This window comes from Carettochelys insculpta, chromosome 22, assembly GCF_033958435.1.
Source record: "Carettochelys insculpta isolate YL-2023 chromosome 22, ASM3395843v1, whole genome shotgun sequence".
Classification (NCBI taxonomy): Eukaryota; Metazoa; Chordata; order Testudines; family Carettochelyidae; genus Carettochelys; species Carettochelys insculpta.
In genome coordinates this window covers 15,425,655-15,557,819 of record NC_134158.1, presented here as the reverse complement: position 1 = coordinate 15,557,819, position 132,165 = coordinate 15,425,655, and the positions used below count along the sequence as shown (strand labels likewise).

Below are 132,165 nucleotides of genomic sequence, written 5' to 3'. Positions count from 1 at the left end.
CGGTGTCCGGCTGTCTGTGTGCCCCGGTGTCTGTGTGTCCCGGTGTCCGGCTGTCTGTGTGCCCCGGTGTCTCCCCTCCCGCCCCCGCCCCCGCCCCCGCCCAGCCCCTCCCCTGCTCCGGGCCGGGCGCGGTACCTGCGGCGGGGTCTCATCCCCGCGGCGCGGCGCGGGCGGGCGGCTGCAATGGGCGGGCGGCGGCTGCGGAGCCCCCCGAGGCCGCTCCGCCCGGCGGAGCCAGAGGGCAGCAGGACCCAGCAGCGCCCAGCCGGAGCCGGAGCCGGAGCCGGAGCCGGCGCCCTCTCGGGAGTCTGCTGGGTCCCAGCGCCCGCCCGGCAGAACAGCGCCCACCCCAGGCACCGGGATCGGGCCCGTCGGGCCGGGCGCTGCCCAGGCACAGGGTCACTGAGATCGTATGAGGGGTATGACCGGAGTTCCCAAAGTGGGGGCACCCCTGTGCGGGAGCCTGAGGCCATGAGGGAAACCGATCAAACTCTCAAATTCCCCTGAAATACCCATTTTTTTAAGTGGCATTTAACCACCTCTTCCCTACGCCCCCGTTGGCATTGTCACTCCATTGCAGCTGTCACAACACAGGCCAGCGGTGAGATTCCTGGCAATAGTCGCTGCCAAACCAAGAGCGCCGGGCGGCCTCCCTTCCTGTCCTTACGAGAAAAACCAAAATCGTTTTTCACGAAGGGGCGGCCGCAGTGCAGGACGCCAATTCCTTCGTACCGCCGGTGTCTCTCCAGATGTCAGCTTTCCCCTCTTTCACTTGCTTTCTTGGAAAACCATCCCCCTCCTCTGCCAGCCCGGTGTTCTGCTCTGTTTGCTGGTATTCATCGTCCGGACAGTGTCTGTGTTATTTGTTATTCCTTTCAGCAGAAGGTAAATTCTGTTCTTCTGTTCCATTTTAAATAGCAATTATAGGCCTATAATAGCTCGCCATGTCAGCCTTCGTGCGTGTGATGCTTTTCACTCCTTTGTCATCGCTTTAATTACCCGGGGATATTCGTTACATTTGGCACGTAAGTTTATGGTGCCAAAAAAAGAAAATCTACTGTTAATTCTTTCTATAGATCAGGGGTTCGCAATGCCTGGCACGAGAACCAAGAGCGGCACAGGTGCCAATTTTCATTGGCACAGGAGGCAGGAACTCGGGCCCACCCCACCTCCCCCTTGCAGCTGGGAGTTTGCTCAAAGCGAGGCCACCTGTGGATGAACAAAAGACCAGCTAATGCTACCAACTGCCAGCTAAATGGTAAAACTCTGCATCTTTATTCATGTGGTAATGGAACTGTTGTAAGTAGGACTATTAATGACTTTAAAAAGTATCACCAGCCCTCAGACCATATAAGGAGGTCAAAAGGTCAACTTCCCGCACTCCGCTTCGGAAAGGTTGCTGGCTCTTGTCCGAGCTGAAAAGAAAGATCTTGATCAGCATTACATGGATTAAAAGAACAAAATTCTGTCTCATCTTGATTCCCTTGCTGAGGAGTTCATGCCCTATATTCCAGATGCCACCTCAGATGATGCAGTTTCGAAATTGCTGCAAAACCTATTCATCATTGATGTGGATTTATTGCTGGACCCTTTGCAAGAATGAGCCATTGAACTGAAGTACAATTCAAGGGCAAAGGATAATTTTGAAGCCATGAATCTGGAAGAGTTTTGGGTCAAACACCTCCCCATTTACCAAAAAGTTGGAGAAGAAGCACAGCATTTCATCATTCCCTTCAATTCTATGTACATTGGCAAAGCTGGTTTTTCAACTCTCATCTCATTGTATTAACAACAAAACAGCACAATTGGCTGGAAGCGGAGAGTGACTTGTGTTGTGTTCTTTCATTCTTCAAACCTAGAATTTTTGAGCTTGGGAGGGTAAAACCAGTCTCAAGTGTCTCCTGAAATTAATTTGATTCAAATTACTTTTATTGGCTTAAATTTCTGGTTTGCAAATTTCTGTTTTATCTTCAAAAGTAAATGACTGGGGAAAGAAAAATCATTGGGTTAACCGTTAACTACTGGTATGTTCCTGTCTTATTCTGTTTACTGCAGTTTAGTTAAGTTTTAGTTTTGAAGAGGTTTGAATGTGAAGTGTTTTTGTGATATACCACATGATAAGTGTTGATTACAATATATACACTGACATTGATTTTTTGTTCATGTAAGGTTATGAAATTTTCAACAAAATAAAATAATATTTCATGTTTATTTGTATTTTTCAATCTTCCTCAGATGCACCAGATACATGGGTAAAAAAATTACGAGTTGGTTGAACGCGAACAATAATCTGAATATGAGTGCAAAGGGTTAAATTTATTTCACTATACAAGGAGTGGGGCATGCGGGTTTAGTGTAAATCAGAAGGGGGACATGATGTCAAAAATTTGGGAGCCACTGCTCTGAAGCTTTACATTGGTTTGATTTTTGAGGGCCGTTATTTTTGTACAGAATTCTACATTTGTAAGTTCAACTTTCAAACTAAAGAGATTGCATTGCAGGGCTTATACTGAGTGAATTGAAAAATACTGTTTATTTCTACTGCGCGAATATTTTAAATGCAAATAAATATAAAGTGGGCAATATGCACTTGGTATTTTGTGTTGTATTTGAAGCCAATATATTTGACAACGTGAAAGGCACCCTAAAATATGTATATAAATGGTATTCTGTTATTGTTCAAGAACATGATTAATCGCATGGTTAAGCACACTTAATTTTTTAACTGTGCAGTTAATCGACACACATATGACGACTTTGAAGAGCAGCAACGTGTACGCCTTATTGATGCTCATGAGAGGAAGAAAGCAACAGCAGCAGCCGCACCAACAGAGCCAGGACAATTCCCTTGCACCCACTGTGAATGCCCAGGCCGTTCAAAGCTTGGTCTCCTCAGCCACGTGCGAGTCCACAACCGACGAGCCTGTGCAAGCTCAAGATGTCATCGCTGGACACAACGGACTACCTATTACTAATCACAATTACTTTTTAAATCACTGGACAGCCTAATATCAACATATCATTTATTGAAGAAGTGGGTCTGTCCCACGAAAGCTCATCACCTAATAAATTATTTTGTTAGTCTTTACAGTGCTACTTGACTGCTTTTTTGTTTTGATAGTATATAGACTAGCACGGCGACCTCTCTGTTACTGAAAAAAAAGGGTTTATGGAGATACGCATCTCATAGAACTGCAAGGGACCTCAGGAGGTTGTTGAACCCAATCAAGCACCATCCCCCCTTTTTTAAAAAAAAATAAAGTAAGTCTCTAAATGGCCCCACATCCCTAAGCAGCCCCCTCCAGCATTGGACTCAGACCCCTGGGCTTAACAGACTAATGCTCAAGCCACAGAGCTGTCCTGCTTTTACTGTTAATGCCTCAATACTAGTCCAACCAGTCCAATGACAACACTATCACACTGGTGATTTGGAGAGTGTTATGGGCAGGGAAGGCAGAACAGACGAGGATATCGGTGCCAGGATAGGGAACGCAACAGCTCATTCAAGACTCTTCGCCCCATCTGGAGTTCACAGATAACATCTGCAAAGGTGAAAGTGCAGATCTTCCACACACGTGTGAAGAGCGTGCTGTTGTACGGATGCGAGGTTGTACGTACGGTACTGCACGGGATCTTTTCAGGGGAATAAGCAAAACACCACATTTACTGGTAATAACACATATAGCAATAAACACTTATCATATGCACATAATATATTGCACTTACACACACACACACACACACACAAACCTGGTCTTGTTGCTGTTATCAATAGTTGCTCCCCCTAACTGCACTGCCCAGGTGAGTTAGATGGGAAAGGGGTGGAGTCGAGCTTCTGCGGATCTGGATCTATGCTCCAATGATGACAAGATGAGACCCGGGAGTCCCTCTGCAAGATGCCTTAGAGTTATAGGGTCCTCCCTCTCATGCAGGTGGACACCAGTTAGCCATCACTGGCACATGCATAACCCGCGAGAGCCATCACATCATACGCATATGCAGTTAGACATCTGTGGTGCCTTCCTCTGGGTGGCATCTCATTCACCTTCAAAGAGGGTGGTGCTTCCAAAACCAGGCATTTGCTGGTGACTTCTAAGGCCGCCGTATGTCCAGCCTTCTTTCATTGGGCCCACTTCACAGGTCCCATTGCTCTTCTCATTGGTTTTGAATCTGGCTTTCATCCCCTCTCCAAACCTTGCAGATACCTGGAGGTGCTTGTCTTGCACACCTTTGCATTCAAAACCTCCAAAACAAAACAGCAGAAAACTAGTACTTTAAAGACAAAGTGATTTATTCAGTGATCAGCTTTTGTGGGACAGACCCACTTCTTCAGATCAATCGTGTTTCCAATACAAGAGGGAGCCGTGCTAGTCTATATACTATCAAAACAAAAAAGCAGTCAAATAGCACTTTAAAGACTAACAAAATAATTTATTAGGCGAGCTTTCATGGGACAGACCCACTTCAGACCAGAGCCAGACCAGAACAGACTCAATATTTAAGGCACACAAAACCAAAAACAGTAATCAAGGTTGACAAATCAGAAAAAAATTATCAAGGTGAGCAAATCAGAGAGTAGAGAGGCAGAAGGGGTGGGGGGAGTCAAGAATTAGATTAAGCCAAGTATGCAAAAGAGCCCCTATAATGACCCAGAAAATTCGCATCCTGGTTCAAACCACGTGTTAATGTGTTGAATTGGAATATGAAAGAGAGTTCAGCAGCCTCTCTTTCAAGACGGTTGTGAAAATTCCTCGTCAGTAAAACGCAGACTTTTAAGTCATTAACAGAATGGCCTACTCCATCAAAATGTTGGCTGACCGGTTTTTGGATCAGGAGTGTTTTTATGTCTGTTTTGTGCCCATTAACTCTTTGTCTAAGGAAGTTTGAAGTCTGTCCAATATACAAAGCATCTGGGCGTTGTTGGCACATGATGGTATATATGATGTTAGTTGAGGAACATGAGAATGTGCCTGTGGTTCTGTGACTAAGCTGGTTAGGTGCAGTGATGGTATCTCCAGAATAGCTATGGGGACAAAGCTGGCAGTGGGCTTTGTTGCAAGGAAAAGTTCCAGGACTGCTGTTCCTGTGGTATAGACTGTGGCTGTTGGTGAGAATCCTCATAAGGCTGGGAGGTTTCTGGAGGAGAGAACAGGCCTATCACCTAGGGCCTTCTGGAGTCTGGCATCCTGATTAAGGATAGGTTGTCAGTCTTTAATAATATGTTGCAGTGGTTAGGTCCAGTGATGGTATCCCCAGAATGAATATGTGGACAAAGTTGGCAGTGGGGTTTGTTGCAAGGAAAAGTTCCAGTGCAGCCTGGAGGATTACAGGGGTCCTGGCGCCAGCAGCAGGGATTGGCACCTGCCCCTGTGCTCACCAGTGGCAGTGGGAAACAGGAGGTGGCACAACTCAGCCCCAGCCTGCTCCACCCCACCATCACTCAGTTGGGTCCCTCCCAGTGTCCCCCTGTAAGCTGAGCGCTTGGGTGGCCACTCAGGGAAGATTCAGGTGTTGCCCAGCAAAGCGCCCACAGCCACCCGCATCCGACTGCGTGTGTTTCTACTGGCTGGCACACACCTACACATGCCTTGGCGCAGGCTCCCACCCCAGGGCAGGGCCTGTCTGGCTCTGTGGGGCAGGGAATGTGGGAGGGGCCTGTCCCTGCTAGGGGGTGCTGGCTCCCCCCCAACCCCAGGGCAGGGCCTTGCTGGGTCAGGTGGCTGGGGCTTATTCCTTCCAGGGGGCAGTCGGTCCCACCTGGCCCCACCGCAGGGCCTGGATGGCTCAATGGGGCAGGGAATGCCAATATGGCTTCCCTCTGCTGGCCCCACGTTTGGCCCACAAGGGGAGCCTCTTTGAGTGCTTTGCTTCCCTACCCAACCCTTTGCCCACAGCAAAGGTGTCTCCCTACCCAGCTCGCCTTCCCTTGCCCTCACTCAAGATGGCCCCTCTCTAACTGCACGGCCCCTCCTTGCCCACAAGCAAGATGGCGCCTGTCCTGCCCTCCCCTTCACCCCTTTGCCCATAGCCAAGATGGCGGGTGGGATCCCGTCTGTGCAGGAAGTGAGGCTAACGGGGGCTGTGTCCAATCAGGGCGCTGAGGGGGTGGGGGCGAGGGGACGACGCGGGGCACACGCTGCCCCCCCGCCATTCCCGCGGGCCGGGCAGCCGCGACCCCCCGCGGGCGGAAGTGACGAGACCCGGCTGCCAAACTGTCGGCGCCCGGGGGAGCTGTGAGTACGGGGTGGGGGCAGGGAACCCCCGGCCGGGGGGGGCAGTGGCGGGTAGTGGTTAGAGCCGGACGCCTGGGTTCTCTCCCCGCTCGCTGGGAGCCGGGACCGACCACTGGACCCCACTGCCCCCGCCGAGCCGGGGAGAGAACCCAGGCGTCCTGCCCCGCCCCGGCCCGTGGCGCCCCCACCGGAGCTGCGGCTTTGCCCCTACTCCGCTCCCTTGCGACCCGGGCAGGGGCTCGGGCTGAGCGAGGCGGGAGGGTTCACAACCGCCCGTGGGCAGCTACCAGCACCAGCACCTGCGCCAGCCAGGTCCTGCCCCGGGCCGGATCGGGGCCAGCACCCCTGGGGGAGACGGACCCCCTCCACCGACCCCGAGCCAGCCAGGCCCCGTCCTGGGGCTGGATCCGGGCCAGCACCCTCGGGGGGAGCAGGCTCCTGCCTTATTTCTTCTCCCACCCCATCCCCCTGAGCCGGTTAGTACCTGCCCTGGGCTGGATCGGGCACAGCACCCTCAGGGGGAGTGGGCTCCTGTCCCATTTCTTCCCCCTTCCCCGAGCCAGCTAGTACCTGCCCTGCAGCCGGATTGGGGCCAGCACTCCCAGGGGAGACAGGTCCCCTTTCCCGCCCCCTGAGCCAGCCAGTCCCCATCCTGGGGGTGGATCACAGCCCGCAGCCCCTGCAGGGGACAGGCCCCCTGAGTCTGAGGCCGGATCAGACCCAACGCCTGCTAGAGGGGGCATCGCTGACTCAGGCTCCTGTTTGTGATTCCTAGAGGTGTCCATGGGACCTGGCTGCAATGGAGCACTATGGCACTGATCTGCCTGAGGGGTTGGGCACCAACTGGGCCGAGGAGCCTGGGGAGCCTCCTGGCCGGGCACCCCCTGCCCTCGAGCGTGTGGTGCTGTGCTTGGACCCAGAGGATGGCCCTGATGGGCCAGCCCCGGCCCCGCTGACAGACAATGGGGTGGGCACCCGCGTACCCTTCCACTGCTCCGAGTGCGACAAGAGCTTCCGGTACCGCTCGGACCTGCGGCGCCACTTCGCCCGGCACACAGAGCTCAAACCCTTCCAGTGCCCTCACTGCAGCAAAAGCTTCAAGCACTCCTTCAACCTGGTTAACCACATCCGCAGCCACACGGGCGAGCGCCCCTACCGCTGCACCGTCTGCCCCAAGGGCTTCCGTGACTCCACCGGCCTCCTTCACCACCAGGTGGTGCACACGGGCGAGAAACCCTACTGCTGCCACGTCTGCGAGCTCCGCTTCTCCTCCCGCAGCAGCCTGGGCCGCCACCTCAAGCGCCAGCACCGCCTGCCGCCTGGAGGGGGCGCCCCCGAGCCGCCTGGGGCCCCCCGCTGCCTGGAGCGCCTGTGCGGCCAGGGGCGGGCTGCCCCCTATGGTTGCGGGGCCTGCGGGCGCCGCTTCCGGCTGGCGCCCGAGCTGAGGAAGCACTGGTTAGCCCATACCGACATCAAGCCCTTCAAGTGCCCTGACTGCGAGCGGGACTTTAATGCCCCCTCCCTGCTGGAACGCCACAAACTCACCCACGCCAAGGACCGGCCGCTGCTGCTGCCTTGCCAGGGCTGTGCGGGCAAGGGGGCACCGGAGCAGCGGGAACCCCAGGCGCCGGGCTGCCCGGCTTGTAAGCCCCAGGGCACCCGCCCCCTGGACAGTCTGTACCAATGTGAGTGCGGTACCTTCTTTGCCAACGCTGGCGCCCTGGCCGCCCACCTGGCTGCCCACACGGGGGAGGCCTCTTTCGCTTGCGGCATCTGTGGCTTGGGCTTCAGGGCCCTGCCGCCCTTGGAGGCCCACCAGCTGAGCCATGCTATGCTGCTGCCCTCAGAGGGCACGCCCTCGCCCGCAGCAGCTGGGCCAGTGCCCCCATCCAGCGGGGAGCTCGAGCGCCACCTGCTGCCGCGGCTGGAGCTCCGGGCTTTCCCCCCCCGGCCGGGCAAGAAGCTGTACAAATGCACAGAGTGTGAGAAGTTCTTCCGCAGCCCACGGGACCTGGACCGGCACGTGCTGGTGCACACGGGCGAGAAGCCCTACCAGTGCGCTGAGTGCGGCAAGTTCTTCCGGCACGAGTGCTACCTGAAGCGACACCGGCTGCTGCACAGCGGGGACCGCCCCTTCCAGTGCAGTGTCTGCCACAAGGGCTTCATCACCTTCAGCAACCTCTCCCGCCACCTCAAACTGCACCGCGGCATTGACTAGCTGGCCGGGGCCAATGGCGGCCTCACCTGGTCCCCGCCTCCACCTCTCTGGCTGAGCTAGCAATGGGCCGGCTTGTTATTGTAGGGTCACCCGTAAGTGCTGGGTTGCACAGATCGGCCTGTTGTTGTAGGGTCTCTCGCTATGTGAGGGCTTATTTTTGTAGGGTCATTTGCAAGGGCTGGGCTGCACAGGTTGGTCGGTTATTGTAGAGTCTCTTGGCATGTCCTGGTTTGTTATTGTAGGGTCACTCACAAGTGCTGGAGTGCACAGATGGGTCTGTTGTTATAGGGTCTCTGCACATGCGCTGGTTTGTTATTGTAGGGTCTAGTTACAAGCCATGTGCCCTCTAACTGTGTTCCATCCAGGGAGGAGTACATTTTGGTATGGGCCCCAGGGCATGTGCCGATGTGCTGCTCTGCTAATCAGCTGGGTGGCTCCTGAATCTCTCCTGACTGGCTGTGGGCCCACGCGCTTGGCTTACAGGGAACGCTGGTGCCAAGTGGCAGTCTGTTACTTTAGGGTTACTCCTGAGCCTGGACAGCACAAGGCAGTCGTACTGAATTAGTGCTGGCTTGCACCCAATGGTTTGTTATTCAAGGGTCTTGTCGTACATGCTGGTTTGTTATTGTAGGGTCTCCTCACCTACACTGGCTTGTCATTGTACTGTCCCTGACAAGGTGGGGAACACACAGAGAATTACTGTCAGAGGGCACTGGGATGGTGCAGGCCAGCCTGTTATTGTAGGGTCTTTTGAAAGTGCTCAGGCTGCTGGGTGCCCCAGGTTAGTTAGCTGGGGGGGTATTTCGCCCTGCCCTCTCCTCCAACAGGCAGAAGAGCCAGTGGTCACTTAGAGTGAATGTACCTAGGGATTCTGCACTGAGGCTACTGATGGCCCCTGTCTTGCACCCCTCGACAACCCCACTAGGGGTCTCTGGACCCAGAGGGGCCCTAGCACTGTCCCAGCCTGTACCACCCGGCGTCCCCAGTAGGGGTCTCTGGAGCCAGAGGGGCCCTAGCACTGCCCTGGCCTGTACCACCCAGCATCCCCCCAGGGGTTTCCATACACTGAGGACCACAGCGTCTCTTGGATGCTATTCCTTCCGCATTGCTCTGCTCAGTGGTTTTGCCCATGTGCCCCATCTTTCGTCTGTGACCCCCTGTTGGGACCATCACTCATCAGTTCACCCCAGCTGGGGGGCTGGCTCCAGTGATGCTGTGGCTGATGGACCCCAGCTGTGGGGCTGGCCCCAGTGACTCAGTGGTGCTGTGGTTACCAGTTTCTGAGGCTGTCTTGTAGTGAAAGTAGAAAATTTGAGCCATGAAGGGAGTTCTAAGGCCAAGGCCAAAGGTGGTCCCAGAGACATGGTGGGACCTTTAACATACAGACCCAGGCCCAACTGGACTGGAAGGATCCTACATACATACACTTTCTGGCACCACAATGCAACACCAACCAAGGCAGACAGCTGCTGAGTTGCCATCCAGCCTGTGCGGAAGCATCAGCTGATATCCCACTGCTAACACCAAAACTTGAGCAATGGCCAAGACCTCCTCACATATACACACATATCCTGGTCTGTGCTGGCAACTGGAGAACCAGCAAGCCTGAGGGCACAGCTCTAGCCCTCTCTGTCACTCCTAAGCCTTGAGTGCAGGTGTGCTAGTAATTGAGTTTGAAGCAAAAGCCTTTGCAGGATGTAGGGGTGTCACTCATGTGCCCCTCCCCCACCTTGCTCATGCCCTTTCAACCAGCTAAGTCCTTGCAAAGATGCTTCTCTCCCCTTGCACGCTGGTGTGTTATTGTAGGGTCTCTTGGTTGTGTGCTCCACACCCTTTGTTTATTGTAGGATCTCTCTTGTATGCCACGGGTCACCCTAGTTATTGTAGGGTCGCGTGCAGACCTTGCCATTTTACTACCACAGGGAAACATCTGTGCTGCAGATGCTGGTTATTATTGTAGGGTCTCTCATAAACACTGGGCTGCACCTATCAGGTTGCAATTGTCAGGTCGCTCCTGGATGCTAGGCTGCATATGCTGGCTTGTTATTGTAGGGTCTTATCAGTGCTGGGCCACACCCATCAGCTTGTTGTTGTGGGGTCTCTCATATACATGGCACTAGTTTGCAGTTGTGAGGTCACTGCTGGACACTTGGCTGCTGCCACTAGGGCTTGTTATTACAGGATCTCATGAATGCCAGGCCATGCACATCAGCTTGCTGTGGTGTTCACAGGAGTGCAGGGCAGCGACGGCTTTGGTCAGCTGCACAAGGGAGATGGGGCTGGTGCTGAGGGGAGCGGACACAGACGCCAGAGCCAGAGTGGGGCAGAGAGCAAGTCTCAGGTTTTGCGTGGACCGGGCCTCCTTATCCCTCGTCCGAATGGGGAATCCAACGTGCAGTGCCAGATCGCCAATCTGAAATGATTTTTTCCTTTTAAAATAGTTAGTATTTGGTTTTTCCCTTCTCCCTTTGTTTATAAGTAATCCCCCAACCTCTCCTGCTGAGAAAGTTGACACTGAAAACCAAGGAAATAAAAAAACTCTTTCCCCCTCCTGGGCAAGTCCTGGCTTTTATTTTTTCCAGATGCCAAAAAATAGGGAGGACACAGGTACAGGTTACAAGCTCCGGGGCTCCTTGAGGTGCCTGGTTTTTGGGTCAGCAAACCCAGCCCTTGTCAGTTTGAGAAACTGATCCAACCAGACAGGCCGTCTGCTTCTCTTCTGGGAAGGCTGCTTCAGTACCTCGCACTATTCCTGGTTAATAGCCACTCTCAAAATTCTCCATGGCTAATTGGGTCTTGGGCCCACCTTATTCTACAGCAGGGGTCAGCAATCTTTCCCAGGCAGAGTGCCGAAATTTGACCTCTCTGTATGGTCTGAGTGCCGCTGAATCAATAAATGAAGATGCAGAGCTTTACCATTTAGGGGATGGTTGGTATAATTGGCTGGTCTTTTTTTTCCATCCCCAGGCGAATAAGCAAGCTCCCGGGTGCATGGGGGAGGAGGGTGGGGCTGAGCTCCTGCCTTGCATGCTCTTGGCACTCATTCCAGGGGTTGCTAACCCCTCTTCTACAGCTTTACTTTTCTCCCTGCCGGGTGTTGATGTCTGGCAATTTAGGCTAAATGCAGCGAGCTCTTTTGGTCTCTGTTGCTAAGATTGGCACTCCTGTTGTCCAGTAAGCGTGGGGGGTTTGTAAACGACTCCAACTTCAGTTTGAATAGACGCTCCCAACGTGGAATTGCCATGGTTAGTTACCCACCAGGCATCTTGCCAGTTAGCTCACCAGAAAGGTGCTCAAGCGGTGATTAAGTTATGGTTGTCTTCTGGGAGGAAAAAAATACCCGTGAAATGGGAAGAGCTGCACCATTGAAAGGGCCCCGGGGCTCAGCCTACCCCAGTTCTGTGGCATGGTGGTAGAAATGTCAATTTCTTTACCTCCTTTAGACCTGAGCCGCTGGTCAAAGCTCAGGGCACGTTCCAGATGGAACACAGGGAGACCCCTTAACAGAGGTGGAAAAAGTACCCCAAAATTACTTGAGTACAAGTGCAGCTGCTTTCATTTTGCGTACTTGAGTACAATAAAGATACGAGCGTGTTTGTACATGTGCGCTTATGCATGGGGGTGTACATTTACTCAAGTAGTTTTCCAGAGGGACACTAGTGACTTTTACTTAAGGACACCCCCCCCAGCTGCACTCTTACTCAAGTAACTTTTTGTGCACGTGAACAAAACTGGATCCTAAGCCAGCTGCCCCACAATAACTGAGCCCACAGTGCGCTCTCTAGCTTTTTCCACGTTCTGCGCCGTGCTCACCGGCTGCTGCTCGGCTGTCTTGCTTTTCCACCTTTCGGGCCTCCTGTCCGTGTCCGTGGCCACATCTGTACCACAGGCTTTGGCTAATGCCTGTTACAACGGTGTACAACCCAGGAGTACAACCCAGGGCACCAGGAGCCCGTGCCCAGCATGAAATGGTGCAGAGAAGTGGCACCAGTGTGCCACACACAGCTGTCTGGCTGGTTGCCCCTTGGGAATGTTTTTCAGCAGGTTGGACATGGTTTGCTCGGAGGTTGCAACTTTCTCCTTCTCACAGTAGTGATGCATTCAAGGGAGAAAGGGTGCTGTGTGAGAAGGAAGGCGGGGGTGGTTCCTGATTGCAGCACCCAAAACCAACAAGGAGTCCTGTGACACCTCATAGGCTAGAAGATTTTTTTGGAGCATAAGCTTTTATGGGCAAAGACCTCTTCATCAGATGCACGTAGTCTACGACACTTGACTTCATGCATCTGATGAAGCGGGTCTTTGCCCACGAAAGCTTATGCTCCAAAAAAATCTGTTCGCCTGTAAAGGTGCCCCAGGACTTCTCGTTGTTTTCACAGATACAGACTAACACTGCTACCCTGCTGATACTCAAAACCTCAAAGACATCCCATAAGGGCTATTTTGAAGCTGTTGCTTTGACCGATTTTAAATACAACAAGCAATCCTGTGGCACCTTAGAGACTAACAAATTTGTTTTTATTTTTCATTTACTTTTCCCCATGAAAGCTCCTGACTTAATACATTTGTTAGTCACTAAGTAGCACAGGGCTTTGATGTTTTTGAAGTTACAGACTAAGATTTGGTCTACACTAGGAGATTAATTTGAATTGGAGCAACTTGGGTCGATTTTTATAAAGCCTCAGACTTCACTCCAAGGCTCATTACATCGATTTTAAGGGGTCTAAGATCAACTTTTGTACTCCTGCTTTTCACGAGGAATAACGCCAAAATCGAATTTCCAAGATTGACCTTAGGCTTGTGTAGAGGGAGTGTTATTAAATGCGATTTTATTGGCCTCCTGACGTGTCCCACAATCCCTCAGTGTGTCCAGTCCGGCCATCACTTTCACCTCTGCTGTTCTCCAGGTATGGAAGCAGTCCTGGAATTTTAAATTCATTTCCTTGGTGGCCAGCGTGGCTCGCAGAATAGGCAGTACACCTCGGCAGCACATCTTGCCATGCAAAGTCGCAGACAAGTCTAGCGTGGTGCGTGTGTGAGAGCCAGGACCTCGTCACTGGGGGGGAGCGGGGACAAGGAGGGGTGAATCTCTCCTGCTGCAGCTACGAACCAGCAAAACAAAGGTGGATGTATATGCGAAGATCTCTCCGAGCATTCAGCAAAAAGGATTACCTGGCTACCCCTCTGTGATTTCAAATAGTCACAGTTGTAGGAACTTACGCAGGGCTGTTCAGACAAGAGTTTAATGACTGTCGGGAGTGAGGTTCGACCTGATAAAACTTTATAAACGTTCGAAAACAACTGGTTGAGCGTGCCTGCTATTGGGCTGAGCAAATGGCCTTAAATCAAGCTCTCAAGCCCCATCTTCCTTCCTTTGCCTGGCTGTACATTTCAATTGTTCTGGCTGAGAATCTTTTGCCACTGGGTTGAACGTGTGCTGTGACATTGACCTTTGTTGGCATCTAGGCATAAAATTCGAAGCCTGCCAAGCCAAGGGAGAACTTCCCTGAATTATCCCCAGCTGGTTTTGCCACAAGGCGGCTTGATCACAGCCTCCAAGAGGGAAGAGATTCCTGCCTGCAGGTGGCTTTCTCTGGGCAGAAGAACATGAGGCACTGTTCATGGGCGGAAGGGTGAAGGGAGATAATATTCATGACCTTATCCCTGGCCTGAATTTAACAGGGAGTAGAATCAATCACTGACCCAGCTGAGCTAGGGAAGGGCTTGGGGCAATTCCTTGGGCATAACAGCAGGAACCTGCAAGGAACTGCAGTGGTCCTAGGGTTTAATTTACTGGAATGGACCTCGGGCTTGAATTTCACACCCCCAGGCTGCCTTTGGAAAGCAGCGGCAATTCCAGAGAGGGCTTGTAGCAGGGCAGAGAGACCGATTCGTGATCGGGTCCCATCATGCTGACTGAGTCAAAAACGCCAAGGGCCCATTGTCAACACAATGTTATTCAATTTGCCCTGTAATATTTGCCTTTCTGCTACTGTGAGCTACCAGCCCCCACTCTCCACCCAGAGCTGGGGAGAAAACCCAGGAGTCTTGGCTGCGGCCCTCCCTGCTCTAACCACCAACCCCCCCCCACCCCACAGGGCGAGGAGAGAACCCAGGAGTCCTGGCTCTCCCAGCACCCCGTGCTGACCACTAGCCCCGCCCCCCCGGAAGAGGCTCTAGGAGCGCTGCCCCCCCTCCCGTTGCACTCGCGTGTGCGAGCCGCAGCGCCTGTTTCTGAGGGGGATGAGGTTGGCTGCGGCACAGACACACTCACCCGCCCTTGCACGGAGCCCGCGGCTGGCAGAGGTAAAACCGGGAGCTCCCAGAGGGGCGTGGCCCTGGCCGGGATGCTGCATGGGGGAGGTGGGGGGGTGTCGCTTTGCAGAGCGCTTGGGAGCCTGGCGGGGGGGAGGGGCGGTGAACCCTTAGAGGGCTGGATGGGGAGCGAGCCGGGTGCTAGTGACACTGACGCGGTGGAGAGACCCCCGCCCCACTGGGATGGGGGTGGGAGTCGGTCTGTTCCCGCTCCCCCCCCCCCCGCCGCTGCTGGAGTCGAGGCGGCACTAGGGGGCGCTGTGGTGCAGGGAGCGGGGGGGGGGGGCGCAGCAGGGGGGTGCTCAGTGGGGGGGGCTGAGGTGCAGGGAGTGGGGGGGGCTCAGCAGGGGGGTGCTCAGCAGGGGAGTGCTGTGGTGCAGGGAGCGGGGGGCTCAGCGGGGGGTGCTGTGGTGCAGGGAGGGGGGTCTCAGAAGGGGAGTGATCAGCAGGGGGATGCTGTGGTGCAGGGAGCGGGGGGCTCAGCGGGGGGTGCTGTGGTGCAGGGAGCGGGGGGCTCAGCGGGGGGTGCTGTGGTGCAGGGAGCGGTGGGGCTCAGCAGGGGGCGCTGTGGTGCAGGGACCGGTGGGGGGGCTCAGCAGGGGGGTGCTCAGTGGGGGACGCTGTGGTGCAGGGAGCGGGGGTGCTCAGCGGGGGGTGCTGAGGTGCAGGGAGTGGGGTGGCTCAGCAGGGGGTGGCTCAGCAGGGGGGTGCTGTGGTGCAGGGAGCTGGGGGGGGCTCAACAGGGGGATGCTGTGGTGCAGGGAGCGGGGGGGGGCTCAGCGGGGGGCGCTGTGGTGCAGGGACCGGTGGGGGGGCTCAGCAGGGGGGTGCTCAGTGGGGGATGCTGTGGTGCAGGGAGCAGGGGTGCTCAGCGGGGGGTGCTGAGGTGCAGGGAGTGGGGTGGCTCAGCAGGGGGTGCTCAGCGGGGGGTGCTGAGGTGCAGGGAGCGGGGGGGGCTCAGCAGGGGGCGCTGTGGTGCAGGGAGCGGTGGGGCTCAGCAGGGGGCGCTGTGGTGCAGGGACCGGTGGGGGGGGCTCAGCAGGGGGGTGCTCAGTGGGGGACGCTGTGGTGCAGGGAGTGGGGGGGCTCAGAGGGGGGTGCTCAGCTGGGGGCGCTGTGGTGCAGGGACCGGTGGGGAGGCTCAGCAGGGGGGTGGTCAGTTGGGGATGCCGTGGTGCAGGGAGCGGGGGGGCTCAGCGGGGGGTGGTCAGTGGGGGACGCTGTGGTGCAGGGAGCAGGGGGCTCAGCAGGGGGGGTGCTGTGGTGCAGGGAGCGGGGAGGCTCAGCAGGGGGGTGCTGTGGTGCAGGGAGTGGGGGGCTCAGCGGGGGGTGCTCAGTAGGGGTGCTGTGGTGCAGGAGCAGGGGGGCGCTCAGCAGGGGTTGCACCAGGGGGATGCAGGAGCACAGGTCACAGGGATGGAGGGAGCTCAGGATGACCATCAGTATCAGGCCTTATGCTGCAGTGCTGCTAGACTGGGGGGCATGTCCCATCATTCCCTGCTCCCTGCCTGACCTCCCCCCATTGTCCTTCCCCCCCAGGGTTCTCCACAATGGAGACCGAGCCACCCGAGTCCCCACCCTCCACCGCCTCCCCTGCACCCGGGCTGCCTCCCGAGTCCCTTCAGGAAGAGAAACTGCCGGGCCAGCCCCCGCGCCAGCTGTCCCACCAGTGCGACCTGTGCCAGCGCCGCGTCGCCCAGGCCCATGGCCTCCAGCATCACCAGTGCCGCCCACGTGGCCGTCCCGCCCTGAGCCCGGCCGCTGGTGAACCATTCCCGGCCGAGGCAGCGCCCGGCTCCCACCAGTGCCGGGTGTGCGGGAAGCAGTTCAAATTCCCCTACTACCTGGCGCGGCACAGCCTGACGCACAGCGGGGAAAAGCCATTCCAGTGCCCCCTGTGCCACAAAGCCTTCCGGCGCCCGGCCCACCTGGCGCACCACCAGCACGCCCACGCCCCCCAGCGCCCCTGCTGCCCGGCACCGTCCGAGCTGCTGCGCCAGCCGGGCGCAAAGGCAGGCGAGAAGCAGGTGCTGCTGCAGGAGGACTGGACCTTGCTGTGCCTGGCCTGCCAGGAGGCCTTCGCGACCAAGGGCGAGCTCAAGGCCCACAAGTGCTTCAATGCCCGGGGCCGGGCCAGGCCGGGCAGCACCAAGCGGCACCAGTGCAGCGTGTGCCAAAAATTCTTCGCCCGCCCGTGGTCCCTCTTGCGCCACCACCTGGCGCACACTGGCGAGAAGCCCTTCGCCTGCCCCGACTGCGGCATGGCCTTCCGCCTCTCCTCCTACCTCAAGAAGCACTGCCGGGCCCACGGGGCCAGGGCGGAGCTGCCCTTTGGCTGCCCGCTGTGCCACCAGCGATTCTGCCAGGCGGGTGAGCTCGCCAGCCACCGGCGGGCGCATGGGGAGGCCACCCCGGGGGCAGAGCCGCCCCCGGCTGCCTGCAAAGCCTGCGAGTGCAGCGTCTGCGGCAGAGCCTTCAAGAGCAGGTACGACCTGGCCACCCACTTCCTCATCCACACGGGCGAGCTGCCCTACCCCTGCGGGCAGTGTGGCAAGCGTTTCCGGCGCCTCTCGCACCTCAAGCAGCACCAGGTCACCCACACGGGCGCCCGGCCCTTCCAGTGCGTGCTCTGCCGGAAGGAGTTCAAGCGGCTGGCCGACCTGGCACGCCACCGCCAGGTGCACCAGGGCCACAAGCCCCACCAGTGCGGCGTCTGCCATAAGTTCTTCTCCCGCGCCTACAGCCTCCTGCGGCACCAGCGCGGCCACCGGGCCGAGCTTCTGGCCAGTGCCCAGGCCGAGCCCTTCCTCAGCAGCTCCTGCTTCGACAGCCAGGACCACTCCGCCTTCTGCACACTCGAGGAGGAGGCGGAGGACGACGAAGGGGGTGCGGCCGGTGGCTCCCGGGAGGACTCATAACCTGTGGGAATTCTGAGCTGCATAGTAGGGAGGTTCTGGAGGGATCTGGAGGATCAGAATTGCAGCCACCCCCCACCTCATGAGAAAGTTCTTGAAATCTAGGTGGGAGACTCTGGGGAGTGCATGGAGATACACTGGGGAGCAAGAGACATCCTGGGTGGGCGGGTAAGGGGGGCAGAGGAGAAGGTGGGAAGGTATAAGGGAATGGGCCTGTGAGGGAGTGAGGAGTTGTTCCCCACCTCTGCCATAGCTGGGCTGAGTGCTCAGGTGCTGGGGTGGGGAGCAGCCAAGGGGAGAGTAAATCCACAGCTGCAGGGAATGGGGGGGTGACTCAGTCAGCACCGGGGTGGAAGGACAAGGGGTGTCCGGGGGCGGGAACGTGGCAGGTGGGGGCTGGGCACAAACCCTCTCTGTAGGGTTAGAGCCTGGGTGAGATGTGCCCATGGGTCTGGGGCAAGTCCTGCAATATTCTGCAATGCAGAGAGGGGGTGCCCTAGAGGGATCACAACATCTGCTGGGATGGGGGGAAGTGACCCTAGATGGAATGTGCCATTTTCTAGGGCGGGGAGGGAACTGTTCTCAATGGGTCATGCCATTCTCTGGGGTTGGGGGGCACCCTGCATGCCATGTGCTAAGGTGGGGTGGTGCCCATGGGTCACCTCATATGGTGGGATGGGTGGGGGACCAGCCCTAGAGCGCGTGCCATTTTCTAACGTGAGAGGGAGCTGCCCTGGATCGTGCCATTTCTTGGAGTCAGGGAGAGCGGCCCAACCTGGACTGTGCCATTTCTGGGGTGCAGGAGGGCTGTGCCACATGGATCATGCCATTTCTGGGATGCAGGGGCGGCCCTACGTGGATTGTGCTATTTCCAGGGTGCATGTGTTGGAATTAAGAACTGTGGGTCCCAGAGCCCCACCTGTCCCTGCAGCCCCTGAGCCCACTGCTGTTCCTGACAGCGCCAAAGGGCTAGGCCCCATATCCACTCCCCAAGTGATGCCCTGACCCACTGACCCAGGAAGCAAGTGAAGCCCTAGCTGCCCACCAGGGCAGCCCCAGGGCCTTACCCCAGCTCTGCTCCCCCCACCAGCTCAGCATCTCAGGGGGGAAGGGTGGGAGGGATGAACAATGGGTCCCCAGTGAGATGGGAGCACGTGGCACCTCTGCCTCCAGGGGTTTTGGGGTGCTGGGACTCCCCCCAGCGTGCAGTGACCCTGGGGAGGGTCACGTGCAGCTCTCCAGGTTCCTGCCATGGGATGGCACAGTTGGGGCTCAGAGAGGGGCACCGCGTGGGCTGGGGGAAGTGGGGGGGGGCACCGTCGCACCCCCACCCTCATGGATGGAGCTGTGCCAGGCCTTGCTGGCGATGTATGTTGCTGCTGCTCCAGCCTGTCCAGCGAGCTGCAACAATAAAAGCGCCGGGGCCATGACTTGGGCTCTGCTTCAGTTGCTGTCGGCAGCCAGCATCTGGCGAGAGGCACCTGACCCGGGGGGGGTGCCTGGGCACGGGGCCATCTGCCACCGAGCAAAGGCGACGGGGCTGCTCTGAGGGTGACTAGAGGAGGGGTCCCTGGATAACCAGCCCCCGAGGGGCCACGTTGGCTGTCCAGCAAGACGTGAGTTTTATTGTGCCGTGTTTACTACAGATCTCATTTCAGAGCAGGGCAGATCCTGGGGGAGGGGAACTCAGTACATCCCCCCCCCCCCCACTACACCTTATGGGGGCTGAATAGTGCAGGGACCTATGGGGGGATCCATCTGCTGGGCCCAGCCCCGCCCAAGTGATCACCCCAAGGGGTGCAGAGCACCCTCCCCTGAGGTGCAGGACCTGTGGCCGACTGGCTAGACCCACTCCAGACCCCCGCTCACAGCACAGGGAGCTGCTGGGGAAAGCAGAGTTCTGAGCCCATCCTGTCCCATATGGACACCCCCAGGCTGGTCCCACTGCCCGAGAACACCCCCCAGCACCCATCCTTGGGAATCCCTTCTTTAATCCTTAAAGCTGGAACCCAGGAGTCCTGGCTCCCAGTGCCTCCAACCACTAGCCCCAACTCCCTCCCAGAGACAGGGAGAGAACCGAGGAGTCCTGGCTCCCAGCCCCCTGCTCTAACCAGTGCCTTGCACTCCCTCCTGTGTCAGTTGCTGCCTGGCTGGGGGTCCAAGCAGTCAGTGGGGGATGGGGAGGGCTGGGAGGTTCTCGGCTCGTCCCAGGGGAAGGTCACATCCAGCCCCTGCATCTGCTCCCGGTAAACGCGGTCAAACTGGTCAATCTGTGCTGGAGTGAGATGGTTCTTCCAGTCCCCAATGATCCCTGAGACAGACAGAGTTGAGGGTGTCACAGGCTGCAACCCCACATCATCCAGGCCCTGCCAGCCCAGCCCAGCCCAGCCCTGACCCCCAACTTTACCAGTGCCCCTCACCCCCGATCCACAGCCCTATCATTCTGAACTGAGGCAGATGCCAGGTTTGTGGTGCCCCCTTCCAGGCTCTGTTTCCTCCAGGACTCTCAGGCCCATTCTTCCCCCAGATTCCCCTGCCCCAGCCCCTCTGACCCGCTGGGCCAGCCTCACCTTTCCGCAGGAAGGAGCTCTTGGTTTGGTCCAGGAAGCAGCTGGGGGACAAGCTGAAGTTGCTCATCTTGTTCTGCTTCATGGCCTGGAAGGAGGCGTTCTCCACCACGGCCTCCAGCGCCTGCGTGTCCAGGTCCTTGCCCAGGAACTTGCAGATCCGCTCCACGCTGCCCCGCAGGTCCTGGGTGGGGGCAGGGGCAGGGGCAGGGATCGGTGGTAGCAGGGCCTCCCCAGGGACCGCTCTGGGGGTGGGGAAACTGAGGCAGAGAGGCCCCAGGCCATGCTGGGGACCTTCAGAAGGGGGCGGATCTAACTGGCAAGGACTCCCTGGCTGAGGGGATGCGGGGTGGTGGAGGGAATCCCTGAGCCTGCCTCGGGCTGGTCACAGGGGAGCCCAGGGCATGCCTCGGACATGGGATCCCAGAGTCCTGACTGTGATGGAGGCCGGTCTGTCAGGAGGCCTGGCCATGTGCCCGCAGCCCAGAGCAGCATGGGCAGCAAGGGGATTGCTACCCACTGCCCCGCCCCGAGCACCGACTCCACATCTCCCATTGGCTGGGAACTGTGGCCAATAGGAGCTGCAGGAGCAGTGCCCTGCTGGCAGTGGCAGCACACAGCCCCCTGGCCCCTCCGCCTAGGAGCCCCAGGGACAATGTGCTGGCTGCTTTCCGTAAGCTGCCTGAGGTCAAACTCTGCCGGGGCCTGCACCCCAATTCCCCCTGCACCCCACCCCAGAGACAACCCCAACCTCAGGTTCACTGGGCAGAGGGTAGGGGGAGAGCAAGCCAGTGGAGGGAGGGGCTGGAGGGAGTGGGGGGTTGGGCCTTTGGAAAGGGGCGGGACCTCATGTGAAGGGGTGGGGCAAGATGCTGGGTTTTCTCCCTTACAAGCGGGCAGCCTCACCTGATGCAGCTCCTCGTAGCTGATCCAGAAGAAGTTCTCGCAGTCCCGCAGCTCCAGCCAGCCCTTCACGTGGTCGAACCAAGAGCCAAAGGGCACTACAAAGGTGAAGGGTGGAGACGGGGGTGTCATGGGGGCAGCCTGAGGGGTGCAGCCTCCCCCTCCGCCCTGCCCCTGGCACTCACCATCCCCCTCCAGGAACTGCTCCAGGAACTGATCCAGCTGCCCTGGGCACTTGTAGGGGCGGAAGATCTGGGAGAAGTGGTACAAGGAGACGACGACGTCCTTGGGGTTCCGCACCGTGTACAGCACCTGGGGGGGCAGGGGGTGAGACCCTGGTGGGACTGGGCCCCTGGGGTCTGTGCTGGGAGAGGGGCTGACATGGGGGTCTGGGCCCCTGGGGGCCATGCTGGGAGAGGGGCTGACATGGGGGGCTGGGCCCCTGGGGTCCGTGCTGGGAGAGGGGCTGACATGGGGGGCTGGGCCCCTGGGGGCCATGCTGGGAGAGGGGCTGACATGGGGGGCTGGGCCCCTGGGGGCCGTGCTGGGAGAGGGGCTGACATGGGGGGCTGGGCCCCTGGGGGCCGTGCTGGGAGAGGGGCTGACATGGGGGGCTGGGCCCCTGGGAGCCATACTTGGAGAGGGGCCTAGGGCAGACCCAGAGGCTCAGGCTCTCAGCTGACCCTGGCGGTGTGGCACTGAGGGCCCTTTGCCCCCACCCCCAGGGCTGGCAGCTGACCTGTATGTCCCCCCAGCCGAGCCCCCCAGCCAAGCCGGCTCCAGGCACTGCACCTTGGCCTTGGACTGGAAGAAGGACTTGGCGAAGAGGTGGATGGGCAGGTGGGAGCTGATGATCCGGGGTGACTGGTTGCCCTGGGCGGTGCGGAGGCCCAGGTTGGTCTCGTACCAGGGCCCCCGGTCCCAGTTGGGGACCGTGCGGCACCAGCTGGGGTCCCCATTGCTGCGGATGAGGCTCAGGATCTCCAGCATCCAGACGGTTCCTACGGCAACAGCCTCTATGTGGTGAGCATTGCTATGAAGAACAGGGAGCCGCCCTGCTCCCGGCCACCGAGCGCGTGGGCTTCAGAATCTCCAGCCCCCATCCCTTAGCCTGCAAAGGCCTCTCGGGGGGGGGGCAGAGGAGGAGTCCTGGCTACCCCTGCTGTAACCATTAGTTCCCACTCTCCTTCCCAAGCTGGGGAGAGAACTCAGGAGTCCTGGCTCCCAGCTCCCGCGCTAACCACTAGGCCCCACTCCCAGACCTCTAGCTCCATCGTACCTGATTTTTGGTAGGTGACATTAAAGATGTCGTCATCCCGGACTTGGAATTTGTTCTCTGCCGCCTGCAGCCCCTGCTCCGAGTAGATGACCCGAGGGAAGCTGATCCCTTTGTACTGGAAATAGTCCTTGAACATCCTGGGGCTGGGAACGGGGCGAGATATAGGGGCCATTAGACACAGCGGGAGCCCTCAGCGTCACCCTCAGCCATGACCCTGTGTGTGTGTCTGTCTGTCTGTCCGTCCGTCCGTCCCTGGAGAGGAGCTGCACTCTGTTCATGGCAGGGCTGGGGTAAGCCAAGCCCAGGCTGTGTTTGGCCAGGGCAGGAGGCTCAGACAAACCAGCCAATGGGGAGAAGCTGGATAAATGGGCCTGGTTGGTCCAGAGAGGGGCCAGCTGATGGAGGGACAGGAGTGGTCTCCAGAGGTGGGCTGGGCCGGTCTACGATCTGCAGCTGAGCTTCCAGCAGCAGAGGTCCTGGTCAGCTGTCGGGAAACGTTCTCGCAGGGAGGAGAATTCAGGTCTGGGCAGCCGTGGCCGAGCCATCTGTGGGGCTTCACAGGACCACTCCAGCAAACCCCGGCCAGGGATGATGGACATATAGTGGGAGCTGAGCCAGACACCCCCTTGAGGCTTCTCCAGGACAATCTCACGCCTCCTGCTGCAGTGCCGAGAGCCAGCACCACCCTGTCCTGCCGTCACCAAGGTTAGGACACATCAGTCATGGAGTCGCTGTTCCCTCTGCCCCTCCGGGGTGGGGTGTCCTGTTTTAGTACAGCTGGTGCGAAACACACTTGGAGGCCATGGTGAGACTCACGTGGGCCTTGGAGCAGAAAGCAGGAAGTTTGGCGGGTCGGCGTCTGTGGGGAGCCTATTCCAGATCCAGACTTGTCATATGTACCTCATGGAGCTGGCAGGGGCCTCGAGAGGTCATTGAGCCCAGTCCTCTGCACTCACAGCAAGACCGATACCTATCCCTCCCAGATTTTTTTTTTTTAAATATCTAACCTGCCCCAGAACCTTGGAAGGCCCCACGAGGACTGAACTCACAACCCTTGGTTTATGCTCTAACCACTAATCCATCCCTCCCCCCATCCTGCCAATACAAGCAGTGTCTTTAACAGAGAGCATCCCACCTGGGTGCGGTACGTGGCGAGAGATGCTTTTAGGTGGGTCTGGCCTCCCCAGGGAGATAAGAGCAAAGCACCCAAACCTGATCCACATTTCTGCCCGAAGTGGAGGGTGTGGGACCGTGGTACAGGCCGAACCTCTCTAATTCGGCACTCTCGTCCGGCAGCTTCTGCAATCCAGCATGATTTGCGTTAGCCAGATGACAATGTCTTATAGGTGGGGCCAGGTTTCCCCCGGTCCCATAAAGTTTGCTAACAGCCACCAGTCCTGGGTTCCAGTGTTCCGGGCTGTTCTTTAGCTGTAATTTACCCCTCAATGTCATCTCAGAGCCTCGTAAGCAGTGGAGGGTTGCTAATGCTGCTAGACGATACTGCCCTCCTGTAGTCCGGCACCAGACAGGTCCCAAGGGTGTCGGCTTAGAGATGTTCAACCTTTGGTTACTCGCTGGGGAGATATACAGATCTTGGATGTGCTGGAGGTTTCCCCTAGATCCTGAGCTAAATGTCACCATAGCCACCTGGGAATACGGCATCTCTCACAGAAAGCAGGGACCCCCCTGAAAACTGGGAAACCATGGCAGATACTTGGCTGAATGTGAGCTCCCTGTGCCAGGCTGAGGCACGTCAAAAGAGGAATCTTGAGAGAGCAGGGAGGCCACGTGAGCTCTGGATGTGCTGCCAGCGCTGTGGGGATCCAGCACCCAGCTCTGGTGCATGCCATTCAGGGAGGACCATGAGCCATGAAATGGGGGATGGAGAAGGACCAGGAGAATAGTTCAAGGGTGAGAAAAACCCACCCGAGAGAGACTTGAACCCTGTCTGCTTTGCTTAGTGGAAAGGTTCGGGGTGACGGGGTCCCAGTCTATCTGTGGGGAACAGCTATTTCCGAATGGGCTCTCCAGTCTAGCAGAAGAAACTCAGCCACCATCCAACAGTGGGATGTCAAAACGAGATACCGTCAGCCTGGAAATGAGGCGCACGTTCGGAACAAAGAAACGAATCCAGGGGACAATGGCACACACACGTCACTGCCCATTTCTAAGTCTCTGGCCAGTGCTAGACAGGAGGGCAGACGATACGATCGCCGTGGTCCTGTCTGGCCACAGAATCACTGAACTTGCTCATGGGGCAAAACGTGGCTTTGTTTGGATTTGTTTTAGAGTTTTTGCCTAATCGTACATCTCCGAGGGAGGGGCATTTTCGTTATGGGCTGGCGCAAGCCAAGGTCTTCAATACACTCCTGCATTTACAAAGGACAAACGTGTCATTGTCATGAGTTTGTGCAAGGTCTCAGGAAAGTTTTGCCCGGCTGTTGTGTCATGTCCAGAGCAGCAGCCAGGCTGGAACCCAGCCAAGCAGTGCGAATGGGATGAGTTACTGACATTTCATCCTCCACCAACACCCAGAGCTGCTGTTGCTCTTATGTAAATTAGGTGGTCATGGAATAGGAGGAAAGATCCTTTCATGGATTGGAAACTGGTTAAAAGACAGGAAACAAAGGGTTGGAATAAACGGTAAATTTTCACAATGAAGGGGGGTAACTAGTGGTGTTCCCCAAGGGTCAGTCCTGGGACCAAACCTGTTCAACTTGTTCATCAATGATCTAGAGAAAGGGGTAAGCAGTGAGGTGGCAAAGTTTGCAGATGATACCAAGCTGTTCAGGATAGTCAAAACCAAAGCAGATTGTGAAGAACTTCAAAAAGATCTCAGCAAACTGAGTGATTAGGCAGCAAAATGGCAAATGAAATTTAATGTGGGTAAGTGTAAGGTAATGCACACTGGGAAAAATAACCCCAATTATACATACAATGTGATGGGGGCACATTTAGATACAACAGATCAGGAAAGGGATCTTGGAATTATAGTGGATAGTTCTCTGAAAACATCCATGCAGCGTGCAGCGGCAGTCAGTAAAGCAAATAGGATGTTAGGAATTATTAAAAAAGGGATAGAGAATAAGACGAAGAATATCATACTTCCCCTATATAAAACTATGGTACGCCCACATCTTGAGTACTGCGTGCAGATGTGGTCTCCTCACCTCAAAAAAGATATACTGGCTTTAGAAAAAGTTCAGAAAAGGGCAACTAAAATGATCAAGGGTTTGGAAAGGGTCCCATATGAGGAGAGGTGAGAGAGACTGGGACTTTTCCGTCTAGAAAAGAGGAGACTGAGGGGCGATATGATAGAGGGATGTAAAATAGAGGTATATAAAATCATGAATGGTGTGGAGAAAGTGAATATTGAAAAGTTATTTACTTGTTCCCATAATATAAGAACTAGAGGACACCAAATGAAATTAATGGGTAGTAGGTTCAAAACTAATAAAAGAAATTTTTTCTTCAGACAGCGCACAGTCAACCTGTGGAACTCCTTGCCGGAGGAGGCTGTGAAGGCCAGCATTCTAACAGAGTTTAAAATAGAGCTTGATAAATTTTTGGAGGTTAGATCCATAAATGGCTATTAGCCTAAGGTAAAGTATGGTGCCCCTAGCCTTTACGCAAAGGCTGGAGACAGATGGCAGGAGACAAATCGCTTGATCATTGTCTTCGGTTCACCTCCTCTGGGGCACCTGGCATTGGCCACTGTCGGCAGACAGGATACTGGGCTGGATGGACCCTTGGTCTGACCCAGTATGGCCGTTCTTATGTTCTGTTCTTATGCTGCCTGTTTCAGCCAGCATGGTCCATTGACGGCTGATCCCTTGGAGCAGAAATGGCTCGGAGGCGGCTGGTGTGATGGCTGGGTGACCAAGAACGGCGTCGAGAACAACAAGAAGTCTTGTGGCACCTTATAGACTAACAGATATTTTGGACCATCAGCTTTCGTGGGCAAACACCCGCTTCGTCCGATGCTAGAATGGCTGCAAACGCCTGGTTCCCTGAATGCACTAGGGTGAAGCAGCAGCAGGCAGGTTCCTTGCTCAGAAATCCAGGCCTGCTTCCAGGGCGCGGGGGAGTGGTTCTGTGGGGCTGGATGGAGCGGAGGGAGATGGAGGGGCCATGGGGTGCAGAGATTCCCTTGGCAGTCTGGGGGAGGAGAGGTTCCCATGGGGAACCCCAACCAGCTTTGTGTGGCTGCCTCCTTCCAGGGCTGCCGGTTCTCTGGCTAAGCCGCCCGCACGAAGCGCGTGGGCAAAGTCAGGAACGTTCTCCTGACTACTTCAAGATGAGACCAAGAGCAGCGTGACTCGGAGGGGGGCAGGTGCAGAGCCAGAAGCCGAAACAATGTGGCCTGTGTCCCAGCTCCAGCATCCTGGGGGAACTCCTCTTCGCTGCCCTGTCGTGTCTGCGCTCGCCTGGCCTCATGCCGTGGCGTTGGCTTCTGCCGTCATTGGCATTCCATCCTTGTAATTGCTCCTTCCAGGCAGTCCAGCAGCTTACACCCAAGCGCTTTAAGTGTGATTCACGGCCCCCTGCACGTGTGCGCACATTTTAAGCTTGCCCCACAAACAGACTGTTCTGCTCAGTGGGCCGCGGAGGAGTCATTAAAAGCCGCCTCACAGGATTCCAGTGCCAGGGCAGCTCTCAGAACAAAACAAGGCCAGGCTTTTTACTGCTGCTGCAGCCCTGGGTGGAGCCGAGCCCCTGCCCCCTCTCAGCACCTCCATCCTCCTGCCGTGGCAGGGAGCTGGGGCAATGCCAAGGGCAATCACAGCACCTGGGCTTGTTCGCTCTCCTATAATTACTCCCACTATTACGCCTCACACGCTCTGGCTGATTCTCATGTGGAGGGTGGGACCCCAGTGCTGCCAGGAGCCGGGCCCCATCGGGGTGGTTGTTGTCCATGTGCAGGGAGGAGCCAGCTGAGCAGCTGAAGGGGGCTCAGAGTGAATGGGGAAACTGAGGCCAGACAAAGTCAGAGCCAGCCGGTTGGCCACGGGAGCCCAGGCCTGAGCTGGGCAGGTGGCCCAGTGCCTGCCCTGTGCTGAGCCTGAGGGCCGGGGGGGTGAGACCCCACCACTGTGTGGACCTGTACTCAGCCCCACAGGAGCCTCTCAACCCCCCAACCCCCAAGGGAATCTCGACACCCCACAGCTCCTCCATCTCCCCACACTCCACCCAACCTCACAGAACCACTCCCATGCACGCTCTCTTCTACCCAGCCCCAGACATCCCCATGGAACCCCTCTACCCCCCAACTCCTCTACTCAGCCCTCCAGAACCACCCCCAGCCCCTCCACATCCCCCTTTCATCCAGACCCCCGGAACCACTCCCCCGCCCTATCCTCCACCCAGCCCCACAGCTCCCTCCCCCACCCCCTCCTCCAGCCAGCCCGACAGGAACCACTCCCACCCCGACACCTTCTCTCCATAACCCCACCCTCCCCCCAGCTGCCTCTGCCCCACACTTGCTGGCTCACTCCTGGGCTGCCTCAGCGGAGGGGGACACTGGAGCTGTTCAGAGCAAAGGACAGAGCCAGCACAGAGCCACCAGAACCCCCTGGCCAGGCCACCTGTCCCCAGCTAGGCTGGGCACCCAGCAGGAGCAGCTCCCTGGAGGACCCCAGGAGTGGGGAGCAGCTGCCCCCATTTTCTTACCTGCCCTGGGCCAGCAGGCAACACCTGGGTGGCTGAGTGGCTGCTGGAGTGATGGAGGCATCCCTTGCGACCCAGCCACGGAGCTGCCACTCAGAGCCCCAGGGCTGGGAACTCCCACACATGGGCTGGGAGATTGAGTCATAGTTCTCCAGGGCACTGGAGAGAGACCCATCCTCCATGGGAGACAGCCACCTCCCCACCAACTAAAGCGAGTTGCCACTGGTGGCCCTGGGTCAGGGCCAGGTTCTGATTTCAGCCCTGGGACAATCCAGAGTCACTCCTGATCTCAGTCCCCCACAGGGACAATCCGGAGTCACTCCTGATCCCAGCCCCGGGTCAATCTGGAGTCATTCCTAATCTCAGCCCTGGGTCAATCTGGAGTCACCCCTGATCTCAGTCCCCCACAGGGACAATCTGGAGTCACTCCTGATCTCAGCCCCAGGTCAATCTGGAGTCATTCCTGATCTCAGCCCCAGGGTCAAGCTGGAGTCACTCCTGATTCCAGCCCCAGGGACAATCCAGAGTCACCCCTGATGGCACTGGGGGCACAGCCAGGTTCTAGTCTCAGCCCCGGAGGGGCAATCCAGAGTCATTCTGGGTCTCCCCGCCTCCCCCGGGCCAGGTCAATCTGGAGTCACCCCAGACTACGCTGGAGCAGGGCCAAGTTCTAATCTCAGCCCAGGTTCAATCCAGAGTCACTCCTGATCTCAGACCCACCCCTAGGATCAGTCCGGAGTCACCCCGATCTCAGCCCCCTCCTCAGGGTCAATCCAGATTCAGCACTGTTCTGAGCTCCCTAGGGTCCATCCAGAGTCACCCCTGATCACAATGGGGTCAGGGCCGGGCTCTGATCTCAGCTCCCCAGCGTGGCTCTCACCCACATACAGATCTAAACAAGGCCACTGCCACTTTCAAGGTCCACCTCATGCTGGCTGGCTTTACTACCCAAGCCGGCCATCCCGCACCTGCCAGGCCTGGGCCCTGAGCCAGGGAAGCGAGGAGGAAAACACATCTAGCTTGGATGCCTGCAGCCCTGTGATTAGATGAGTAAGTGGGTGAGCAGCATCTCGCAGCCGGACACCCAGGTTCACATCTGGGCGAGAAGCTGCCCCTAGCCCTCTTGTTGGAGGCAGATGCATGGAGGCTGATAGGCACGGCTTGGGGGGGTGGGTCTGCACTGAGTCCCCCAGCAGCTGAGGCTACGGGGATGCCCGGGAGAAAGTTGGTGGCTTCTTGACCCCACGGCTGGCACCCGAGTCTGATCTCAACGGCACCAAGAGCTAAAGGTGATGAGAACAGGTCAGAGTCACTGACATGAGGGAACACAGGAGACTGCGCAGACACAGGGGGTTCAGGTAACAACCAGGACCCCACTCTAACCACTAGCCTCCCCTCCCCTCCCAGAGCAAGCACGCAGGAGTCCTGGCTCCCAGCCCCCTGTGCTAACCACTAGCCCCCACGCCCCTCCCAAAACCAGGGACAGAACCCCGCGTCCACTCAGTGTCAAGGTACCCGCTGCACAGATGCTAACCACGAAGCCCCGGACACCTGATTCCCGCAGATGCCTCACAGGGCAGTGACTCACCCAGGCCAGCATCCTGGCAGGTGGTAGGGCAAAGCTGGAGAAGAGCTGGGAGCCAGGACTCTGGAGTCCCATCGCAGGCTCTGGGTGGTGAGTGGGATTAGTGTTTAGACCACGGGGGGCACCAGCACTCCTGGGTCCCACCCGTGCCTCTGGGAGGAACTGAGCCCTGGCTACTTTGTGTCCGTCCCTCCCCTGCCCGAGATTCAGCTCCTGGCGGAAACTTGGCTCCGCCGCAGCTTCACTCACGATGGCAGCCATCTTTGTCCCTGGCAGACTCCCACCCCCGCCCCGCGCCAGCTGGGCCCGTATAGGGCAGGCTCAGATCAGCCGCCATCTTGGATCGAGAGCGAGGCTAAGGGACCAGAATGCTGCAGCCGCCCAGCCCCCCGCTACCGCTGCAGGTACCAGCCCTGCCGGTGCCCCTCACTCCCGACCTGCAGCCCCCGCCCCGCCTCTATGCGGTGCAAGAAAATTGGAGCCGGGAGCGGAACCCCGGAGTCCTGGGTCCAAGGGGTTGGGCAGCCCGGGCCTGTCACCTCTGTGACCTGCTCCCCCCCGCCATCTATGTTTGGACCCTCCCAGCACCCCCGAGGGAGAGGCTGGGGCTCATTCCCCACCATACACACAGAGGGAAATCGAGGCAGCGAGATGGTGGTTCCACCCTCCTGGCATTAGTTCTGGCAGCAGTAGTAGGTTGTTATCCTGCCCCAGTTGGGAGGGCAATGAAGTGCGGGGAGGTAGGAGGAAAGGGGTATTGTGGGTGAATTCAGGGCTGGAGGAGTGCCCCCCTCAGCCAGAGACAGAGAGTGTCTAACCTACCCCCCCATTTCTCCATCCCTGACTGAGGGGTGTCAGGAGCTCAGCCATGTCTCTGGCCCGCACTATGGGCCGGAGCAGGAAGTGGTGGATGAGGTGCCCAGCAGAGCTCGGAGAGGCGCCCGGAGGAGCCTGCTGGTGCCCCAAAGACGGAGACCACACCCCAGCTGCCGCCTGCCAGGAGAGATGCCCAAGGGCCAAGGTACCATCCACAGAGGGGGAGGATGCCTGGGTTCTCACCTTGGCTCTGGTAGTGGTATAGAGGTTACGGCTGGGGAGGGTGGGAGCCAGGATACCTGGGTTCTATATTTGACTCTGGGGGGGAGAGGTGTCTAGTGATTACAAGTGGGGTGGGCAGGAGTCCTGTGTCCTCTCACTCTGTGCCCTGTCCCCACAGCGGAAGCCCCATCTGGCATAGGGGACCTGGTCCTGGCAGCCAAGCTGATGGAGATGGCGGGGGAGTCACCCTGCTATGCCCAGCACCAGACCAGGACCCAGCCAGCTGTGCAGCATGACCATGGGGCCTACAGTGTCCCCCAGGAGCCGGCCGTGCTGGCCCGCATGGTGCATCAGCTGCAGGAGAAAGTGCATCGGCAGAACCAGCTGCTGCAGAGCTCCCAGGAGGCGCTGGCTACCAGCCAGGAGTTCTGCCAGCAGCTACAGGTGAGGGGCCAGGTGCTAGGGGGTGCTGTGCTGCAAGGATGGAGCAGGAGGTTCATGGGGGCAACCTTCCCACACTTCACCCCAGAGTCAGCTGCATCCCAGTGCCAGACAAGGGGTTCTTGTGAACCCAGCCCTGTGCCACACCCCAGAGTCAGATGCATCTTTGGTGCTGGGTGAGGGGTGCCCATCTACCCAGCCCCGTACCACACCCCACAGTCAGCCACATCTCTAGTGCTGGATGAGGGGTGCCAGAATACCCATCCCTGTGCCACCCCTCACAGCTAGCCACATCTCTGGTGCTAGGTGAGAGGTCCTTGTGTATCCACCCGTGCCACACCCCAGACTCAGCTGCATCTCTGGTGCTCGGCAAGGGGGCCCTCTGTACCCAGCCCCTGCGCCACACCCCAGCATCAGCCGCATCTCTGACACTGTGTGCCGCAGGAGAGGTCCGAGAGTGAACGCTGGACGTTGGCGTCGGAGCTGGGCCAGCGGATCGCAGTGCTGGAGGCGGAGAACCGGAACCTGCGTTGTGAGCGGGACCAGCTGGAGAGCAGTATGCAGGCACTGCAGGAGAAGCTGGAGCACAGCAGTGGCACAGTGCTGGCCGTCAGCCAGCAGCTGAAGGAGCAGGAGGCCCAGGCTGAGCCGGGGGCGTTCTGCCTGGCCAACGTCCGGGGTGACAGCAAGTGGCTGCGGTTTTACACCGGCTTCAGCAGCGCCCAGCGCCTGACCACATTTCTGGCCTTCCTGACGGAGGAGGAGCCGGAGCGGGCGGCTGAGCCAGGTCCTCCCAGTGCCCTGAGCCCCGAGGACCAGCTCTTCCTGGTGCTTGTGCGGCTGCGGCTGGGGCTGCTCCTGCAGGACCTGGCCTTCCGCTTCCACGTCTCCGAGGCCACCGCTTCCCGCTACTGGCTCAACTGGACCCAGCTCATGGAGACTCGGCTGGCCCAGGTGAGCCCCTGGGCTGTCCTCCAGCCCTCCGGTTCCTGCCCTATGGCCAGAGGAGAGCGGGTGCTCCCTAAAGGGGATGGGCCCCATATCCCATTACCCCTACCCCAAGCAGCACCCCCAGTGGGAACAGGCCCCACACTTCAGCCCAGCCACGCCCTGGCCGGGGGCTGGGTGGCACCTGGTGCCCCCTAGAGGGCACAGGCCCCAAGACCTTACCCCCACCCCAGCCCAGCCAGGCCCCGCATGCAGCCAGCACCCCCTAGAGGCGAGCAGGGGAGAGTCGCTGTCCCTACCTGCATGTGTACAGAATATATGGGAGAGGCTGGTCACATCCCCCCCCGGGAGGGGGCCTGGGCAGGAGTGCCCCCCGCATGGGAATGGGGGTGGCGCTGAGCTGCTGCTCTGCCCCCAGGTGCCAGTGCAGAGCAGCCTGCGCTACGTGGAGCGATTCCAGCCACAGAAGGCAGTGCAGGTAGCGGGGCTCCCGCTGGTGGTGCTGGACTGCGCCCAGTTCTTCTTCGAGGGCCGGGGCCGGCAGCACTACACCCTGCAGGGCTGCGCCCTGGCTGCCCCCAGCGGCTTCCTGGCCTTCTGCTGCAGCGCCACCCTGCAGGCTGGGGAGGGGGCGGCCACGCTGGAGCTGCCCCCCTTCCTGCGGGATGGCCCCACGGCCCTCAGCGCCCAGCAGCGGACAGCCTGTCAGCAGGTGCTCAGTGTGGCCAGCCTGGCCGACAAGGCTCTGCGCTTCCGCTTCCTGCGCGGGGTCCAACCCCAGGCCATGGAGGCCCAGGTGGGGCGGGCCTGGGTCATCTGCTGCTATCTGGCCTGCCTGCTGCATGAGCCTATGGGCCTGGCTTAGGCAGCCACTGCTCCCAGGGGCCAGCTGCAAAGGGACAATGGCACAGTAACAGGCTGGTGCAGCCATGTCATTTCCCCCTTCCCCAGAGGTGAGGGGAAACTGAGGCACACAAGGACCCTACTTGGTCAAGGTGAAGTCAGGGAGAGCCACCAGGCCTCCTGGTTTCTCTCCTTCCCCTCGTGCCCAGGGCCTGGTGGGTTCTGGCCCAAATGTAGGAGGGGAGGTGTCAGGGGGCTGGAGCGTGGGGGTGGGTTCGGTGCCAGGACTCCTGGGTTCCATCCTCAGCTGCCTCTGGAGGCTCCTGAGAGCTGCCTTGTCCTCATCTCCTCTGGCCCCAGGACTCAGGCAATTCCTCCTGGCCTAGCTGGGGGCAGCAGGGCTGCAGGCAGGTCCCTGTGTTATTTGTACAACCCCCCTCCACTACCTTGGGCTGGAAATAAAGCCTTGTTCTTGGCAACAGCTGTGGAGATCTGTCAGGCACCTGCCTTGCCCCAGGCCGCCGGGGAGCTGGGAAAGAGGGGCTCTGCAACCCAGGCCAAGCCCTGCCCCTTCCCTGGGGGTACGATGCTGTCCCTTCCCCGGCCCCCTGCTGCTGCCCCCACCAAAGGGAGCAGCAGAGACAGCCCCACACCCTTCTCTGGAGATCAGGGGGCAGGGTCGGGGGGAGGGTCAGGACTCTGGGGTTTTGGAAGGGGAGTGGGGGCTAGTGGGTAGAACAGGTGTGGGCTGTGCATCCAGGCTAGAGACCTCCCCCCAAAGCGCCAAAGGCTGGCCATGCAGGTGGCAGGGGTAGGGGACTCTGGGCTGGGGTGGTGTGGGAAGACTTCCGCCAGGGATGCAGGTTCTAGGGGGGAAGGGGCTGGGACAGAGGGTTGAGAAGGGGGTTTGGGGTGCAGGAGGGGCTCAGGTAAGCCCTGCCCTGGGAGGGCTCCCTGAGGGGCTACTTATCTAGGGATGCCTCTGGGTTGGGTATAGGGGGACCCCTCAGTCAGCAGTGGGGCAGAGCACAGGGGCTGGGTACACAGGGATCCCTCACCCAGTGCTGGGATGTGACCTGCTCTGGGGAGTGGCTCAGGGGCCCAGCAGCTGGGGATGGCCCAGCACACGCTGGGACATAGCCCCTCTGGGGTGAGGCATGGGAAGGCCTGAGTACACAGGGACCCCTTGCCCAGCTGGGAGCCCTTTGGGAAGGGGACTTGGGGCTGGGCACACCCAGCCCAGTGCTGGGACATGGCCCCTCTGGTTCCGCACAGGGGAGGGGCGGCCTCCCATGAGCAGACGCAGCAGACACCAGCCACTGGTTTGCACCCTTTATTGGACACGGGCCGGCGCAGTTAGTTCTTGTAGCCCCGGCTGGCGCGGCGGCCCCGGGCCCGCTCGAACTTCCGCCCCTTGGAGCGCACGTAGGGCCTGCAGGAGGGAGAGGGGTTAGTGGGATGTCCCTGGTGCTGCTCCCCTGGCCCAGGAGCCCCAGGCCACAGATCTCTATACCCCCAGTCTGCTCAGCCCCAACTCATAGGCTGATCTCCATGCCAGCCAGGGCTGCTGTGCAGCAGGCCCAGGAAGCAGCCCCTGTAGCGAGGCACCCACCGGAGTGGGCACACAGCCAGTGCCAGGCCCAGGTTACCATCAGACCCAACACCATGACTCCAGTCCTTGCTAAGTCCTGGCTCCCAGCCCCTTCCCAGAGCTGGGGAGAGTCCGGCCTCATGGCCCCCACGCTCTTCCCAGACTGAAGTACAGAACCCAGGAGTCTGGGCCACCACTTGATACAGGAACACGATCTGCTCCCAGGCCATACGCCTCTATTACCCAGACACCCTCTGCAGGGCTCATGCCCAGCCTAGATGGGCAGGCACAGGCCGTGGGTCCCACAGCAGGGCTCAGAGGGGCAGGGGGGCACGGGCAAACGGGGCGCTGTGCCAGGCTGAGGCGGGGGAAGGGCGTTACACTCACTTGGTGTGACTGTGGGGAGTGCCAGGAGCCTTGCCGAAGTGCCGGTACACCTCACGTCCCTTCCTGGGTCCTGGGTAGGAGAGAGAGTTACGCCAGCAGTGACCCCTGGCTCTGTGCTGCAGCCCCAACCTCCAACCCAGCGCTCCCTGTCAGCTGGGTGCTTGGCTGACACCTACAGCAGGCGTCTCTGGGGGTGCACATCCACACAGGCCTCAGTGCGCAGAAAACGCAATCCAGCCGGAGTGGAGAGGATTAGAGGGAACCCTGCTCCCCCCACACCTGAGAAGGGCCCCAAGACAGTGAAACAGGATTTCTCTGGCCACTGGCCCACAGGGGCAGCCTGGCCCTACACAGAGCCTGGAGGGGCAGCAACTCCCTGCCACAGTGGGAGTCCTGTTCTTCTGTGGCAGGAACCCACCAGCTCTGCAGGCAACTCCCAGGCTGGGCATGCAGGGCCCCTCACCTGCGGTGGGCATGGGGTAGCCATGTACCTTTGCCCAGCGCTGGGCTGCAGCCCCTGGGGATGGGGCAGGTTTATTTCAACAGCACTAACAGTACTGGATCCAACACCCCCATGTTCAGATGGGCTGCCCAGGGACAGCGCCCATGGCTGCATCCCCCACCTCCGCCGGTGACACCGGGCAAGGCCGGTGCCCCTCCCAGCAGAGGGCAGCACCGGGCTCACCTGACAGCAGCACAGTGCCCTGGCCCTTGGGCGCAGCCAAGGCCAGCTGGTCAAAAGTCATGATCTGGCCTCCTGCCTTCAAGATGCGACTGCGGGCTCCCTTGGTCACCCGGAGGGCACAGACCTGCCAGGAGAGATGGGTCAGAGAGCCCCAGTGCTGGTCTTCAGCCCCTAAGTCTAACTGCTGGAATCTCCTGCCGCCAAGAGCTGGGGAGAGAACCCAGGAGTCCTGGTCCCCAGCCCCCCTCCCCATCTAGGGCTGGGAGAACCAAGGTGTCCGGGCGGCGCCTTCACCTTCAGCTTGGGGATGTCGTGGATGCGGATGTCATCAGTGATGGTTCCCACCACCACGGCCGTCTTGTTATCCCGCCCGGGGAGCTTCATCTTGCGGATCTGAAGAAGGAAAGGGGCAGAGGGTGAGCGAGACACCCGCACCCAGCACAGCCCCATGGGCCACAGCACCCCCCACTATCTCCAGTGCAGGGACACAGGCAATGGAGAAGCCAGGAGTCCAGATGTCAAGGCAAGGGACCGTCACAAGGGAGGCTGCTGGCTGGGTAGAGGGGCCCCAGCAGAGCTGGAGCAGGCAGGGCTGGGAAAAAGGGGCACAGCCCAGGATCGAGAATGCAAACTGTAGCAGTTGTGCCCACACCCAGGGCAGGCCGGATCCAGGGACCCAGGCACACCTCCCAGTGCCCTGCGGCCCCCTGTCCCCTCCCCACTTACCAGCCGGGAGAGAGCGAGTGGCGGGCGGTTGGTGCGGCTCATGAAGAGGCGTTTCAGGACCACCTTGTTGAAACGGGAGTTGGTGCGGCGCGCCAGGAACCGGTACAGCTGGAGGGAAGTGGGGAGGACAGACATGACATGACATAGTCAGGGGAGCTCCTCCCTCCACCCTCAACCCATATGCACCCAAGGGGAAACTGAGGCAGAGATGGGCCCTCCTGTCTGTGTGTGATCGGGCCACACACACCAGCCAATGGCAGAGCCAAGCACAGAACCCAGGTGTCCTAGGCCCTCTCTCCCCCTGCGAGAACTGGAGACAGAACCCAGGAATCCTCCCACCCCTGGAAGCTGCAGTGAGAACTTAAGGGTTCCGGCCCTGGGGGTAAGGGAGGAGTAGTACCTTGACCAGCAGGCGCAGGTAGATGTCCTGGCTCTTGGGCTCCGTACGGCGAACCTTGCGGTCCTTGTTGTGTCGAATATCGACTCCCTGGGGTGTGGGGGGAGGCAGACAGACACCGTCAGGGTCGCTGTTTCAGCCCCCGCTCCCAGGGACTCCCCAGGCAGAGGGTCTGAGCACAGCAGGTGCACAGGATGCCCCCCAGCTCTCCCTCACACCCGGTACACCAAAAGTTACCCTGTCTCCTGCTGACATCCCGACTAGCAGGTTAGACACCAGCACCCCCATGACCTATCCCTGTAGCTTCCGCTGCCTCCCACGTCCTCCCACACGGGGTGCCCCCAACCTCCCTGTACATCACTCATGTTCTCACATCACTGGGGTGCCCCCTGTATCCATCCCCACTGTACGCTCTGGTCCCACAACAACGGTGCCCACCAGGCAGGGGACTCCTTCCATATACCAGGCAAGTCCTCTGCTCCGTGGGCCCCTCAGCCGCCCCATCTGTGGCCTCATGTTCCCTCGACACCCCAGATAGAGTACCCCTCACCGCAACCTCTGCACGAGGTGTCCCGGTTCCCCCCCTCACGGGGTACCCCCCAGTTGCTGCACAGGGTGTCCCGGTACCCTCCCCCACGGGGTAACCCCCAGTTCCTGCACTGGGTGTCCCCGTACCCTCCCCCAGGGGGTGCCCCCCAGACCCTCACGTACCACCACCCAGGGCCCGCCCCCCCAAAAGTACCCCAGGCTCCCCGCCCATGTGAGCATAGAGGCCCCGGCGATAGAGCTGCCTGCCCCGCACCCCCATACCGGGCCCGCCGACCCCCTCGAGGCCCGCGCCGGCCCCCCATAGCCCCGTGCTCGGGCATGACCCCCCTGCGCGGCGGATGCCAGCAGATTATCCCGCCCCCCCTTTTGAGCTCACCATGGTGGCACCGGCAGCGGCCTGCGAAGGAAGGAAGAACGGCCGCGCGAAGGCTGATGGGAGAGGCCGCTCCGCTCTATGGCAGCGCGACGGCAGGCAGAGCCCCGCTGGGCCTAGACGTGTGACAGTCCGGCCGGCGCACTCAATGGTACTGGAGGACTCCGAGCTCCTTAGAGAGCCCCAGTTAGAGTTTAATGCGGGGGGAGGCTGGAAGTGAATTCAGTTTTCACAGAGCTGAAAGTTAAACTAGACTAGGGATACCAGAGCAGAGCAGAGAAAAGGGCAGCTGGGGTGAACTGGGGCACCCTATAAGAAGGTCACTGGGCTGGAGTAGAGCAGAATGGATCAGAATTTGGTGCTTGGACAAGACTAGGTTGGACTCTAGACCAGTTGTTCCCACGCTGGGGTCTACGAGAGTATTGCAGGAAGTCCATTGGGGGAAAAAAAGCTCAATAAAAATATAATGGAAATAAGTTTTAAATAAATTGTGAAATTACAATCAATTAGTATTTTTAAATTAAGTATCTTCCAACAATCTTATTATTTGCAACAAAGAAGAAGCCGTGCTAGTCTATACACTATCAAAACAAAAAGCAGTCAAGTAGCACTTTCAAGACTAGCAAAATGGTTTATTAGGTGAGCTTTCATGGGACAGACCCACTTTTTCAGCCCATAGCCAGACCAGACATGGTCTGAAGAAGTGGGTCTGTCCCATGAAAGCTCACCTAATAAACCATTTTGCTAGTCTTGAAAGTGCTACTTGACTGCTTTTTGTTTTCTTATTAATTGCAGTTTGAAAATCTAACTGGTGGTTTCTTTTTATGTTTCATGAAGCTGGAATTGACTTTGATGGGAGTCTGTGAATGGTTTGGGAGGAACTGGGGTTTGCCCTAGTAAAATAGTTGGGAACCACTGTGAGTCTAGACTAGACCAGAGTTAATGTGTCTCATCCAAGTGGGGTATTCTGATGATTGGCTGTTTCATTTACTTCCTCAAGTGGAAATCCTGCCAGTTGGTGTGAAATAATTCACCCTGAGTTGCTTCCTTTCTACATCAAAGGTTTTTAGGGTGCTGATTTATCAAGCATAAAATCAAAGTCCACAGTATTTGGCTAAAAGGAAACCTTTGCCCTGTATAGAAGAGAGACGTTTCCAGAGTTTGCACATCCTGTGGCACCTTATGGACTAACAGATCTTTTGGAGCTGAAGCTTTCATGGGCGGAGACCCGCTTAAACCACTGTGAGCTCCGGCAGAACTGCATAACACCTGGTAGAAGTAACAATGTATGGTGCCTAGTGTGCAGTGCTCCTGAGTGCTACTGTAATGCTCCTAATAAACAACGTACAGCGCCTAACACAGTGCGCGGGGAAACTGCATTTCCCCTTACTAAATATGGCCTCCATACGCATTGCCTGTTATAGAGTCTGAAGCAATTTCTTTTGCCCGCCTGCAAGATGGCCGTCACAACAGGTTAATTTCTACGGGAATGAGAGGCGGGCCTACTTTCCATAACAAAGATGGCCGCCCTCCCCGTCGGTTCATACCGGGAGGAACTCTACCTCCTTTGCCCACACCCAAAATGGCCGCCACGTTCCCGCAGAATCGGAGGAGGGTGGAGCTTCTCTATCTTCTCCCACAACAAAGATGGCGGCCAAGGGTTATTTTTGTGGAAGGAGGGCGAAGGCAGTGCGGCTGCTCACTACAAAGGTGGCCGCTGCCTGTTCCCCAGGCCAGCTGGGCGGGTTTGAGCTCCCTGATTGGCGGGAGGAGGGGACGGCGCTGCGATTGGCTGGAGCTGGCCCCACCTCCATGTATGGGGCCGGTAGCGCCTGAGGCAAGCACTTCCCGGAGGGAGGCAGGTGCAGTGGGGAAGGCGGGGGAGGGACGCCTGCTGCTGGGGGCGGCAGGTGTCAGCGGTGTGGGGGGCCCATCTCTCACCCCCGCTGTCCATAGCGCAGTGCCCCCCTTTGTGCCCACGGTTGGGGGGCGAGCACAGCCTGGATTGCCCCCCCCTTTCCCTGGGCCCCGCTCCGGGGCTGGGGGAGAAAGAAACTTTCGAAGTGTCTTTAAATACCCAGCCCAGCCCAGCCCAGCCCCCCTCCAGCCGAGCTGCCCCCCCAGGGCTAACCCAGGCGTCGGGGAGGAGGCGCAGGGCTGGAGCCAAGGGAGATCCCCGCTGTGGTTGGCTCCAAGGGCAGGGAAAGGCCAAAGCCCGTTACTGGATCCCTGCGGGCCCATCCCCGGCGAGCCGCGTGTTCAGGTCTGTCCTCATTCCTGGCCTGCCAGATACCTGCCCGCGGGAGGGCCCTGGGGAATGGGGCGTTGCCAGGCATGACGGGTCAGAGGCAGCTCAGCGCACTTGGGCTTAGAGCTGGAAATTTCTCCCACGGGGCTTAGTTGTTTCCAAGCCCACTGGCCCACTGCCAGTTCCCACCCCCGGGAACGGCTGTGGGTCTGGGTTTGAGCAGGGAGAGCTGATGGTGCCGGAAGGATCCAGCCAAGGTGTGGCTTGAGCCTGCCCGAGGAGGCCAGGTCGGCCGTGGCACCGCCAGGAAGATGAACCTCGTCCGGGGGCCGTACCACGAGGGCGCGGACACGCTGCTGCATGGGGAGTTCGGTGCCTTCCCTTCCAAGGGGTCCCGCTACGCCCTCAGCCTGACCCAGACAGCCCTGCATATCCAGCGGCTGGTGCCCAAGCCGGACACGGACCAGCGGACCGTGGTGCCCCTGGCCGAGGTGGTGGGCTGCCACACGCTGCGCAGCCGGGCGCCGGCCGACCGGGTGGCTTACTTCTCAGTCTACGCCTACCCACTGAAGAAGAGGAAGGTGGCAGTGGGATCGGGGCGTGGGCGGCAGAGGGCAGCGCGGACCTTCCAGGTGGACGGGGCGGATGACTATGAGAAGAACCGAGCGGTGGCGGAGAAATGGGCGGCTGCCATCAAGTGCCTGGTGTTGGGTATCCCAATCTCCAGTGAAACAGGTAAGGCTGGTGTGGTGCTCTCTGCCTGCTTTCCAGGTCCTGCTCCCCTCCCAGAGTTGGGCGAGAACCCAGGAGTCCTGGCTTCCACCACCCTCCCCTCACATTGCCACTAGCCTCCACTCCTATCCCAGAGCTGGAACTAGAACCCAGGAGTCCTGGTTCCTGGCCCCCTCTGCCTTAGCCAGTAGCCATCACTGCCTTCCCAGAGCCGGGGACAAAACCCAGGTGTCCTGGCTCCTGGAACCCAAGACTGAGCTCACTTGTGGAGAGCCAGAGATGGTCCTCCCGGGGTCTGAAGAAGGGACATCAGTCTCCTGTGGATGTGCCCGAGAGAGGAGGCAGCAGCCAAAAAAGGCTCTGCTGCTCCTTCAGGGCCTCCCTGAACTGGATCCGGCAAAATGTGACTCTTACCCATCCCCTTTCTCTGGTTTGGAGGACTTGTCCCTTCACCTGCCACACTGGACAGCCCTAGGGGGCTTTTACAGGACAGGCTGGGAGCCAGGACTCCTGGGGTCTCTTTCTGGCCATGGCAGAGAAGTGTGTTCTGGTGATTAGATTAGCAGGAGCTGGGCAGCAGGAGGCCGGGGTTCTCTCCTTGACCTTGGCAGAGAAGTGGGATCCGGTGGTCAGAGCAGGAAGGGCTGGGCGGCAGGACGCCTGTGTTCACACCTTGGCAGGGAAGTGTGTTCAGGTGATTAGATTAGGAGGACCAGGGTGGCAGGATGCCTGGGTTCACTCCCTGGCCCTGGGAGAGGGGCCCAGCTGTTATTTGGGGCAGCTGGACAGGCTGTCTGGATTGCATGTGCCAACCAGTGGTGCTGGGGACCCTGTGCCCACATGGCACCTGGCACGCTGGGGGCCTGATGGCGGTGCCTTGGCTCAGGGAACTCAGTAACTGGGTGTGGCCTGGTTCCTTCCTTGCCGGGGTTGGGCTGAGCTCCTTTGTGTTTCTTGGTCTGGCCAAAGGGCGATGGAGTGCCCTGAAGGTGGGGCTGTCTCATTCCTTGTCCTTTACCCTCAAGGCTTCCCTCAGGGCTCCCCAACTGTCCCCCCCAGGTCTAACCCCTCCCACAGAGCTCCCAAGGAACCTCCCAAGCTCTGAGGGCAGCCTCAGGCAATGGCTCCCTTGTCTCTGCACCTGCTGAGGGATTGGGGAGGCTGAAGGCGGGGCTGTGGGGGGTAGAAGTCAGGGTTGGGGGTTGTTGGCTCCAGGGAGTTCCGGGGAGGGATGGGGTGGGTGCCGGGGGTGAGGCTGGCTGGAGCGGGGCATGCAGCCTGGTCTGTATCGGTGGTGTCTCTCCTGTGGACCTTGCTCTCAGCCCTGGGGGTAAAGTACAGCTGCCTGTCTGGTGTGCTGAGGGGGCATCTGACCTGGAGCCAGGAGTGTTCCCCCACACGAGCACACACTGCTGCAGCCCCTAGGCCCTGTGCCCCTCCCACAGCCAGGGAGAGAACCCAGGAGCCTGGCTCCCAGCCCCCACCAGGAAGGAGCTAGGGGGTGGCTGAGCATTGGCCGACCTGTGTGCCTTCCTCTGTGGAGGTGGAGGGCATGTTCCTGGATAATCTCTTCCCCCTGCACATCCTCAGGGCTCACTTATCTGCTTCCCCCACCCTGCTGGACCCGGCGGGGAGGGCAGGGCTGGGCTGTCCCTGCTGTGTGGAACAAGGCAGGGGCTCCCTGGCACTGGGTGCTGGGACCAATACCCCAGTGTGGCAGTAGGGGGTGCTGTGCTGCCAGGAGTGGGACTCAAGAGTGGGCGCTCTTTCTGTTCCCCCACCCCAGAGGGGCTGCATGTCTCTGCCAGGCAAGGGGTCCCTGTATAACAGCCCCTGAGCTCCACCCCAGAGGGGCTGCATCCCCATGCCAGGCGAGGGGTCCTTGTCATTTGTGTCTTGCACCCAGCATGCTTCCAGTAAGGTAAGGTTCTGTATTGGACGCAGGCTTACCCTATTGCTTCCTGACCTGAGAGATTTCTAGCAGTGTCTGCCATGAGGTTCTGGCTGGAGTTAACCTCCCCCTTTCTGTCCTGCCCTCCTGTCACTGTCGCGCTGGCTCTGAAACTCTGGGCCGATCCGAACCAGCCTGGCTTTGCAGTGACATGCCCCAACTGTGTCACCACTCGGCCACGTGGCTGGCCATATGCTGCGCCTTTGGCTGTGGTTGGCCTGGGGTTGGTGTCTTGCTCAGAGCCAGCCTCCCTGCTCTGGACAGGATTGTTTCTCCTGACAAACGGACAGGAAACGTCAGCAACAGCCGTGAATCTCTTGATGCCATGTGACCTGGGCACCGGATCCTTTCTCCACCTTGCAGCTGAGCTGGCCGTCCATTTTACCCCTCCCCAGTACACAAACCCCACTGCCCCACTCTGGACCTGGAGGCTCGCTGAGTGACATCTGCCACGGGGGGCTGCGAAGGTCTTTGGTTCCATGCACTCCCGACACACAGCCATTGTCTGAGTCATTTCCGTGGCAGCCGTCCCGGCTGCCCTCCGAGGGCTTGTCACAGCTGTGTGAGGTGACTGTGGCTCCAACCACAGCTGAAGAAGGTTGTAAGTTCTGTTGGACACGGCTGAGTCAAAAAACAAACCAACAAGTTGGTCCTCCAGCCCTTGCTCATGGGAGAATCCTATGTGCCTTCTACTGAAGTCAACGGAGAACTGCTGGAAAATGTGGAGCGTTTCCCATACCTTGGAAGTCACCTTTCCTCTAACGTCAACATTGATGTGGAAATCCAGCATCGTCTGAGCCGCACAAGCTCTGAGTCTGCCCGGCCTGAGACAAAGCTCCTTGTATACCGCACAGTAGTTCTTCCAACCCTGCTATATGCATGTCAGACCTAGACAACACAAGCATCATTTGAAGGCACTTGAACAATACCATCAACACTGCCTCCAGAGCATCCTAAATCCCTCTCGAGAGGACAGGCGCACGAACACGAGCGTCCTGGAAGAGTCGAACATGACCGGCATGGAAGCCGTTATCATTCACCGACCGCTTGGCTGAACTGTCCTGTCCGATCAGCGCCTCCCCGAACAGATTCTGTTTTCAGAGCTGGAGGGGGGCCAGTGCAAGCGATATAAGGATGTGCTGAAGGCACATGTGAAAAAGTGCAGCATTGGTGTCGACACATGAGAGAGCCTTGCCCAGGGGCACCCCCAGTGGAGAGCAGTAATCTGTGAGGGGATGGCACAATTTGAGATGTCCTGTCATGGTGCAGATGAGGGGAGGCGGAGAAGGAGAAAAGAGCACCAAAAACTGCCCAGCGCCCGTCTAGCAGCTACTGACGCCTGCCCCCTCCGTGGTAAGACCTGCGCCTCCAGAATCCGGCTCATCAGCCTCCAACGGACTCTCGAATAGGAGGGTGACAGGAAGACGTCCTACTCGTTAGCGAGCGACCACCCAGATCTGCTCTTGGGCCGGTTTCCACATCGGGCCACTAATTCTGGTTCGCTCTCCCGGAGGCTCCGTGGCAGCATACGCTGGCCGGTCGGGCACGTCTGGAACGGGAGCTCACGCCCCAACCGTGTGCATGCGGCAAACGGTCCACACTTCATGCGTGTATTAGAGCCTGCACCATTGGCTGGATGACCGTCACCTCCTGGGCCGTGTCTTTTCCCCAGCTCGTGCGCTTTGGCCGTCAGGCGTCGGCGTTTGGAATTTGACCCTCTGCCCCAGAGATCTCTCTCTGTGCCGGCGACTCAGCCGAGCAGCTTCTCAGCTGCATGCCGGTTTGTCAGGTTTGGCCAGCAGCCCCCAGGATTGGCAGGGCGAGGTAATTGCAGCTGCCCCGTGCTAGGTTATCGGCTCCCCCGAGGCCCTGCCTGGCTCTGGTGTTCTGGGATTGCCTGCTGATGACGTGTATGCGTGTGGCTTGGCTGGGAGCAGACTCAAAGCAGCCACCCTGCACCTCAGGGAGCCTTGTAGCCAAGTGGGCGAAGCTGAGGTGCTCGGGGGCTTTGAGGAGAGGCTGCTTGGTCGGGGCCTATTATTGTTGCTTTGGTGCGTCAGTCTCTCTCCCCCGGCTCCCCCTTGGCAGCCCGCCGCGTACGCCCTGCCCGCAGGAAGCAGCAGGGTGGCTGGCGGAGTAGGTCTCTGTATCAGATCTGGCGTCCGTACAGGGCTTCCCTCACCCACAGACACCCCGGCTGGCTCGGCGTCAGCCTGGCACGTGCTGCTGGGGGAAGGGAGGGCTCGCCAGCTGTGAGCCGCACAAGGTGTGCGACGCCTGCCGGCATCTGGGGCTTGATAGATGAGCCTTGCGTTACCCCTCCCCCATACAGACAGCCCTCTCAGCACCGGCTCCTGGGGTGATCTGCTCCCAGGCCCCACCCCAGAGGCAGCCGCATCTCCGCACCGGGTGGTGGGTCTTTGTCACCAACCCCCCCACCCCCCAGAGGCAGCCGCATCTCAGCGCCAGTGTCTGCCCTGCTCTCTTCTTGCAGACATTGCCCCCAGCCTCCTGCCGCGCCGGCGCCGGCTGCTGCTGCTGATCAACCCCTTCGGGGGCAGAGGCCTCGCCCTCCAGTGGTGCCAGACCCATGTGCTGCCCATGATCACGGAGGCGGACATCAGCTTCAACTTGATCCAGACAGGTGGGAGGGGGTGGGACTGATGGAGGGGGCAGGGCCAAGGGAGCGGAGGGCGAGGGGCCAATGGGCTGGGCCTGAGGGGGAAGGGCCAGGGCAGAATGCAGTGCAGTGGGCTGGAGGGGGAAGGGCCGGGATTGGGGGGGGCAGGGCAGAGTGGGGTGCAGCGGTCTGGAGGGGGAGGGGCTGGACTGGAGGGGGATGGGCTGGGACAGAGTGAGGCTGGGGTGGAGGGGGGTGCAGCGGGCTGGAGGGGGAAGGGTCGGTATTGGGGGGCTGGGGTGCAGTGGGCTGGAGGGGGGGGGCTGGGGCGGAGTGGGTCGTAGTGGGCTAGAGGGGGAGGGGCCAGGGCAGAGTGGGGTGCAGCGGGCTGGAGGGGGCTTCATATCGGATGCCCCATCTCTCCTCTTGCCCCAGAGCGGCGGAACCACGCCCGGGACCTGGTGAAAGACATCAACCTGGCGGACTGGGATGGGATTGTCGCCGTCTCAGGGGACGGGCTCCTCTACGAGGTAACGTGGGGCCCCCTCCCCTGCTTGTCGCTCTGACCCCACGGCCCTCCCTGAACTGGGATGGATCGCAGGAGTCCTGCCTCCCAGCCCCCACCTCCTCCTCTCCCCACTAGGCCTCACAGCCTCCTCTGTGCGGTGCAGGTTCTCAACGGGCTGATGGAGCGCTCTGACTGGGAGGAGGCCGTCAGGATGCCAGTTGGGATTTTACCATGCGGCTCGGGGAACGCCTTGGCTGGAGCAATCAACTGTAAAGCCGGGTAAGGGCAGTGCTGGTGCTGGTGCTGTGGGGGGCAGGGAGCCAGGATACCTGGGCGCTCTCCCCAGCTGTGGGATGGGGTGGGGTGGGAGGCCGGCGCATGGGGAGCAGATGGGGCTTGTGGGGGCGGGGGACCCTTCCCCACCTCCTGCCCTCGGCTCCGCAGCAGCGGGAGGCCGGTGCTTTGTCTGTGGGCTGTGCCCCTGCCAGGCAGCTCACCCCCTGCCTTCCCCCCCACCGCAGGCTGGAGCAGGCGCTCGGCCTGGAGCTGCTGCTGAATTGCGCCATGCTGCTGTGCCATGCGGCCGTGACCCCGCTGGACCTAGTGGCCGTCACCACGGCCTCAGGCGCCCGCTGCTTCTCCTGCCTCAGCGTGGCCTGGGGCTTTGTCTCAGACGTGGACATCGAGAGCGAGAAGTACCGGCACATGGGCGCCGCCCGCTTCACCCTGGGCACCCTGGTGCGCCTGGCGTCCCTGAACACCTACCGCGGGCGCCTCTCGTACCTGCCCGCCGCCGACGCCACCGCCCACCGGCCCATCTCCCGCAGCATCACCGTGGCCCCCAACGGCTGCTTGCCCCTGCAGCGCCTGCCCCTGCACCGCGCCCTGTCCGACATGGGGCTGTGCGAGGAGCGCCACGCCCTTCAGGGGGCCGAGCTGGCCCCAGCCCCCTGCCCCTCGCCAGGCTCCCCACCCCCCTGCTCCGCCTCTGCCCTGCCCCCGCCCTCCTTCTCCTTCCAGCCCCTGCCAGGGCAGCTGCTGGCCGGTGGGGTGGGCGAGGCCCAGGTGAGGGGCCCCCCGGATGAGCTCCTGGTGCCGCTGGGCGAGCCGGTGCCAGGCTCCTGGGTGACGGTGGAGAATGACTTTGTGCTGGTGCTGGCCATCTACCCGAGCCACCTGGGGGCCGACCTGCATACGGCCCCCTTCGCCCGCTTCGACGACGGCCTCATCCACCTCTGCTTCATCAGAGCCGGCATCTCCCGGGCTGCTCTCATGCGCCTCTTCCTGGCCATGGAGAAGGGCAGCCACTTTGAGCAGGAGTGCCCGCACCTCACCCATGTGCCCGTCCGGGCCTTCCGCCTGGAGCCCCTCACCCGCAAGGGCATCCTGACTGTGGACGGTGAGCGGGTGGAGTATGGCCCCATCCAGGGCCAGGTCCACCCGGGCCTGGCCTGCCTGATCACGGGCATTGACCGCCTCAAGAGTGCCACCGGCTGATGCCCGCTGCCCCTGGCTGCGCCCCCTCTCTGGGCGGCTTGTTGCAAGGGGGATCTGCCCACAGCTGCGACTGGCTGGCAGGGGGCATGCTGCCCTCCCTCCTGCGGGCAGGGGGGCAGCCAGGACCATGTGTGCTGCCCTGCCCAGCTCCTGCCTAAAGTTGCCTATTTATTGCTTTGATCCTGGTCTCACCCACTGAATGAATGTAATTCAGCTGGGCAGGGGCCGGGAGTCGCAGTGGAGGGAGCATGTGGGGTGTTGTTTGTGGCCCTCCTGGGCCACCGTCCCTCAGCCAGGGGCTGGAACGCGGGCAGGGGGGGTGTTAGCCTCCTGCCACTAGGGGGAGCTCAGCCTGCAGCTGTGCAGTTGGTGCAGTGTTCTTGTTTCCCCCTAGGGGCTGTCAGGGGAGCTGCAGTTGTATGAGTGCTGGTTGTGCTGCCTTATGTGTCTCCCCCTGGGGGCTGGAGGCCAAACTGCAGGGAAGCTCCCCGCCCCCGCCCTGTACAGTCAGCCTGGCTGGTTGTGTTGTGGACCAGTAACAGTTTTGACTGTGTCCTTGTTCACACCTCTGGCCCCTAGAGAGGGGAGTGGGGCTGGAGCTTTGTCTCCCAGCTCTGGGACTAAACTATCTCCCCTCCAGCTACCCCAGCCTCCCTACTAGTACCCACTCTGACAGCTAGCCCCCCCCCCCCCCCCCCGAGCAGAGGTTTAAATGTCAGGAGGGGAACGGGACCTGCTAGATGAGTCTGTGTGTGGGCTTGGGATCTTTTCCTGGACAGGGGAGTGGGGGAGAACCTGTGGGGGTAGGTGACTGTGCCTCAGTTTCTTTTGGTACGAGGCTAGCTGGCTGTGCTCCCCCTCAGGCCCTGTGCGAGGACCCTGGGAGCCCTGCCTGGGGGGAAGAGGCAGGGCCTTGGTCAAGGACTCAGCCTGGAGATTTCTTTGCACTAAAACCTTTGTGTTCTGTGAAGTGGGGATGGCTGGGCCACATGTGCTGCAGGGTGTTGTCTGTCTGTCTTTCCTGTCTGTCTGAGTAGTAGCTGCTAACAGCCCTCCCCCCAAAATAACTGTGAGCAGGAAACTAAACTGAGCTGAATGTGATCAGATTCCTGGGCCCCTCTCCCCTAGAACCCCACTGCCTCCTGTCCCTGAGCAGCCGCATGGGCTCATCTCCCCTGGCACCCCACTGTCCCACGTGTCTGTCTTTTCCCCCACCCATGGGCCCATCTAGCCCTGTATCTGACCCCCGCATTGGCTCTGTATGTATTCTGCTGGCCCAAAGCACTGGGGGGAGCAGCTTGGACTTCCCCCACAATGCAATGGGAGGCCATTCCCACCTGACCCTTGCTAAGGGCGGGAGAGGGCAGTCAGGGCCTGTGTGTTAACCCTGCGTGTGCTGTGGCCACCCTTGCTGTCCCCACGTCTCTGTGTGTCAAGTGATTTAGACCTATGCAATAAAGCAAGAGCATGAGGCGTCAGGGCTGTGCCCTTCATTCTGCTATAGGGCCCTGGGCTGGGGAGCAGGAGTGAGAGGCACTAATAGAGCTGGGTCTGGGGGGTGGATTGAGTGCTCCACTGGCAGGGGCCTACAGGGTGGGAGTGAGAGGCACCAATGTGGGGCGCAAGGGCTGGGCTGCGGGGCTGCAGATCAGGAGTAGGGGGCACCAGAAGCACTGCGGGGAGCCCAGTGTTCTGGAACCCCTATGAGTTGAAGTCGAGGTGGGGGGGAAGGACCCTTGGGACTTGTAAAGCTGGTGCCAGGAAGGTGCATTGCTGGGTTTGACCACTAGGGGGCAGCACTATACAGGGCCCCCCTCCTTTGCTGAGGAAAGGGGCACAGGTCTTCCCCCCTCTAGGGGCACTGGCCCTGGTCTGACCCCAGGGTGGGGACTGGCTGGCTGAGGGGGGCTGCCACAGTACCCACACGTGTGCGGGTGTTAAACCCACAGCTAGGTTCCCCCCCCTCCACCCTCCCCAAGCCCCCCTGTGGACACATTCCCACCCCTCACCCATTCAAACACGCTGCCACCAATCAGCCTCCATCACTTTCTCAGGTCTTTTATTGCCGTGGTCCAATCGGCAGCAGCCGGGGGGGAGCAACTGGTTGCCCTTCGGCATATCACCACGTGAGGAAAAAATAAACTCTCAAGGCCTAACCCCCCCACAAACGCCAAGACCTCCCCGTACATATAGATTTTCTTTCTGTATGAAATAAGTCCTCTTCCTCCTCTGTAAAAATATAAAACCACGTCCTCCAATCCCTCGCCGGCCTGGGCTCACTGCAGCTGGTCCTGCACCCGCAGAGCCCCAACCGCTCGGGAACAGTTTTACTCCCATGCTAAAAACCCACTTGTCTCTTGTGCTGAGCGGTGGGAGCTGTGTCTCGCTCTGTCCTCCCCTGAAAAAAAAACAGGTCCATGCGCTGCTTTCCCAGCACCACCTCTGTCCGTGCCCGTGGGCCGTGCCGGGTGACCGGCTGCTCCCGAAAGTCGCCCAGCATCCAGGCAGGAGAGGCAGCACTGGGGGCTCCGGCTTTGTGAAAACGCCCATAAAGAGACAAAACCTAGGGAAGTCAAGCCGGCTGGAGGGACTGGGGGTTAGGCAGCACAACAGCAGGGTGGGCAGGCTGGAGACACAAGGTGCAGGGCCCGGCAAGCCTGGCCGGGCTTAACAAAATATATAGAACAGCAGTAGAATAATAATAATAGTAGGAATAACACCTCCCCCTCCCCCCATCCAAGCCCCTGTGCAAACCCATGGAGTGTCCCAGCAAGGCTGCATTGTGTCCCCCTCCCCCACTGCTGGCAATAACCATCCCACACCAGCCTCCCCTGTGCTGCAGAAGGGGTTAGAGTGCAAAGGGTTAAAGGAGAGCAGCTGGGAGCCAGGACTCCTGGGTTCTACCCCTACTCAGGGAGACGGGGAGAGCCAAGAGGCCTGGGTTGCAGCCCTGCCCTGGGAAGTCAGAGCTCCCCGCCTGCTCTAACCCACTAACCCCACTCAGCTCCCCAAGCCCGGCAGAGAACCCAGGAGGCCTGGCGGCCAGCCTGACCCCTGCAAAGTTACTGGCCTTGTACTGACTGAGAAGCAGCTGAGCTGATGGAAAGGGGAGGAACCCCTGGGGTGAAGGTTCCCCTCCCCAGTCCCTGTGACACAGAAGCCAAAGGTGTCATTACACCCCATTACCACCAGGTGGCACAGCGGAGTTGTACAGTAACAGACCCTGGTCTCTCCCGAGCAGGGTAGAGGGTTGGGAACAAGACTCCTGGGTTCTAACCTCAGCTCCCAGAAACCAGTGCCCCCTGCTCTAACCACTAGCCCCCACTCCCCCCCGAGCCTGGGAGGGAACCTAGGAATCCTGGCTCCCTTTCCCTTGCTCTAACCACTATTCCCCCTCCCCTCCCAGAGCTGCAGATAGAACCCAGGAGTCCTGGGTGCCAGCTCTCTCTTTGGACAAGCCCGCTACCAGTTCACTCTCCCCACAGATTGGCTCTGTGCCCCTCACCTTCCTCCGGTGGAGTGGGGGGAGGAGCGTGTGTCTGCACACCGCCCCAAAACCCCCCGCTTAGTTCTGCCCACGGGGAGGGGTGACCAGTTCCAACCCCCACACTCCAGCCTGCTCCCTGGGAACCTCAGATGGTCCAGTTCCCAGGCAATGTCTCTCCTGGCTCCAGTCCTGGACAGTCTTCACGGCAGCAGTGGCAGGAGCCAGAGCACCCCTGTAGGGGCAGAGCCCAGGGTGGGGTGGCTGTGGGAGCCGGGGGGCGTTCGGCGGTGCAGGCGCCCTACAAGGCGCCGTGCTGCGACTCGTACTTAGAGAGGATGGTGCGGTAGCGGGAGAGCTCCTGGCGGATGCTGGCCACCTCCTGCCGCAGTACGGCGTTCTCCTTCTCCAGGAAGGCCGCCCGCACTGTGATCTGGTTCTCCTTCAGGCGCCGGGCGTCTCGCGACCGCTTGGCCGCCTCGTTGTTCTTGTAGCGCCGGTTCCAGTACTTCTCGTCCTGTGAGGGGCGGGCGGGAGGGGGTGACATGAGCGAGGGGAGGGCTGATGGGAGCTAGCACCCCCTAAAGGGGACAGGCCCTGCCCCATTCCTTGCCCCCTTGAGCCAGCCTGTGCTTTGCCCTGGGGCCAGGTGGGAGCCAGCGCCCCCTAGAGAAGACAGGCCCCTGCCCCATTCCCTGCCCCCCTGAGCCAGCTAGTGCCTGTCCTGGGCCTGGTAAGAGCTGGCAGCCCCACAGAGTGGGACTGTCCCTTGCCCCACAGTCTCCCAGGGCTGGGACCCACCTTTTGCTCATCTGGCACTTGGATTTTCCGCGCCTTTTTCATGATGGGCTGCGGCTTGAGCTCCTCGTCGGAGAACCGGTGCTTCCGGGGGTCGAACGTCTCGTGGCCCGGGACACTGGAGAGCGCCAGGTCTGCAGGGTCAGGGTCAAAGTTCATCAGCACCTCCACTGCCTCGGGGTCCACCGGGCTGGGCGTGTTCCGGGAGATGGGGGTCACCGGGCCTGGCGGGGGGATGGCAAGGAAAGGTCAGAGCAAGGCACGTTCCCACTTTGTGCCACCAGATGGCAGCACTGCATCATCTGGCTGCTCTCCCTGTGCCCCGTTCCCTGCCCTGGATATCAGAGCTTGTGCCCCCTAGAGGCGATAGGCCCCATGCCCTGGAGCAATGAGCCATATTCAGTGGAACACTGCCCCTTGCCCCCCATGGGACAGCACTGGGTGCCAACGGAGCACCAGCAGTTGGCATCTCCGCAGCACGTCCCTCATCCAAGCCCTGACCGACTGTGACCCTGCTTCGCAGGAGTTCTGTACGGATCAGGCCTGGGGCCGTGGCGGGGCAAGGCCACCCTGGGGGAGCTGCAGAGCCAGGAGGGGATTAGAGCGCAGTTTACAGCCTGCAGGATTTCACTGTTCACTGGCATCAGCACAGCCCTGGGACAGATGCTGCCACCCCATAAACACCTGCCGGGGCAAAGTTCCCCGGGGGGAAACTGAGGCACAGCAAGGGGAAGGGACTTGGATAAACTCACAAGGCAGGAAATAGAACCCAGGAGTCCTGGTTCCCAGACCTCCCCCAACCACTAGCCCCCATTCCCCTCCCTGAGCCAGGATTGGAACCCAGGAGACCTGGCTCCCAGCCCCAGTTCCCCAGCTGTGTGGGGGAGGGAAGCGGGGGCTGTGCTCAGCAGATATAGGCAGGAGGTGGGCTGGGAAGGGGAGGTGCAGGATGGATGGGGAGAATCAGGCGGGGGGCAGGGTGTCAGGTGGTTGGGGGACAGGGATGAGGGTGGGTGCAGGGTGCAGCGGGGAGGCAGCTGGGCAGGGCAGGGAACAGAGAGCATGGGGGTCACAGGGGTCTGGAGTGCGGGTGTCTGTTGTGGGGGCGTGCAGGGCTGGGGGGTAGGGAGCAAGTTAGGGGGTGCAGGACAGGATATGGAGGTGGGCACAAGTGGGGTGGGGGTAGAAAATGGGGATTCAGGGCAGGGTGAAGAGTAGGGCGGGCAGCGGGGGAAGGTTTGCAGGGTGGGGGGATGGAGAGGGGGAGGGAGGTTGTGGGGCAGGGAGCAGGACGTTCAGGGGGCAGCGAGGGGTGAAGCATGCGGGGAATGGGGGGCTGCGGTGGGCGGCGAGGGGTCCCTGCAGGGAGTGGGGGGCAGCGAGGGGGGCCGTGTGGCAAATGAGGGGCGGCGAGGGGGGCCCTGCAGGGAATGGGGGGCGGCGAGGGGGATTGCGGGGGGCGGCGAGGGAGGCCGTTCGGGGAATTGGGGGCGGCGAGGGAGTTGCGGGGGGCGGCGAGGGAGGCCGTGCGGGGAACGGGGGGCGGCGACGGGGCGTGTGGGAAATGGGGGCCGCCGAGGGGGGTTGCGGGAGGACGCCGCGCGGGGGAATCCCGGATCTCATCGGCGGTCCCGTGTCCCGGCACGACCCCTCCCGCTCCGCCCCGCGTCACGTTCCGCGGCCTCCGCCCGCGTGTGAGGGGCCAGGCGGGCGCACGTGGTGCGGCGTGTGCAGGGGGCGGGCGCAGCCCGGATTGCAGTGGGGCGGGAGATCCCCCTTACGAACCGCGGGGGGGGGAGGGGAATTCGAGGATTCCCTGTTACGTACGGGGGGGAGTCGGGGATCCCCCTTACGGGCGGGGGGTCGGGGGATGCCCCGTTTCGTGATGTCCCCTGAAGCGATTCCCCGATTGGGTCACGTGAACGCTCCCTGGGATGCTTATGGGGTTGTGAGTGGGGCAGGGCTCAGCCCCTCGCCATTTGAACTGGCGCTGGGGGGCACAGCCTGACAGGCAGAGAGCCCGTCTGCTGCCCCAACCCCCTCCCGCACCTGGGCACCCTGCCCTTTACTGCCCAGCGTCCCTGTGCCCCCTACCCCAGCCCTGCACCCATGGGTGCCCTCTGTCCCCAGCCCTGCACCATTGGGTGCCCTCTGTCCCCCTGTATCCCCAGCCCTGCACCCATGGGTGCCCTCTGACCCCGACTACCTGCTTTGGTGCAGCCCTGGTCGCCGTCGCTGCCGGCCAGGCCCTCGGCAGGCGAGGAGCAGGCGGAGGAGGTGCAGGAGGCCGGGCGGCTGAGGTCCATGCCGCTGGCGCTGGCAGGCGAGGGGGTGGCCTGGCTGGCCGGGGAGAAGGGCGGCTGGGCTGGGCTGGGTGGCAGCCCATTCTCCAGCAGGAATTCGTCTAGGTCCACGTACTCGATCTCGCTGTAGGGCAGGGTGCGCTCCCACAGCAGGGAGCCCAGGTAGGCGCACTGCCCTGCCCGCACTCCCCCCAGCTCCTCCTCCATCTTGCGCTCCTTCTCCTTGGCCATGCCTGCAGGGGGAGAGACGGGGGTCAGGATGCCTGGGCTCCTTCCCTGGCTCTGGGAGGGGAGTGGGGTCTAGTGGTTAGAGCAGGGCAGGGCGCCAGGATGCCTGGGTTCCTTCCCTGGCTGTGTGCACTTCTGGGAGCCGTGGGACCTCACGGGTACATGTGGCTCCCAGTGGCAGCCGGCCTGTGCTCACATCACGTGGGGGCTGGAAGTGTGATCCCACACAGCTTGCTGGCAGCTCACCCAGGGAGAGCACAAGTGGGCACACGTGGGAGGGGGTGGTGGAGGGGCGAGTGGCCAGCCCAGGGTGGTGCCACACCCAGGAATGTGGGTGCCAGCAGCGGGCTGTGCCCAGGAGTGCGCAGGAGCACCAGAGAGCAGGGGCCACACGTGCAGGCCTGGTGTTGCACGCCCGAGTGTCTGCACGGGGCATGGAGGCGCGTGCACAAGCGTAGGGAGGTGCGTGCACAAGTGACTGGATCGGCGTGCACGGACTGGGAGGGGGAGTCATTGCACAGGCACAAGCATGTGCATGCACCTGCCTGAGGCTGGGTGTGTTCGGTAACGTGTGCCCACATGTGCAGGGGAAGGTGTGCACCCACAGGGAGCAAGAGCCGGGCATGGGCCCGATGCTGAGTGTGGCAAGGACAGGGAGCAGTTGTGGACCCCCCTCCCAGCCCCCCAAACCTGTGGGGGGCCTGGCCTGGGCAGGGGGTTGACTGAATTCAAGGACCAAGACAGAGGTGGGGAGACTGACAGCAGGGGCAGGAGAGACCCAGGGGCCTGTGAGGACAGACAGACAGGCAGGGCTGCACAGTGCCAGCCAGACACTGCCCTGGCCTGGGGCCCCAGCTGCTCCCCAGCCTCAGCTGCAGCCAGGCCAGCCTCCTGCACGTGCCTCCTGCCTGCTCCCTGTGCACGTGAGGCCTAGCTCACCTCAGGCAACCCTGGCTCAGCTGCACTCTGCTCACTGCAGCATGCGCAGCTCAGACTGGAGTCCCCGGGCAGGGCCCCTGCCTAGCGGCTGCAGGTTCAAGACCGGCCAGGGAATTGGCCTGGCTCCCAGGAGAGGGGACTGGCCCCCCCTCATTTTGCTTGGGTTTTTGCTGCAGATCTGCCTTCCACACTGGCATCTGCTGTACCAGCGCCTGCACAGTCATCCAAGGAGAGAACGCAGGAGTCCCGGCTCCCAGGAAAGCCTCCCCCCAACACTAACCACTAGACACCACTCTCTTCTCACAGCCAGCAACAGAATTAGGAGCCCTGGCTAGGAGTCCCAACCCTCCCCTCCCAAAACCAGGGAGAGAACCCAGGAGTCCTGGCTCCCAAGCACCAACCTCTGGCTCCCCTGCTCTAACTGCCAGGCATCTTGCCCCCCCGCCCCCGCAGCCAGGGATAGCGAGTTGTTTTCTCTAGGTCAGCTGACTGCATCCCAAGCCCCCCTGTGATCCCCAATGCCCCCAGTCTGGGGGTCAGCGGGTCTAGCTTTAGCATTTGGCTAAAAATCAACCATCTCCCCTGCTCCCCCTGGCCTGGGGTCAAGGCAGGAGAGGAATGGGGCACAAGGCATTCAGGGTGCCCCAGAGGAACGGGGTCTGAAGCAAAGGATGCTGGGATGCTGCATGGTGACAGAGCTGACATAGGGCTATGGGCTGGGGCAGCCCCAGCCTCCCCGCCCCCCGCCCCCGCTCCCGCTCCAGCCCCTTCGCTGGCACGGGGCTGAGCAGGTGGAGCAGGCAGGGTGCCTTGGTAACGCCCCATTCCTGGGGCCTGACTCCCGGTCCACATGTGGAGGGAGCCAGGTGATGGTCCCAGGGCACAGCCTGGGCAGGGCAGCACCCCAAAAGCACAGGCGAGTGACTGGCTATGGGGTCTTGGCTCCCATCCCTGCCGGTGTCCCTCACTCCCGACCTGCAGCCCCAGGCTTCCCCCCCATCCCTGCCGGTGGCCCTCACTCCCGACCTGCAGCAATTTGGGACCTCCTTCCTCCCTCTTTCCACCAGCACGTGCCAAGGGGCCTTGTATTCCGGCAGGGACGGGGGGCGGGCTAAGCCATGCTGTCTGATTCCCCAGCGGGTGCTGCTGTCCTGGGGCTGGGCAGCTGCTGCGGGGGGGGGGCGGGGGATGCCCTGGTCTGGGTCTGGCCTGGGTCTGGCCTAGCTGTCAACGCTGAGGCCTCCCCCTGTACCGGTCCACACAGGCTCAGCAGCGCCAGCGTTTTCCCAACATTTCCTTAGGCAAAAAAAAAAAAAAAAATCACCACCAACCCAACCCTCAGCGCACGTTTCTCTGCCTCCTGTCACATCCCGTGTCCCGGCTGTGTGCTGGCTGTGGGGATTTAGAGCTGTGTCTGTGTGTGTCATGCAATTAGGCAGCAAACCTGCCCAGACCCTGCCCCCCGACCTCCCCTGGCCCCCACGCCTCGGGAGTTTTCTAAACTTCCCAGTGAGACCGGACAGGGCGGGGAGGTTCCTGCAAACCCCCCCCCCCCCACACCCCCCTCTGTCTAGAGCTCTGGCCCAAATATGCTGGGTCTCTGTCACAAACACACATGCACTCGGCTCCTGGCTGTCCCTCTCACACACAAAAACACACACACTGCCTCTGTGTGTGTCACATGCACACTGCCTGTCTGTCACAACCCCACATCAATACACAGTTTCTGGCCATCTCTGGCTCACGCAAATACACCCACACTGCCTCTGCCTCTCTTGCACAAAATTAGGCATGCTGTCACCAACAAACACACACAGAATGTACTTGTGTACAAGACACACACTGTTTCTGTCTTGTACACAAGTAAATTCTGTGTGTGTGTGTGTGTGTGTGTGTGTGTGTATTGCTGCCCTGAAGGGTCCCAGGGATAAGGCTGGCCCAGAGGAATTTGGGGCCCAGGCTTCTCACATTCGCTGGGATCCCTCCTGTTTCCCTGCATTTATGCAGATCTTTTGGGGGCTCCACAGCTGTCCCCCCTTCTCCCTTCATCTCAGCTGCCCATTGCCAGCCCCTGCTCGAAATCCTGCTGGAGGAGAGGGTGGCACAAGGGACCACTGGACAGCCAGCCAGCAGCTGAAAGCAACCGGGGAGGCCGAGGCTGGGAGACTGCAGAGGGGGACAGAGGCCCTTCCTGGGGCTGTATTTCCCTAGCTGTATCCGCAGGCTGGCAGGGAGGCCAGGAGGGACGGGGAGGGAGGGCTGTAGGGAGGGCTGACCCAGGGGTCTAGGGATATGGTGGAATGACAGGATTCCTGGATGGAAAGAGGGCAGGGTGTGTGTGGGGATGCGGGGGTGGGGGTGCTCCTAGGAGATGGAGGGATGATGGTTGAATGAATGGGACGTTTCTATGGGGATGGAGGAATGGATGGATGAAAGGGAGCTCCTATTGAGATGGATGGATGTGTGGACAGACAGTGGGGTTCCTATGGGGCTGGACAGATGGATGTGGGTTTCCTATGGAGATGGATGGACAGATGGTGTGGTTCCAATGGACATGCCTGGCTAGACAGACGGATGGTGGGGTTCCTATGGAGATGGATGGACAGATGGCTGGATGGGGGGTTCCTATGGAGATGGCTGGAGGGTGGGGTTCCTTTGGTGATGGGGGGACGGGACAGAGGGCTGGCTGGACAGGGAGGGCGAGTGCCCGCCCCAGAGACCCGCGGGGGACCGGACAGACGCACGGCCGTCGGGGCACTTACAGGTGGCCGGGTCCTTGGGCCTGCGCTCCGGGCTCTTGACGGGCCCCTGCTGCAGGAGGCTCTTCAGGTTGACCAAGCCGGCCCCGGGCAGCCCCAGCTGCGGCGAGGACAGCAGCGGATTGGGGAGCTGGGCCGCTTGCCTGGCCATGGCCCCGCGGGGATCCCCAGGGGAGCTGGGGGATCCCACGGGCCAGGAGAGGCTCCCCCAAGTCCCAGCAGGTCCCTGGGAGCCGACAGGATCCTCTCGGGCGACCAGCCCCTGTGGTTCCCCCTGGGGGGGACCCTGAACCCCCCTAGCTCCGCAGCTCCCCGGCCCCCTCTTCTCTGCAGCAGCAGCAGCCAGAACAACTTCTCACGCCTGCCAGTATTAGAGAGGCGGGGGGGTGCCGCAGGGCAGCAGCCAGAGAGTCCTCCGCCCGGCCAGGTGTACTCCGCAAATGTCGGGGTGCAGCGCTGCCGACCCCCCAGAGCTGCTCCCGCGGCTCCTTGCAGCTGACAGCCACGACCGGATTTTTTTTAATCTTTTTCCCCAAGACTCCCCGCCTGGGGGAGGGAGGGGGGGAAGTGGGAAGGGCTTGCACGAGTGGGCGTGGCCTGCACCCCAGCCACCTCCCCTGCCCCTCCCCCCAGCCAATCGGCGGGCTGGGGAGGTTTGCAAAGCCACCGCCTCGTGTGCCCGGGCCTGTCAGGTGTCCGGGCCATGGGCGGGGGGGAAGGTGAGGGGCGGGGGGAGTGGGGAGCACTGACCTAGATTTGGCCAATAGGAAGCCGGAGGGTGGGCGGAGCCTGACCCACTTTTAGCCAATCGGAGAGGCGGCAGGAGGAGAGGCCTGGGGGCCTGGCAGCACATGGGGCGGCACGTGTGGGCTGGGAGGGGGCAGGCAGTGCAGGCGGCGGAGTTCTTAAAGGGGCCGCGCCGGGGGGGGGTGCAGACAGAGCCCCCGCGGGTTGGGGGTGTTCGAGCAGGTAGGGCAGAACTCCCTCGCACTGCCAGTGTCTTGGACCAGCCGGATTAGGCCATGGGGCAGAGCTGCGGCTGCTCGCAGGAATCCTGGACTGCAGCTCTTCCCCCCCGCCTCCACCCGTAACCACTAGTCCCCACGGCACTCCCAGAGCCGGGCAGAGAAGCCAGGAGTCCCGCCTCCCCACTCCCGCACCCTTCCACTCTACCCCCTAGCCCCCACTGCCCTCCCACAGCCAGGGAGAGAACCCAGGAGTTCTGCAACCAGTCCCCCCTGCTCTAACCACTAGACCCTGCTGCCGTCCCAGAGCTGTGGCTGCTGGTGTCCGGATTTTAGTTAGCAGCTTGCTTTGAACGGCGCATAGTGCTAAAGCATAGACAGGGAGGGGCTTCTGAGGTGGTTGCCCTGCTGCAAACCTCCCCTCTCCCCCACCCCCCGTGCACCCCAAGAGGTGATGGGCAGAGCAGCAAAAACATAACACAGTATTGGCTTGCTTACTTGTCTGCCTCTGGGGTGGGGGGGTGCAGGCCTGGCTCTGGGAGACAGCCCCACTGGGGTGGGCCACAGGGTATGCAGTGACCCCTCCCCGATAGTGTGATGCGGCCCCTCTGGGGTGGGGCAGGGAGACTGGTTACCCAGGGACTACCGACCCTGCACTGCGATACAGCCCCTCGGGTGTGGGCAGGGGGATTACACACCACACCTATTACTGCTGCAAAAACCCCTGCCGGGGGTTCGACACATTCGGTCTCTTCCTCCTCAAGAAGTGCTGGCTGCAATCCAGTCCCAGGACGAGGGGGCTGACTGGCTCAAGGGGGCAGGGAATGGAAATCCAGGCCTTGTTCCCGTTACACCCCTGGGTCACCCCGAGCTGCTCTGATGCAGCAAATTGTCGAGTTTAGTCCGCTGTGGCTCTGTTCTATTGCATTTCAGAAAAAAAAAACCCTGTCTCCTGCCCCTCCAAACCTTCCTTGTCTGACAGGGTAATGCTGAGGCTCCATCCAGCAGCCCCATGCCCCCAGGACCAACCCACTCCGCAGGGGGTCTTTACCAAGGGGACTTGTTTGGGGGTCCTCAGATCCTGGAGATTAGGGCACAGCTGCTGTCACCCCGCCCCTGACCCCACACTACATTCGTGGGGCAGGGCATCCCCACATGCCACGAATTGGCCTCTGGATACAGGATTCCTCCCTATTTACAGCTCTCGGGGTACCGGCCCTGTCCCATCCTTTAGCCTGGACCCAGATAGGGGTTCCCTCATCCAGAGGGTAGGGAGATTGAAATATGCTCAGCAGACAGCTAAGAGGTACCCCAAATCCATCTCTATGGCATTTTGGAGGGTGCAGCTCTTCCTCCCCAACCTTGGGGGTATCAGTCCGGAGACAGGGGCTATCTGCATGCAGCTCTGGCAATCTCAGGGTACATCGCAGTGTTTCCCTTTCATCTTTTCCATCGCTGTGCAGAATAAATTTTGTTACATGGCCTGAGGCCTGTGCACACATGCACCCCCACTTGAAATCCCAAACCGAGCTGTGGGCACTCTTACTGCCTGTGGCCGCACAAGTGCCCAGCTGATGGGGATCCCGGGTGCAGCCCCCTCCGTGAATGGACTGGCCCCCTGGATCAGCGCCTTTCCACTGGAGCAGCCGGGGAAGGGTAGAGCCCGGAGCAGCTACAAAAGGAGCTGTGGATAGCTGCAGCTGTGGACGCAGAGACCTATGGGAATAAAGTGGAGATCTACAAATTGGCCGGGGTCTAGATTTAAAATTTGCACCCATGGCCCTATCTGTATCTGCATGAACGAGCGGCGGTATCTGCATCCGTTCCATGCCCACGGCCGGCCATGCCCATGGGGACAAAGCAGTGCCGTTCACAGTGCTGACTCCCCCAGCATTCTATCCCCTACTCTAGGAGGGGAGTGGGGATCAGTGGTTAGAATGAGGTCGGGGCTGGGAGCAAGGACTCTTGGGTTCTATCCCTGGCTCTGCAAACTCTTCTAGTGTCCCCACAGAGGGGGTCTGTGCAGACAGACACCCTGGACGAGGCACAATCTAGCACCAGAGAGAAGCCTGGGGGCAGGGGGGTGAAGTGAATCAACAAAATGACCCCATGTGACAGGGATGGGGGAAGGACCCGGGGCGGGTGCAGGGCCTGTTAGGGGCAGAGTGGCTCCTGGCTCCCCTGACAGACAGCTGCTGCCTAGATGGAGCAATGGGGAAAAAAACATCAAGAGAGGAACTTGGGGGTGTCAGACTCTATGTTACTACTGTAGCCAGTTCATTGAGTGGTAATAAGAGCAGGCAGCACAGTGTTTATTAACTGGTGGTAACTGGGGACTGTGACCAGTTTAGTAACTCCAAATGCCTCGGGGTTACAATTTTTTCCTCCGTTTTTCAGGCTTCACCTCCTGAGTGTGGGCCCCTCCAGCCTCAACCCCAGCTGGGGCTCAGCAGAGAGCTGGATGGAGGCGACACTGTTTGAGAAGGGGTCTGGTTCCCACAGGGGCAGCTGGTCCATATGCAGGGCGAGCCCCCGTGGTCGAGGGGCTGGGCACAGACCCGCTGGAGGGATCGCAGCCCTGCGGCCAGCGGATGAAGTGGTTTTGACCCACGTCAGCTGATGCCCAATTCAATCTGTTTGTCTCTGAGGTGCCACAGGACTCCTCCTTGTTTTGGGGACACAGATTAAGAGGGCTCCCCTCTGAGCCCTCTCCCCATAGGTTCAGGTTAGCTCTGCCCCAAGGACCTGTTCCAGGAGTCCGAGGTTGGGCAAACCACAGCGCCCCCTGCTGGGCAGGCTGTGGCGGGGAAGGCCTGGAGTTGGGCCTGTGTAGCCACCAGCTGTGAGGGTGGGGTGTCTCCCCTGGGCGGGGGGCACACACAGAACTCCCGGATGTGGCTGATTCCCCTGTACCCCCGGACTACGCCCAAAGGGTCACAGCAGGATATAGGGACTCGGGTTCATCACCCCCAGTCCCAGCTAAACCCTCCACCCTTTGCAGAGTTGGGGGAATGGGTGTACGCAGGTGCTGGAGGGCTCAGGCAGTCCAGGTGAGGGGCAGGGCTCTGACTCCAGGTAAGGCAGACAGACGCTGGGAGAGGGTCTGAGTGGGAAGCCGCATGGGTACGTGGCGGGTGCAGGGGCTGGAAACCAGAGAAGAGGAGTCCTGGCAAGGCCTGGAACAGCCCTTCTCTATGGGGCACAGTGCCCTTTATGGGCCTTAGCGCAAGCCTCCCCCCAGCAGGACCAAGCACAGCTCCCACCCCCATTTCTAAAGGATCTTAGCCCCCCGTGGCTGGTCCCTGCATGGCAGCCCCAGGCTCTGGTGCTGGGGTTTGTGCTGCAGCTTTGGTGGCATTACGGGGTTAATCCAGGAGAGGGGGTTCAGCTCTGGGGTTGGGGGAGGTCGGGAGCAGGATTCCTGGGTTTTGTGCCTGAATCTAGGAGGGGAGTGGGGCTGGCGGTGGTGGGGGGGGGTCCTGGGTTCTGTGCTCAGCTCTGCAGACTCTTCTAGTGCTCCCGCACAAGGGTCTAGGGGTCTCTACAAACTAGCTGCTTGGTGCAGGGCGGCAGTGACTCCTCAGGCCTGGTCCCAGGGGAACTGGACATGCACGTCCTGCATTTGCTCCCTGTAGAGCTGGTCGAAGGCCTGGCTCTGCGCCACCGTGAAGTGCCCCTTCCAGTCGCCAGGGGACCCTGTGGGGAGCAGAGAAGGGAGGGGTCAGCAACTCCTCTGCAGCGCCCCCTGCTGGGCCAGGCTGGGGCAGCTGGAATTCCCTGCACAGCGCTCCCTGCTGGGCCAGGCTGGGCTGGGCCTCCCAGGATTCCCGCCCAGCGCCCCCTGCTGGGCCAGGCTGGGCTGGGGCTCCCCATCCCTCGCACCTTTTCTCAGGAAGGGGCTGATCCGCTGGTCCATGATGTCCTCGGGCACCAGGCTGTAATTGCACATGTTGTTCTGCTTCATGGCCTGGAAGGAGGCGTTGTCCACCACGGCCTCCAGTGCCCGCGCGTCCAGCTCCTCGCCCAGGAACTGGCAGATCCGCTGCACACTGCCCCGCAGGTCCTGGGGGGGGGGGCGACACACCGATAAGTGGGGCCAGCCTGGGGCTGATCTGGGGGGCAGGTGGGGGTGGGGGCCCAGGGTAGGTGGGCCTAGCTTGAAGTTTGACCAAGGAGCAGGACACTGGGGCAAATGGGCCCCCGGTTGGGTCTGACCGGGGGCGTGGCTCTCCCAAGCCCCGCCTCTGCCTGGTGCAGCTCTCACCTGATGCAGTTCCTCGTAGGTCAGGAGGAGGAAGTTGAGCCGGTCCCTAAGGCCCAGCCAGCCCTTGACATGCTGGAACCAGGAGCCGAAGAGCACTGGAAGCAAGGCAGGCTTAGGGAGCGAGGTACGATGCCAATGCAGGTCCCCAACGAAAAGAGGGACCTGGAGACCCAGCTTGAAGAGCCTTTGGTGTGTCCAGCTGGGCACACGCAGCTCGCAGCTCCCAGCCCCCACCGCCCCCGCCCCACTGTAACCACTAGGCCCCAGGCCCCTCCCTGAGCCGAAGAGAACCCCGGAGTCCTGGTGCCCAGCCCCGACTCTGACCGCTGCACAGCGCTGCCCAGTACCTTTGCCTGCACTGAAGAGCTTCAAAAATTCCCCAAAATCCTCTGGGGACTCCAAGAACGAGGCCATTTTTGAGTAATAATAGAGGGAGACACAGACATCCCTGGGGTTCCTCACAGTATAGATCACCTGGGACAGCGACAGGCATTGAGCAGTGCCCCTCACTCCCGACCTGCAACCCGTCAGCTCCCCTCCCAGCCCTGCCGGTGCACCTCACTCCCAACCTGCAACCCCTGTCAGCCCAGCCCTGGGCTCCCCTCCCAGCCCTGTGGGTGCCTCTCACTCCTGACCCACAGGGCCCAGCCCCTGGGTCCCCCCAGCCCTGCCGGTGCCCCTCACTGCCAACCCACAGGGCGCAGCCCCTGGGTCCCTCACTACCAACCCACAGGGCCCAGCCCCTGGGTCCCTCACTCCCAACCCACAGGGCCCAGCCCCTGGGTCCCTCACTCCCAACCCACAGGGCCCAGCCGCTGGGTCCCTGGCAGTCCTGCTGGTGCCCCTCACTCCCGACCCACAGGGCCCAGCCCCTGGGTCCCCCCATCCCTGCTGGTACCCCTCACTCCCAACCCGCAGGGCCCAGCCCCTGGGTCCCCCCATCCCTGCCAGTGCCCCTCACTCCCAGCCCGCACCCTCACCTTGGCACTGGAGCCGTGGATGGCGGTGGGGAAAAGGTTGCAGGGCAGATGGGATGAGATGAGCCGCGGGCAGGGCCGATTCTCCAGGTACCCAGCTGCTGTGATGTGCTCCACCCAGGGCACCCGCTCCCAGGGGGGGACTGAGCGCACCAGCTGGGGATCCCCACGGCACTGGATAAGGGTCAGCAACTCCTGCATCCAGGTGGTGCCTGTGGGAGGGAGGCGCACGCTGGCACGGGTAGGTATCGGGGAGGGCAAGCAAGGGGCGCAAAGGGGGGGCCCCAGGGTGACATCACAGTGGGAGAAGGGGGGGGAGGAGTCACAGGTTCAGGGGTGCCAAGGGGGTGGGATTCGGAAGGGGCACAGGGGTTGGGGCAGGAAATGAGACCTGGGCATCAGGGGCTGTGTGAAAAAGGAGAGGGGGTTACAGGCTGGGGGGACCCGGGGCTCTCAGGCTCTCCAGGAGGAAAGCGGCTCTCAGGAGGGTGCTGATTTGGGGGTTCAGGGGCATTGCTCCCTCACTCCTTTTCCACCCAAGTGCAGAATGAATTTTGTTAAGTGTGCTGAGGCATGCGCAGAGCTGCACCACTCATAGAAACGCACATTGCGGCTGTGGGCACACTGTTAATCTACTGGGCGGTCCCGGGTGGCCGCCCGTGAGCTCAGCTCCCAGGGGACACCGGTAAGAGGGATTCCCACGCAGTAGGAGCTAGGGATGGGGCAGAAGGATGGGGAGGACATGGGGGGCAGTAGGACACGTGTGGGGCACTGGGGGATGGGAGCAGGGGGATCCTAGCTGCTCTTCTCTGATGTAGGATAGGTGGGGGGGTGCAGTGGGGGATGGGATATTCAGGGGGGCTAAGGAGCATCTGGGGGGACCTCACCCAGTGTGAGGGAGGTTTATGGGTGCAGGGCAGCGTTTGGGCCTGGGGGGTCTCTCCCATCCTGGGGGGCAGGGCTAGTAAGGAGGGTTTGGTGGTGCAGGGGGGAGGGTGGCTGCATGAGGGGAGTCTCTCCCACACAGGGGGCCCAAGGGTGCAGCAGGCGGGTGCATGGACATCTCTCCCATGCAGGGGGCTGGAGGCACAGGACTCTTACCTGACTTGGGATAGGTGACGATGAAGACGTCCCTGGGGCGCACCTGGAAGTGGTGCTGGGCATAGCTGATGCTCTCAGCGCTGTGCACCACAGCCGGCAGCATGAGGCCCTCATACAGCAGCCAGCGTGAGCCAGACGCAGCCATGGAGCCTGGGTGGGGGGGTCCTTATTGAGACAGCTGTGAAACCGAGGGGGTCAGACAATGGGCGGGGGTCAGACACTGGCTACCAAATACCAGCAGGCAGTGAGAGGCAGGCGGTTATACGCATTGTCCACTCCTCCAGTGCCGGCAGCAGCCGGGGTCGTCCCAGCTCCGAGAAGGTGGCCTGGGAATGGCAAAGCCTCCCAGAAGGGCAGCGCAGCCGAGATTAACCAGCCAGCATGTCTGCCTGGAAACCAGATGACTGTGTGGGGGAGCTTGGTGGGGAAGCTGTAAAATCAGGCCTGGACTGGAGACAGTGGACAAGACCCTGTCCCCTCCTGCTCCTCACAACACCAGGCCTGGGGGCCCCCCAGTGAAATGACCTGGCAGCGGGTTCAAACCGAACGCAGGGAAGTCCTCACCCCACCTGGGGACCTCCTCACCACGAGAGACCAGCACTTCACCCGGGTTCAGAAAAGACCTGGATGAGTTGCCGGTGGTTAGGTCCCTCAGTGGTCATGAGCTGGGATGGACAGGGAGGGTGTCCCTGGCCTCGGTTTGTCCAAAGCTGGGAATGGGCGACTGGGGAAGGGTCACTTGTTGGTTCCCTGTTTTGTTCACTCCCTCTGGGGCCTCAGGCATTGGAAGGCAGGATCCTGGACTAGATGGACCTTTGGGATGACCCAGTGTGGCCGTTCTTATGATCTTCCTTCCGAGGAAGCAGCCTGGTGCCAAGCCCTTCCTGCCTCTTGAAAGCCTGGGTTGTACTTTGCCCGACTGTGGCTGTGGCTGAGAGCCCGGACATGGCGGGGCCAGGGAAACCAACCTCTGTGGAGAAATGGCATGTCCTTCCACGCAGAGGCTTTGCTGGGCACAGGCACTGTTACACCCCCCGGCTTGGTGTGGTCTCCATCAGCCATAGTTCAATGGCTCCCAGCACAGCTGCCACAATCATTCCCGCGCCCCATCCCCAGGGACAGGCATGAGCCGTACCTTGCTGAGGGCGTGAGCCGTCCAGGCCCCAGGGCAGGGTCCCACTGCTGCAGCCCCCGAGGATGAGCCGCCTGGGTGCCTGCACTGTGCAGTCTGCGGACGAGGGCGGGACGGGCACAGCCAGAAGCAGGTGCGGGCTGCAGCCCTCATGCCAGCTCCGAGCACACTGTGTCCAGGCACTGCAGAGACCCCTAGTGGGGATGCAGGGAGGTGCATGCTGGGAGTGTGTGGGAGGGGGGCGGGGGGAAGCTGTGGGTCAGGACCGACACAGACACCAAGCAAAGACGTCACCCGCAGGTTAAAGGAGTGGGGGCACTGAGCCAGGGGGCTCCAGGTGGGGAGTGAGGGGCACCTCTTCCAGTCCCAGTCTGCTGGCCCCACTGCCTGCTCACAGCTGGGGGAGAGCCCAGGCGTCCTGGCACCCCCTATCCTCCCACTTTAACCATTAGACATCACTTCCCCTCCCAGAGCTGAGGGGAGAACCTGGGAGCCCTGCTCCCCAACCCGTTTTAACCATTACACCTCACTCCCCTCCCAGAGGCGGTGTGTGTGTGTGCGCGCGCGTGTGTGGGTGTGCCTGTGTGTGTGTGTGGAGAACCCAGGAGTCTTGGGTCCCAGCTTCCATTGCTTTCCAGCCATTTGGACTCATCAGCCACCGTGCCTCAGTTTCCCCGCCTGCAGAACAGAGCCGCCCAGTCCCCCTGCCCTGTTCGGATTAACCCCACAGCGCCAGCACTGCCCACACTAGGAGCACACGGCTGCCGTGCGGGGTCTGGCCACCAGGGGGCGAAGCGGCTCCAGAAATGGGGGGCTGGCTGTACTTCGTGATGAGCTCCTCTTCGGGAGCTGGGGGGGAGCAGGCTCTAGAACCCCCTGGGGGTGCTGTGCCCCACACAGCTCTGCCCCAGGCCTCGCTGGGGCTGCGCTCCCTTGGCCCCATGGCACCCCCGGTACACACTCAGCCCTGCTCTGTCCTCCCCACACCCCTCCCAGCCTTGGTAAGGTCTTGGGGGGATTAGCTGGGCTGGGGCAAGGAACCCAACATCCCTCCACTGCCCGCAAGGCTTGCAGGACCCCCACTGCCCTGGGTCAGATCCACAGGCCCATCTGCCCCATAGTCCACCCTCAGGTGTATAGTCGGGGGGGGAGGGGGCTGTATGGACCTAGCTAGATTGACAGTGGCTGGGCATAGCTAGACAGAGAGACGGGTGGAGATAGGTAGATAGTGAGTTGGGATAGACAGACAGACACCCAGACAGGCAGCAGGAGAGGTTTTGGGTCCTGGGGGGGGTCTATTTGGAGCTGGGTGCTCTGAGCTGGGCGCGGAGCTGGGGCTAGCCAGCGGAGAGACCCCACCTGCATCCTGGGCTGAGCAGGCCGGCGGGGAGGGAGTGAGTGCATGAGCTGGCAGGTGTGAAATGGGGCTGAGGACCCCCCCTACTAACTGGCTCCCCAGCACAGATACCGATTTCACAGCTGCACCAATCTACGGGTTCTCCATCGATGGAAAAAGGTGAGGCTCACACACGTCCCGCCCCCTCCCCCCCCGCACACCACCCAGCACGGATGGGACAGCTGGCAAGTGGCACGTCAAAATCCCATCCGCCATTCCCTGCCCCTCAAGCCAGCCAGTGCCCCCTGGACGGGAAAGGCCCCATTCTAAGGCCCCCCAAACCACTGTCCCCAGCTCACTTCCCAATAAACAGACCCTCTCGCGCTGGAGGAAAATAATTTCTTGCTTTATTCCACGTATCTTTTTTTACAAGTGCAAGAGCAGAGCAGGCAGGAGGTTGGGGGTCAAAGGTCATCTTTGGTCTTCCCTCCCCTCCCCCAAGCTGATTGCAAAAACATGGGGTGAGGGAAGCGGGGTGGGGGTGCCCCCCCGAGGCTGGCCATGGGGAGGCTGGGTCTGAATACAGGGGATTTTAAGCGATATGGTGGACCCAGGCCCAGAGTCAGGGGCTGAGGTAGGGGAGCAGTGGCACGCACTGGGTTTGGGGGTGCCTGGTGAGCCTCCCCACCTTTCCGTCCCTCCTCCTGAGGTGTCAGGGGCTCCGACACTTGCCCCGGCGGTTCTGCTGCTGGAAGCGCCGGAGTTTATGGGCCCAGACTTCGCGCCAGGGCAGTGCCAGGCTGTTCCTGTCCAGCACCAGGCGCGTCGGGTCGGGTGACTCCGCGTCGTTCCCGATCACCAGGTAGGCCTTGCCAACCTGCAGGCGCAGGCAGCCACATGCCAGGTCCTGCCGGGGCACCCAGAGCGTCTGTTCGCCTCGGCGGATGGGCACCCGGCGCTGCCGATAGACCGCCAGCACCGAGGTCGTAAATCGCCACCACTCGCCCGACTCCACCATGGCCAGCAGCTGGGCATGGAGCACTGCAGGGGGGAGGTTGGAGGTCAGGAAGGGGCAGGACACGCCCCCCCCAATCCCAACACAGACCAATAGGGAAAGTCCAAGGACACCCATTGACAATGCCTATTAGCCTGACACCAACCCCCACCACTCTCCGGCCATGGTCAACGATGCTCAGCACTGGGGTACCAATACCCAACGATGCCCATCACTCAGCCACACCAAGGGCTGGCAACTCACAGCACCCAGCCCCACCTGCCCCAGGGACGCTCCCTGACACAGATGTTAGCCATTGATACCAATGCCTCACGAGGCTCAATGGTCTTTGACAATGCTCAGCAGCATTCAGCACTGGACTAGTTACCCGGCATTGCTCAAGTCCTTCAGGGCAGGAGGCTGGAGATGGGGTGGGGGAGGTGCAGGAGTCAGGGCAGGGGCTTGGGGATTTGGGGGGCTCAGGGTAGGGGGCTGGTGCATGGGGGGTGTAGGAGTCCCAGGTGGGGGAGTGAGGATTGGCTCAGGGCAAGGGGGGGCAGGGGGTTGGGAAGTGTGTCTGTGGGTGATGGCTCAGGGGCTGTGCCGTCCATCTGCTGGCTACTCTCTGGGGGCAGACAGGTTGGGGAGCCATGCTGCCTGGCCAGTGGTTGCTCCCCACGGCTGTCAGGGCAGCAGGGACCATGCTTGCTTGCTGCCCCCTGTGGTCATTTTGGAGTATAATTCCCTTGCTATGAGACCCCGCCCTTTCTGACTGAGCAGAAACAGTCCCATTCCAGGCACATCCCATTGTCCTGGCACAGCCTGCCCCTGACCTGGCTTTAGGTTAGGATAAGAAATGACGTTGGGTTGTCCTCGCTCCCAGGAGGGATTCTTGAACAAACAGACTCACAGATGGACAGAGAGATGCACAAATCGTCTCACATTTATAGTAAATTACCTAATGACTCCAACACCCAGCCGTACTCTGCCATACTCAGCAGGAGACCACAGCAGTACCCAAGAATACTCAATGATACTCAACAACAGGTAATGATATCAATACCCAGCAACACCCACCAATGCCGAGAGATCAATACCCTACAATACCTAACAACACCCCCGAGAAAACAACCAGCACCCAACATCGCCCAACATTGGCCTATGATGTCAGCATAACCAAACAATACCAATACCCACCGCAACTTAGTGATAGCCATAAAAACTCAGTGATCCCAAACATGCCCAGGAGTGCCCACCAATACCCAGTGATACTCACCAATACCCAGCATTACTCATCAATGACCAACAGTGCACCCCAGTACTAGGGCACTGTACCCACCAAGACCCAGCAATACCCATTGAAACTCAACAATAGTCATTGGCCCCCAAGACTGTCCAGTCATCACAAGCAGTATCCAGTGAAAGCAATGCCCTGTGAAACCCAGAAATCCCCTCTGAACCCCAATAATACCTGGTGACAACCAGTGTGACCCAGTGCTGTTCAGTGATACCCAAAGAATAAGCAGCGCTAGCTGGTGATATCTTCTGATACCCAGTAACACCCAGCGATGTCCATGGATACGGAGTGAGGGTGATTAATACCCAGTGAGCTGTGCCTCCTATGGCCCCCTTGCTTACTAGAGACAGCATTCTGACCCTTCCATGCCCCCCAGATCTAAGTACCTGGGATAAAGCCCCACTCTCCCAGGCCAGATCACGCCCCGGGGCTTGGCCGCCTGGACGCCGCAAGACATTTTGGATCTGGCACTCCGGGCCCAAAACTCGGAGGGTGGGGATGAGAGGGAATGCACGGAGGTGGCTGGGGGAGGGGATGGACACACAGCCATGGGTGGAAGCTGAGAGTTGGCAGGATGGGCTCTCGGTGTCCTTTGTGCATAGCACGTGTGATCTGTTGCCTTTGAGTGGCCATGGGAGCCGGGGCAATGGGCAGCTCACAGGATAATCCCCTCCTAATCCCTGGGAGAAAAAAGATAGACTCCTAATTCCCTTTGTGCCTTCAGCCCTGCCTCCTGCTTGGGGTCACACCTCCCTTCCCCCTGTCGCAGGGGAGAATTCCCTGCCAGGCAACTGTCATACTGGGGCTGGGGGACAGGGACCAGAACCAGCCCTGTGGGCTGGGGAGAGACAGATCCTGAACAGAGCATCCCTGGGAAACAGATAATACCCATCCACATCTATCTATCTATCTATCCATCCATCTCCCCCACCTCCACATGTATCTAATGCACCCCATCTATCTATACATCCACATCCATTTCTTTCTTCTTTTCTTTCTTTCTTTCAAAATAAAACTTCATCCCAAGAGGTAAAAAACTAGAAGGAAGAATAGGGAGAGAAAGAGGGGGAATGTTTATGTAGATAGATAGGTAGAGTTGGTGGAGATAGGTAGATAGCTAGACAGACAGACAATGACGACAGGTGAATGTTACCGTAATCCTTCTTGCAGTACTTTCGCAGGTTCATGTGGATGCGGCCCTGGGAGGGGTCACAGTGAGTCTGGCATTCAGTGCCTGGTGGAAGAGCAACCATGGGGGTGCATAGGTACATGAGGTTAGCCTGTCTCTGGCTTCCCACCCAGACCAGTCTCTCACAGACCAGGCCATGTCCCACGTCATGCCTTCAATCCCCGCTCATCCCTCTAAAGCGAAGGTCCTCTTTTACTCTTGCTAAAGAAGGAGCTTTCCTAGCTTGTAGCAGTAGTAAACAATTATCTTCCCTGTGGCTAACACCTTGCACGGGGTAGAAGGACATTGGTGGGGATGACTTCTCTATCTTGAGGCTACAAAATGGGGCAGGGGAGGATGGCCAACCTTTGATCCCCCCACCTTTCCCCAGGCACCTGTGTTCCACTCCTGGGGGTAGGCGGCTGTGGTGGTCATCACCTCTTGAACACCTGGGAGGGAGAGATGTATGGGGTCAATATGCATGATTCTCATCCGAGCCACCCCTCCCCACTCCCCTGCGTGTGAAGAACAAAGTCCCCACATGCAACATGCAAGAGAGGCTGCCACTGAGCATGTTCCAGGCACGATCCTTGTTGCCTGGTTGCTAGGAAAGACTGAAATCACAAGCTATGATGTCACTTCCTGAATTAGTGTTTGCACTTCCTGGATGTATGTATGACTCACTTCTAGAGTTATGACATCACTTCCTAAATGACAAGCTCTCTCTCTCTCTCTCTCTCCCCTTCCACCACCAGAGGTGGGACGCCCTGGAGTGCCACACTTTCCTTCCTGAACAGGCATCCTAACCTCCTTCAAAGGCAGGCCTCCCAGAGGGCTGCACACAGGGCACAATTCCACATCTATGATGTCACTTCCTGAATTAACAATGTTCACCCGCCAAGGCCCAGCCAGCAGCGGGCCTTCCCGGGGTGTATGACACCACATGTCACCCCTGGAGACCAATGATGTCATTTCCTGAATTGGCTCCTCCCCAGTGGGCGGGACATCCTGAAATGCCCTAAGGGGGAGCTCAACTGCTGAGCTATGACATCACTTTCTGAATTAGCATTTTCCTTTCCTTCATCCCCGGGAGACAGGGCTGGGCAGGATCTGATTGGTGGGATAATTGTTACAATCAGTTCCTTACTGAACAGACTGGAGGGACCTACTGCTTGACAGTATTGAACAGAAAACAAAGGCTGCACAGTTACCATATTCACTGGAATATACAGACCTACCCTGGATACCACATTGAGCAGTATATATGGGCCCAACCCAATTACCAAACTAAATGTAATATGTGGGACCCACTTAATTACCAAATAGAACAGGGTATCTGGGCCCACACTGGCTACCATCCAGCACACAATAGGTAGATCCTATCTGGTAGCCAGGCCTGCGTTGCTACCGTATTGAACAGATTATATGTGGTCTGTCTAACCATCATATTGAACACAATCTACATCCCCTCCTGGTTATCACAGTGAAAAGAAAATTTACTGCGAACTAGGGTGACGACATAGCAAGTGTGACAAATAGGGACACTTTTTTGGGGGGTGCAGGTGGGGGTGAGGGTACAGTTGCCTATATAAGACAAAGCATCTAACACTGGGACAGCTGGTCACCCTAGAGAACATAATATAAAGGGTCTGCCTGGCTACCATATTCAGCAGATTATATGAGTCCAACCTAGTTACCGTATTGAACAGAATATAGGGGAAAGTGGCCTGATTACCATATTGATCAGAATATATGAGCCATTCCTGTTTACAGTAATATGCAGAATGTATGAACCCAGGTTTGTCACCATTTTAAGCAAACCATATGGGCTCTTCTCGGTTACTGTACTGAGCAGAATATATTGGCCGGGTCTGGTTACTGCATTGAGCAGAAGGGATGGGTATGTAGAAGTGGCAGACTTACGGATGCAGGGGATGTGGGCGGTGCGGCTCTGCTGGAAGCCCTGGGCACAGCGGTTGCAGGTGAGCCCGGTGACGCCCGTCTTGCACTGGCACTGCCCTGTGGTCTGGTTGCACATGGTGCCGATTGCCCCAATGGGGTGGCACTGGCAGGCTAGGAAGGAAACAGGCGCAGTTAACGCTGTCCCAGCAAGAGGGGTTAACAAGGGGTGGGGAGGTGCTGTGAGCTTCCCTGCAGCGGTGCGCTGTGTGGCTCACCCTTGCAGGCCCTGCGGCTGGTGATGGGCCGGCTCAGGTCACGTTTGAAACCCGGCTGGCAGTAGTGGCAGTGCCGGCCGGCCGTGTGGTGCCGGCAGTTCAGGCAGACCCCCCCGCTCCTGTGCCCCGACAGCTTGTACAGCTCCATGTTAAAGCGGCACCGGTGCGAGTGGTGGTGGCATTCGCAGGCTGCGGAGACAGTGGAGGGGGCGGGTGGGGGAGTTGTCATTCCAGGACGCCCAGCAGGGGGCGCCTCAGGTACTGGCAAACCCCACCCATCCTTCCAGCCGGAGCCGGTACCCCTCAACCCTGACCCCCTGCTCTCCCCACCCCCCAACTCTGCCAGTGTCTCTCAATCCTGGCCTGAAGGTACTCTGGCGGGGCTCAGAGGGATCCTGCACCCACTGCTGTCCCCCCCGCGTCTCAGGGCTGAGACAGACCCTCAGGCTGCCTGTGTGCCCCCGCCCCCAGTAGGCACCCCCCTTCCCCGTCACTCACGCATGCACTCGTGGGCGTCGCTGGGCGTGGCACGCTGCCAGGGCCGGTCGCAATAGAAGGCCCTGCAGGTCTGGCACTCGGGCCCGGCTGTGTTGTGCTGGCATTGGCACTGGGGGGCCCCACCAGGCCCGGTGGCCTCGCATCGGGCGGCGTGCCCATTGCACCGGCATCGGCCCCCCACCTGCAGCTCCGACACCCCGTAGGAGGCCTCCCGGCCCCGCAGCCCCAGTCCCCGGTGGCGGCGGTCAAAGGCCACCCGCAGGTCGGTGGCTGTCACCCAGTCCTGGAGCACGGGGCTGTACTCAAAGTTCCGGGCTGAGGGGCGGCCGGCCAGGGGCATGAAAGCCACCAGCCCCCCCACCAGCGGCGTCGGGGCTGTCTGGGCGGTGGTGCAGAGGGCCTCGTGCTCTGCAGCTTTGCCAGCGGCGGCAGTGGCTGGGGGCCGCCCGTAGGTCCGGGGGCAGTGGGCGGAGAAGAACTGGAGGGGCGTCCAGGAGTGGCCATGGTCGGTGGATTTGTACAGGGCCATGGAGTGGGGCCGGGGGGAGCAGAAGCGGAGGGCAACATACAGCAGCTCAAAACGGCCCCCCAGGGCCAGCGTCAGGCTGGCGTTGGCCACCGGCCCCGACTGCCAGCAGGTGGCCTCCCCCCCTGCGTCGGTCAGGTAGGCGGCAGGGTGGGCGGTGGCCGGGTCGGCCCCATTGCAGAGGTGGCAGCGGCGGGAGGAGGGGTCCCCGGGGTGCTGGAAGGAACACACACGCTGGGGTGGGCGGCCGCAGGTGGCGGAGGCCTGCACGGGGCGCCCGGCGGCCAGGTCGGCCGGCTCGGGGAGGCAGTAACGGGGCCGCTGGGCTGCATCGTAGCAGGGGTCCGAGGCCAAGGCCAGCTGGAGTAGGAGCAGCACGCTGGGGCCCCGCCAGGTGCCGGGCATGGCCGGGAGGTCAGCACTGGGCTGGCATCACCTGGAGAGACAGAGGAAGATGAGGGTGAGTGGCGGGACCATCAGCAGGACCAGCCGCCTGCCCGACAGCAGATGGCTCCTGGGCCCTTCGCTCCACAATGTGGTGCCAGGGTGGGCCAGAGAAAGAGCCTTTGCTCTGCAGAACTCTGCTCTGGCCCGATCCAGTGGCAGGGAGTCCCACAGGTGAACCACTCCACAGGGGTTCTGCTCTGACCCACTTGCTCCTGCTGCCCCCTTCCCCACTGGGCAGGACCCAGCCAGAACACCAGAGCCAGAACTTATGTGCAATGGCTTAGTGGAGATGGCTCCATCTGCTAGCGCTGGTTAGCTGTAGTAGATTGTTATCCTCCAAAGAACCCAGATGCAAAAGGGCCATGGAATACGCGTAGCCAGAGTGTTATCTACACTACCATGTGGCCTCCTGCCACCACTAGGCCTCACTCACCTTCCAGAGCCAGGGAGAGAACCCAGGAGTCCTGGCACACCCCAAGCCCCCTCCTCTAATCGTGAGACTCTACTCCCCTCCCAAAGTCAGGTATTCCACCCCAAAGTCTGTCTCCCAGTCCAGCCCCTGCTCTAACCACTATCTGATTCCCCTCCCCCAGCCAGGGAGTCAACCCAGGTGTCCTGGCACCTAGTCCCCTACTCTAACCACTAGCCCCCACTCCTCTCCCAGAGCGTGGCTTGGACAGGTGTTGGGAGAATTGTCTTTCTAGCTGCCTGACTTGGGCCTCACCCGCAGGGGTTACGTGATTAGCAGATTTGCGGGGGAGGAGGAGGGCAGGACTGAATCACCTGCCCACCCCCAGCTCAGTGAGGCCAGGCATTCAGTGGGTCCAGCCAGAGCTCCCACAGCTGGGCTCCTCTGGGTGCATGGCCAGTCCGCACCCGCCTTGCATTGAGCCAGGCCCCTGGGGACAGCTCCTTGGCCTTACGATAATGGGGCGGGATCCCCACCTGGTGCAGGTGCTGTGATCCAGCCCTTGCAGCAAGGTCCCCTTCTAAGACCCACCCTCGCTGTCCCCAGCTCTGTCTCACATGCAGCACCCCATGGGTTGCACTCAGCTGTCTTGGCTGGGCTAGTCCCACCCACCCCCTCCGCCGCTCCTCCCCGGATGGGTCCTTTCCCTGCCCTGGGCCGCTGGAGTCTGGGACCATCTCACCCGTCCCAGCCTCTGGCCCATGGGGGCCCTTTGATCTCACATCCCTTGCCGGGGGTCCCAGAGGGTAAAGGGACCAGGTGGAACTGACTGTTGGCCGCTGGCGCCCCAGGAACCAGGGAACGGCAGGCCCCAGGCTTCCTCCGACCTGCCCCGGCCCTGGCTGCGGCTGGCCTGGAAGAGGTTAACAGCCCCCCACCCTGCAGCCCCAGCACAGCGCTAATCCGGCTGCGTGACTGCTGGGAGAAGAGGCCCTTTAAATCCAGACTCTCACGGTTATTAAGGGCTCATCAGCTTGTTTCTCTCCCAATTCCCCACCCTGCTCAAGCTCCCCCTTGTCCTGGAGGGTGGAGTGGGGGGGATGGGGAAGAGGGAGATCTAAGCGAGGGACCTGCTGGCAGCTGGACTCAATTCAGGATTAAGGAGGCCTCTGGCCTGAGCTGGGAGGGGCAAAGACACCCACCCACCCACTGCATGGGGAGCCCCAGATGGTCCCCAGTGGGTCTGGCTGGCTCAGGGAGCAGGGGATTGGACACAGCCTTTCCCCTGTAGGCGGCACCGGCTGCCATCTGGCCCCAGGGCTTACGGAGGGGGCAGAGAATGGTACTGGGCCTTTCACTCAACCCAGAGAACAGGTTCCGATGTGGCCCAAAATCTGCAGGGCTCAGTCCACCAGGACTCCTGGGCTCTCGCTGTCTAGTGGTCAGAGTAGGGTGTGGGGTGTGAGGGGGGCAGTCTGGAAGGCAGGACTCCTGGGTTCTGTTTCACACTTGGATTCTTTGTGTGTGTGAGTAAAGCACGTCCCTTCTGCGCATTCACTGGGGCCCCAATCGGCAGCTTTTGCCCAGGTAATGACCAGCGCAATACGGCCCTGATCTCAGAGACTGTGCCTGGGCGGCGCCCGGCCCAACAGGCCCCAATCTTGGTGACTCTGTGTCTGGGCAGTGAACGTCATCACCACTGCGAGGGCCGCACGTCCCAAGCTGAGGCCCGACTAAGTGATGTCCAGTGGGGGGAGGCCCCAGGACTTGTGGGTGGGTTGAGGGGATGGTCTGGGGGGGGGCGGGGAGGAGTTAGGGTACTCAGAAAGGCTCCTCTTTAGCCCCCTCTGCCCTCCCATCCTGTGTCCTGTTATTATTGTAGGTCCTACCCTACGATTGTATCCACGCCCTGGCAGCCCAGGGGCTCCGGGGCCTGGCCAGTCGTAGACTTGTGACCCAAGGCTGGGGCTGCAGGTGCAGTAACCCAGCATGGAGCGGCTGACGCTTGGAGCAGGGTGGGACGAGGGCGAGCAGGGGCAGAGCCCTCCCAGCCCGGCAGGAATGTTCACAATTAGAGCTGGCCTCAGCAATTAGCAACTGGGGAAGTCAGAGCTGGGCAGAGTGCCATGGTTCTCAGCACGTCTGCATCTCACTCGCTCCCCCTGCCCTCCCAGTACAAGGGGATAGAACCCAGGCATCCTGATTCTCAACCCCCCCAGCTCTATCCACTAGCTCCCACTGCCCCCCCAGTACAAGGGGATAGAACCCAGGCATCCTGACTCTCAACCCCCCCAGCTCTATCCACTAGCTCCCACTGCCCCCCTAGTACAAGGGGATAGAACCCAGGTGTCCTGACTCCCCAACCCCCCAGCTCTATCCACTAGCTCCCACTGCCCTCCCAGTACAAGAGGATAGAACCCAGGTGTCCTGACTCCCTACCCCCCCAGCTCTATCCACTAGCTCCCACTGCCCTCCCAGTACAAGGGGATAGAATCCAGGTGTCCTGACTCCCAACCCCCCCAGCTCTAACCACTAGCTCCCACTGCCCTGCCAGCACTGAGGCTGGAACACAGGCGGCCTAGCAGTGCACTGGCCCCTCCCCCACCAGACCTGGGGGAAGGTGTGACTGGCAGGTTTTTCCCACACTGGACGGGGGCAGGGATGGGCGGGTGATAAGTAGCTGGTGGCTGCAGCCGAAGCTTCTCCCCATGTAAAACCCCAGCTGCCCTGAATCACACAGCAGAGACTGTGGGACATGGAAGGGGCTGGAGCCTGGCCGTGCCGGTGGGGGAGGGAACTCTGCTGGGCCCTGCCCTGGAAGACACTTGAGGGAGGAAGAGGATGGGGCAGGAAGATGTGCAGGGCACTGCTGCGAGGAAGCTCACAGCTCTGGAGTCCCCTGCTGGGACACTGCTGCGAGGAAGCTCACAGCACTGCAATTCAACCCACCGTGGCTCAGAGGAGAGCGCTCTGGGTGGGCCGTCGTTCCGGGCATTGTGTATATTTTCCTGCCTTGGAAGGACAGGGGCTGAGTCGGGGAGCAGGGGGCCCGGATGGGGCAAAGGTGTTTACATAACACCGAGTGCAGGAACGCAGTGAAAATCAAGAATTCGCGGCGACCTAATCCCAGACTTAGCACCTCCGAGTCATCAATCAGTGTCGGAGAGACACAGGGGGACAGAGACAGGTGTCTGGCCCGGCAAGGCAGGATAAGAGTTCTTCCTTCTGGTCACAATCAGGCACCCGTCGGCCCGGGCGCTGCCCAGACACAGAGTCACCGAGATCGGGCCCGGTCGGGCCAGGCGCTGCCCAGACACAGAGTTACTACAGAGGATCTTGGCATCAGCTGGGGCTTGGCCAGTGGAGCTGGGAGAGGCACACACCGGGTGAAGGATGTGCTGGCGCAGTTTGGCCGTTTCCTGCCTGTGTTTGATTTCGGCTCAGAGGGGAGAGAGGAAGAAGCGGCCGAGGAAAGAGGAATGACCTCAGGCGAAGAGAAGAGAAGGAGGTGGAAGGAATGAGGACAAGAGGGAGAGAATAAAGGGAGAGGCAGAGGGCAGGACGAGGGGTCTGATGGAGACGGGGCCCCCAGCCAGGAGCAGCTTGCAGTGGGCTGGGGAGATCTGGGGTGCCAGGGAGGCTGTGGGCAGAGGGTGAACTGGAGATATTGGAGGGGGCAGGATGGGGTTTGGAGAGTCACTGAATTCGACAAGCAGCTCAGGGTGGAAAATCATTCGTTGGGCCTAACGAGCAGGGTTAATAAACTGTGATGCAATCCTTAATGCTGAACAGTTACTACCAATTATTAATCAATCATAGAATCATAGAACACTAGGTCTGGAAGGGACCGCGAGAGGCCATCGAGTCCAGCCCCCTGCCCCAATGGCAGGACCAAGTACTGTCCAAACCATCCCTGATAGACATCTATCTAACCTGTTCTTAAATATCTCCAGCGATGGAGATTCCACAACCTCCCTTGGCAATTTATTCCACTGTTTGACCACCCTGACAGTTAGGAACTTTTTCCTAATGTCCAACCTAAACCTCCCTTGCTGCAGTTTAAGCCCATTGCCTCTTGTTCTATCCTCAGAGGCCAAGAAGAACAAGTTTTCTCCCTCCTCCTTATGACACCCTTTTAGGTAACTGAAAACCGCTATCATGTCTCCCCTCAATCTTTTCTTTTCCAAACTAAACAAGCCCAATTCTTTCAGCCTTTCTTCATGGGTCACACTCGCTAGACCTTTAATCATTCTTGTCGCTCTTTTCTGGACCCTTTCTAATTTCTCCACCTTTCTTGAACTGTGGTGCCCAGAACAATACTCTAGTTGAGGCCTAACCAGCGCAGAGTACAGTGGAAGAATGACTTCTCACGTCTTGTTCACAACACACCTGTTAATGCATCCCAGAATCACGTTTGCTTTTTTTGCAACAGCATCACACTGTTGACTCATATTTAGCTTGTGGTCCACTATAACCCCTAGATCCCTTTCTGCTGTGGTCATTCCTAGACAGTCTCTCCCCATTCTGTATGTGTAAGCACCAGCAATATTAATCACCAGCACTTACTTCTTAATAATTCTGCATGTTGATAACACCGACCACCCATAACCAGATTATTAGCAATGATTTACGTCTACTAAGTCCAATGGTTCTTTAATACTTAATAGCTATTGATAATTGACAATTAATATTTAAAGCCAAGTAGCAATTGCTAACAAAGTAAATCAATAATCGCCAATAACTGGCAATCAGTAATATTTAGGAACACTAAATTAGCAACAGACAATTGCCAAATATTTAATGAACAAGAATGAATATGTGTTAATAAATGATTACAACTAGCTGCTAACAAATAATTAATCAATCAGTAGTAATTGTGGGCAATAATTTATAATTGCCAATGAAGGTTTAGTGACCATACTTGATAACACAAATTAGGAAACATTAATACAGGCTAAACCTCTCTCGTCCAGCAATATCCATAATCCAGCATGATTTTAGCCAGACAACTACTTGCTAATAAATGACAACTAATGTCCAATAATTAGTAATCAATAATTATTAGCAATAATTTAGTATTATTAATAAAATTTCATTACAATTACTATTTGCTAACAAATAATTTTCCGTATATAATAATGGCTAATATATAATCAACATGGATTACTAATAATCACCAATATTATAATTAATAAGCAACCTATCACAAAGCAGTAGTAATATTTAAACAATGTGTGTTATAAGTAATTATCTTAGTCCTGTTCCTAAATATTAACAAATAATGACCAGCACATGGTACAATTGTGATGCTATTAATGAATGCTATATAACCAATATTTGATTATTAACAAATACTAGCAAATAACTGAAGCCAATTACTGATTATTTATAATTATGAAAAATTAATTGGTAAACTGAATTATAGCAAATCAATGATTGAGTATAATTATCAATAAACTGGTGATATTACCCATCATTGCTAATATGCAATAATTATTATTAAGGCATTAAGAATAACAAAGACAAAATTATCTGAAGTGAATATTAATGACACAAATTAACATTATTAGCCATAAATGCATATTCAGTAGTGATTAATTATTACACCTATTACTGGTACCGATATTATATGTAGAACAGACAACTATTATAATTACTATTAATAACTGGTGTTGTTATTGGTCCCCACTCCCTTTTATTAATTACATTTAACAACAATTCATATTATTAATACTATTATATAATTAATGCTAAGTAATTATAAAAATCTAATACCATTACTAATATTTGCATTCTATTAATGATAGCAGTACTTAATGTATAACCAGAAGCAATTATTATTATTATTATTATGAAACAGCTATCCATCTCAGCAGTAATTACAGCCAATATTAATATTAAAATGTTGAATTACCCTTAATAGTACATATTGAAGAAATAGGTATGACATTAATACCTGTCTGCATGTGGCCGCTGTTACATTATCAGAGCGCATTCTTGCTTTTGATTAATTACTAATATTTAAAATTGATTCATAATAACATACATAATTATTCATTCTTATTGAAGTTTACCCCGATCTTTATTGCTAACTAATCTTTAAACTCTATTCCTATTTGTCATCATTTGAATGGAACAACAATTGTTACTCATTATTAAAAAACCAGCCTTGATGTTTGTTAATTACTAATATTTAATATTGAGCTGGATTTTTAATCATGTGTGTCATTATTAATTATTATTCATTTTTCTCTGGCCTTGATTCATAGCTTATCTTTAAGCGTGAATCATATTGGGAATCATCTATTAAAACTTAGCCTTGCTTTTTACTGCTTACAAATCTTTCACCACACTTCATGGGTGTTGAATAATCCCTTCTTAATAGGGTTACAGATCACAGCATAGGGCTGTGGTGGGGAGAGACACAGGGGCTAAGAGGCTGACCTGAATTGTCTGCAGTATTCAGATGGCTGAAGGATCTAAACCAGCGGTTCTTAACTAGGGGTCTGCAGGCATCTGCCAGGGGGTACAGCAACTAATCCAGACATTTGACTAGTTTTACAACAAGCAAGCAGTCAAGGTCAATACTGACTAGCACGTTACCAGCACTATCACTGGTCACTGGGCTCTGAGAAGCCACCAAGGGGTATATTACAGCTAAAGAACGGCACAGAACCCTGACAGCCAAGACTGGTGGCTGGAAACAAACTTCATGGGATCGTGGGAAACTTGGCCACCCCCATGAGAAGTGGTTATCTGGCTAACACAAATCATGCCAGGTTACGGATGTTGCTGGATGAGAGGGGTCCAACCTTATTGCCCTTCTAGCTTTCTAATTAAGGGTGCCATATTTGACCTTTCAGAAAAGAGGACACCCCGAGAGGTGTCTATCTACCAACTCACGGTGTTTTAATGTACGAGCTGTACTGTAGCACATTGAAGGTGAATTGGGAACTATGGATATAGATACGCTCCTTCTCGGGGGAGTCCTTTTCCCATATGGTAGCCCTACTAAACGTTCCGCAGTAATTCAACCAGAACTGCCCTGCCTGACAAAGGTATCAGCACGTCCATCGACACCTCTGCCTTAGATCTCCACCAGCTGAGAAGAAGGCTTCAGTGAAGTTTATTTCACAACCTGAAAAGGCCTCCTTACATTTACTTACCCTTTTCTTCACTCACTTAGAATTTCCATCTTTCATTTATCTTGTCTGCTCTCGTGAAACCCTCCTTTAAAAAAATGCACCCCACCAAAAAAAACCCTTCTCCTTTCCTCTCATTCCCTCCTAATGATCCGAACTTTCCAAATTCGATTTTCCGCTCCTCCCGTAACCTTCACCTCTCTCCGTCACCACCCCAGATTTGCCTTCTGTTTCACCATCTGCCATCAATGAAGGCTGTTAAGAAGAACCTCCTGTAGACAGAGAGAGATTTTTCAAATAACATGACACTGCCTTGCATTTAGAAATCAAGCCAAAGAAAACCGGGACAGCCTGCTGTTTAAAACTACCCCAGCATACCAGAATCTGAATAACTCCCAAAATATTCAGGGGGTGAAAACTTGAGGGGGGGATGTTTGTGTTTGGAGGCAATTTCCAAAACACCTATCCCCAAACTTGTGCTTCTAAAAACCTGACCAAACACTCAGCAAACATGCTTCTGGCTTACTCTTCTTGGGGCTTGCCGTCACGCTTCAGCAGTTAAAGCTACATGTGTATTTGTTTCTGGTCTCCCAGGCCCTCAGCTGTGGTGAATGAGGGGAAATCGGGAAACATCTAAAACCTCAGAGGGAGGGGAGCCACGCATGCTGGACAAACAGCAAGATAATTTTTGAAGTTTGACGCCATTTTTTTAGCAACAGGCGTCTTAGATTTTACAAAAACAACCTCCTCTCAGCCACAGAGTTTGTTCTGATCTCTTTAGCACCTGTTTTCATGGCAAGTCCCCCTGACAATGACTGGAATTGTGCAAGGCACTGGAGTTAAATATATTTTCACTACGATGCCAGCGCTGGCCACAGCTTGAGAGTAAAAAATGAATTCCAGTTGCGACCTCTGTGAGCAAATTCAAGCTCTTCACTATGTAGTAAAAATATAATTCCCCCTCCCCAAATCTTCAAGGCTTTCTCTAGAAGGAAAGGATGGATTTCCAGAGGCATAAAACTTAAATTTCTTAATTTGCTTATGTGAAAAAATGGATTCTTTAAGAAATCAAACCTACGCGTGCATCTCTATTTGAGTCCCAAAGGATCCTACCACAACAATAAAATCTTGCCCTTAGAAAGGGTTAAAAATGTTTTCCACTGGATTAATTTTTGACTGGAAATTGCATTTTTGCAGAACACAAGATGATGGGGGAGAAGGGAGGGGATGTGTTAATTTCAGTGAAATTCGAGACAGAGAGAAGCCCAGATGAACTGCTTCAACTTTCTCCCTGTGTGCTGATAAAGCTGAAACGTTTTGACTTCATTACTTAGGCACATTTGGTTTTAGCTTTTCCATTATATTTATAGAGCGTATTATTCACAGAATTGTACAATGGGGCGGGACCTCAGGAGGTCATTTAGTTCAGTCCCCTGCATGCGTGGCAGTGTTAAATTTTAACTAGACCATCCCTGACAGGCGTTTGTCTAATCTTCCCTTAAAAATCTTTAATAACAGAGACTCCGCAACCTCCTTGGGAAATTCATGCCAGTGCTTAGCCACTCTGACAGTTGGGAATTTTTACCTCATGTCCAACCTAAATTGCACCTTGCTACAATTGAAGTCCCCATTGCTTCTTGTGCTATCCTCAGAGGTGAAGGACGAAAAATTTTCTCCCTCCTCCTTGTAATGTTGTTATGTACTTGAAAGCTGTAACCATGTCGCCCCCAACATCTCTTAATTTTAATATTATATTAGAACATATATTTGAGATCGTGTGTGTGTGTGTGGGTATAGTCTCTAATATGTAAGACATAAAAACAACAAGAAGTCCTGTGGCACCTTATAGACTAGCAGATATTTTGGAGCATAAGTTCTCATGGGCAAAAACCCACTTCATCAGATGCATCTGACGAAACGGGCCTTTGCTCCAAAATACCTGTTAGTCTGTAAGGTGCCACAGGACTTCTTGTTGTTTTTGCAGCTGGAGACTAACATGGCTACGGCTCTGATACGTCTACAAGGTACATATTTAAGATCTTAGACTATATATAAAATAGAGTTAAGCACCAATATATATTATAAAAGTCTGATATATATGTGTATAGAGAGAGTGAGTTAAGACCTAACATAATATATAGCACATGCAGACATTTGAGTTATAATCTACAGCAGTGTTTCTTAAACTGTATTTGGTGGAATACTGGTGTTCTCTGAACAACCCACAGGTGTGTGACGAGTATTTGGAAAAATAATTGAAACTACAATAAACCCACGACTTTCACAGGGGTTCCATTCTCGCAACCCCCGCATATGTCAAATTTCCTACCCCACTCCGGGGAGCCAGGAAACTCACGAGGGCATCGGTTTCCTTGCTCCTGTCAGGGGCAGCAGTTGCATGAACCTGACACATGTGCATTTCAGTGTGTGTATCTCAGCGGGTTTACTGTATGTCTGTTCTGTTATTAAAACCACATCCAATGTTATTTCTTCATTGCAATGATACCTGGTTAAATTACTTCAGTATGGTTTTGCTGTATATGCTGCTGTTTGGTTTTTTGGGTGGGGTTTTTTTATTTTTTTATGGTCTGACAATTTTCTTTTTTGAAGAAAATTTTCGTAGGTGTTCCACATAAAAAATATTATTGTTTGGTGTTCCAAAAAGTTTAAGAAACACTCACCTATGGCATATAAATTTAAGACAGACTACTATGCTATCAAACTCCAAACTAAGTGAATCCACCAATCCAGCCCATATGAAATGTTTTAATTTTAAAAAGAACCAAAAGTTTAGATCATGGGTGTCCAACCTTTTGGCTTGCCTGGGCCGCATTGAGTGAAGAGGAATTGTCTTGGGCCGCATATAAAATATATAATATAGTTAATGTATATAAATCACATAATAATGTTAAAAGTTTACGATCTTGTGGAGCCGCATTACTAGCTGTCCAGGGCCACATGCGGCCCACAGGCCGCGGGTTGGACAAGCCTGGTTTAGATATTATCAAAGTAAATCATTAGGCTGGGGATGGAATTGACATTTTTCAGAATTTGTGCTTTGTGGAAAAATCCCAAATTTCAGCCTTTGGTTCAGCTTCCGAACGGGCCCCACCCCACGTCGGATGTTAGAACGTTTCACAAACCAGAAAGTCCCAAAACCAGACTGCAGTGCAACAGAGTGAAAACCAACTGTTGCAGCTAAAGCCATTTCAAATGAATCAGCTGGTGGAGCCCAAACAGCCCTGACTAGCAGTGGCAAAAGGAGAAGTTTATCACAGGTGCAACTAGCAGTGAGACGCTCAGTTTCCACTTGTGAATATCACCCCCCATAAATCACGAACGCGGAGCCACAAAACGGGAAGACGCCTTTTTTTAAGTTTGCCTCTTGTTTTTAACAACAGGCCTCTTGGATTTCACAGGGATGAAACCCACACTGCTGTGTGAAATCTCAGTACCTGCTGGGGTTACAATTAACGCATGAGACCAACAAGAGCTGGCAAAGTTAAATCGAGTTCTCCTCTCAGTGACCACCACCAGGCCTTATCATCAGCTACTTGTAAACTGATGTAGCTCCATTTAAAAAAAAAAAATTGTGTCAGCTAAAGAATTGGACCAATTGCTCCATTACAGATAAACTTTCTCCAGGCTCCAGATGATACATTTCCACCAAAGGTGGAAAAAGTACTCCTAAAGTTACTTGAGTACAAGTGTGGCTGCTTTGAGGGGAATGTACTTAAGTACAAGTCACCCGTGTCTCTCTGGAAAATTACTTGAGTAAAAGCATGCATGAGCACATGCACCACATCTCTATTGTACTCCAGTATCCAGAAGTGAAACAATGGCACTTTTACTCAAGTAACTTTTGGGGTGCTTTTCCCACCCCTGGTTTCCACCTTGGCGGTTTGTTTCCTTTAGGCCCAAGACACCCGTAGGAATCCAGGAGTCAGTGCAGAATCCTAACCCCTAAACTGATCTCTAACCTCGCTCCTGGGCACAGGAGGAACCAGCACGTGCACGGCAAAGAGCCTGTAACTGGAAAGACGGCCAAGTCCTGGAGAAGGAGCAAAATTCACATCAGCTCCCCTGCTGCCTTTGCATTTCACGCTCTGACACAGAAAAATTCCCCCTCGCCCCTGCACCAGATGTTCCACTCCACCCCAGTAGGGCAGAGCGACGGGGAGCATAAATCACTTTAAAAACAGCCCCCCAATACCACCACTCAAATCAAAACCCTTCATAGACTCCTGGATTCCCAGGGACCTTTATTATCATCAGCTCTGACCTCTGGCATAAAACAGGGCTGAGAACGGCCCCAAATAGCCCCTAGAACGGAAAAATGTTCCGTCTCGCCTGAACAATGGTGGGTGACGGAGAATCCAGCTCAGCCTCGGTGAATGGGCCTAAGGTGAATCACCCTCCATGTTACACCTTATTTCCAATCTGACTTTGTCTAGTGTCCACTGCCAGCCACACAAGAGCTCTGCTGGCTAACCCAGCCAACAAGCCAATATCGCTTCCTCCTGTGGGTACATCTAGGCGGGGACCAAGTTGTTTACCCCTCAACCTTCTGTTTGTTGACACCCATACCTACCGACTGGCCCCTGAGCTGGGACAGTGGCTCTCAGCCTTTCCAGAGATTGTCACCTTTGCAGGAGTCTGATATGTCTTACATGCACTCCTGCAAGCTTCACCTGACTTGCTCACAAGAGACTTTGCTTGATCAGTAGCAAGCAGTAAGACGGAGGACCACCAAATGCAGTCTGTGGCACCCTCTGATCGCAGCTGAAAGCCAGGTCAGGGTTTGGCTGTGCCAGGAAAACAGGATGAGCCTGGAACGGGGCTTGTTTCTCATAAAACCAGAGAGAAGAGACACAATCACCAAATCAAATCCAGTCCTCCAGCCTCACATAACTGAACGAATTTTGAAAGCTACTGAACCGAGGCGAGCCAGAAACACTGGCTGGTTCTGGAACAGGGATTGCTTCACAATCAACCTGATGGAAAAGAGATACAATGGAGAAATGCCAGAGCAGTGCCCTGTTATGGATCTTCTTACAGTCTGACAACCACAAGTCATGTCATTAGAAACTAAATGGACTGCAGTGCAGGGTTACCATATAAAAAAGAGGGCAGCCCTGAGAGGGAGTGCATCTGTACCAGTATCTACCAGCTCACACTGTAGTAATGTCTACACTAGAGAGTTTCGTTGACAGAAGTTACTGTTGACAGATCACGTCCACACACGAAAACGGATCAGAAAAGCAATTTTCTCTGTTGACAGTGAGCAGCTAGACTGCCTGGCCGCTCTCTCGACAGAATGGCCAATTGGAAGCTCAGCAAGCAGGGCTGTCTGGTGAACCAGAAGTTCTGTCTGTCAGCAGAGGGCCCCCCCAGAGTGTCTACATGGCTTTTTTGTCAATAGAAATGGTCAAGAAAGACGTTATTCCTCCTCGCGGAGAGGCAGAACGCTGTTGGTGGAAGTGCCGAGTTTTGTCAACAAAATGCATTTAGCGTGTTGGGAGACGCTTTGCAAGTTTTGTTGATGACAGTTTTGCTGACAAAACTCTCTAGTGTAGACATAACCTTATAGTTTATCTAGCATGTGACTACAAGGTGAGTTGGTAGATAATGATATATATATATATCATTATGATAATATATATCTATATATAAAGATAATATATATAAAGATAATATATATATATGTGTGTATATATATATATATATATATATACACACACACACACACTTCCTCTAAGGGGTGGCCTCTTTTTTGAAAGGTCAACTATGGTAACCCTAATGGACTAAGCTATGAATTTATTTCTTCTCAAGAGCTGGGTGGAAATCTGGTTCTTCTGATAAACTGAGGGGGGGACTCAACGGCGCTGCAGCCAACTGGCACTAGTGGGGTCTGACCCCTGTGACCCAACGGACCTATGGCCGACTGAGACTAGCAGGGTCTGATCCCTGTGACCCAACAGACCTATGGCCGACTGACACTAGCGGGGTCTGACCCCAGTGACCCCATGGAGCTACAGCCGACTGACACTAGTGGGGTCTGACCTCAGTGACCCAACGGACCTATCGCCGACTGACACTAGTGGGGTGTGGTCCCATTTGCCTCGGTGGAACTACAGCCAATTGATACTAGCAGGGCCTGGCCTTCTAATGTGTAAATCTTCAAAGCAGGGATGGGCCCTTCCCTGCTCCACAAGTCAGTGGGGTCGTGTTTCCAGCATCCAGGGATAATTTTACCCCTGCTGGGAGAAAAACAAACATTGTTCTCCACTGCCCTGAATTCTCCTGGGAGTGTGTCAAGGGAACTTGTAGCCACTTTATTAATTACTGTGGTGGTCTGGCACATGGAATAAAGATTCACTTAGATTGGCTATGGGGTCCCAATGTCCTGGGTCCTGCCCAGACACAGAGTCACTGAGATCGGGGCCCTGTCAGGCTGGGTGCTGGCCAGACACAAAGGTGAAGTAAGGAAAACACTGGTCGAGTACTTAGGAGAGTTTGATTTTAGGGTATTTAAAAGCAGTTATGCAGAGCACCTGCCGCTATCCAGTTTAACTCAATACGAATACAAATTAATAACAAAGCCCATAAAATAATACGTATTGATAACGTTGCGATCGTGTGTGTGTAAGAGTCAGGCTGGATATGTGTGTGTGACAGGCAGAGCAGCTCACAGCGGCTAAGGATGACCCCCTGGGGCTGTGGCCTAGGCTGGCAGGTAACACCTCTGACCTGAACAAAGAGCAGGGAGGAGCAGAACTGGGTTTGAATTGAAGGCGGCAGTTAGAAGCTGGGGGAGAGGGAGATGGAAGGCAGGCAGCCTGGCGAGGGGGGAAGCTACACCCCAGCTGGGGCACCCCTCGGGCTCCTCTCCCCAGGGTGGGTTGGAATGACTGTCTCTGCCGGCTGTACTGACACCTCTGTGCTGAGCTGGGCCTCTGTTGACTAATAAACTTCCCTTTCTACCTGCTGAGTGAGAGCCACTCCTGCCTGTGGACGGGGTGCAGCGCTTGGGGACCATGAACCCCATCACAAACTTCAGTAAACATGAATCACTAGCAATTACGTATCATTTGTATGACCAATAACAATTTAATAATGGAGAGATAATTAAATACTTTAGATACTGAATTGTATAAAGTAGTTATTGGTGACATAAAATAATAATAGCCATGAAGGATCAGAAGTAATTATGTGTTATCTCTATCATTGGAATTGCAATGAAATAATACAGTATATAAGAGACTGGCTGGTCATATTAGACACTGAATAGAAACAAACTCCCTGTGAATTGTTTTAACTGCAGCTGCAGCTGTGAGATTGGGACATCCCAAGAAATGACACCAAAACAAGTACAAGTGTGCGATTATTGTGCTACGGCCGAGTTCTTTAAATACCCCGGCTGGCCGGCGTAGTTGGCGACTGAGCGTTGGAAGGGCTTGGGCCTGGGTCCTAGCACAAGAACCAGTGGAATTGCCAGACTGCATGGAAGAGGTTCAGTGGGGTACGGGCACCACCCGTCAGTGGCAGAGGAACAGAAGGCAGATAAACAGGACTATGGGTGACCACCCTGGTGCCTTGTCCTAGGCAGCGCGTTCTAGGGCCCTGCTGCCCACGCACCAGCCATGTTCCTGGCCTGGGGCCCCGCTCCACAGGAGTGTGGGACCGGGTCTCTCCTCTGACCCTGCCTGCTGCCCCCAGACGATTAAAAATGGCCCTTACCCCACCCCACACTGGCAGCGCAATTTGTAACGATTTGCATTCAACTGGCTGTGGTTTGAGCATTTGCGCAGGGAACAGTAAATACTATTGATTAACATGATCAACTACATACAAATATGAATTAATAAATGCTTATTAATAAGTAACTAATTATTAATATGCTATGATTGACAGTCTAATGCTACAGAGTGAACTGTTTAATCCAGGACTCTCTCGTCCAGCAACGTCTGTAATTTGGCATGGCTTTTGTTAGAAGGCCACTTCTTGTGGGTGCGGCCAAGTTTCCCACAGTCCCATAAAGTTTCTTTCCAGCCCCCAGTCCTGGCTCAGTGTCCTGTGCTGATATTTAGCTGTGATTTACCCCTCAATGTCTTCGCAGAGCCCAGTAGCAATGGGAGTGTTTGTAACGTGCTAAACTACATTGACCTCCCTTGGTCCAGCAAATTCTCTTGTCTGGCACTGGTCAGGTCCTGAGGATGCCGGAGAAGAGACAGTCAACCTGTATAATTTATTAACATCACTAACAATGTTAACATATGATAGACTAATAGGTAATGAACTAATTATTAACGACTGTAAGTGATAATTTATTACTTTGATTACTAGCAAGTAAATTAGTACTGATTCATATCTTATGAACTATCAAGGGTTATTTATGAACTAATTATTGACTATGCTAACACCAAACTAATTAATATAAATATTAATCTGTCACTATTGTGAAGTATTATTTTACGAGCACTTGGCTATTATAAATTAATAAATAATTTATTAGCAACAAGTATAACCAATAATGTACTAATATTATTAACAATCAAATTATTATAGCATAATGTTTATGAACTAGAAGAGCTATTTTTATAACTATTTATCTCTGTATTACTAAGAAATATAAGCTATAATGTATTAGTTTTATTACTAAGAAACGTGAACTATTATAGATTAAATGTTTGATTTATGAACTATTAGAGGTAATGTATTATTACAATAAACTACTGATTAATTTCAATGCGTTGTTGTTAACTGTAATATAGTATTTATATCACTAAGAATCTTAAATTATTATAGATGAATAACAGTCGACCAACCAGTGCCTACTGTAACTAATTAATTATTAGCCATTCATTAATTTCTTAATAAACATAAATTATAACTTACATATGCACTGTTCTTGTGTGTTTTTATTTTACCAACCATCAAAACTTATTTAGCAGCAGTGATAATCCACAATTTATTAATATAGTTTCTAACCATCCAAACCTATTATTTATTAGTGTTATTACTTAAGAATCATAGGCTAATTATTTATTATTCATCTTTCTCACCCTGTTATTATGCATTCATGTTATTACTAAAGACTATAACCATCCCTTCTAATGTGTTAATATTTCTACTGCAAATTAGCATAGGCAATTATTTCAGTTACGCTCAAGAAACTTGCTCAATTAATTTTTTAAATAAAATAGCAAAGTACAGTTCATTGATATTATTCCTAGCCACATGGATTATTGTCAGTTGGTACCATTCTAATCTCATACCAACTATTTATTCAAAATTATTAGCAACAATCATGGGTACTTCTTCTTCCCCAGCTATTGGAGATCTAAAATAAAAATGGATTATTATTAACCATTCTAATGTATTATTTATTATAATTTATTATTCATAATTCTAAACTTTTAATACAAATGAATGTATTATGTTTCACTTATGTTATTACTAACAGCCTGTCTATTATTTATTAATGATTGTGGGCTATTGTTCATTATCAACAAACATATACTATCAATTAATTATTCATAATAGTTCTAGCTTAGCAATAAATAATAATTAGTAATCACTTAGCCAAGTAAAGTAATAATGTAATAATCATTAAATAACAAGTAATTACTTAATAATTCTAATTCATTATAAATAATATTTAATAGTGCTAACTTGAGCTGCTAGGTGATCATTACTATCAATATTACCACAATATTTATTAAATATAAGCAATAAGAATAATTCTAGATTAATCATCATCATTGTGGAAATCAACTATTCCAAGTTATTATTGAACATATGATTTGTTTTAATTCTAGCCTAACACCAATTCTTATGGGTAATTCCAGGGCAGTCATTAATTTATTGTTCTGAATGCGCCTCCAACAATAATAATTGCTATTACCAACTCAAAACCATGAATTATGAATTCTAGTCTAATTTTAATTATCAGACTTCTGGTTAAAATTTTAGGCTAGTGAGTAGTTATTCAGAGCACAAGCCCTCTAGGGTTTATTAGTTGTTGCTATTATTCCAGTAATAGCCATCAGTGATATGAACCAGTGTTTCTCAGCCTTTCTTTCTTTTTTTAAATAAAATACTCCTTTAAAAAATTATAAGTATCCCCAGACTTCTCTCATGGACCCCTAGGGGTACGCATACCACCAACTGAGAAACATGGTCCTAAGGTAATCTGAGGTCTTGAACCAAGTGCCATTCAACCTTTCCAGGTTACGGTACCTTTGCAGGAGTCAGATGTGTTTTGCTGACCACCAAGTTTCACCTCGCTTACAAATGACTTACTTCCAAAAACATGTAAAAATATCACAGAAGACGACAACTGAAAACCTGCCGACTTTCTACCATCCTATTATCACATAAACAAATTGGAAGAGAAATATTGTACTTACAGTTCTGTGTAAGGCATATGAAGCAGTAGAAACAAGTTGTTCGCTGAATGAACGTTTAGATTGTGTCAGCTTCACTAGTGGTTTCTTTTCTGTAGCCTGTTATAAAACTAGGCAGATATCTAGCTGAATTGATGCACCCCCAGAAGACCTCGGTATAACCCAAGGGTACACGTACCCCTGGGTGAAAAACACTGGTATGAAGAGGTCAAGGTTATTTAGTACTATTAACCCTAACTTTGTCTGCTAGGTTTCCTTATTGTCTCCTTATTACAAATGCTGGATCTTTGCACCTACCCACAGGTGCGTGGCGGGGGGTGAGTAACACTCAACTCACCGTGCAAAGGCTATCGTTAGCACTCACCGAGTTTTTGAAACAGGATTAATTACAGCTCGTTAAGTGTTAGGGTGTCCTTAGTGGCATTAGGCTAGAGATGAGGATTTACCAGGCTGGGCTAGGCCATGTCCCATAAGATTCTTGGTAACTCTGTGTTGTTATTGACTAACATGCCCCGCTCTGGGCTCTGTTCGCAGTGCCAGCCCGTGACTGTTACAAGCTGGTCCAGGCCAATCTCTGTTCCCTGCCTTGCCAGGCCTCTGAAACTTAGAAGTCTGGCCTGCAGTACCCAGCTCAGAGCCTCATCCTGCCGGGGTGCTGAGAAACACTGAACCAAACTGTAAACCCTGGCTACGATGGAAGCCACTGCAAGCCAGAGGGGGTGGTCAAGATGGGTGCTGAATCCTGACAGCACCTCCAACTCCCGCCTCTCTTCCCACTTCAGTGTGCCCGAAACTTTCTTGGCAGGGACCCTGTCCCCAATTGCATGCCCCCATCTCTCCCCTTCAGGGCCTTTGCCATATGCTCCCCAGGTCAGCCTCTGCTGTGCCCTCCCTGAGGCGAGGCGAGTGCCAGGCCCTGCTCCTGCTACCCCAGGGCCTGGATTCCCTGGTCGTCAGCTCACTTAGTTTGCTTTCTCCAAGATCCTGGGTTTACAAGACCCACTTCCAGCCCAGCTCCTTTGCCAAGTTTACAAGCCCCGGGGTCCCGGCCTCCACGCGAGCCGCCAGCCCTGCTGAAATCAGAGTTTTATTACCTCCACCCGGCTCCAATTTGTTCAACCTCTGACGGGAGCAGGGGAGACGGACGGGCAGGCTGTGAAATTGGAGGTTGTTTGCAGAAGAGGCTGGGCTCCCAGCACCCCCACCCCACCCCCGCTCTAACCACTAGACCCCACCCAGGAGTCCTGGCACCCAGCACGCGCACAAACACACAGAGTGGCTCTAACCACTAGACACCACTCCCCTCCCAGACCTGAGAACAGACTCCCGAGTCGACTCCCAGGCTTTCCTACCTTAACCAACAAAGAGGGGCTCTGAGCCTGCCACAGCCAATACCCAGTGTTGGTGCCAACACCTGGAGCCTGCTACGTCTCATGGCCTAGTGTTGATGTCAACATCCAAAGCCTGCTACAGCTTGTACCCTGGCACTGGTGCTAGTATCTGGCTCCTGCTACAGCCGGTGTTGGTGCTAACACCCGGCACTTGCTGATCCTGATGCAGCTACAGCCAATATCCAGCACTGTCACTCAGAGCTCAGCAAGTTGTCATTGATATCTGGGCGCTAGTACCAGCATCCAGAGCCTGGTGCAGTTAATGCCAAAGTCCTGACACACCCCAAGCCCCAGGCATAGGGTGGAGGATGGCGGATCCTGGAGTGTGGGGTTGGGGGTAGAGAGCCTCGGGCGGAGGGGGTGGGGGGGCACACAGAGCCCCTGGCGGGAGAGGGGTGGGGGCACAGGGGGAGCAGGTGGGAATATGGCGCTTTCCTTCACAGGGGGCTGGTGTGGGGCCTGGAGGGTAGGACCCCCGGGGCAGCAGGGAGATCCGCCAAAGAGCAACAGAGCCTGCGTCCCTGGAGTGCTACAACAGGGTTTGCCACGTTCCTCCTTTCTTCCCCTCGCCCCTCTAGCTCCCTCCTTTCCCGTCGGCGGCCCTCTCCCGGGCTGCCTTATGGCCTTTCCCCCGCAGCCTCCCTTTCTCACCTGACGGTCATTACTCCTCAGCCAGGGGCTTGCCACTGACCGGCGCCCTTCATTCGGGCCGTGTCTCTGGTCAGGTCAGTTTCATTCCCACGCCTCCGCTTTCATTCATCTTTTTCTTCCCGGCGTTCTTTCCTGGTTCCTCTCTCTCTTCCTTTTCATTCATGCCCCTTTCATTCAGCCGCTGCTTTTCCATTCACCTTCTAGCCTAGCTGCTGTCCTTGTTTTTCGTTTCTTCGTTCACTTTACATGTCTTCCCCCGTTTCGGTTCCTTCCTCTCCTTCCATTCACGGTCTTGTTTTCACTCTCCTCAAGTCTCTAGCTTCGCCACTTGCCTTTAAGGGTCCTTTCATCCATTCACGCTTCCCACCTCTTCTGTTTTTGAATCTTCTTCATTCGTTTTCTCTTTCATTATTTTTCCCTCATTCATTCCCAGCGCCTGGTTGATTTTGCCCGATCATTCATTGTCAGTTGTCCGGGAATTCTGTTTCTTGCATTCATTCTCTTTCTTCTCAATTCTTCCTCTTTTTCATTCATCCATTCTTTCATTCACTCTTTTCTGTCTTTCATTCACTCTTTTCTGTCTTTCATTTGCTCTTTTTCATTCATTCGCTGCTGTCTCGTGTGAATTTCCTTTTTTCCTTCCCTTCTTTCCGCATTTCTTGTCCAGTTTTCACTGTTTCTTTCCTGTTGTTTTTTAATTAGCTATTTTCTATTGTTCCGTCTCTCCCCCACTCACTTTGTTTTTTCTAATCAATTCTTTTCCCCCCCACCCCATTCTCCAGTTATTTTTCGTTCTGTTCTCTGTCTCGGGCTCATTCTAACTTTCCATCCCAGTGTCGCGTTTGCAGCTCTCCCTTCCTGGCTATTTCCAGTCTTTTCACTGGTTCCTGCTTCATTCAGTTTCTCTCGTTCATTTCCTCGTTTTCTTTCCCGTTTTTCATTCTTTCTCTCCTCTCCCGACAGCCCGGCCTGTTGTGTTGTCACGTTGTCACCGCTCTCACGTCTTTCCTCATTTCTACCCCCACACCACCACCGCCACAAGCTCCTGAAGCAAACCCAAGCCCCCTGGCTCCCTGGAGCCGCTCCCGCCCGGGCACAGCTCCGCCAAGCCACCAGCCCCGAACTGCGTGTTGGGATCTGAACCCCGCATCTCAATTCCGGCCCCGGCTCCGCGGTGGTGGTGGGGTGTTGACTCTAATGGTTAGAGCAAGGGGGGCTGGGAGCCAGGACTCCTGGGTTCTCTCCCCGTCATGGGAGAGGAGTGGGGTGTAGTGGTTAGAGCCGGGGGGGGGGCTGGGAGCCAGGACTCCTGGGTTCTCTCCCCGTCATGGGAGAGGAGTGGGGTGTAGTGGTTAGAGCCGGGGGGGTGGGGCTGGGAGCCAGGACTCCTGGGTTCTCTCCTTGGGAAGGGATGTGGTCCCAGCCACTCACGAATTCAAACTTATGCCCTAAGTGCCCCTTCGTTCGCCCTCCAATCTGGTGGCGGGGAACCTCGGGAAACCAATACAGCCGGGACAGACCCCGTCGCTGCTCTAACTCACCGGGGGACAGTCGCCGCCGGCTTCTCCAAGGACGGGAGCGGAAACCTGAGCCAGGCGCTGTTCCCACAGTGCCCTGCACCCCCTCCCCACGGGGTCTGCCCTCGGGCCCAGCTACCCACAGCACAGAGCTCCGGAGCCCCGCTGTGGGGCTGGCCAAGGGAGATGGTCCGGACCAGGTTCCCTCTATTTTTTCCTACCCATAGAGGGGTACATTTTGTTATGTGCCCGGAGCCATGTGCCAATGCCACCACCCACAGGATCAGCTGGGCGGCCGCCCAGGGGCCCAGCTCCCGGGGAAAGCCGGTCCAGGCTCCTGTGCCCTTTTCCGGAAGCTGAGAGCACCCCCGTCACCCTCACTCCAAAACCTCTCCCTATCTCGCAGCCCCAGGCCCTGGCTCAGCGCAGCCGATCCAGTCAGGGGCCCAGACCCGCTGTTCCACCTGGACTGGGGGGTGTCAGGCCTAGTGGTTAGAACGTGGGGTCCAGCCAGGTCCATCTGGCTCCACATCGCCCGGGCGTATTGTGTCGCCTGCCAGGAAACGGGGCGAATATCCAGAGGTGGTGATGGACCCCCGGAAGACCTCGGGTACCGCCAGGGACAGGGGTACCCCGCTAGGGACCGCTGGGGAGGTGCTCCATGGCTGGCTGCCAACCTGCCCCTCCAGAGGACGTCGCCCCCCCCAACCCCAGGGCAGTCGCTGGCTGGCTCATGAGGCGGGAATGGGGCCTATCCCCTCTAGGGGGCACGGAGCTGGCCCCAGGGGTTGGGGAACAGGGCATGGAGGGATTTGCTTCTATTCTCAGATACTCCAAAGCTGTAAATGGGGGGGTGTCCTGGGCTCTAGTTCGCGTGGGAGCTCCATGGGCACAGACCGCTGTGGGTCCGTACAGCACCCGGCACAAAGGGGCCCTAAACTCAGCCCCCCAGCTCTGCCGGTGCCCCTCACTCCGTCCCGGGCCGCAGCCCAACCCTGAGTTCCCTCCTAGCTCACCCTGCCGGTGCCCCTCACTCCCGACCTGCAGCCCAGCCCCGGGCTCCCCCCAGCCCCATTAGTGCCCCTCACTCCCGACCCGCAGCCCCACCTCCCAGTGCCAGCTGGCCGGTTCTGTCCCTCACTTGATGAAAGCAGCCATCAATCTCTAGGCTGGTTTTATGACCCCCTCTGCCCCCCGCCCCGGGTTGCCCATTAGGATCAAAGGTTAATTAATACGAACCAGACCGTGTCCGGAGTTACCGACCCCGCCCGGGCAGGTGGTCCCGGCCCTGACACACAACCCGCTATGAAAGGCCGACAGGGCCCCGGCACTGCCGAGGGGCTGGGGGGAGGGGCTGGGGGTCACAGTAGCCATTTGGGACTCAGCTGGGGGGCGGGGCAGCGAAAGGCAGGTGCTGTTAACCCCAAAACAGAGGGGCCTGTCCCCCAAAGGAACTCTAATTTCACACACCCGGCCGCGGGGATGCCCCCCACTGGGGCAGGGGGGCTGGGTACAGGGCGACCCCTCGCTCGGCGCTGGGATGCAGCCCCTCTGGGTGGGGCGTGGGGGCTGGGTACCGGGGCATAAGGACGTGGCCCCTCTGGTTGTGGCGTGGGGGCTGGGTGCGTGCCTGGTCCTGGGACTTGGCCTGGGGGCGGAGCGGGGCGGGTCTATGGGGACCGAAACTTCCTCTATGCACATACACAGGGAGATTTTATGCTCCACGTGTGGGATAAATTTGGCTCCGTGCACAGAGGACTGTGCTGACGCGCACCGCCCAGAGACACCCCCGGCGGCCGCCCAAGCGCTCAGTCCCCCCCGCGCACCCGTGGGACCCCCACCCAGAGCTGGGACCCCTCTGGGCTGACAAGGACCCCATCCCCAGGGCAGGGCGGGAGGGGTTTAATCCTGGCACGTGATTGGCCGGGCCATTGTGACGTTCGGTGAGTGCCACAGGCGATTGGCCCGGAGACCGAAGGCGGGGCCGCGCGAGGTCCCCCCCTGGTGGTGGAACATGGCCTGGGCCGCGTGGCTGGTGTTGTGGGCGCTGTGGGCGCTGCGAGGCTGGAGCTGCCTTCGCTGCGACCCTGGCTCCATGCAGCTGCTGCAGGAGCTGACAGGGCCCTACCTGAGCCGGCAGCTGCGGGGGGACCCGGGCCTGCGGGAACGGCTGGAGGCCCTGCTGCAGCGCAGCATCGAGGGGCTGGCGGAGCTGCCCATCGGGCTCCCCAGCTACATGGGGGTCATCGGTGCGCAGGGGCCCCACCCCTCCAGTGCAGCTCTGCTGGGGGGGAGACAGGACTGGGGGAGTGGGGAGGGGGCAGTTTCACCCCCACCCCTCCAGTGCAGCTCAGATGGGGGGAGACAGGGCTGGGGGGACTGGGGAGGGGGCAGTCTCACCCCCCACCCCTCCAGTGCAGGCTTGACGGGGGGCAGATAGGGCTGGGGGGTTTAGGGAGGGGGCCTGCGGAGGGGGCAGTGATCCGATCGGAGGGTCTCACCCCCCCAGATGAGAAGACGATGGGAGAAGCCGCAGCCCACTTCCGACGGGCGGTGACCCGCATCATGGAGAACGACTACAAGGGTACAAGCCCGGATGCCCCCGCTTCCCAACCGCAGCCCCCCCCAGCCAAGACCCGGGCTCCCCACAACCCTGCCGGTGCCCCTCAATCCGGATCCACAGTCCCTGCCCAGCCCTAGTCCCCTTTTCCCATTGCTCATGAGGCAGCGCCCTCTGGTGGCGGCGCTGCAGATTCGCAGCTGGATTAAGCCCCGTGCCCACGTGGGTCGGTCCCAGAGGTCCTTTTGTAGCGGGGGGTCCCTCAGGAAGGGGGGGCGGCCGCACGAGTAGGAGGGGCGGCTATTGTGCTGTTTAATTCCCGGGTTGCCCCTAGAACTCAACGATGGGGCGGGACCTGAGGGCTGGGGGCGGTGCCAGACGGGCTCCCCGCCCACTGGGCTGCCCAGTGGTAAGGGGCTGTGGCACTGCCCTCGGGGGTGTTCACAGCGTCTTGGTTGCTCTGCAGATGGGCAGCTCTTCAACGAGATGATGTGGAGCCTGCAGGCGCTGAGGGAGAGCTTCACAAGCCTCATGGCCCGATTCCAGCGAGAGGGTCAGGGGAGGCGCCCCCCACTCCTCAACCACAGCCCCCGCCAGCACAGCCCTGGGTCCCCTCCCGACTCGCAGCTCCCGACCCCCCCAGCCCTGCTGGTGCCCCTCACTCTCGACCCGCAGCCCCTGCCCCCCCCCAAGTTCCCCTCACTCCTGACCTGCAGCCCCCATCCCCCGCTGCCCTGCTGGTGCCCCTCACTCCCGACCTGCAGCCCCCATCCCCCGCTGCCCTGCCGCTGCCCCTCACTCCCAACCTGTTCTCTGGGGGTGGGATTGGGGGTGGGGGGAACGGGCTCGAATTCTCACTCTTCTTTCTTCTTGTTTTGCAGTTTTTTGCCCCAATAAGTGCGGTGAGTGGGAGCCGGGGGGAATGTGGGGGGAATGGGGCAGATTCAGGGGTTCTTTCCAGGGACCTGTCTCTGATCCTGGGGGCAGCGCTGAGCTGCCAGCGGGGCCTGGCCTGTCCCCCTTCACCCCCAGGGCCTCTGAACACCTGGGCCTGGCCCTGCCCCCACAACGCCCACCCCAGCATCCCTGAGGCTCCCTCGCTGGCTCCGGTGCTGCCCCCCAGCTCTGACCCCCCTCATCTCCGCAGGGCACATGGTTCACCAGTTCATCGACTGTCGGGCCTGCCGCACTGAAATCTATTCCTGCAACAGGGGCCTGTACTGCGGGGGTGAGCGTGTGGGGGAGGATCCCACAAGGGGGGCAATGGGAGACTGTGGGGCGGGAGGGGAGGCCAGGGGAGGGGTCCCACAAGGGGGGCAGGTGGGGAGCCCAGGTGCTCTGGAGGCCTCCAGCCAGGTTTGGGATTTCACTCCCAGGCTCCAGGGCAGGGTCAGGAAGGAGAACCACAGCCTGCGATGGCCAGGTGCATTGTGGGTATTGAAGGGGCCTTTTGGGGTAACTCTGGCCACTGCCAGAAGTCGGGCCCATTGCTGACCTGGGGGAAGGGGTGGAGGATGAGGGCAGATGGGCCCATTGCTGTTAGATGGGGGTGACACTGGGGTGGATGGGCCCACAGAGCTGCGCTGGGGGGTGCTGGGGTGAATGGGCCCACTGAGCTGCGCTGGGGGCTGGTGGGTGGATGGGCCCGCTGAGCTGCGCTGGGGGATGCTGTGTGGCTGGGCCCACTGCTCTGACCTGAGCACACTGAGGTGGATGGGGCTAACGGGGATGCAGGGGCTGGTGGAGGGGACGGGTTAAGGGCTTTGGTCTCTGTCTGTGGCAGAGCGGAGGCTGCAGGTTCAGGAGGACGATGACCTGATCCTGGACTGTGCCTTGAGCTGGCACCGAGCCAGCTACGGTGCCAAGAGCTACCGCTTCTACCGGGTACAGTGCCTCTCACTCCCGAGCGGCAGCCCCCTTCCAGCCCTGCCCCCCCCAGCGCCACCCACTCCCTGCCCGCAGCCTCCCTGACCCCTGTGTCTCTTGCCCAGGCACGGGGGAACTCGGAGGAGGTCATGGTCACCAGCCCTGACGCCTTCCTCCTAAAGAAGGAGGTGACAGCCAATGACTCGGGGCGCTACCGCTGCGAGATGCTCAACACCAAGGGCTGGGTCTGCTCTGAGCTGCGCTTCCAGGTGACAGGTGTGGTGGAGAGAACCCAGGAGTCCGGGCTCCCTCCCCCCAGCTCTAACAACCATTCCCCACTGCCCCAGCCAGAGAGAGAACCCAGGAGTCCGGGCTCCCTCCCCCCAACTCTAACCACCATCCCCCACTGCCCCAGCCAGAGAGAGAACCCACGAGTCCGGGCTCCCTCCCCCGGCCCTAACCACCAGCCCCCACTGCCAGGGAGAGAACCCAGGAGTCCAGGCTCCCAGCCCTGCCCTCCTAACACTTGTCCCCTCCCCCTTACAGTGACCCCCCTGCCGGGGAATAGCACCCCACTGCCTATGCCGCCCCTGCTGGGGCCCCTGACGCTGCCCCCCTCATCACATCCAACCCCCCTGGGGGGCCCCGGAGACTGGACTGTCTGGATCATCATTGGCAGCAGCGCTGGCCTCGTCCTGCTGCTCATTGGGGGCTGGTGAGTCTGGATGCCGGGTCCCCCCTCATCCTGGGCCCCCATGTGCCTGGCACTGCACAGCTGGGGGAGGCCTGTACTGTGTGGGGGGCAGGAGCTGTATCCCTCCCCCTGCTACCCAGCCCTGCTCTCTTCTCCATCACCCCCTCCTTCCTCCCTGCCCCTCCCTTGCAGCGCCTGGCTCTTTCGCCGCCAGCGGGAGGTGCCAAAGGAAGACCAGGACAGCCCTGGGGGACAGCTAAACACGTGACCTGACCTCTCCCCCCACAGCCAGCGCCCCCAGGCCAGCACTGGCTCCTCCCTCAACTTTGGGGGGGGCAAGAGGGGGAGCTGCCCCTCCCCTCTATTTTTAAATAAATAGGATCTTATTGTCAGTGCACCGGCCTCCCAGACCCCTAGATTCAGGCCCCACCTCTGGGGGCAGTGGGGGTCTAGTGGTTAGAGCTGTGTTGTGATGGGTGGGAGCCTCCTGGGTTCTTTCCCGGCTTGGGGAAGGGAGTAAGGTGCAGCAGTGAGTGCGATGGGGGCGGGTGGAGCTGAGATCCAGGACTCCTGGGTTCTGTTTCTATCTCACTGTACCTCAGTTTTCCCCCCTGTGCACAACCCCCAACTGAGGCTTCCCTGGTGCCCCAGATGGAGTTAAGAACCACAGAGGCAGCCAGTGCAGGAGGGAAGGGGCTTTATTGTGTGCGCAGCAGCTTGGCTTGTGGGGGGTCCCCCTCGCCTGACCCCCAGCCAGCCGCTGGGGGCAGGGGTCCCCTGCCCATGTGGGTGGATTGACAGGAGGGATGTTGGAATGAGGGCGGGCTGTTCCACATGAATGCAGCGGGGTGGGGGGAGGTATTTGAGATCTCCACTCACCTCTGCAGCTCAGGGGTCCTCACCTCAGGGGAGCCCTCCCGTCCCTGCCCCTAACTAGGGAGCAAGCAGGAGCTGAGTGCCACTGCTGTGAGCTTCCCCCCAGGGGTGCTCCCCAGGGCTGTGAGCTTCCCCCCAGCAGTGCCATCAGGGGCTGTTCCAAGTGCTGCGAGCTTCCCCCCCAGCAGTGCCGTCAGGGGCTGTTCCAAGTGCTGCGAGCTTCCCCCCCAGCAGTGCCGTCAGGGGCTGTTCCAAGTGCTGCGAGCTTCCCCCAAGCAGTGCCCTAATACTTTTTGCTGAGCCTATCATCCAGTCAGTCCAAATTGATCAGTAGCCTTTGGCCACTGTCAGGTCTCCATCCCCACCCCGTGGTAGGACAGACCCCGGTTAGGTCAGCCCCCTTAGGGAGCTGCCCCCTCACCTATCACAGGGCACAGTGACCAGTGGGGAGGGAAGGGCTGGGAGTTGAGGGGGGGGCCTGGCTTTGAGGCAGGGCGGACCCAGTCCCAGGAGGGGGAGTCCTGGTCCATGTGTAGGGAAAAGGCTTCTCAGACTTGGGGGCAGGTTGGGGCAGAGAGCTGGCTGAGGGGGTTCCCCTACCTTCCTCTTGCTCCAGGACACAATGGGGGGGATGAGGGGCTGAAAGGGTTAAAGGTGAGGCAAGGGGAGTGAGGCAGCCCCCTCATAAAACAATAGCCTCAGAGGTGGTACAGTCCAACCAAGTGGGTGGCTGCTTCTGTCACTAAAATGTCAGGTAAAAACATTGGCACAATCTGCCTGTGATGAAGTGGGGGATACCTGTGTGTGTGTGTGGCTCACAGAGGGTGTGGGGCTCCTGCTGAAGGTAACCCTGACAACCAGGTAACACCTTTGTACTGCAGACAAAGGAGGAGGTGGAGCCTGAGGGGTTTGAATTGGAACTGGGAGTTGGGAAGCAGTTAGTCTGGGCTGAGGAAGAGAGAGACAAAGGAGGGGGCCAGGCCCCAGCTCTGGGGGCCCCTCGGGGCCTCCTCTCCCCAACATGAATTGGACTGGCTATCTCTGCCTGCTGCACTGACTCCTCTGTACGATGCTGTGTCCTGTCGGCTCATAAACCCGCTGTTCTCCTGCTAAGTAAGAGACTCTCCTGCCTGCAGACAGAGGGTGCAGAGGTTGGGGGACCCCAGAACCCCATCACACTGCCCCACCTAACATCTAGCATTGGCCTCTCCACACCCAGCCCAGCAAGGCCCAAAGATGGTACAGTCCAACTAAGATGGCTTCCAGGTCCTTCCCTTTGGTCAATAAGACGCTGGAGTTAAAGGCGGTGTGTCCCAAACACGTGGGATGCTGCAGGGTCATTGTCTTGCCCTTGCTAATAAACCACTCGGGGCAACAGAATGGTACGGCCCAAATGTGGTAAAGGGGCTACTGGGACATGGTGTCACCCCAATGATGGACCCATCCAAGATGGTGCCTTGAGTTGACAGGATGCAAACATCTGTGCTCCAATCCAATTTAAGATGGTGGCAGAAGCCGGCGTAGCCTTCAAACGATGGCTTAACCCCTTCAGTACAACAGCTGGAGTTCACGTGAGCCTGAGCGCTTATGGGCTGACTTCTGCAAGGGGGCAGTTACCCACCGTATCGCTTTGCGCACCAACAGTGTGATCCCTCCAAGTTGCCTCTTGGAGCTGACAACCAAACCGACGAAGGTTTCACCCATCCAAGATGGTGTCTAGAGTTGTTCTCATCAGGTCAAATGGTCTCATCCTTTCAAGATGGCAGCCAGAGTTGACATCACCCTAGGTATCAACCACCCAAGATGGCCCCTGCAATTGAGATCATTCCAAACAAGGGTTCCATCCATCCAGGAAGGAATCTGGAGTTCAAGTCAACCTGAACAATGGTTCCACCCATCCAAGATGGGGGGCAGTATTGGCATTGCTCCAAATAATGGTTCCACCCATCCACAATGGTGCCCAGCATTGAGGTCGCTCCAAACAATAGTTCCACTCATCCAAGATGGCACCTGGAGTTGACGTCATCCATCCAAGTTGGCGCCCTGAACCATGGTTCCCCCATCCAGATTGATGCCCAAACAGTGATTCCATCCATCCAAGATGGCTCCCAGAGCTGAGGTTACCCCAAATAATGGTTGTACCTATCCAAGATGGTGCCCAGATTGATGTCACTTTGAACAATGGTTCAACCCCTCCAAGATGGTGCCCAGAGTTGATGTCACCCATCCAAGAGGGAGCCTGCATTGGCATGTTGGGTTGGCTTCTCTGGAGTGGCAGTGGGGGGGGGGTCCCTGTGGCTGGGCAGGGCCGGGGGGGGACCCCCCACCCCTTACCACTGCTCCACCATTAAGTCAATCATGTGGTTGACGCTCACGTCGGGTGAGTCAAAGAAGTCAGTGGAGAAGATGCTGCTGCCGCCAGGGGCGCCGGGACCCAGCCCCGTGGCTGGGCCAGCCGTCAAGGCCTCCAGCCAATCGACAGGGTCAAAGATGGGGTGGGGACCAGGCGATGGGGGCCCCTCTGGCGGCTCTGGGGAGAAGACCCCATGCAGAGAGTCCGAGGGGGAGGAGGAGGAGGACGAGGGAGGGGTGAGGAAGTCGTAGTGGTCTGGGAAATCCAGGATAGCTGTTCCCAGTGGGGCCACTTGGCTGCTGTGACGGGGTTTTTTGTGGGGTGTCCCTTGCTGGCCGAGGGGTGAGGGGGGCTGGTGTGGCTCCATGGGGGACAGCAGCGGGGTGTCCGCAGGGAGCAGATCACCTGGAGAAAGGCAGGGGGTTAGAGGGACATGGGATGATGATGCAGGTATGCCCTGCCCCCCACAGCCCAAAAACACATGATAAGCCCCCACCTCACCTCTGCTGGGCCCCCACCCCTCCTCCCTGCAGCCCAGCGCCCCCTGCTGGGCCCTGCTCCAGGCTGGGGTGGTGGGGTCCATGCCAGAAGCAAGGCAGGGGGACCCCAGTGGGGGGTCTCTGAGTCTCACCTGGACACACCAGTGGTTCCTCGAGGATGTCCTCGATCGACTGGCTTGGGACCAGCTGAGGGGTGGAGAGGAGGAAGGGAGTGAAGGGTAGAGGGAGACAGGGCCCCTTAGCTCTGCGCTGGGATGCGCCTGCCTCTGGGGTGGGTCAGGGAGCTGGTTATGCTGAGACACCCCCTTCCCTCCTACCTGGGCTTTCTGGATGGCCTCCTGCAGCTCTTCCTCCAGGGAGCGGGGGGCTGGGGAGGGGCTGGCTGTGATCTGCAGGGGCAGCTCCAGGTCCTCTCTGATTGGCTCACACGAGGGGGGGCAGAGAACCTGAGAGGGTGACATGGGGTAAATCTGAGCTTCGCCCCTAGCTCATGCCTTGCTCCCCATGTAGCCCTTGGCATGTGGCATGGCTCCGCCCCCTCCAAATGCCCCTCCCTAACCCACTTGTCATGACTCCGCCCCCACAGCCTGTGCCCACCCCCCTCCCTGTTTACCTGGCACACTCCACCCTCTCTGCTCCACCCACTCCTATTGCAATACGGCCACACCCCCTGCCACGCCCCTCCCATTGGCCACACCCCTGCCAATCATGACTAGCCCCCTGGCACACAGGCCCCGCCCCCAGCTCTCACCAAGAACCCTTCTCTCCTGGGTGCTGGGCCCTCGGTGGTCTCCCCAGTGGGGGGCGAGGGGGGTGGGGGCTCGCCCTCCGGGGGTCCCCGCCGGCGCTTGTGGAGCTGCAGCTCCTCCCGCAGGTCGTCGGCCTCCCGCTGCTCGCGCCGCAGCTCCCATGTAAGGCTGTCAATGAGGCGCTGCTTGTCCCGCAGGGCCTGCTCGGCAGGGGCCAGGGCTGGAGGGGGCAGCCCTGGGGACCCCCGCACCTGGAAGGGTTTCAGCCGCTCCAGCAAGGCTGGCTTGGTGCCTGACACTGGCAGGCCACGCTGGCGCAGCTGCTGGCGGAGCTCTGACACCTGGGGGCAGGAAGGCAACCGTGTGGGTGGGGGGTGGAGGGTTTCTCCCACCCCCACAAGCCCTGCCACCCTCTACAGCCAGGATCCCAGGGGCTTGCGAAGGAGAGGGGAGGGGGTCAGGGGCCCCTCTTCTCAATTTCCACCCCCACACTCACTGTCAAGTCGTCCAGGTTGGCGGGCAGCAGCTCTGGCTTGGGGGCTGCAGGAGGAGGGGGGGGCGTAGGAGGGGCCACCAGGGTGATTGGGGGAGCTGCAAAGCTGATCACCGGATCTGGGGAGATACTGCAGGGGAAAGAGAGTGAGACAGAGTTAGAGCAGGGCAGATTCACCGAAGGGGTTTAGTGGGGGCTGCGGGGTACCTGGCACTCAAGGGTGCAGGGCCAGTGCGCACAGCATGGGAAGCAGGGGGTACCTGGCACTTGGGGGGGCAGGGAACCACAGAGCAAAGGCAGATGCGGGATACATGGCACGGGTGGGGGGGTATGGGCTGGCACACACATGGTGGAGGGGGTTGGGAGTGCAGGGCCGGCACATACAGTGTGGGAGGGTACCTGGCAGTCAGGGGGTGCAGGGCCGGCACACACAGCGCGGGGGGGTACCTGGCAGTCAGGGGGTGCAGGGCCGGTACATACAGTGCGGGGGGGGTACCTGGCAGTCAGGGGGTGCAGGGCCAGCACACACAGCACAGGGGGGTACCTGGCAGTCAGGGGGTGCAGGGCCAGCACACACAGCATGGGGGGGGTACCTGGCGGTCAGGGGGTGCAGGGCCGGCACACACAGCGTGGGGGGTACCTGGCCGTCAGGGGGTGCGGGGCTGGCACACACAGCGTGGGGGGTACCTGGCCGTCAGGGGGTGCAGGGCCGGCACACACAGGGCAGGGGGTACCTGGCGGTCAGGGGGTGCAGGGCCAGCACACACAGCGTGGGGGGTACCTGGCCGTCAGGGGGTGCAGGGCCGGCACACACAGGGCAGGGGGTACCTGGTGGTCAGGGGGTGCAGGGCCGGCACACACAGCCTGGGGGGGTACCTGGCAGTCAGGGGGTGCAGGGCCAGCACACACAGCACGGGGGGGTACCTGGCAGTCAGGGGGTGCAGGGCTGGTACATACAGTGCGGGGGGGGTACCTGGCAGTCAGGGGGTGCAGGGCCAGCACACACAGCACGGCGGGGTACCTGGCAGTCAGGGGGTGCAGGGCTGGTACATACAGTGCGGGGGGGTACCTGGCAGTCAGGGGGTGCAGGGCCAGCACACACAGCATGGGGGGGTACCTGGCAGTCAGGGGGTGCAGGGCTGGTACATACAGTGCGGGGGGGGTACCTGGCAGTCAGGGGGTGTAGGGCCGGTATATACAGCACGGGGGGGGTACCTGGCAGTCAGGGGGTGCAGGGCTGGCACACACAGCCCGGGGGGTACCTGGCAGTCAGAGGGTGCAGGGCCAGCACACACAGCACGGGGGGTACCTGGCGGTCAGGGGGTGCAGGGCCGGCACACACAGGGCAGGGGGTACCTGGCGGTCAGGGGGTGCAGGGCCGGCACACACAGCGCGGGGGGGTACCTGGCTGTCAGGGGGTGCAGGGCCGGCACACACAGTGCTGCGGGGGCCCCTGGGGGAGCTGGTGGCTGCTGCTGCTGCAGGATCTGGAGTTGCAGGTAAAGCTGCTGCTGTTGGAGCAGCCGGGCGTAGGCGGCGTCCAGCGGGGCTGGGGCCCTGGGGGGCCGGGCTGCAGGGGGCACATACTGATGGTACTTCAGCTTCCTCACTTTGGGCTTGGGGTCCTTTGTCTTCTTGGGGCGTGGGGGCGCCTGGGGAAAGGGGGAGAACCTGGTTGGACTCACCAAATAGGAACCCACTCCCTGACCCCCTACTGGCACCCCCCAGCCCCCACTAGGGCACCCCAATTATGTCCCCCAACTCCCTGTGTCCAGCTCAGATGCCCCAAATCTGGCACCCCAGTCTGATGGCCTCCATCCCCCAGCACAGCGCCGCTTGGCACTTACCTTGGGCAGCAAAGCTGGGGCCTTAGCAGGGGGGCCGCCCCCAGGGTGCTGGGAATTGGGGCCTGAGGCTGCCACCGAGGGTAGCTCCAAGATCGACGGCTGCTCCGGCTGCCAGGAGAGGGGGCCAGAAACACCTGAGTCACACAGCAGGGAGGGAACCCAGGAGTCCTGGCTCCCAGCCCCCATCCCCACTGCACCCCACTCCCCTCCGAGAGCTGGGGATAGAACCCAGGAATTCCTGCCGCTGCCCCTGCCCCCAGGCTCCCTAGGTCCATGTTCCAGCAGTGGCAAACCCCAGATGGCAGCTGAGGCTCAGGGCACCTGTTAATTACGCGCCCCCCCAGCTCTGCCTGTACCCCTCCCTCCCAACCTGCAGCCCCCTGCTGGCCCCAATCCTGGGCTTCCACACGTCCCACCTGAGCAATGGAGCCTGAGGACAAGGAGGGCGAAGGGTTGCTGGGGGTCCCTCCTGGGGAGGGGGCACAGCGAGGGGAGGAGGAAGAGGAGGAGGAAGAGTTGCTGAGATCCTCGTCGAATAGTTGGGTTTTGGGCGCAGCCGGGTCTGGATCCGCTGAGGAGGATTAGAGAGAGCTTGAAAATCTTACCTGCCCCACCAGCCAGGCCCTGCTCCATTCCCTGCCCACCGAGCCAGTCAAGCCCTGCCTGGGGCTCGATGGGAGCCACTGCCCCATGGAGGGAACAGGCCCTGCCTCGTTCCCTGCCCCCCTGAGCCAGCCTCATCAGTAAATCAAGTATTCATATTCCACAGTCAATCAGTAACGTACCCTTAGATATGTGATAGACCCCAGGCGTCCTGGCTCCCAGCTCCCCTGCCCCACCTCCCCCAATTCTAACCATTAGACCCCGCTCCCCTCCTGGCTGCCCAGGAGTCCTGCGCCTCGCATACCCTTCACAGCGTCTCTCAGACTGGCGTCCAGCGGGAGGATGTTTTTCGTCACTAGTTCCAGAGGCCCCGGCCGTTGCAGGAGTTTCTCCTTCAGCTCCTCAGCCAGACGCATTGTCTTCTCCTTCTGTTCTGAGGGGTCCCCACCAGACTCCACTGGGGGGGTCACAGAGTGAGTGGGGTACACAGGCCCTGGGGAAGCCCCAGCACCATGCATTGATGTGTGCCAATCATGGGACCCAGGCACCTGGGAGAAGGAACCGGGAGCCCAGGCAGCTGGCCAGGTGAGCCGAGGGCAGGCTGGGGCACCTGGTGAGCTGGCACATGGGAGTGGGGACCCAGGTATCCTGATGAGGGGGCACCTGGTGAGCTGGCACATGGGAGTGGGGACCAGGGCATCTAGGCAGCCCCTACCTTCTGTGAACAGGCCCTTGGCAGTTCCCACTTTGTGGGGTCTCATCTGGACCTTCACCTTCTGGGTCTCGTCAGCCTGTACAGGGGAGGAAGTGGGGTCACTGCAGCCCAGAGCAGCAAAGGGGAGGGAGGTATTGGGGTGCAGGGGAAGCAAGACAGGAATACTGCTGGCTGTGGAGAGGGGGCTCTGGGAGCCAGGACTCCTGGGTTCTTGCCTATACAAGCCCCTGCCCCTCTCTGTGGCTGTTTCCCCTCTATGTCCATTGAGGGATTGGCCTCCAGGCCACTGGAATCGGTCTCCGGTGTTCTGAGCCTGCCCAATGGATGGGGATTATTTGCACGTTCCATTACCCAGGCTGCCTTGCAACAGCAACATAGCCACACAACTTCTCTCCTGCCCCCAGGGAATTCCTATTTGCTCACCTGGCTCCTCTCTGGAATCCCATTTCCCTCCAGGAAGGTTGGGGGTGGTTTGGTCAGAGCTGGGGGGAGAGATAGGAAGGTTAGAGGCCTCCACCCTCTGCCAGAGGGAAGTCCCTGGGAGCCAAGCAGGGCTGGCAAGGTAACCCTCCCTCCCAGACCTGCTGTATTTGGTTACCCATGTGGGCCCAGCCCCCCAAAGGCCCAGCCCCTCCTCTCCCTTGCCATGCCCAACATCCCCTTGTAGTTCCAGCCCCACCCCTCCCAGCCCCTCCCACTTGGGCCCCACTCACGTGTCAGCAGACGCTGCTCCTGGGTTCTGCGATGCTGCATCCTCAGCTGCAGCACTGGGGGCGGTGGGAGGGAAAGAGTCAGGGAAGTAGGATCACCAGCCCCTCTCCTGCAAGCAGCTCCCTCCCTCCACATCCCAGGGGATCCTCCCCAATCTCCACACACAGCCCCCACCACTCTGGGTGACCCCCTTCCCCACCAGATGGACAAGGGGGTGGTGAGGGCAGGTGGGGCAGGGAGGTGGCCCATGGGCTTGGTGTGGAGGGAGCAGAGGATGGAGTGGGGAAGAAAGAGGGGCCAGGTGGGGGAGGGGCGGGGAAGGGGAGCTGGCAGAGGAAGGGGAGGGCCTGGTTCTCCCTTCTATTCTTGTCCCTCCCCACCCCCCAGCAGGTGTCCTGTGGATGGCAGCTGGGGTGAGGGCAGTGAGAGTTATTCTGGGAGCCGGTAACATGAGACCCCCCCACAGAATCACTGTCCCCCTGCCCCACGCAGCCCCATGGAATAGCCCTAGGGACTCTGCAGGGATTACTGTGTCCTAGGGATGGGGGAGTCATTGAGCAGCTCTGTTGTGGGGGGCTCAGTAGGGGCACTGGGATCCAGAGAGCAGGGGTACAGCAGGGGGCACTGGGAGGGTTCCGTGGGGGCTGTGCAGGGGTTGGGTTGCAGGGAGCGGGGGTCCAGCAGGGGGCACTGGGAGGGTTCCGTGGGGGCTGTGCTGGGGGTTGGGTTGCAGGGAGCGGGGGTCCAGCAGGGGGCACTGGGAGGGTTCCGTGGGGGCTGTGCAGGGGTTGGGTTGCAGGGAGCGGGGGTCCAGCAGGGGGCACTGGGAGGGTTCCGTGGGGGCTGTGCTGGGGGTTGGGTTGCAGGGAGTGGGGGTACAGCAGGGGGCACTGGGAGGGTTCCATGGGGGCTGTGCTGGGGGTTGGACTGCAGGGAGCGGGGATCCAGCAGGGGGCACTGGGAGGGTTCCGTGGGGGCTGTGCTGGGGGTTGGGTTGTAGGGAGCGGGGGTCCAGCAGGGGGCACTGGGAGGGTTCCGTGGGGGCTGTGCAGGGGTTGGGTTGCAGGGAGTGGGGGTCCAGCAGGGGGCACTGGGAGGGTTCCGTGGGGGCTGTGCAGGGGTTGGGTTGCAGGGAGCGGGGGTCCAGCAGGGGGCACTGGGAGGGTTCCATGGGGGCTGTGCTGGGGGTTGGGTTGCAGGGAGTGGGGGTCCAGCAGGGGGCACTGGGAGGGTTCCGTGGGGGCTGTGCAGGGGTTGGGTTGCAGGGAGTGGGGGTCCAGCAGGGGGCACTGGGAGGGTTCCGTGGGGGCTGTGCAGGGGTTGGGTTGCAGGGAGCGGGGGTCCAGCAGGGGGCACTGGGAGGGTTCCGTGGGGGCTGTGCAGGGGTTGGGTTGCAGGGAGTGGGGGTCCAGCAGGGGGCACTGGGAGGGTTCCATGGGGGCTGTGCTGGGGGTTGGGTTGCAGGGAGTGGGGGTCCAGCAGGGGGCACTGGGAGGGTTCCGTGGGGGCTGTGCAGGGGTTGGGTTGCAGGGAGTGGGGGTCCAGCAGGGGGCACTGGGAGGGTTCCGTGGGGGCTGTGCTGGGGGTTGGGTTGCAGGGAGCGGGGGTCCAGCAGGGGGCACTGGGAGGGTTCCATGGGGGCTGTGCTGGGGGTTGGGCTGCTGGGAGCGGGGGTCCAGCAGGGGGCACTGGGAGGGTTCCATGGGGGCTGTGCTGGGGGTTGGGTTGCAGGGAGTGGGGGTCCAGCAGGGGGCACTGGGAGGGTTCCGTGGGGGCTGTGCTGGGGGTTGGGTTGTAGGGAGCGGGGGTCCAGCAGGGGGCACTGGGAGGGTTCTGTGGGGGCTGTGCAGGGGTTGGGTTGCAGGGAGTGGGGGTCCAGCAGGGGGCACTGGGAGGGTTCCGTGGGGGCTGTGCAGGGGTTGGGTTGCAGGGAGCGGGGGTCCAGCAGGGGGCACTGGGAGGGTTCTGTGGGGGCTGTGCTGGGGGTTGGGTTGCAGGGAGCGGGGGTCCAGCAGGGGGCACTGGGAGGGTTCCGTGGGGGCTGTGCAGGGGTTGGGTTGCAGGGAGCGGGGGTCCAGCAGGGGGCACTGGGAGGGTTCCGTGGGGGCTGTGCAGGGGTTTGGAGGGGAGCCGCACTGCACACTCTAGGGCTATCCCAGAGCTGCAGCTGGCATTGGGGCATCTGTCCCAGCTACTGAACAGCCCAGAGGATTTAGGACAGGAAGTGAAGAGCAGCTCATTTCCCTGGGCGGGGGTTGGGCTCTTATTAACACCCGCAGGGCTGGCTGGTGTCTCGGGGCAGACCAGGTGGGGTGGGGGATGCAGCGGGGGGGGGGGAATTAGGTAAGGTATTGGGGGTCACAGGTTCATGCTGTCCACTTCCTGACAACAGCGCCAGTACCCTGCCTGCCATCAACCACCCTGGCATCGGGGGGGAGCTAATCTAGGGCCCATTTTGCTCACAGATGCCTCCCCTCCCTGCAGGGACTCATTTCAGTGCTGGGACCCCGGTGTCTCAGCAGAGGCAGGACCTCAGCTAGGCCAGAATGAGTCCAGGAGGCCCCAGGCATCCAGGATAGGGGATCTGCTGCCTCAGATGCCTGGGCCCTGTCTCCCAGGCTCCCCGCTCAAACCACTAGGCCCCACTCCCCTCCCAGAGATGGGGAGAGAGCCCAGGAGTCCTGGCTCCTGGCTTCCCAGTTTGTCTATCCCTCGAGCCCTGCGCCAGGGAGCCATTTCCCAGCCCCACTCACCGGATCGGAACTTGCTGCGGATGAGCATGGAGCGTTCGGAGGCCAAGAGGGTCATCGTCGGGGTTGGGGGAGTCACGCACCAATTGGGGGGGCACTTGGCCAGCCGCCCTGGGCTGGGGGTAACCCCAAGACAACCCCACAGGCAGGAGAGATAGAAGGAGAATGTGAGGGTCAGAGAGGGAGCCTGTGAATGACCAACCCCTACCCTGAAGGAGGGGCTGCATGACTTGAAGGGTAGGGAAATTCCCAGAGGTGCAAATGGGGGGCAGCGAGCTCCATGAAACTCCCAGTAAGTGGCCCCCCACCCCCCACCCCTGCTCCTAACCGCTGCATCCTACTCCTCACTCACAGCCACGGATGGAAGAACCCATGAGTCCTGGCTCCCAGGCCCCACAACTCTAACCACTACACCCTACTCCCCTCCCAGAGCCAGGGATGGAAGAACCCGGGAATCCCGGGTCCCAGTGCCCCCCGACTCTAACTGATTCGGGGCTGGGGACTGATTTGGGGCTGGGGTCCGGGCGGAGGGTTGGGAGACCCCGAGGGGCAGGTGGGGGGTGCGGACGGGAAACTCTAAGCAGTCGGCGGAAGGTCCCAGATTGGTGGCTGGGGGGTCTTGGGGGATTGGGGCCCCAGGAGGCAGGAAGGGCTCGGGGCCACCAAGGACGGGCTGGGGGAGCGGGGACCCTGCGGGGGGGACGGGGGCCGCCGGATGGCTGGTCTGGGGGCTCTGGGGTCAGGCTGACGGGAGCGGGGGCCCTCTGGCGATAGGCTGGGGTCGCGGGGGGCCCGGTGGGTGGGGGTCGGGGAGCCAGGAGCAGGGTGGGGGATCGGGGGCCCCACCCACCAGCGCCGCAGTGATTGTCCTGGTCGCTGTCCGGCCTGTCCCAGGCTGGCTCGGTCGGTCTGTCCCCGCGGGTCCCGGCCCGGCTGCGGGGGGCGGGACGGTGGGGCCGGGGGGCGGCTCGGAACGGTGATGTCACAGCTGTCCCGATAAAGGGGGCGGCAGCTGCGCCCCTCCTCCCGCGTGTGAAAAGCCCCCACCTGCCCGTCACTCGACACCGCCGCTCGCGGGCGGAACGCGCTGCTGGCTCAGCAGGGACCCGCCCCCTGCCCGGCCGGGGAACCCAGGCGTCCTGGATCCCACCGCTCCCCTTTCCGGCTCCAACCACTAGTCCCCACTCCCCTCCCTGAGCCTGGGAACCCAGGAGTCCCGGTTCCCTTCCCCAGCTCCAACCACTAGTCCCCCTCCCCTCTGCGAGCAGTGGAGAGCCACCGGGGGCGGGGGGAGGGGGCACGGAACAGCCTGTGGCTCTTACAGCTTTGCTGATTACAGCCAGACACTATGTCTGCCCTGGCTCTGGGTGGGGGCCCTGGAAACCCTGGGTGCCACCCAGACAGTCACGGAGATCAGGGCCCTGTTGGGCTGGGTGCTGCCCAGACACAGTCACCAGGATCGGGGCCCCGTTGGATTGGGCGCTGCCCAGACGCAGAATCACCAGGATTGGGGCCCTCTTGAGCCAGGTGCTGCCCAGATGCAGAGGCACTGGGATCGGGGCCCTGTTGGGCCGGGTGCTACTGGGACACAGCTGGAGCCAGGGGCTGTGTTGTAGGGCTGTTCCTAGGAGGGCTGTGGGGCTTGGCGCGCCGGGTGCCCTTTGCCCTTTGCAGGCGGCTGCAGTGGGGCACTGGGGGAACCCGCGACAGGTGGCACCTGTCTTTGGCCGTCCGGCCCGCTCTGGATTTCACTGACACTGCGGATCGCTTTCAGCTGCGCGTATTTAAAGTAGGCCGAAGCCCACCCTGCCCCCAATGCCTGCCCCCCCCACCAGCTCGGCCCCACCGCCTGTCCCTCCTGACTCCCCTGCCCCCACACCCTGTGCCTCCAACCTCAGGTCCTGCAACACATCAAAAGCAGCCACTGGAAAAAGCGTGTGGGGCTGAGCCAGGCACTGCCCCCTACTGGAGTAGTGTGGCGGGGGGGCAGCAGCCAGGACTTCTGGGTTCCACCTCCAGCTCTGCAGGGCAGTGGGATGTAGTGGGTACAGCATGGAGGCTGGGAGCTGGGAAGCTTGGTTCTCTCTGCTCAGTTTTGTGGGGGCTGTTCCCTCTTTCTGGGAGTGGGGCATGGGGGGCAGGGCCGGGTGCCAGGGCCTTCCAGGGACCCTGGGGGAGGCTGCAGCCAGGAGAGATGAGCTCATGCGTCTTTCCCCAGCTAAAGTTTCCAGCATTAAATCACGCCTGGCTGGACGCCATTGATAAATATAGACCCAGCCAGGCCTCGGCTCTGAAGCTGCCAGGTTAGCACCAGTCTGACCACTAGACCCCACTCCCCTTCCCCAGGCAGGTCCTGAACCCAGGCAGCCTAGACTCCCAGCCCCCCCATTGACAACTATGTCCCATGTCCATCCCAGAACTGGAGTGAGAACCCAGGAGTCCTGGCTCACTCCAACCCGGGCCCCAGAAACACCAGCAGGGGCTGCAGTGGTCTCTGGCTCACACAGTCCTGCTGGGAGAGGCCCCAGCGCCCCCTGCTGGCAGACCCGGGCACTGACACAGATGTGGTTTATTGCTACACAGTGGAATACACAGTTCGTTGTGGGCCCAGGCACTGGCTGGGCCCCGGCCTTCTGCTAGTGGGGGGTGTCCTGGAGTGAATCCCCCCATAGTCCAGGCCCTGCAACACACGACCCCCCCATGTGGGGGAGCCTAGCAAGGAGGCTGAGCGTCGGCTGGTGCTCGGTGCTGCGGGTGCCAGCTGTATTCACTGGCTGCCCTCCAGCCCGTGGGCCGCCCGCTGGTTGGCGGGCAGGGAGTCCTGCTCCAGGTCCCAGAGGAAGCGGCGCAGGCGGCAGAGCTGGCGGTGGAGGGCGTCGTCCGTCACTGGGGTGGCCAGGCAGAGCCGGAATCCCTCGTTGGGCAGGATCAGGGGCGGGTGGTCAGAGAAGCTGGCAAAGATTTCACCTGGGTGGGGAGAAGGGAGAGAGCCATGGGGCTGGGGTTGGGGGTGCTGGTAGAGCTTTGGGGGGAAGGTAAGGCTGGGCTGGCAGGGTCAAGAGTGAGGGCTGCGGGTTGAGTGGGGGGCTGGAAAGGCCTGCAGAGGCTGTGGGTTGGGAGTGGGGGGCGTGGGCTGAGTGGGGGGCAGGGCAGGGCCAGCAGGTGCTATGGGGGGACGCGGGCTGAGTGGGAGGGCAGGGCGGGGCTGGCGGGGCTGTGGATTGGGAATGGGTGACAAGGCAGGGACAGCAGGGCTGTGGGTCGGGAGTGGGGGGCGTGAGCTGAGTGGGGGCAGTGCAGGGCCAGTGGGGCTGTGGGTTGGGAATGGGGAGTAGGCCAGGGCAGGGCTGGCGGGGCTGTGGGTCAGGAGTGGGGGCTGTTGGCTGAGTGGGGGGCAGGGCAGGGCTGAGTGGGGGGCAGGGCAGGGCTGGTGGGGCTGTGGGTCGGGAATGGGGGGCAGGCCAGGGCAGGGCTGGGGGGCTGTGGGCCAGGAGCACTCACTGTTCGCTATCTCTTCTCTCTCCTCCGGCGGGGGGCTCCAGCCCTCGGGGTACGGCCGGCCCAGCCCCAGGTGGTAGTTGCTCAGCAGATGGTGCAGCTGGGCGGGCGTCAGGGCTGGGTAGTCATTGCGCAGCCGGGACCAGGTAGCCTGGGGGGCGGCAGTGGGAGCAGAGAGACAGTGAGATCCCAGGGAGCAGCAGAGGGGTCAGCGCCCACTACAGGGGTGAGGCCTCATAGCCCATTCCCCCAGGCCCGGAGCTGGGCTGGAGCCAGCACCCCCTAGATGGCAGACCCCATGACCCAGTCCCTGCCCACCCGAGCCAGTCAGGCCCGGCCCTGGGGCTAGCTGGGAGCCGGCGCCCTCTGGAGGGGACAAGCCTGTGGCCCATTCCCCCCGGCCCAGCGCTGTGGGCACAGCCCCGCTGCAGGCTGCCCATCACCTTGACCAGGCTGGTCTTGGGGATGCAGAGCAGGTTGGCGGTGGTGGAGAGCTTGCGGAAGAACTCGGCTGCGATGTCGCCCAGCCCCACACCCTGCAGCCAGTCCAGCACCAGGTCCAGGTTGGTGCGGATCTGCACCGCCTTCGACCACTGGTAAAAGGGGCCCCCGGAGCCTGGCAAGGGAGCAGAGACCCACTGTCACAGCAGGGTGGGGCTGGGAGGGACACCCAGGGTAGCTGGGCCTTGTCCTCATGGTGGGGCAGCATCTGCTCCAGCTCCCCACCCAACCCCTCTCTGCCACCTACCCACCTGTCCATCCCCCTCCCTCCCACCACCCTGTCCATCCGTCCATCCGTCCACCTACCCACCTGTCCATCCCCCTCCCTCCCACCACCCTGTCCATCCGTCCGTCCGTCCACCTACCCACCTGTCCATCCCCCTCCCTCCCACCACCCCGTCCATCCGTCCGTCCACCTACCCACCTGTCCATCCCCCTCCCTCCCACCACCCTCACCATCCGTCCATCCGTCCACCTACCCACCTGTCCATCCCCCTCCCTCCCACCACCCTGTCCATCCGTCCGTCCGTCCACCTACCCACCTGTCCATCCCCCTCCCTCCCACCACTCTCTCCATCCGTCCATCCGTCCACCTACCCACCTGTCCATCCCCCTCCCTCCCACCACCCTGTCCATCCGTCCGTCCGTCCACCTACCCACCTGTCCATCCCCCTCCCTCCCACCACCCCGTCCATCCGTCCGTCCACCTACCCACCTGTCCATCCCCCTCCCTCCCACCACCCCCTCCATCTGTCCATCCACCCAGGCATTGCTCCATCCTGTCTATCCCCTTGACTCTCCATCGCCCTCCCACTCATCTAACCACCCAGCCTCCCATCCGTCCATGAGCCATGAGGAGCCTGAGGGCAGAAAGGGGTGTGTGACGATCTGGGGGAGGCCATGGGATGGGTGGGGGGACTCAGGGAAGTCGGGAAACAGGAAACCAGACATGGAAGACACAGGGCCGGGAGCCCTTCCCCAGGGAGCCACGACTTGGGGTAACCCCAGGGATGCCCTAGTGCCCTCCTGGGATCAACCCTTCCTGACACTACAGATTTTCCAGCCCCACCACTACCTGAGTGGGCCCCACCCAAACCTGGGTCTCCCCAGCCGCTCCCCAATAAGCCCACCCCTCCTGCCTTGGCTCCTGCTGGGGGTGGGGAGGAGCCAGCTGTTTCCTGCCCTGCCTGGGGCAAAGGGCAGGAAGGAGCTGCCTTCCTGCTGCTCCTCGGCTGGACAATGAGAGGAAATGGGGGCGGGGCGGCTGGGATTTCAGCCGCTTGTGATTCAGTCCAGCTAATGAGAAAGGAGCCTCAGTCAGAATTCAGGACTGAACCCAGGAGTCCTGGCTCCCAGCCCCCTCTTCCCCCAATCACTAGACCCTCTTTCCCTCCCAGACCTGGGACAGAACCCACACCCATTCTCCTCCAGCTCTAACCACTATCCCCCTCTCCCTTCCCAGAGCCAGGACAGAACCCAGGAACCCTGTCTCCCAGACTCCACCCAGCTCTAACCACTAGCCCCCATTCCCCTCCCAGGAATGGGAGAGAACCCAGGTGTTCTGGCCTGCAGTCCCTCACCTCTCTCCATGAGGGTGTTGAAGAGGGAGGCGTTGGAGAAGAAGAAAAGGTAGCCAAAGGTCTGGGATACCAGGTCGGGGTGCAGCTCGCACTCCCTTGTCAGCTCCAGGGTGGCCTGGTAGATTGCCAGAGTGCCACGGATGCCCTCAGGCATACTGTCGAGGTCCTGGGCGTGAGACAGGTCTGCCACGGCAGTGAAGGGGTTACTGTCCAGCAGGGCCGGCAGGGCCGAGTACAGTGTCTGCCCAGGGAGGAAAGGGTTAAACAGGAGGCAGGGGCTGCAATAAGACAGCCGGGCACTAAGGGCTGCCTGGAGCAGGGTGCCAGGAGGGGGCGCTCTCACCTGGTACCTTTGCCCCAGGGTGACACTAGGGGGCGCTCTCCCCTGGTCCCTTTGCCCAGGGGTGGCACTAGGGGGCGCTCTCCCCTGGCAGGCAGGGTGGCGGCACTAGGGGGCGCTGGGCTGCCATGGCTCAGCGCTGCGGGGGGGGCGGAGCTCACCTTGGTCAGGTAATACACTGACTGCTGGAATGTGGACATGATGACCTCATCTAACACCACCATGGCCTCGTCACAGGTTTCCAGGTCACTGGACAGCAAAGCATCATGGGACCCTCCTGGTGAGGACAAAGGGGGGGTCGGCCGTGGGGCTCTGTAAGCCACACTCTCTACTGAGCTCATTCCATGTCTGCCCCACCCCCGCCCACTGGGGAGTGAACCCCGGTGTCCTGGTGCCCAGCATCCCCGCTCTAACCACTAACCCTCACAACCCTCCCAGAGCCAGGTTGGAACCCAGGCATCCTGGCTCTCAGCCCCCCTGCTCTAACCACTAACCTCCACTTCCCTCCCAGAGCCAGGTTGGAAGCCAGGCGTCCTACTCACCCTCCAGGTCCAGTTCTTTCTCCATGTCCAGCACCTTCTTCTGGGCCAGGTTGAGCAGCTCCATGGCATTGGCCATCCAGAGCATTAGGGGGCGCAAGTCGGCCGCCACGTCCTCTATGCTGAGCGCCCCCACCTGGCCCTTGTCCTGCTGGCTGCGAGGGAGAGAGGGGTGGAGGGAGAGAGTGGAGGGGGGTCATTGGAGCTTTCAACCCCCACTGCTGGCCACCATCCCCCGCCCAAGCCCTCTGGGACCTTGTCCAGCTCTTAGCGGCTCCCATTGGGAGAGACTCAGCCGTGAAGGGGTTGACCCCCCTCTAGGGTGGGGCTGGGTACATGGGGACCCCCACCCTGTGCTAGAATGCGGTGTCTCTGGGGTGGGGCTGGAGCTGGAGGGCAGAATGCTCCCCAGCCTGCTGCTGCAGAGGGGTGTGTGACGGGCAGCCTGGGCAGGTGTGCTGGGATCCCAGCATCCCACTCACTTCTCCGGCTGCCGGTCCCCGACCTCCTTGATCTTCTCCTGGAAAGGAAGAAAGACGTGATCCAGAACTAACCTTAGGGCTGCTGTCATGTTCCCTGGTCGGCCCCCAATACACGAGGCTCTGGGCTACATGGGGCTCCAACCCTGCCCCCACTCTGGAGTACACAGGGGGCCCCAGCCCCACCCCCCACCAGGACACACAGACTCCCCAGCCTTGCCCCCATCCCAGGTTACATGGGGGCCCCAGCTCTGCCCCCACCCCAAGAAACACAGGGACCCCCGACCCTGTCCCCACTGTGGTATGCAAAGGGACCCCCAGCCCTGCCCCCACCCCAGGGCATACAGTGACCCCCCCAGCCCTACCCCCACCCCGGGATACCTCTGGGACTCCCACCCCCCTGCCCCTGGAGCCCTCCCGTTACCCAGACGGCCTCCTTGACCAGCTGGGCCATCCTGGCCAGCAGGCGGGGGAAGTGGCTGGGCTCCAGCACGCGGGCAGAGTGCTCCAGGCACAGGCCCAGGAAGAAGGCCGGGGCCAGGTGGCAGGTGGTGGCTCCTTGGAGCCGGATAATCTCCCTCAGCAGCGCCTCCTCCTCCTGGGGCCGGTAGCGCAGCTCAGCCTCCCGGCTTTCCACGTAGGCCTGGAAGGCATCTTGCCTCTCCTGCAGCGAGCGCCCGCAGGCCTGGCAGGAGAAGGCGCCCGCCAGCCCGGGCGAGGCCCAGGGCCGGGGCAGCCAGGCTGGCCGGGGCTGGGGGGCCCGGGGGTCTTTGTACATGAAGAGGAAGTGCTGGCCCAGCCCCAGCAGGTCGCCAGGACGCAGCTCAGCCTCCCGCAGCACCGCGCCCCCGTTGAGGGTGATGGCCGCCCCCCGGAAGGGCCGCACCAGGGCCGTGCCTGGGGCCAGCTCGGCCTCCCGCACGCAGCAGTGGCGGGGCAGGATGTCAGGGGCGCAGAGGAAGGTGTCCACGTAGCCTCCCTTGTCCAGCTGGGGGCGGCGGCCGAAGACGTGCCGGCGCCGGGTCATCACGTAGAGTATGAAATCCTGGGGGGGACAAGAGGGGACGCGGCCTCAGAGCAGGGGCCTGGCACTGGGAACGGGGCTGCTCTTGGGAGAGATTTGGGGGTCTCCCAGCAGCTGAGCAGAGCGCCCAGGGCTAGCCATTTGTTTGCACGGGAGGTGCCCATGGCACACCCGCGGTGCGCCTCACAGTGTTTATTCCACACAAAGCCCCGCGTGGAGGAACAAGATAAGAGACAACTTTCTCCGCCACCAGCCCTCCTCCCGCCAGACGGCTGCCACGGGGGTGTGCAAAGCATGCTGGAAAAGCTACGCTCCCAGCATGCTCGGTGCTTGACAATGGTGGGAAGCAAAAATAGTCCTGGGGTCACATTGTCTCCGCCCCCCATCCTCTGCAGTCCAGCTCCCCTCCGAGCCTCCTGCCCTTGCACTCCAGCGCCCTCTGCTGGGCCCCCCATCCATCCCTCCCCTGCCCTGCTGCCTGCAGCCCCGCGCCCCCTGCCCTACCTGCTTGTCGTAGCCGAGCAGCAGGAGGAAGTAGGGGTGCTGAGCGGGGGGCTGGATGAGGCACTGGGACAGCTGCTCCAGGCTTGCACCGTCCGGCAGCTCCTCTGCATCGCCAGGCGTGGGGCTCCCATCAGCCGTCTCTGCCTCCTGGGCCGGGGCCGGCTCGCACTCCAGCTCCTCGCAGCCCGGCCCCGCCTCACCCCCCGCCACGCTCAGCACGGCCTTGCGCTCGCGCCGCTTGCGGGCGCTCAGGTTCATGTCGCTGATGCTGCGGCGCAGGGACAGGTTGTCGGCCCGCTCCTTGGGCGCTGGGCCCCCCGAGGCGGCCCGTGAGCGGCTCTTCTGCAGCCGCCGTGCCTGGGCGTTGATGCCTGGTGGGGACAAAGGGGAGAGGGTCAGTGAGGGCCGCCTGAGTCCCCACCCCGGGGTCCTGGGCATTCCCAGCTCAGCTCCCTGCCCTGGGGGACGACCAGGGTCCTGGTAGCTGCAAGCCAGGAAATTACTGGGGCTCCAATGCCATGAACCCAGGGACAGCGGGGGGCACGATGGCTCCCAGCCCAGGATGAAGAGTGGGTCCCAGGGCTCACAGCCTGGCCTGATGGGTGGGTTCCCTGGCTCCTGGCCTGGGAGGAGCAGGGTGCCGGGGACCCCCCACTCACGACCTTACCCGCTGTCTCGTTGTCCTCGGCCTCGCTGGCCCGCTCCACCTCGCGCCGGCGCCGCACCTCGAAGCGCCGCGACAGGCCGGCCTTGGGCTTCCACACGTCCTGCAGCACCAGGGGCCGCTCAGTGTCGCCCACCGGGCGCAGGTGCTCCTCCTGCCAGGCCCCGCCGGGCCCCTCGAAGTGCCCCACCACGTCGCACAGCACGTAGCCCCCCTCCTCCTCCTCCGGCGCCACCCCGTAGCGCTCCAGCGCCTCCTGCACCAGCTGGCGCGCCGTGGAGCGCGCCGTGGCCAGCACGCTCTTGTAGTTGGCCCCCCGCGAGATGGCCCCCCCGAAGATCTTCAGGATGCCCGGCAGCTGGGGCTGGCTGGACAGCTCCACCAGGTCCTCGGGCACCGGGCCGATCAGCTCCGCCAGCTTCTTCTCGCTGCCCCAGCGCCCGCCCCCCGCGCCTGCCCCGCCGCTGGCACTGCGGTGGAACAGGTTGGAAAGGCGCTTGTGGCGGCCGGCCTTGGCCTTGCCTGGGGGGCGCAGCTCCACCGTCTCGCTGCCCCGGCTGGCTGTGTCCGACGAGGTGGATCTGGGGGGGCAGACGGGCCGTTGGCCTAGATGGACTTGAAGCTCTGAGTGGAGGGGGAGGGTTGGAGCAGGGGCTGGAGGGGCTTTTGGGGCTGATCTAGGGGCCAGGAGGGGGGGCTGGGTATTGGGGTATCTGGGCCCATGGAGCTGATCTGTGGGGGAGGAGACCAGAGTATCAGGTCTCACGAGGGGGCCTGATACCAGAGCAGATGGGACCATTGGCCCACTCTGAGAGCATGATAGCAGGGCAGCCAGGGCATGGGGCGCTCTGGAGGACGGGAGGCTGTTTGATACTAGAGAACCAGGGCTGTGGGGCTGCTCAGTGTGGGGAGAAGGGAGCATGATATGGGAATACCTGGGCTGTGGGGTGCTCCAGGGATGGGAGGGGGTGTGACACCGGGGTTGAGGGGCATGGGGTGGCTCCAGGGGGGCGGGAGGGGGTGTGACACGGGGGTCGAGGGGCATGGGGTGGCTCCGGGGGGTGGACGGGGGCATGACACAGGGGTCGAGGGGCATGGGGTGGCTCCGGGGGGTGGACAGGGGCGTGACACTGGGGTCGAGGGGCCTGGGGTGGCTCTGCGGGGTGGACAGGGGCGTGACACTGGGGTCGAGGGGTCTGGGGTGGCTCCGGGGGGTGGGAGGGGGTGTGACACCGGGATCGAGGGGCCCAGGCTGGCTCCGGGGGGTGGAAGGGGGCGTGACACCGGGATCGAGGGGCCCAGGCTGGCTCCGGGGGGCAGGAGAGGGCGTGACACCGGGGTCGAGGGGCCTGGGGTGGCTCCGGGGGGTGGAAGGGGGCGTGACACTGGGGTCGAGGGGCCTGGGGTGGCTCTGGGGGGCAGGAGGGGGTGCGACACTGGGGTCGAGGGGTCTGGGGTGGCTCCAGGGGGCGAGAGGGGGCGTGACACCGGGGTCGAGGGGCCCGGGCTAGCTCCGGGGGGCGGGAGGGGGCGTGACACCGGGGTCGCGGGGCCCGGGCTAGCTCCGGGGGGCGGGAGGGGGCGTGACACCGGGGTCGAGGGGCCCGGGGTGGCTCCGGGGGGCAGGAGGGGGCGTGACACCGGGGTCGAGGGGCAGAGAGGTGCTGGTACCTGACAGAGCCCACGCTGGGCCAGCGGCGGCTCATCTTGGCAAAGTGTTTCTTGGGCGAGTTGATCCAGAGGCCGACGGGGAAGTGGAGTTTCCCGAAGCGGGGGCTGCCCTCCTTCCGCTCCTCCGAGAACATGGTGTCGGCAGCTCTGGGCACCTGAGGGGACGGGCTGGATGGCAGAGCACGGCCATGGGCAAGACGCAGCCCCCAGCCGGAACCGGCAGGGGGAGTGGGTGAGCAGCAGGGGGTGCTGGGGGGCAGGTCGCTGGTGGGTGCTGGGGTGAGGGGTTGGAGGTGAGTGGAAGGTTTTGGGGGGACTGTGGGAATGGGGGGGTGGGGAGCAATGAGCTTGGTGCTGGGGTGTTGGCTGACCTTGTGGTTGTCAGGTAGCTTGGCGATAGGATGTTGGGCCGAGTGGGGGAGGGGGTAGGCTGGGGTCTCGGATGCTGGGGTGTGTGGGGGAGGGGGTAGGTTGGGGGCTGGGATGTTGGGGTGTGTGGGGGAGGGGGTAGGTTGGGGGCTGGGATGTCGGGGTGTGGAGGGAGCGGGTAGGTTGCAGGCTGGGATGTTGGGGTGTGTGGGGGAGGGGGTAGATTGCAGCCTGGGATGTTGGGGTGTGGGGGGGAGGGGGAGGTTGGGGGCTGGGATCTTGGGGTGTGGGGGTAGGGGGATGTTGGGGGCTGGGAGTACGCGGGGGCTGCAGGGAGGGGAGGGGCGCATGTCAGGGTTGGGGTCTGTTGGGGGTGTAAGGATAGTGGGGTTGGGCGGGAGGGTATCTGTGCAGGAGAGGGGCAGTTCTGGGTCTCTGTGGGGCAGGGTAAGGGGGTAATCATCATCCTGCGACCCAAGGGGGTCGTTAATGCCCCCCACAGACTTCTGCCTCACAGCAACACCCCCATTTCTCTGCCCTTTACCCTCCCATTGGGCTCGTCCCACCTTGGTACCCCCGGCCCTAGAAATCCCTCCCCAGGCAGGGGCAGCTGTCGAGTGCAGGACTGTGAACAGAAACTTGACCTGGGAGGGAACCCAGGAGTCCTGGCTCCCAGTTGCTCCCCCGTCCCCTCCCCAGTTCTGGTGCTGCCAGCCACAGGCAGTGGCTTCCACCCAGTTGGCCTTGGCTACTGGTGCCCATCCCACTCTGCCCCAGACACGGCTGCGTGTGGGAGGGGGGCTGGGACACATGATGGTGGAGGGAGCCTGGGGGACAGAGGCACCATCCTGGGGGGACCGGCGTGCCCCAAAGCTTAAGGAACCTGGGCGGGAAGCCAGGACCCCTGGGTTCTATCCCGCACTCTGGGTGGGGGAAGGGGGCTAGTGGTGAGACCAGACGTGGGGGAGGTGTCTCAGAGCCCGGACTCCTGGGTTCTGTGTGAGCTCTGGAGCCGACAGTTACCCCAGTTCTGGCCCATCCATCACCCCCACTTCGCTCCTTCCCAGCTGGCCGGCTCCCAGTCAGCCCAATGTCCCCCCAGCGGAGCTCCCTGATTACCCCTCTTTTGCCCCCGCCCCCCCAGCTCGCTGCCCCAGATCACACGGCTCCCCCCGCAGCTGGCCCGCCCCCCATCACCTCCCCGACCCCGAGCTGGCTGACAACCCCTATCACCCTCCTCCCCCCGCAGCTGGCCGCCCCCCCCGGCCCTGCCCCAGCCGCGCCGTTACCCAGTCCCGTCGGGGGGGCTCCCGTCTCTTCTCCAGCCCTCCGCTCCGGCGCTCAGCTGCAGCCCGGGGGCTGCCCCGCCCGGCCCATGGCCCCTCGGTGGGGCGCGACCCCCAGCCCAGCCCCAGCTCTGCGGCCAGCCCGCTGCGCTGCCCGGCGGGATGGTGGCTCTGAGCGCGGATTTCCCCGGCCCCCGCCCGGCCGGTGGCGGGGGGGGGGGCAGGAAAAGGAGCCGGGCCAGGAAGCGGGGCCCCTCCGGCGGGGGTGGGAGGGGGGCTGGCTTGAGCAAGGACACGGGGGTGGGGGGCGGGGAGGGGCAGAGCGAAGGGGGTGCGGGGCCAAAAGCAAGAGGGGGGCAGTGGGCGAGGGGGTAAGGGGGCACGGTGTGGGGGAGGGGCGCGGTGTGAGGGGGCAGCGTGGGGGGAAGGAGCACAAGGGGGACAGGGAGCGGGAGGGGCACGGTGTAAGCTGCGGCAGAGGGCTCGAGGGGGGAGGAGGGGGCAGAATGGGGTAGGGGTGTAAGGGCAGTGGGGGAGGTAAGGTGGGGGGCAGTGAGGAGGGGTGTGGTGAGGGGGAGGGGTGTAAGGGCGGGGGGATGCAGAGAAGGGAGAGGCAGGATGTGGGGCAGTGAATGGGGAGGGGTGTGGTGTCTGGGGGGCAGGGAGAGTGAGGGCAGTGGGGGGATGTAATGTTATGTAGGGGGCAGTGAATGGAGCAGGGGGTGGTGGGGCAGGGGGTGTAAGAGCAGTGGAGGATACGGTGGGGGGGCAGGATGTTGGGGCAGTGAATGGGGAGGGGTGTGGTGTGGTGGGTCAGGGGATGCACAGGCAGAGTGGGGATGTAATGTGGGGGGAAGGGGTGAGAAGTGGGGAGGCCTGGGGGGAAGGGATGCAGTGTATGAGGTCAATGGGGGAAGGGGCAGGGTGGGGGAACCGGGAACGGGGGAGGGGCATGGTGCATGTGAGGGATCACTGATGTGGGGCACAGGGTTTGGGGAGGGGGAAGCAGTTTCTGTTTGTATGGAGGGTACAATGTGGGGGCAGGGGCACTGTGGGGGGGCCAATGAGTGTGTGACAGGGGCACGGTGGGGGAAGGGATGTAGGGAACAGGGCAGTGATGGGGATGTGGCAGTGGGGGAAGGGGTGTGTGTGCAGTGAATGGGGCAGGGATGGTGAGGGCAGCGTGTGGGGGGGGGTGCAGTGTGTAGGGGCAGCGGTGTGGGGAGTACACTGGCTCTGACCCGGCCTGCACCACCCAGTGTCCTCACCAGGTGTCTCTTAACTCACTCCTTGGGGCTCTGCAGCCCCAGTACCAGGCTAGTGGGGAGGGGTTCTCCTCAGAGGGAGCAGTACAGGGACTAGGACACATGGACTCCAGGACTGAAATGTGGAACAAATGGCTTTATTGTGGGTCACTGAGCAGCCAGCTGGGACCATTGCCAGGGGGTGTGTCAGAGTGGGCAGGGCCTCGCTGTGGGTGGGACTTGGGGGTTTGCCTCCCCCTGCAGCAGCCCCAGGTGCAGCTGGGGCTAGATCTTGCCAGCGAAGGATCCCTCCTCCCGCTGCTCATCCCAGCGCTTCACCTGCAGGGAGGGAAAATGGGTTGGGGTCGGGGGGGGCATGCCCAGAAGGCAGCTCCACACAGAGCAGGGCCCAGACTTCCCAGCATGGGCACCATGGACCCACGCACGCAGGACAGGGCCCAGCCTAACCCCTGCTCTGCAGGGCATGAGGAATGGGGCCTCTTCCCTTCCCCTCCCCTCCCACTGAGTGGGGTACCCCTGGGGTCCTGGCAGCCCACATACCCAGGAGAGGGGGCACAGGGACTTGTAGACCTGGTAGTACCACTGGCATGGCTTGGTGTCCTTGCCCTTTGCTTTCAGTGCCTTCAGGCAGCGGTAATAATCTGCAGGGAAGCAGCACATGTTACCCTCTGCCATCACAAGGAGGTGCCAGAGATACAGCCATGCCCCTCATAACCAGCCCCCTCCCACAGCCACTAGACTTCACGCCCCTCGGAGAAGCGGGGAGAGAGCCCAGGTTTACTGGCTCCCAGTCCTAGCCACTAGATCCAACTCCACTCTGAGAACTGGTGGGGGAACCCAGGTGTCCTGGTTCCTAGCTCTAACCAATAGACCCCACTCCCCTCCGAGAAGCAGGGAGAGAACCCAGGTTTACTGGCTCCCAGCCCTAACCACTAGACACCACAGTCCTCCAAGAACTGGGGAAAGAATCCAGGTGTCCTGGCTCCTCGCCCTAACCACTGCATCCCACTCCCCTCCAAGAAATGGGGAGAGAACCCAGGCGTCCTGGTTCCCAGCCCTAACCACTAGATTCCACTCCCCGCCGAGAACTGGGGAGAGAACCCAGGCATCCTGGTTCCTAGCTCTAACCACTAGTCACCACACCCCTCCAAGAAGTGGGGAGAGAACCCAGGCTTACTGGCTCCCAGCCCTAACCACTAGACCCCACTCCCCTCCAAGGACTGGGGAGAGAACCCAGGCATCCTGGCTCCTTGTCTGCCCCCCCCATTCTAACCACTAGACCCTACCCCACCTTTGAAGGCCCTCTGTCACTCACCCAGGTAGTTCTGGTAGCAGTTGCGGGTCTGGTTGGTGTTGGGAAAGCGGGGATCAAAGGGGGCTGTACGATAATACCCCCGGGAACTCAGGGAGGCCTCCTTCTTCCCCTCACTGGCTTCATACGCGCTCTGCATCCCTGAAATCATGGCCAGGTGCAAGTGGAGAGGCTAGACAGCTTTAACCACTGGGCATCACTCCCCTTCAAAGTAGGGGGTTGAACGCAGAAGTCCCGGCTCCCAACTACCCCCGGCCCCTGCTCTGACCACTGGACCCAACTCCTCCTCCACAGCCAGGAGAGAACTCAGCTGACGTGTCCCAGCCCATCCTGCCCTAACTGCTAGTCCCCACTCCCTTCCCAGAACCGGGGCTCACCTGTATTTCACCCCCAGGCTAGTAAAGCCAATTGCTTTGGGCTTCTAAAGGGAAAGAGAATAAAAGGGGAGGGGGTGACCTGAGCTGTCATGATCCTTCCCTGACTCTGGCCTGCACCTGTGTCCCCCCCCAAATCAGAATCCTTCCACTACTCCCCTGGGAACATTCCCTGACCCTGTCACGCCCCCCACACACACCTGCTCTCCCCCCACTGCTGCCTCCAACACCCGCTGCTGGGATCCTCCCCTGCCCCCCCACACCGTTCGGCTGTGGCACAGAACTGAGCCCCAGCGCCCCTGAGAGGGCGGGAGGCTTAGTGTCCCCCAGGTTTCTACTGGCTAGAAAGTTCCTGCTGTGGAACACCCTAACCAATGGGAGCAAAGGGTGGGGCCTGGCCCCGCCCCACCACATGTCCGGTGCAACTGCTTCGGAACTCTCTGGAAGCGTGGAAGGAGGGGAGGCCCCTCAGCCAATAAGAGCGCAGGGTTCCAAGGCCCTGATCCTGTCCCCAGCCTGCCCCCTACCGCTCACCTTCCCTCCCATTCTTCCCCCAACTGACTCACCTGCCCATGCTCCCCACTAGCCTGCCCCCCAACGTCCCTCACCTTCCCATCCTCCCCCCCGCCTGCCCCGCATGGCTCACTCTCCCTCCCATCCTCCCCCAAGCCTGCTCCCCCATCCTCCCAGATGCCCCCCACTGCCCTGCCACCCCTCTGCTGCCCTGCCCCCACACTGAGTCTGACCCCCACTTTCTCCCCACTGTGCTTATCCCCCTGCTCTGCTCCCTTCGCCCACACTGTTCCCGTTCTCCCGCCCCCCAGCCTGCCCCACCCTCTGAATGCCCCTCACTGAGCCTGTCTCTCCCCACTGCTCTTCCCCCTTCCTGAATGCCCCCCATGAACCCAAATTGTGTTCTCCCCACACCCCTCAATATCCACACCATGGAGCCCATCCCCCATGCTGCTCCCCTCACCCTCCTTAACGCCTCCCCACCATTCCTCCATGGAGTCCCTGATACTCCCCACCTTCCTCTTTACTGACTCCCACCCTATCCCTTGCAGCCTGGCGCCCCCTACCGTTGGCCCACAGCAGAGGGACAAACGCACATGCAGCCCTGACCCAAAGTTCACTGCAAAGTTTAATAGGCAAATCTGGGAAAGACAGGCTGCTCTCCGGAAGCATCCCAGCAGCACCCTGTCCTGATCACCCGGCATGGGCCCTCCAGCCGTCCTGTCCCTGAGTGACTCCCCTGGCCCGGCCATGGATCCTCCCCTCCAGCCCCGCGCCACGTCCAGCCTGCAGGAAAAGAAACATTGTTATGTGGGGCAGAGCCCAACCCCCCCCAAGAAGGGACTGCTCGTTACTGCACCCCGCAGCAGGGGCTGCGATGGGGCCCAGAGATTGCGCTGCATTTGTACAGCACCCGGCGCGATGAGGGCCCAGATCTCAGCATGCTGACGTGTCACCGAACCGTGCAGAATTGCGAAGCTCTACCTGCGTTGAACGTCCAAGCACCCAGCAATGAAGCAATCCCAGCCCTTACCTGGCCTTTACTGGGATTTCATCCTGTCTGCAGCCTGCTCTCTGCTGCTTCTGTGGAGACAAACACCCCCGCTGTGATCACCTGTGGCCTCCATGATCCCACTAGGACCACTGTACAGGCTGATTCTGCAGGGCAGTAAATCTCTCCCAACCGCCTGCCTTACAGAGAGGCAAGTCATGCGGAAGATATGAAGCAGAATTCTGTTCTGCATCTGACAAAGTGCTTCTGGTTTTCACATTGGCCTGCTAAACCCAGGGTTGTGCGCTCAATCCTGGATCGGGCCATTTAGGGATCTGGGGCGCATAGATTAGAAAAAAAGCCATGGAAGCTTATCCCCAAGTCCATCAGTTAATCTTTAAGACCATGTCTACACTAGCTGGCACTTCGAAATTGACAAGGCTCACCGCCGTGCGGCTCGTCCAGACGGGGCTGCGTTTCGAAAGGACGTCGCCTACTTCGAAGTCCCCTTATTCCTATCTGCTCATAAGAATAAGGGGACTTCGAAGTAGGCGGGGTCCTTTCGAAAAGGAGCCCCGTCTGGACGAGCCGCGTGGCGGCAAGCCATGTCAATTTCGAAGTGATGTGGCCGCCCGCATGCTAATGAGGCGCTGAATACGTATTTCAGCGCTTCATTAGTAAACTTCGAAATGGCCATTTGCATGGCCATTTCGAAGTTTTTGGCTGGTGTAGACGTAGCCTAAGGGTATGTCTTCACAGCAAGGTTATTCCAGAGTTATTATTCCAAAATAAGCTATTCCAGAATAATGTGTCTACACTACAGGGAAGCCCTGAAAAAAGCAAATCTTATTCCAGAACAACAAGAAGTCCTGTGGCAATTTACAGATTAACAGATATTTTGGAGCATCAGCTTTTGTGGGCAAAGACATCTCGTACATCTGACGACGCGTGTCTTTGCCCAGAAAAGCTGATGCTCCAGACTATCTGTTAGTCTATAAGGTGCCACAGGACTTCTTGTTGTTTTTGAAGCCTATTCCAGAACAGTGTGTCCACACAACAGAGTCTATGAACCAACATACCATGTTTATACAGCAGAATTGTTTTGGAAGAAGCTATTCCGGAATCATTTATTTCGAAATAGCTCCTATACCCTGGCGACACAACCCCTATTTCAAAATATGTCCTTTAGAATAGGTGTTATTATTCCTTGTAGAATGCGATTTACCATATTCAAAATAAGCCATCCGCTATTTCAAAGTTATTTCAGAATAGCTGTTGCTAGTGGCCGTGATTCCAAAATAACTTTGCTGTGTGCCCTAGGAATCCCCATTTCTGTTAGTCAAGTTGAAAGACACCATCTCCATAGCAAATTGCAACCTGTCCAATGATTTTTCGTTTCTTTACCTTTTCAGGGGTAAATTTTAATGTGAGCGTAAAAATAAAATCACCCAGGAAACTGCTGAAAATCACAAAAAAAGTGCCTGATAATACAGACAGCTGAAAACCAAACGAGCTAAAAAAAGGGTTAGTTAAAAACAGCTGACAAAACTGATCTATAAAAATTAGCCAATGAAAGGGCTGAAAATTGAAACAAATTTGGATGGAAAATGGCAAAACATAAATGACAAACAAAAAAAACCAACAGAACATTTAAACGAGGTTTGGCCAAATTTGGTAGAAACAAACCAACTATTTGTCCCAACAAGGAAGAAAATTGGCTGAAATTTGGTGTATGGCGGGGGGAATTGACCAAGAACTGGTGCATAAACTAAATGATCAGCCTAACCCAGGTAAAACAATGACTGAAGACGTAAACTAAATGGGGCAAAAATTGGCGAGAAATGAGACCAAAAAAATTGTCTGAAGAATAAGTTTGCCAGTGGAACTGCAAAGCAGGGGGCGAAGGGACTTGGCCTGCAAATGAGAAGGAGGAGAAAGGTCTGGGAGAGGGTAGGACCCAGAACCCAGGCCTGAATGGATTAGACTGCGGATCTGGGGAGCAGACCCACTCCCACAGGGTGTTCAGGGCAGGGGGTAGTCCCCAGCCAGGGCTACACCCTGGTTCAGTCCCCTGCCAATAACCACTAAGCTCCACTTCCTTCCCAGAGATGGGAAAAGAACCCAGGAGTCCTGGCTCTCAGCCCCATTGCTTCAATCAGTAGTCCCCACTTCCCTCCTGGCCTGATGAGAGGAGCATCTCCTGGTGATGGACCAGACCTGAGCTAAGCTTAGGAATTCTTGAGCCTCAGGAGCAGGGGGTAGGAGGAATGGGGGCAACCGTTGAGCCCCCCGGAAACACAGCTACCTGTCCTAGAGAGAGGGAGAGAGCATCCAGTTAGGATCTCCAGGAGCTCCTGGGCCTTCTGCAGCATCACCAAGGTCCCACAGGGAGCAGATTGCTCCCCTACACTGC

At 59.1% G+C, this 132,165-nt stretch overlaps 14 protein-coding genes across 22 annotated transcripts in view; 5 read left to right on the top strand and 9 right to left on the bottom strand.

Moving 5' to 3' along the window:
- The window catches only part of LOC142025276 (uncharacterized), a 13,016-nt gene extending 8,835 nt beyond the window's left edge, over nucleotides 1-4,181 (bottom strand). Inside the window, exons 1-2 of the mRNA XM_075017902.1 lie at nucleotides 4,046-4,181; nucleotides 136-383 (exon numbers count right to left, since the gene is read on the bottom strand). Coding sequence (XP_074874003.1) covers nucleotides 136-383; nucleotides 4,046-4,181 — 384 coding nt within the window. The remainder of the gene's footprint in view (nucleotides 1-135; nucleotides 384-4,045) is intronic.
- A 1,959-nt stretch (nucleotides 4,182-6,140) lies between these two features.
- FIZ1 (FLT3 interacting zinc finger 1) lies at nucleotides 6,141-11,725 on the top strand. Its single transcript, XM_075015901.1, has 2 exons — nucleotides 6,141-6,233; nucleotides 7,009-11,725. The coding sequence occupies exon 2, from the start codon at nucleotides 7,033-7,035 to the stop codon at nucleotides 8,449-8,451; it is 1,419 nt and encodes a 472-aa protein (XP_074872002.1). The 5' UTR covers nucleotides 6,141-6,233; nucleotides 7,009-7,032; the 3' UTR covers nucleotides 8,452-11,725.
- A 2,906-nt stretch (nucleotides 11,726-14,631) lies between these two features.
- Nucleotides 14,632-17,814, top strand: ZNF579 (zinc finger protein 579). Its single transcript, XM_075015902.1, has 2 exons — nucleotides 14,632-14,754; nucleotides 16,303-17,814. Exon 2 carries the CDS (start codon nucleotides 16,314-16,316, stop codon nucleotides 17,679-17,681), a length of 1,368 nt encoding a protein of 455 aa, XP_074872003.1. The 5' UTR covers nucleotides 14,632-14,754; nucleotides 16,303-16,313; the 3' UTR covers nucleotides 17,682-17,814.
- Nucleotides 17,815-19,289: 1,475 nt separating this feature from the next.
- LOC142024177 (sulfotransferase 2B1-like) lies at nucleotides 19,290-29,860 on the bottom strand. Of its 2 annotated transcripts, none has more exons than XM_075015903.1 (7): nucleotides 29,683-29,860; nucleotides 22,428-22,570; nucleotides 21,941-22,149; nucleotides 21,334-21,460; nucleotides 21,152-21,246; nucleotides 20,249-20,429; nucleotides 19,290-19,989 (listed from the first exon to the last, which is right to left on the bottom strand). In XM_075015903.1, exons 2-7 carry the CDS (start codon nucleotides 22,561-22,563, stop codon nucleotides 19,814-19,816), a joined length of 924 nt encoding a protein of 307 aa, XP_074872004.1. In that variant the 5' UTR covers nucleotides 22,564-22,570; nucleotides 29,683-29,860; the 3' UTR covers nucleotides 19,290-19,813. The 2 variants fall into 2 exon arrangements, with proteins under 2 accessions (XP_074872004.1, XP_074872005.1); XM_075015904.1 differs by having other exon boundaries at nucleotides 19,795-19,989; nucleotides 20,249-20,505.
- Nucleotides 29,861-30,016: 156 nt separating this feature from the next.
- Nucleotides 30,017-33,423, top strand: LOC142024495 (uncharacterized). 2 transcript variants are annotated; one of them, XM_075016555.1, is made up of 5 exons: nucleotides 30,017-30,083; nucleotides 30,538-30,700; nucleotides 30,896-31,161; nucleotides 31,603-32,112; nucleotides 32,525-33,423. In XM_075016555.1, the coding sequence occupies exons 1-5, from the start codon at nucleotides 30,048-30,050 to the stop codon at nucleotides 32,969-32,971; spliced, it is 1,422 nt and encodes a 473-aa protein (XP_074872656.1). In that variant the 5' UTR covers nucleotides 30,017-30,047; the 3' UTR covers nucleotides 32,972-33,423. The 2 variants fall into 2 exon arrangements, with proteins under 2 accessions (XP_074872656.1, XP_074872655.1); XM_075016554.1 differs by having other exon boundaries at nucleotides 30,529-30,700.
- An 843-nt stretch (nucleotides 33,424-34,266) lies between these two features.
- Nucleotides 34,267-37,729, bottom strand: RPL18 (ribosomal protein L18). The gene is made up of 7 exons (XM_075016338.1): nucleotides 37,661-37,729; nucleotides 36,739-36,825; nucleotides 36,339-36,446; nucleotides 35,907-36,005; nucleotides 35,613-35,736; nucleotides 34,928-34,997; nucleotides 34,267-34,381 (listed from the first exon to the last, which is right to left on the bottom strand). The coding sequence occupies exons 1-7, from the start codon at nucleotides 37,661-37,663 to the stop codon at nucleotides 34,306-34,308; spliced, it is 567 nt and encodes a 188-aa protein (XP_074872439.1). The 5' UTR covers nucleotides 37,664-37,729; the 3' UTR covers nucleotides 34,267-34,305.
- Nucleotides 37,730-39,496: 1,767 nt separating this feature from the next.
- On the top strand, nucleotides 39,497-48,338 carry SPHK2 (sphingosine kinase 2). The gene is made up of 5 exons (XM_075016623.1): nucleotides 39,497-40,640; nucleotides 45,083-45,232; nucleotides 45,644-45,738; nucleotides 45,880-45,995; nucleotides 46,238-48,338. Exons 1-5 carry the CDS (start codon nucleotides 40,217-40,219, stop codon nucleotides 47,211-47,213), a joined length of 1,761 nt encoding a protein of 586 aa, XP_074872724.1. The 5' UTR covers nucleotides 39,497-40,216; the 3' UTR covers nucleotides 47,214-48,338.
- A 918-nt stretch (nucleotides 48,339-49,256) lies between these two features.
- DBP (D-box binding PAR bZIP transcription factor) lies at nucleotides 49,257-58,221 on the bottom strand. Of its 3 annotated transcripts, none has more exons than XM_075016323.1 (5): nucleotides 57,728-58,221; nucleotides 53,702-54,031; nucleotides 51,499-51,719; nucleotides 51,027-51,214; nucleotides 49,257-49,611 (listed from the first exon to the last, which is right to left on the bottom strand). In XM_075016323.1, the coding sequence occupies exons 1-5, from the start codon at nucleotides 57,873-57,875 to the stop codon at nucleotides 49,359-49,361; spliced, it is 1,140 nt and encodes a 379-aa protein (XP_074872424.1). In that variant the 5' UTR covers nucleotides 57,876-58,221; the 3' UTR covers nucleotides 49,257-49,358. The 3 variants fall into 3 exon arrangements, with proteins under 3 accessions (XP_074872424.1, XP_074872425.1, XP_074872426.1); XM_075016324.1 differs by having other exon boundaries at nucleotides 51,499-51,629; XM_075016325.1 differs by having other exon boundaries at nucleotides 49,471-51,214.
- A 2,716-nt stretch (nucleotides 58,222-60,937) lies between these two features.
- LOC142024304 (sulfotransferase 2B1-like) lies at nucleotides 60,938-66,301 on the bottom strand. 3 transcript variants are annotated; one of them, XM_075016177.1, is made up of 7 exons: nucleotides 66,167-66,301; nucleotides 65,032-65,209; nucleotides 63,934-64,142; nucleotides 63,301-63,427; nucleotides 62,954-63,048; nucleotides 62,572-62,752; nucleotides 60,938-62,385 (listed from the first exon to the last, which is right to left on the bottom strand). In XM_075016177.1, exons 2-7 carry the CDS (start codon nucleotides 65,174-65,176, stop codon nucleotides 62,270-62,272), a joined length of 873 nt encoding a protein of 290 aa, XP_074872278.1. In that variant the 5' UTR covers nucleotides 65,177-65,209; nucleotides 66,167-66,301; the 3' UTR covers nucleotides 60,938-62,269. The 3 variants fall into 3 exon arrangements, with proteins under 3 accessions (XP_074872278.1, XP_074872277.1, XP_074872280.1); XM_075016176.1 differs by lacking the exon at nucleotides 66,167-66,301 and adding an exon at nucleotides 65,267-65,413 and having other exon boundaries at nucleotides 65,032-65,181; XM_075016179.1 differs by lacking the exons at nucleotides 63,301-63,427; nucleotides 66,167-66,301 and adding an exon at nucleotides 65,267-65,413 and having other exon boundaries at nucleotides 62,954-63,115; nucleotides 65,032-65,181.
- A 1,616-nt stretch (nucleotides 66,302-67,917) lies between these two features.
- NTN5 (netrin 5) lies at nucleotides 67,918-92,745 on the bottom strand. The gene is made up of 7 exons (XM_075016580.1): nucleotides 92,570-92,745; nucleotides 73,634-74,595; nucleotides 73,136-73,324; nucleotides 72,882-73,031; nucleotides 71,354-71,407; nucleotides 70,944-71,024; nucleotides 67,918-68,540 (listed from the first exon to the last, which is right to left on the bottom strand). Exons 2-7 carry the CDS (start codon nucleotides 74,562-74,564, stop codon nucleotides 68,212-68,214), a joined length of 1,734 nt encoding a protein of 577 aa, XP_074872681.1. The 5' UTR covers nucleotides 74,565-74,595; nucleotides 92,570-92,745; the 3' UTR covers nucleotides 67,918-68,211.
- A 5,394-nt stretch (nucleotides 92,746-98,139) lies between these two features.
- On the top strand, nucleotides 98,140-101,531 carry IZUMO1 (izumo sperm-oocyte fusion 1). Its single transcript, XM_075016645.1, has 9 exons — nucleotides 98,140-98,374; nucleotides 98,635-98,709; nucleotides 99,152-99,238; nucleotides 99,567-99,587; nucleotides 99,833-99,913; nucleotides 100,469-100,569; nucleotides 100,677-100,827; nucleotides 101,098-101,266; nucleotides 101,438-101,531. Exons 1-9 carry the CDS (start codon nucleotides 98,140-98,142, stop codon nucleotides 101,511-101,513), a joined length of 996 nt encoding a protein of 331 aa, XP_074872746.1. The 3' UTR covers nucleotides 101,514-101,531.
- Nucleotides 101,532-101,931: 400 nt separating this feature from the next.
- Nucleotides 101,932-113,828, bottom strand: MAMSTR (MEF2 activating motif and SAP domain containing transcriptional regulator). Its single transcript, XM_075016876.1, has 14 exons — nucleotides 113,693-113,828; nucleotides 112,846-112,958; nucleotides 110,095-110,148; nucleotides 109,805-109,863; nucleotides 109,382-109,457; nucleotides 108,971-109,123; nucleotides 108,480-108,634; nucleotides 108,064-108,171; nucleotides 107,621-107,868; nucleotides 106,220-106,346; nucleotides 105,726-106,064; nucleotides 105,292-105,420; nucleotides 105,106-105,160; nucleotides 101,932-104,879 (listed from the first exon to the last, which is right to left on the bottom strand). Exons 2-14 carry the CDS (start codon nucleotides 112,898-112,900, stop codon nucleotides 104,452-104,454), a joined length of 1,986 nt encoding a protein of 661 aa, XP_074872977.1. The 5' UTR covers nucleotides 112,901-112,958; nucleotides 113,693-113,828; the 3' UTR covers nucleotides 101,932-104,451.
- Nucleotides 113,829-115,396: 1,568 nt separating this feature from the next.
- RASIP1 (Ras interacting protein 1) lies at nucleotides 115,397-125,455 on the bottom strand. Of its 3 annotated transcripts, none has more exons than XM_075016251.1 (12): nucleotides 125,301-125,455; nucleotides 123,643-123,797; nucleotides 121,975-122,552; nucleotides 121,308-121,678; nucleotides 120,204-120,824; nucleotides 119,783-119,820; nucleotides 119,304-119,455; nucleotides 118,923-119,038; nucleotides 118,422-118,662; nucleotides 116,784-116,956; nucleotides 116,344-116,491; nucleotides 115,397-115,809 (listed from the first exon to the last, which is right to left on the bottom strand). In XM_075016251.1, exons 2-12 carry the CDS (start codon nucleotides 123,774-123,776, stop codon nucleotides 115,610-115,612), a joined length of 2,772 nt encoding a protein of 923 aa, XP_074872352.1. In that variant the 5' UTR covers nucleotides 123,777-123,797; nucleotides 125,301-125,455; the 3' UTR covers nucleotides 115,397-115,609. The 3 variants fall into 3 exon arrangements, with proteins under 3 accessions (XP_074872352.1, XP_074872354.1, XP_074872353.1); XM_075016253.1 differs by having other exon boundaries at nucleotides 120,666-120,824; nucleotides 125,301-125,454; XM_075016252.1 differs by having other exon boundaries at nucleotides 123,643-123,810; nucleotides 125,301-125,449.
- Nucleotides 125,456-126,826: 1,371 nt separating this feature from the next.
- Nucleotides 126,827-128,013, bottom strand: COX6B2 (cytochrome c oxidase subunit 6B2). Its single transcript, XM_075016720.1, has 3 exons — nucleotides 127,878-128,013; nucleotides 127,103-127,203; nucleotides 126,827-126,880 (listed from the first exon to the last, which is right to left on the bottom strand). Exons 1-3 carry the CDS (start codon nucleotides 128,011-128,013, stop codon nucleotides 126,827-126,829), a joined length of 291 nt encoding a protein of 96 aa, XP_074872821.1.
- Between the last annotated feature and the right edge of the window lie 4,152 nt (nucleotides 128,014-132,165).

Excerpts from the sequence above, each read along its gene's own strand:
- NTN5 (XM_075016580.1), bottom strand. The coding sequence starts at position 74,564 with ATGCCCGGCACCTGGCGGGGCCCCAGCGTGCTGCTCCTACTCCAGCTG. Across the intron at positions 73,032-73,135 it reads CAGCCGCAGGGCCTGCAAGG|CCTGCCAGTGCCACCCCATT; the intron begins GTGAGCCACACA and ends TTTCCTTCCTAG. Across the intron at positions 71,025-71,353 it reads CCCCCAGGAGTGGAACACAG|GCACTGAATGCCAGACTCAC; the intron begins GTGCCTGGGGAA and ends CTCTTCCACCAG.
- COX6B2 (XM_075016720.1), bottom strand. The coding sequence starts at position 128,013 with ATGCAGAGCGCGTATGAAGCCAGTGAGGGGAAGAAGGAGGCCTCCCTG. Across the intron at positions 127,204-127,877 it reads CTGCTACCAGAACTACCTGG|ATTATTACCGCTGCCTGAAG; the intron begins GTGAGTGACAGA and ends GCTTCCCTGCAG. Across the intron at positions 126,881-127,102 it reads CCCTGTGCCCCCTCTCCTGG|GTGAAGCGCTGGGATGAGCA; the intron begins GTATGTGGGCTG and ends CCCTCCCTGCAG.
- RASIP1 (XM_075016251.1), bottom strand. The coding sequence starts at position 123,776 with ATGTTCTCGGAGGAGCGGAAGGAGGGCAGCCCCCGCTTCGGGAAACTC. Across the intron at positions 119,456-119,782 it reads GGGGACCGGCAGCCGGAGAA|CCAGCAGGACAAGGGCCAGG; the intron begins GTGAGTGGGATG and ends TCTCCCTCGCAG. Across the intron at positions 116,957-118,421 it reads CAACACCCTCATGGAGAGAG|GCTCCGGGGGCCCCTTTTAC; the intron begins GTGAGGGACTGC and ends CTCCCTTGCCAG.
- IZUMO1 (XM_075016645.1), top strand. The coding sequence starts at position 98,140 with ATGGCCTGGGCCGCGTGGCTGGTGTTGTGGGCGCTGTGGGCGCTGCGA. Across the intron at positions 98,710-99,151 it reads CATGGAGAACGACTACAAGG|ATGGGCAGCTCTTCAACGAG; the intron begins GTACAAGCCCGG and ends GTTGCTCTGCAG. Across the intron at positions 99,588-99,832 it reads TTTTTGCCCCAATAAGTGCG|GGCACATGGTTCACCAGTTC; the intron begins GTGAGTGGGAGC and ends TCATCTCCGCAG.
- LOC142024304 (XM_075016176.1), bottom strand. The coding sequence starts at position 65,300 with ATGCGTATAACCGCCTGCCTCTCACTGCCTGCTG. Across the intron at positions 64,143-65,031 it reads CGTCACCTATCCCAAGTCAG|GCACCACCTGGATGCAGGAG; the intron begins GTAAGAGTCCTG and ends TCCCTCCCACAG. Across the intron at positions 62,386-62,571 it reads CAGCCCCTTCCTGAGAAAAG|GGTCCCCTGGCGACTGGAAG; the intron begins GTGCGAGGGATG and ends TGCTCCCCACAG.
- DBP (XM_075016323.1), bottom strand. The coding sequence starts at position 57,875 with ATGGCCAGGCAAGCGGCCCAGCTCCCCAATCCGCTGCTGTCCTCGCCG. Across the intron at positions 54,032-57,727 it reads GCCCAAGGACCCGGCCACCT|GCATGGCCAAGGAGAAGGAG; the intron begins GTAAGTGCCCCG and ends CTCCCCCTGCAG. Across the intron at positions 49,612-51,026 it reads TACCGCACCATCCTCTCTAA|GGGAGGACAGAGCGAGACAC; the intron begins GTACGAGTCGCA and ends TTTTTTTTTCAG.
- ZNF579 (XM_075015902.1), top strand. The coding sequence starts at position 16,314 with ATGGAGACCGAGCCACCCGAGTCCCCACCCTCCACCGCCTCCCCTGCA.
- LOC142024177 (XM_075015903.1), bottom strand. The coding sequence starts at position 22,563 with ATGTTCAAGGACTATTTCCAGTACAAAGGGATCAGCTTCCCTCGGGTC. Across the intron at positions 21,461-21,940 it reads TCTTCCAGTCCAAGGCCAAG|GTGCTGTACACGGTGCGGAA; the intron begins GTGCAGTGCCTG and ends CTGCCCCCCCAG. Across the intron at positions 21,247-21,333 it reads GCAGTTCCTGGAGGGGGATG|TGCCCTTTGGCTCTTGGTTC; the intron begins GTGAGTGCCAGG and ends TCACCTTTGTAG.
- MAMSTR (XM_075016876.1), bottom strand. The coding sequence starts at position 112,900 with ATGACCCTCTTGGCCTCCGAACGCTCCATGCTCATCCGCAGCAAGTTC. Across the intron at positions 108,172-108,479 it reads CCTCAGGCTCCATTGCTCAG|CCGGAGCAGCCGTCGATCTT; the intron begins GTGGGACGTGTG and ends CTCTCCTGGCAG. Across the intron at positions 106,065-106,219 it reads CCAACCTGGACGACTTGACA|GTGTCAGAGCTCCGCCAGCA; the intron begins GTGAGTGTGGGG and ends TCCTGCCCCCAG.
- SPHK2 (XM_075016623.1), top strand. The coding sequence starts at position 40,217 with ATGAACCTCGTCCGGGGGCCGTACCACGAGGGCGCGGACACGCTGCTG. Across the intron at positions 45,233-45,643 it reads CTTCAACTTGATCCAGACAG|AGCGGCGGAACCACGCCCGG; the intron begins GTGGGAGGGGGT and ends CTCTTGCCCCAG. Across the intron at positions 45,739-45,879 it reads GGGACGGGCTCCTCTACGAG|GTTCTCAACGGGCTGATGGA; the intron begins GTAACGTGGGGC and ends TGTGCGGTGCAG.
- RPL18 (XM_075016338.1), bottom strand. Across the intron at positions 36,006-36,338 it reads CACTCGCTCTCTCCCGGCTG|ATCCGCAAGATGAAGCTCCC; the intron begins GTAAGTGGGGAG and ends TTCCTTCTTCAG. Across the intron at positions 35,737-35,906 it reads ACGACATCCCCAAGCTGAAG|GTCTGTGCCCTCCGGGTGAC; the intron begins GTGAAGGCGCCG and ends CTCTCCTGGCAG.
- FIZ1 (XM_075015901.1), top strand. The coding sequence starts at position 7,033 with ATGGAGCACTATGGCACTGATCTGCCTGAGGGGTTGGGCACCAACTGG.
- LOC142024495 (XM_075016554.1), top strand. The coding sequence starts at position 30,048 with ATGCTGCAGCCGCCCAGCCCCCCGCTACCGCTGCAG. Across the intron at positions 30,084-30,528 it reads GCCCCCCGCTACCGCTGCAG|GGGTGTCAGGAGCTCAGCCA; the intron begins GTACCAGCCCTG and ends TCCCTGACTGAG. Across the intron at positions 30,701-30,895 it reads AGAGATGCCCAAGGGCCAAG|CGGAAGCCCCATCTGGCATA; the intron begins GTACCATCCACA and ends CTGTCCCCACAG.